General features: G+C 42.1%; 3 protein-coding genes across 3 annotated transcripts; 1 reads left to right on the top strand and 2 right to left on the bottom strand.

The window, feature by feature from the left end:
- Positions 1-41,049: 41,049 nt before the first annotated feature.
- cunh6orf89 (chromosome unknown C6orf89 homolog) lies at positions 41,050-52,760 on the top strand. Its single transcript, XM_071537186.1, has 8 exons — positions 41,050-41,184; positions 42,880-43,154; positions 45,533-45,698; positions 47,672-47,820; positions 48,448-48,599; positions 49,914-50,049; positions 50,178-50,301; positions 51,018-52,760. Exons 2-8 carry the CDS (start codon positions 42,966-42,968, stop codon positions 51,098-51,100), a joined length of 999 nt encoding a protein of 332 aa, XP_071393287.1. The 5' UTR covers positions 41,050-41,184; positions 42,880-42,965; the 3' UTR covers positions 51,101-52,760.
- A 6,087-nt stretch (positions 52,761-58,847) lies between these two features.
- On the bottom strand, positions 58,848-98,645 carry cacna1sa (calcium channel, voltage-dependent, L type, alpha 1S subunit, a). The gene is made up of 43 exons (XM_071537166.1): positions 98,458-98,645; positions 94,167-94,272; positions 90,152-90,291; positions 89,002-89,147; positions 88,481-88,633; positions 87,566-87,771; positions 86,771-86,874; positions 86,493-86,638; positions 84,548-84,629; positions 83,268-83,428; positions 82,868-83,093; positions 81,968-82,175; positions 81,040-81,160; positions 80,813-80,927; positions 80,463-80,565; positions 80,311-80,380; positions 80,064-80,196; positions 79,803-79,932; positions 79,621-79,680; positions 79,416-79,522; positions 79,133-79,220; positions 78,934-79,041; positions 78,754-78,806; positions 78,034-78,180; positions 77,243-77,444; positions 73,901-74,059; positions 72,895-73,005; positions 72,534-72,617; positions 70,533-70,580; positions 69,545-69,571; positions 69,329-69,454; positions 69,156-69,221; positions 68,967-69,058; positions 66,259-66,418; positions 65,876-66,003; positions 65,680-65,776; positions 63,833-63,935; positions 63,296-63,397; positions 62,909-63,039; positions 61,024-61,149; positions 60,649-60,797; positions 59,935-60,040; positions 58,848-59,045 (listed from the first exon to the last, which is right to left on the bottom strand). Exons 1-43 carry the CDS (start codon positions 98,643-98,645, stop codon positions 58,848-58,850), a joined length of 5,316 nt encoding a protein of 1,771 aa, XP_071393267.1.
- A 9,741-nt stretch (positions 98,646-108,386) lies between these two features.
- Positions 108,387-110,915, bottom strand: LOC139658980 (achaete-scute homolog 5-like). Its single transcript, XM_071537188.1, has 2 exons — positions 110,780-110,915; positions 108,387-109,480 (listed from the first exon to the last, which is right to left on the bottom strand). Exon 2 carries the CDS (start codon positions 109,330-109,332, stop codon positions 108,703-108,705), a length of 630 nt encoding a protein of 209 aa, XP_071393289.1. The 5' UTR covers positions 109,333-109,480; positions 110,780-110,915; the 3' UTR covers positions 108,387-108,702.
- Positions 110,916-134,677: the final 23,762 nt, after the last annotated feature.

Genomic DNA, 134,677 nt, shown 5'->3' with positions numbered 1-134,677 from the left:
TCTTGGAGAAATAGCGGCGTGTTCCTGAAGACAAGTTTAAATCAGCTTTGAACAACCCAGTTTTGAACCCAGGTCTCCCATATGAGAATATATTCAAGTATGAATGAATGTCTGTCCCTAGGGATCCACAGCAGGGGGCTGTGTGACTCCACTCTGCAGTATTATACGTTCTATCTGACATGTAAAACACAAGAGTAAATGTGTGCAAGAAGGATTGGGAAATGATTTTCCTAAAGCCCCTGAAGGCATATACACCCATGTTGAAATGTGGCTGACATATTACTCTATTTAGACACAATCTCCTGTCTTGTATATTCTATTTGGACTGCAATCCCACATTAAAAATTGGGAGTTTGGTACAAAATTCTTACTTTGAAGTGCACTTACCTCTATAGGAGTTCATGAATGTTCAACCACCACTCACTCACTTTCATTTTAATACAAACACAACAGTCACTACATCGTTCTCTACCCCTAGCACATTCTTTTCATTAAAGTATTTTGCTTCTCTTTAACGATATTCAAAGCTATAGGGAAAAAAGCCTGAATTCGGGTGTCGGCAGCTACTGCTCCTGAACTCCTGTGCAAGTGTGCAAACTGAAAAATGAAAATGTTCTACTGCAGTAAAAGTCGCTGTAAGTCTGCTTTGGCTCAGCAGTTGGAATAGAGACAAACCAGACTGTTGTGTTTTCCACGTGAGACCGACTTTAGAGCCAATCAAATCCTATTGTTGTGGAGGACTCTGTTTGGGTCTTAGTGTGATGATGAGTATTATGGGAATTGTTGTTCTGGGAAGTGTGTGTGTGTGTGTGTGTGTGTGTGTGTGTCTGTTTTGGGCTTAGCGATGGTGAGCATTAGTACTTTGTGTGTTTGCAGTAATCTGGGTGGGAAAACGACTTTGGAGGAATGCTTTTTGGCCAAGTGTGTGTGTGCATGTGTGTATGTGTGTGCAGGTGTGTGTGTGTGTGTGTGTGTGTGTGTGTGTTAATGCGCTTGTGAATGACAGAGCACAAAACCAAAGCTGTTTACTGTGGTTTTTAGTGTTTACTGCAGCTATTGCATGGAACAGAATAGAATAGAATAGAATAGAATAGAATAGAATAGAAAAGAATAGAATAGAATAGAAATAGCTGAGGGGAAGTCAGCTCACACAGTTGCTGCCGTGACTGGGCGCTCTGATGGGAGAGCTTTAAAGTATGGGTGCAACACCTTAATAGCTTAAAGGTCTTAATGGTAGTTCTGGTTTCTCTGACATGGATTTAGTTTAAGAGCAACAGCATCAGTATCAGCTAACTCCCTTAGTGTAACATGTGTGTTGCTTTGCTTGGTCTCACACACATGATCTTGATTCTGATGTTTCCCATGCAGCAGGATGATGCATCTCTCTCCTGAACCACAGGTCATGTTACCAGCAGGCCATGTTTGTTCATCCCAGTCCATTAATGTCTGTCCATGACGGCTATTAAGTGCCGCTCTCCAGCCGTCGCGCAGCCGCATTTCACTGGAGATTTACAGAGCCGCACGGCCTTCGGACTAATGACATCATCACCGGGCGCCGTAAAGAGGTCGAAGGCCAGAAAGCCCAGACTTTGCCGGTCAGAACCCTCCCAGAATTCCATGCTGTGATGCGGTTTCTAATCTCAGGGGTGGATTTCTGTTTCTCATCATAAAGCATTCAACTGTGCGTGTGTGTTTTCTTTGTTTGTTTTTTTTTGCTTTCTTTCTGTCAGAAAGATGCCAGACAGGCTGCGGTTCTCAGAAAAGAAAACACGATACAAGCTTGTATGAATGAAGCAGTTTCAAATAATAGCCTTAAACTATATAGCTTTAAACAATTGTTTTTTACGACTGCATGGAAATAATTGCGTGAAAGCAGATGAGTGTTTCTCCCAAAAATGTTCTTGGCAGGGTGAAAAGCCTCTGATAGGCCAATTAACTATGTAACTCTCCACCTTCCTTGTTCAGTGTGTAACTGATACCAGTCGAACACTGCTAAATGTAATTTCCCATTGGTAATGTAATTTGTTATGGGAAGCAAGGGAATAGTTTCCGCTCTACTGAGGTGATGGATGGAGGGTTTTAGCAGGTATGGAAGAAGGGAAGGATATGATGGTTGATGACATCCGCTTTTATTTGCTCCAATTTTTAAATGCACATGATGTGAGATCATACCAAGGGGCTGTGTATCATGAGACATGGTGGCCTACACACACACACACACACTAAACAGATCAGCTACAAGCCATCAGAAGCTGCTGATGATCTTATGACTGCAGTCTGATCAGTAACTCTGTGTGGTGTTCCCTACACGCTTTTAGAAAAAGTTCACAGTAAACACGATGAGTCATCTCGGACGGAACATCAACATCTTCAGGGCTAATAGTTTGACCGTGACTTGGGCATCCTCCTCATCAGTTCCCATTCATTCTCATTACATCCTCAGTTCCTGGCAGTCTTATGATCTCATTAAGGTGTTTGTTATTGGCTTGGCTTACGATGTACTGGTAATTCTACATTGTTAAGATATGTAATGTGATGCCTTTTAAGCATACGTTGTTAATAGAAATGCATGCAGGGATGCAACAATATAGAAACTGACATTGAATTTTGGGCCAATAACAGGCTAAAATCAGATAATTTAACAGGAAAGTTCCCCAAAAACCCAAGGCCCACTTGAAACCTGGAACAAATCAAAACAAACCAACTTGATTTCCTGCCCTTTTCCACCCAAAAGATGCCAGATCTCTCTAGTGGAGACGAATCTCAGTCGTTTCCGTCTAATGACTCTATACCTCATGACCTCTTCCTCAGGCCAGACGCTGAATGAGGGCAGCCGAGCCTGCCCCATGGCAGCAGCTGTTACCATAGTGACTGATCTGGTACAGACCTCCAAGTTGTTTATGTGGAATAAAAAACAACTAATCAGAAAAATGTGATTTCAGCTCTGAATACTGAGTTTCAGCTTGGGCCCAAACAAGTACAGTAGCCTCATGTTGCTGACAGAGGATATCGGCAACAGACGCATTATCTCCCATCGTACATTTATATAATACATTTAGAGTAGATACTGTGTCTTCACTGTGTCTTCTTGCTGTATATTGTGATGTTGAGATGTCAGGAAACGAGAGATCTCACTTCTTCCTCATCTCTGCTGAGAACACTGCTCTCATACAGGCAGTATAGCTGTGTACAGTTACAGTTACAGCAGCGTATGGTCTCATAGGATCTGCTGATGGGTCATGTGACTCTCTAACAATACACTGCTGTTGTTAGAGTGTCAGGAACAGGACAGTTAGCTACAGATTGTGCCGGCTGAGGTGGTCCCACATGCTAATGACTCTGTGAATTTGTTTCCTTCATTTCCCTTTAAAGGGGAGAAAAGCCCTACATAGCAGCACATGACCATCATTTATCTGCAGGGGTTTGAACGGTGATCAATACCAATGACTGAACAATTACTTGAGCAGGTGCTGAGATTTGTGTAGGAGGAGATAAACTCTATCAGTGTTGTTGCAATTCCTACTGGTCACAGACTACTTAATGCCCCTTTAATGCTATCTTAACATTAGCATTAACACATAACAATAATGTCCGCTCTGGGGACCCGTAGTAACCAGTTACACATTTTGAAAACTTCCTCAAGCCTCAAGCACATAAAAAAACACAACAAAGTACATCCAGCTAATATTACTTCATTTTGTATCCAAGGTCAGTTTTTGTGAATGAGACCAGAGAGATGGCAGCCGTCTCTCTCTCTCTCTCTCTCTCTCTCTCTCTTTCTCTCTCTCTCTCTCTCTCTTTCTCTCTCTCTCGCGTTGACACCAGAGCTGTGGAGATCATGGTAACGATGTCACCGCTCTCCCTCTGTGTTTCTGTCAGCTCAGTGACTTCCTCAGGGCTGTATAATGATCAGGTCACTGACATACATGTGTGTGTGTGACAGTGTGTGTGTGTGTGTGTGTGATGGTCGGACCGGCACTGTGTGCGGGGGTGCTTGTTAACATATTCATGAGTCTTATTTCTCCTGTTGATTGCCATTTAAAGATTCATGTGAGTGTGCATGCGTGCGTATGCATATTGCTTAATGTGTGACTCTGCTGTATCACCGGGTTTCTCCACAAACCTTCTGCATCTTCAATTCTGCCACTTTTTTTACAGTAATGGATAGCTGACACTGTGCAGTAAAGGCTTCATGACCCTCATGATAATGTATTGTAAAACGTCAATTCAGCGGCACTGATGGGAACAATACGTTTTCCTCAGTTGCTGTGAAAAGTTTTGGGGATCTGGGTTTTCAAAACGTCAGCATGACACAATATTTTAATCTGATGTATGCTGACACAGTTCTGCCGCAGTACAAAAACTCATCCATCCATTAGATCCAGTATAATGATGAGTGTTAAAACCATTCTGCAAACATTTTGAGTTGAACATGAAAGAGCGTTCACTCCAGAAAGAAGTCAGGAACAGCTAATTGGAGGGATGGGAAGGAGCAGCATCCACTTTGCAAACACTCTTCCTGGGAGATCATCAAAGGCAGGACTGCGGTGAATGACAAGCACCTCGCCTGATAAATTTGCAGGCAGGTTGAAAATGAATGCGTCATGAAAGAAATCCAATTCCGAGCAATAATAAAGCAAGGATCGGGCTGAGAGAACCTGGCGGGTTTTCTCGACTAAGGAAAATAAAACTTTAATACACAAAGGCATGAGCGTGGAGGCGCCGAAACACATGAAACTGTTTATGAACTTTTAGAAAAGAGGGAAAAAACTGACAAGCTGCCATCTTGGAAAGCGCATGCAAACGCAACGCGCTCGCACAGGATGACTTTGCTTTCTGGCTGCGCTTTGGAATTTGAATATGAAATTTGTGGGAGGCAATCCATCTGTCGTGGGGAGATTAGGTGAGGCAAAGAGAAGTAACGTTCGAAAATGTCAAGGTGTTCCTTCAGCCTGACTCCAGCCCCCCTCCGCTTTTTTACGTGGCATCTCTAAAATTACCCCCGGCGGCTATGAATTTTTCATGGTCATGTTATGTTTTTCGGGGACAGGTACCATGTTTTCCCTCCCGCTTCCACCCACCTGCCTCCGTCCTGCCTGGGTATAACTGCTAAATGTCTTTGACACATTCAAAGACACATTCATAAACAGACAGCATTAATTGTGATATTATAGACACAAACATCGCCTTAATGTTACTACTATCGAACAGGTTTATCGCAATATGCTTGAGACAGCAATGGGTGCAAATATAGATTTGTTTTTTTCTTGACTTTTCTTGACTTAAGAGATAAAAAGAAGAAAGAACAAACACATGATGAACTCCAAGATATGGGGCTAGAACTTGTGTATGTGTACTTCAATACTTTTCCAAAGGTTAATACACAGGTTAATACACTGGAAAAAGTCCATTCTTCTTTCTTTTAAGCTGAATTTACATTTCACATGGTCTTTCATGATTCAGTACCGATTCACCAGCAGTTGTCTGGTTTTAAAATGTAAAATACTCCATTTTTTGGGCTGTTTTGGAGGCAAGATGTATGATGGGTTTCGGGTTTTACGCTCATTCTTTCATCCCCCCTCTAAAATCTCCTCCTTTCTCCCTTCTCTCCCTTTCCTCTCCTCTTCCCCTCCCTCCATCTCCATACATTTCCATGTACATTGTAGGTGTTTAGCTCTTGAGCAGGTAGGGGTTAAGTGTTTTTCCAGCCTGATCATTACACATCACACCGTTCCTCCATTCCTCCCCTTGATCCTTCCGACCGACCCAAATTCTTCTCTCTCCTCCCCCGTCCTTTGCTTCCTCCCTTCCCTCTTAAGTGCGCTCCTGAATCAAGGTGCTTTGACGATTGCTCCGGAATGACAGTTTTTCACCCTAATCCTCCGACCTGTTGTCATGGAAATTGGGCTCTCCAAACGCCGCTATTCAGAGCGCTCGCATGAAACATGAATGATGGATCTGAGTTCTGTGCCGGTCTTGTGTGCAGTCGTGTGTGTGTGCAAGTGTGTGTGTGTGTGTGTGGATCTGAGGGGGCCAAGAAGCGGATTTCAGCTGTTAATCACTCTCGCTGTGTCATTTCATCAAAAGAGGAAAAAGGAAACGAAGGGGGAAAAAAGAAAAAGGAAGGAGTGAATAGAGAAAGGAAAGTGGAAAATCTGTCCATTGGTTAATTTCTCAATGCAGAATTGCATTCAATGCATTCGCTGACAAGGCTAGTGGGTTTGCCTAATTGCTTTGGGCTAAAAATCGCTCATTCTCCGAAGGAAAACTAGGCTAGGCGCTTAGCCATCTCAAAATAGATAGAGCTGAATGCCTTATTCTCTTTGTGTACTGATGCGAATTGGCCAGTTTTAATAACCTTGTATGCAACGCCTGGGCTTATAGAGTGTGAATGTGCAGAGAGAGAGAGAGAGAGGGAGAGAGAGAGAGAGAGAGAGTAGAGTAGAGTAGAGTAGAAGAGTGTTTGTGTCTGTCATATGTTAGAGCACTCGTCTTGCTGGTCCATTATAATGTACTCTCTCCACTGTTAATCAAGCATTGAGAGGTTCAACAGGTCTGTTGTCATAGAAACCAAAAATGAATAATGGGACCAAATCACTTGATTGGACATGTAGTTGTTCCAGACATTAATGGATAACTAATGGGGCGCTTTGTCAGACTCACAACAAGAACACTGAAGTGTGTGTGTGTGTGTGTGTGTGTGTGTGTGCTTGTGTGAGCAATTTTCCATTTTTCACCATCAGTTTACATGAAAACTTTGTCTCTTATTAGCTCCTCTGACTCACTCCTCTCTCCCTCTCCCTATGTGACCTATAGAAACCCCTAGAACAGTGTGAGAACCAATCTCACTTTACATCACACCCACACACACACACACTTGTGTTCTGTGTGCACAGCTGTTGTGTAGCTTCATCTAAAACACATAAACTGGAGACCTGCAGTCACCAGGAACCATCAGAGAACTTCTTCAACACTGACCGGGCAGCTTATTGTTTTAGTGAACGCTCCTCTGTTCAGCTGCAGCCTGTACTTGCAGAAAGGACTGAGAACTCATGACCATCATGCGAACAAGTTTCAGTTTTCAATATTGTCCTCTTTGGGGACCTGTAGTTGCCACTCACCTCGTTAAAAAAATCTAACTTCTAATGCAAACAAGGCAAAATAGACCTAGAGTCACATTATTACACCCTGTGTCCATGGTCTTTCTTTTCCAAAAACAATTCTAAATGCTTGTAATTGAAGGGTTCCATTCCTATATATCTATTTTGGAAAGATTTTGCCACCTGACACTCATCTGTATTCCTCTGTGTATCTGTATTTTAAAAACAGACACAAACACAACTGTTTTGCTATCAAAGGTCTTAAGATGACTCTTTAACTTTAACACTAACCCTCTAAATGCTTTGCTTTCATGCCAACAGTCATTTTAGTAGGTAGGAGTAGGTGTCAGATTTTTCGACTGGTGGATATCTCACTTTGTAATTAAACCCTGCAATTACTCATATTGAGTACTGAGGAGAAATGCCTGAATGAAGGTGTTGACAGCTTGTCTCATGTTGGCGGTTGACTGCTCCTAAGCTCCTATAGAGCTGTGCATGCTACAAACTGAAAAGCTTCCATTAAAAATGAATTATTGCTTTAACACCATGGTGCCAATTTGTACCTGTATCTTGCTAGTCCAGATGATTGATGATCACATTGCACTTCCTTTCACATTAAGCTTCAAACTGGCACTAGTACTATGCTTCTTCTTTCTGTCCATGCTTCTCTCTCTCTCTCTCTCTCTCTCTCTCTCTCTCTCTCTTGCTCTCTCTCTATCTCTTTTCCTAGTATGTCATGCTACCTTCAGTGAACCCTGTTCTTCCTGGTACGGTCCAAATAGCAGTGTTCCAGTGTAAACTACCACCATCATATGATGCTGTTGTTTTCATGTCTCGCTGTGACCTTTGTGGAAACGAGCGAATTCAAATTGCCTTTCAACGTGCCTTGTCTTCCGCTTAACTTCATGTACCACTCATCTGTTCTGCCACAGGGCTTTTTTCTCCCTGCTTTTGTGTGTGAGTTTGTTTGTGTGTTGGAGGGAGAGAGAGAGAGAGAGAGAGAGAGAGAGAGAGAGAGAGAGAGAGAGAGAGAGAGTTTATGACACATGATTATGGCTGTTTTGGTGTAAAATGAGGCAGTTGGTTTATGTAACTTTGAGTAACTGTATATGTGACTTAAAAACAATCTCTCTCTCTCTCTCTCTCTCTCTCTCTCTCTCGCTCTCTCTCTGCCTGCTGTTTCCTCTCCATCCATTGATCAACCTCTTCTCATTCTGAAGGCTGCATCCTGTGTCTCATGTCAGTCATTTCCTCTCCCAGCATTGGCGGTCGAAGTGTGAACTCTACTCATACACCTTTTGTTGACAAAATTGTGATCCATTGTGGATCATTGTGTCTTTTTTTCTACCCAGCACCTCTCCTTGATGTGTGTAATATCAGACTATGACCTAGGTTAATTTGTTACAGATTACTTGACAGAAATCGTAATCAGTAATTTAATCCACTGGATTTCTTAAGAATCAGATTTACTTTATTGACTAAGTGCAATAAATGTGCAGGAATTTGCCTTGGTGACATCAGTGCAGAGACAAATGAACAGCTCACATAGTATTCCACTACATTGTGGATATCACTGGACATGTTCAACTTTCAGTCACTATGTGCATGGACCCAACTAAAGAGGTGGGTGGTGAAATAAATAATGTAATCAAATTACTTTCAGTTGCCATAGGGTATGGAGTTAAATGCATAATCTGCTCCAATTTACAAGATGTAACTTCAGTCGCAATATGATTACCCGTGATTTCAAGCTCTGTAAAATGCTGTTTCTGTTCACTGTGTATGTTGTTTTGCTCAGTCACATAGAATGAATTTTTATGCTTTAAACATGTGTCGGAGTAATGCACTAAGTAAACACCATGTGATAATTTTCTGTGTGATTACTGAGGTTTTTTGATAACATGTTCTTTCCTCATTTATTTATTTGATAGTCAAGTGAAGGATATCACAAAAAAAGTTCTGGATTTATTTCCATTGCAGTCCTTGCTGTTCCTTGAGCCTAAGCGCGGCCATGGCAAGCATCAAGACAGCTAATGTTATAGTTGTAATCAGATTACTGTAATCCTATTGCACGTAGTTCTCAATAACAATTAGAAACAAGATCACTTTGCCCTCCTGTAGTGTTTCTGGAGTTGAAACAAGGTACAACCGCAAGATGCATGGATACCATTGAAACTTGTTTATTTCATGCATGCTTGTCAAATTTGCAGCAGATATGAATGATAAGATCTTGCATTTGAGAGGAATGAATATAAAATTTGTAAACAGATTTGTGTGTGAACAGACAGGAAGGCAGTCACACATTATTTGTGATACTGCTAAGATTAACTTCCTGTTTCTGTACATCTTGTGACTGTTGTAGCTTTTCCCCTCACTGGGAACCTGTGATGACAGGGTTTGATACTGTTAGGTCAATACTTTTAAAGGGATACACTGAGCTCTTGGCAAACAAGCTGTTTGAACAGCTAAGTGTTCTGTGGCGAGAGCACTGGCTGTAGTTTCATCTCTGTATGTCCAGTATTTAGTGCCCTGTGGTAAATATGCTTTTCAGATGATGCTAGGCTTCTGCTGGCCGCTAAACAAACACACATGGTGCTAAAACATTAGCTTGCACGATTGTGAGCTAAATAAACACTGGACACAGTCGATTAGGAGACTTATTTGCCAAAAAAGTCAACCTATTCCGCTAACATTCTCAAAATCTCAATTTTCAAGGTCCTGGTAATGTGGCATAAAAGCAAAGTAAAGACAAAAGGCTTTGTCTCAGACACTTTCAGCCATGGGACAAGAGTTGCCAGATACATGTTAATCAAGGATAAAGATCTCTGTGTCTCTTTGTATAGCTGCCTGATCCTAACTTCCATCAGAATGTTCCTTCTTCAAAATGTTCCTAATTTCTGACATAATGTTCCTAAGCTGCATCAGAATGTTCCTAACTTACAGCAGAATGTTCTTACGTTCAATTGGAATGGTCCTAAGATCCATCAAAATGTTCCTAACTTACAGCAGAATGTTCCTAAGATCCATCACAATGGCCTTAAGTTCCATCGAAATGTTCTGAAGTTCCAACACAATGGTCCTAAGTTCCATCGCAATGTTCTTAAGTTCCATCACAATGGTCCTAAGTTCCATCACAATGGTCTTAAGTTCCATCAAAATGTCCCTAACTTCCATCAGAATGTTTCTAAGTTCGATTAGGACGCCTCAGGGTGCTTGGGGTTCCTAAGAGCCTGTCCATTTTAACCAGCTCACCTTACTCACCTTACCAACTGTCTGCCACTTTCTAATGGAGTTCAGTACTTTCTAATGGAGCTGCCTACTTTCTGTCACCACCACTAACTGATTCAGCTGTTTGAGTGACAGAACCGCTTAGAGGTGAAATGGGTTCACGCTGTTCAGATCCCAGTTAATAGCATAGATGTGAAATGATATGCATTACATGTTCGATGCTGTACTGATCCCTGTGGGGAAATCCTCTTTTCTCTTGCCTCCTCCACAGAGAGGTCAGATGCCAGGCTCAGCTACAGAGTAGCGATTCAGTATCTTGATCGATCTCCCTGCTTACTATGTATATGACGTACTGTACATATCAAGAATGAAAATTGAGCCTCCACCAAAAAGTGCAAAGGTCAATTTCAACTCACACTCAAAGAGTGTAAGGGTTTCTGACTTTATTCTGCCACTGGAAGGAATAAAGTCAAATGCATATTTCACCAAAATTGACTTTTATTATTATTGTTCTGCAAAATTAGATTATACTGGGTTATTGTATTACACTTGAGCTGTAATTTCTCAAGATCGTGGAAAATGCAAATCTATAAAATCAAATGGCATTGCCTGAGATAGTTGAAACAAATCATACTGGATGTTGATCAGCTCCCCAATTTACCATGGGGAATGCAGGCAGGAAAAATGGTTGTTTCCTAAAACTTTAAGTCACTGAAGCTGATAAACTGTGACACCATCCACCTTTAAGCCCCATATTATAGATTCAAAATGCCACCAGTGGAACACATCCTGTATTTCCTGCCTACCAATCCATACAGCTAACACTGCACTACCAGTAATCTCTCATTGTCCAAGTATATCTGGGCTCCATGGGATATCTGGCCTTTTCAGTTGAAGGCCAATTCTGGTTGAATAAGCACACCATGCACTGATAATACACAATGTGATGTGTCTAGTTCTGCAACTTAAAGGGCAAAAACAAAGTACAGCAAGCCAAAATAGGCTTTCTGATAACAGTTGCTTCTTAACAGTATCTCAGGATTTGTTGTTGTTAGAAAGTAGCTTCAAGTTAACACTGGTTCAAGGTCAGTTTTGCAGTTTCCCCACTTTTTGTTAAGACTAAGATTAGGGGCAGGGAAGCAGGGGAATCGATTCAACTTTATACCTCCTCCTTTTGTTATTTTTCAAACAGGAAGAAGGTCCTCAGGGTCTGCTCTTCACTTCCTGTCCGGATACCGTCTGGACATAGCTGCTTCCCGTCTCCGCTTAGCAACGAGGAAAGTGTTACTAGGGGCTGTCAAAGGGGTCACTTAGCAATCGTCTGTCCTCTTGGATGTGTTGCACAACGAGGACGGGATGGGAATGGAACGGCCAATCAGAAAAGAGGTGTGTCTGTAGAAAAGTACAAAAGGTCAGCAATGACTTTTCTGTCTTTCTTCTTCACAGTACTTGAGAAACTCCTTCTCTACAAATATCTGTTCTTGATTAATCGAATTGATAAAAGGAAGTTCTACTACCGTGAAACTGCTTGACTGAGTTTTCACACCATAGCTGTGAATTTTCACACAACTCTCATGTACTGATAAAGAACTTCTGCATATTTCATCGCCACAAATGTACATGGAACTGTACAGAATCTGTATTTATATCATTTCATATTGCATGTTGCCTTGCATTTGTCTGTGTGTGTGTGTGCATGAGTTTGAGAGAGTGTGTTTTTGAGTGTGTCTGTCAGGTGGACAGCCCTCTTTCCTCTCCTCTCCTATTATTTCATCCCCTCTCCACATGTCGCCAACATCCAACGCAATAATTAGCAATCAGTCTCGCCCCAGCGGCTCCATTCACTGACCTGGTGCACACACACACACACACACACACACACACACATACACACATAGAGCTAGATAAGAACACATCGTTCAGGGTGACCGTCCATTATGTCGCTCTGTGTGCGTGCGTGCGTGTGTGTGTGTGTGTGTCCTTATCTGCTGTGAAGAGGCCTTGTAGCTCCAGCTTTGGGGCAATAAAGCACAACAACACACCGACTGTATTCCTCTCTTCCGACACAGATGCACAGCAGCAACACAAGATAATGGCACAGCGGAGGCCAATCACGACGAAATAAGATTACAGCAAGCGGGAACACATTGAAATTAAGTCAGATGGCGTGGAGAGGGCGACAAATAGTACAAATAATGAGAATAAAACTAGATTAAGGCGAGCACAAACACGCTGAAATAAACTAAGATAATACACAGGTGGGAGCGCACACACGTTAGAACAAACCTCCAAAGATAACAGAGAATGGAAGAGGCACTTGAGGTAATGAGGTTTCCACAAATGTTCATTTCCATTATAATCAGTATCTCCTTTCATGTGGGTGTCGTTTTCTGTGGAATTAGAGAAAAAGGAGAGGAGAAATTATGATTTGAATATTGGAATATTGCCAAGAGAAGAAGAAAAGAAGAAAACAACTCTAACAGGAGCTTTCAGCAGCAAAAGTACTAAAAATACAAGCACTTTTATTAGTGTAAGCATGTTTGCTTTACAGACTCTTACAGGTTGCATAAGAAGTGTACAGTGATAAGTGTTAAGTGTGCATCATAGAAAACAGAGGCTTCATTCACAATTGTCTTATAGTGTTTCCAACTGTCACTTCTTGTTCTCTCGGCCTAATGGTAGATTTTTATCCATTCTGAATATGTGGAACCACTTGGAATGAGCGTTTATGAAATTTCAACACTAAAAATTAAGTCATTACACTTCCTGTAATCACGGAGGAGGCGGGACCTCTTAGCTCTACAAGAATATTGTACATTATTTTGGGGTTTCTCTCTCTCTTTCTTGCCCTCATGCTCTCTAGCCTCTCTATACCTTGCTCTCTCGTACCACTAGGTGGCATGTTCTCGGTCTGGTAACAATGGCGGAGGGATGGATGGAGGGAGGGAGGGATGGAGAGATGGGTAGAGGGAGGGGTAGAGAAAGCGATGGGTAGAGAGATTGAAAAACCCATGGATCTTGTGGATTATTTCATCCGTTCAAGCGTGGAGCCTGTGATTAGCACTGTGGAATCATGTCTGCCAACACACGCACACGCACACGCACACGCACACACACACACACACACACACACACACACACACACACGTTTTTGATCATGTAGTAAATGAAGGATGGGAGGGACATGTCTCAAATGTCCCAAATTATTCACTTTTCATTCATTTCTGCTGTCAAATGTATTGATGTATTGTCTTAGGATAGGAACAATGCACTTTTTGAATAAAATTGGTCTCTAGAAAGAAGCCATTGATCTTTGATGCTTTGTTGAAATATTTTCTCCTATTAAACTCCATTGAAATATCTCAACATGACGTTATGTTGTCTACATACTGTAGGAGTGAGAGAAAACAAAAAAACACCAAACTATAAAATACAAGATACACCACCCATAGCTATTTGTTTTTTCAACAGTGTTACAGTATTTGAGCTGGATTCTTCCTTGAGGCTCAGAACAGCCACAATACAAGACCATGACTGACAGCAGCAGCTCCTCTGATTCAAATGATGTAAACCTGCTGAGAGGAGGCACTGCAGAGGGCGTGTCAGTGAAAACGCTCCAGAAACTGATTGGAAGGATTTCAGCAATTGTGAAGGGAGGGGAACTAATTATAACCAAACCAGGGACTTCAGTTTCACTTCCTCTCGATTTTTGTGTATTTATATGCTTCTGGAAGGATAACAATACATGTTATCATTAAGAAATACATCCAATCAAAGTCAATGATGTAGTGGTTTTCCAGGATCCTGGTTTCATTGCATTCTTTTGCTGGTTTTGAAGAGTCATTGCAGCCTTTCCCACTGTGAATTGCACTCCCAGCCAGACTAATCAGCCTCACCCTTCATCAGCAGTGAAAGAGCTAAAGCCCCAACCTCTGTGGCGGCCTGCTGATTGAGTTGAATAAGTCAAAAAGAGCGAGGGACAGAAAACAAGGGCGAGGGCGAGAGAGCACCTGATGAAAGAAAGAGAGGGAGAGAGAGAGATAGAGAGACAGGCAAGGACAGCCTGCGCCCTCTGGTGCCTTTGTCCTATTGGCCGAGGGCCCGCCCGGCGCCAGCGGCAACCGATGACATCACTGTGTGAAACGCGGCGGGGGGGCGGGGCTCTGCTGCCTCCTGTCACCCTGGCAACAGGTCCACTTGTATGTGTGTGTGTGTGTGTGTGTGAGTGCGTGTGTGTGTGCGTGTGTGTGTGGCTGTCTGTTAGAGTTATGCAGCGATTGCCTCACCTCTGTCTAGGAGTGTGACGCCACTTCTCTCTCTCTTTCTCCCTCTCTCTCTCTCTCTTTCCTCTCTTTCTTCATCATCTCTTGCTCTCCTCTTCTTCTATCCGTCCTCTCCCCCTTTCCCATAGAGTTTAGTTGTGTCATCTAAAATCTACTATTGATTTTTAAGCTCAAAAACAAGATGAATCTTCGGCGACCTCTACTCTGTCTCTCCCTCTGTCTCTCCCTTCTTTTCTTCTTACCACTTCTTCGCCTTCCCTCCCCTTTTCCCCTCCCTCCTTGTCTTCCTGCATTCTTCCTCCCTCTTTCCATCTCCTCCCCACCTGTCCTTTAATCCCGTCCTTCCCTTTCTTTTTTGTTCTTCTTCTCCTCCGCCTTTCACCTCCTCTCCTCTCCACTCTTTTCAGTATTCAGCGGAGTCTATGGTAAGTGGATTGGTGGTGTGCCCACTTAAAAGGAGTGGAGGAATCACACCACTAATCCCATTGTGAGGGAACAAGAGCTGAAGCCCCTGTGTGTGTGTGTGTGTGTGTGTGTGTGTGTGTGTGTGTGTGTGTGAGAGAGTCCCAGAGCGAGAGCGAGTGACAGTATTTGTGTATGTAGAGAGAGAGAGAGAGTGCATGAGAGACTTGAGAAAGTGCTTGAGGAAGAGAGAGAGAGGGACACAAAGTCATGAAGAGGGTGAGCGAGAGAGGAAGAGAGAGAGAGAGAGAGAGGTCTTTGTGTGTTCCCTGTTAAATCAGGCATGTAACACCACCTTTTATAGAAAAAGCCTCTCTAGACTGCTGTGGTAAGTGGCAGGCTTCTCTGATCTGTACATGAAAGACGAAGAGAGAGAGAGAGAGAGAGAGAGAGAGAGAGTGAGAGAGAGAAGGCGGAGGAAGAAGAGAAAATGTAGGAGTGAGAGAATGGGGATTAATACATAAGGAAGAAATCCAAGGAAAAGTGATTTTTGCTACTTCTTGGGCAGTTTGCTGTGTTGTGAAGAAAGGAAGAGAAAAGAAAGAAAAGAGGAGAGAAAGAACAATATCCACAAACGAGAGAGGAAAGAGAGAGAACAACGGGATTCGAACCCGCGACCTCCGGACTCCCACTGCACCTTTTTTCGAAGAACGAAAGAGAGGGGAAAAAGTAGTGAAACATCTTCCAAGTCCTTGAAAGAAAGTTATTCAAGGAAGACGCTGGGATCTTCAAAGAACAGAAGAAGGAAAAAAAAGAGTTAGAGTGAGATCCTCAGAGAGAAGGAGAGAAAGAAGTGAAAAAAAAAGAATGAAAGATCTTCAAGGAGAGACAGACAGAGATTCTTCAGAGCGAACCGCTTCCCTTCTGATCTCTGTCCTTTTTAATAAAGTCTTTCTTCTCTCCTCTCTCCCGTCCTTTCCTCCTTGATTTACACGGTTGTCTTCTTCTTTCTTGCCCTCCCATTTTTCCCCCATCATCCCTCCCTCCATCCCTCCCTCCATCCCTCCCTCGCACACTCGTCACCCACCGGGCGAAAACACACTCGTCTTTCATTTCTGTCTCTCCTGTTTTCTTCTTCTCCTCTCTCTGCCCTCCCCTCTTTGCTCTGCGGGAGGTAGAGAGAGATTTATAGAGGCTGAAGTGATATCATTGTTAGCGGTGGTTGTCGCCTCGCTCGCCTCTGACACACACACACACACACTCACACACACACACACACTCACACACACACACACACACACTCCGCAGCCATCTCCTGTCTGCTGTCAAGAGGGTTTGTTCCCACGCTCTAGGGAGTGTGTCTCATGACCAGCTTAGTCAAAGAGTATAAGAAAAAAGAGCTAGTTTTAACTCTGTGTGTGTGTGTGTGTGTGTGGATGTGTGTGTGTGTGTGTGTGTGTGTGTGTGTGTGGGTGTGTGTGTGTCACTCGTGGCTCACTAAAGTGTGTGTGCTGATGCGTGGATGTTATAGCGCTTAATGTGTGTGGGTGTGTTGTTTGTGTTTGTTGCATCGCGTGTGTTCATGGATCGGTGCACTCACTTGACTTTGTGTGTGTTCGTATGTGCTCATTTGTGTGTGTGTGTGTGTGTGTGTGTGTGTGTGTGTGTGTGTGTGTGTGTGTGTATGTGTGTGTGTATCAGAGGGTGTGTAGGGGCACCAGGGGCTCCTCCTTGGGGATTAAACCAGCGTTCTAAGGTCAGAGAGGGTTGTACTGGTGGTGACTGGAGCATTTACACACACACACACACACACACACACACACACACACACACACACACACACACACACACACACACGCCTGGTGCATTTAACCCAATAACCATGATGAATGGAAACTGAATTGACCTCCTCCACCATATGCACGAAAGCACGCTAGTACACACACACACACACACACACGCACACACACACACACACACACATTTGCCTATCACCCTTCAATATGCCTCAAGAGGAAACAAATTAGCGTCAGCCTTGTCCAATAGAATATATTAGTAGTTTTTAAACAATACGGTGTGTTTGCTAAAACAGCTATTGTCCTGCCAGCTAATCCATTAAAGTGACCACATGCAGGTCCCAGTAGCACCAGCATATATCCTCTTATAGCCTTGGCTGGAGAATTAGAGTGTGTGTGTGTGTGTGTGTGTATGTGTATGTGTGTGTGTTTTATGACATTTTGTGTTTAATCACTATTGTGGCCAAAATATTCTTTTTTAGACGATTAAAGGCTGTAAGGGATTAGTAGGGGATCCTCATGACAAAGAACCAATATGTCAATATCTCATGTATTGCAGGATGGGATAAAATGCTTATTATTCTTTTGTCTATTTATATGTGTGTGTGTGTGTGTGTGTGTGTGTTGTTTCTCTCAGTCACAATACACTACCGTTTGATATCTGCACCACCACCTCCATTGCTTATGCTGTTGTTTATCCATTAGTCGACTATTGCCCTGGTTCCATACTAGCTCTTTATCCTCATATGACCTTGACTATGTGTGTGTGTTACATCATTTACATCTAAATTAGCATTAGTTACAGGTATTGACTGTCCTGCCTATGCATTAGATCAACCCCATTGATCCAATCTGAGCCTATACGACAGATACAATTGGGACTGTGAGAGGGAGCAATACACCATTCGCTGTCCAAACAAAAGGCAGCGGGCAGAGATGGATTACAATGTGTCCAAGGTAATGAAATGAAGAGGGTTTATCAATGTGTCTCTCAGGTCTTTCTGGTTCATGCCAGAGGGATAAAGCGTCCTGTTCCGTGGCAGACAATGAACCTGACATGGAAGATCTGACATCGGAGTGTAATATCTGTCTAGTCATTATTTCCCTTATTTCCCTCCAATCGTTTGGCTACAAAACACTTGGAAGAAGTGTCAATTCTTCAAAGAGACATGAGACACTGCAGTCTCCAATACTGAATTTCAATATAAGTCCCAGTCTTGTCACTTAAGCTGATTATTTGGGGTGACTGACTTATTTTGGGGAAAGGGATTTTGGAAAGGGATGCAGGGGTTTAAGAGTTGTTTTTGAACATGAGTATTATTGCCATTTTAATCCCATTGTTATGGGATGTTATGACTTCAAGGCATCAGTGTCTCTCAGCTGACTGGTTTTGGGGTGTCATGGTGTCTTGGTGTGATTCTGTCTAGACAGATGACATTTGTCGCAGTATGGCTGTTTGTGTCAAAAACACACTAATACCTAATGCCAATTGTTTTGTGGTTGATATTGTTTAAATATCGTCTGGGCCATTACCTAGCTTTATGCGCTGTGATCTCTATGGTATCAGCATTAGTAACAATGTTTGATGTTGTAAACAGACTAAATCCTAAGCCTGTTCACAGACACCAAAGGGTGCTGCTCATAGTTCAGCTGTTACAGATTCTGACCATAAGCAAATATTAGGAATCACATACTGTGCAAAGACATTTTTGCCTACAGTTATGACCAACAGTATTTTGTCCATTATAGCTTTGTTCCTTACAGCACATTACATCATTTACATTGATTTTTTCTCATTTGCCATTACTAGAGCTAGACCAATATATTGATATTTTATTATATATCAGATATTGGCCGGTCATGTTGTCCATGGAGGTTCCTCCCTGACCACAGCTACAGGAAAACAGCATGCAAAACCTGTAATGGAACAAATGCTGTTTCAGAAGAATATTCAGTGGGGAAACACTGGATTCTCGTCATTTTTTGGCATAAAAATGGAAAAAATTAAAGATATTGGATATTGGCACAAAAATTGTCAGCTATTGCAAGCTTCAATGTAAAAATATCAGTATCAGTCAAAACCCATATCAGTCAAACCCTAGTCATTACCCATCCCTGTTGAACACAATATTGACAATTGTCCCCAAGCAAATGAAAAAAAAAGAGGTAGATAGATATTAGATAGATACAGATTAAACTATGACATGAAGCAATAAATACCTCAGGCTGAAGCTGCTTGTCCTCCTTCCTATTGGTCAACTCAACCCCAGAGCGCATCCTAACCTTTAGCTATTAAACCCTCCAACAGCTATCAAGGGTCAGCTTCAAGGTTCGCCTGAGGCAGTTAGGGGGCCGCTTCCAGCAAAGAGCAAGCTGGTTCCTCCTGTAGAAACATTAAGATCCGTCACTTTGGGGAAGACAAACTTTTCTTCTGTCGTGTTCCATTTGTATCAACCCTGGAGTTCCTCTTAACCTTTAGCTGTTAAAGCAGTATTTCCCTTTGGTAGTGCATTATCGTTTTCCAGCTCATGAATACTCAATCTCTGACATTAGCTGGCCCTGAAAAGTGTCACTATGGATATTCAGACTTTTTCTCAGACATTTATCAATAATTCCAAACAAACAGGCAAAAAAGATGAACAAAGAAAACATGACCTTACCTTGTTTGTGCCTTCTGCTTTAGGCTTGTAAATACGATTTTGAGACATAAAGTGAGTGGCATCACTATTGTTAACATGGACGGCCAATATTCTCTGCTTTCTGCTCATAAACCCCCGCAGGGAGATATGTGTCAGAAACTACAGATGTTACACTGAAGTGAAACACTGCTTGAAAGCGTGAGACACAAATAGTCCGACCTGGAAGGCGATTTCATCCTAACCGCCCCCCTCATCGCTTTGACATTTTGAGTAGCCGTCACCGCCGCTATTGACAAGACACTCTAAAACCGACCTTGAGAAGGAGGGAGAGCTTTACTGATTGCTAGTTGTAGTGGCAATAGTGCCGGTGCATGATTAGATGGTGGGCGATGACACCCAAAGGTTCAGCTGTGGATGAGGTTTCTGCCGTGGGACGACAGGGTCAACATCGGTCTCTCGTTGTAGAAAACAAACAGACTTTGACTTTCACAAGTGGTTGGCGGTGTGCACAAAAGTAGAGAGAGAGAGAGAGGGAGAGGAAGACAGAGTACAAGAGAGTGTGTGTGCGTGTGCTTGGAAAAAGTACTCAAATCCTTTACTTAAGTAAAAGTAGCAATACCATAATGGAAAAATACACACACAAAGTCCTGTATTCAAAAGTTTACTCAACTAAAAGTATACTAGTATTAGCAGTAAAATGTACTTAAGTATCAAAAGTAAAAGTCCTCATTCATTCAGACTGTTACATTATTGATGCGTTAACCTGTAAGCAGTATTTTAATGTTGTCGGTCTAACTGCTCCATACTGTATACTGTTAATCAGTATACTGTAGTATATTGTCAGTATACTGTAGTATACTGTTGTTTCATCTCCCCTTTAAACTCTAACAATGCAACATATTGTGATGTGAATGAGTTGTGGGACTCTGTTCAGTGACGTAATGAGCATGGACTCATGATTGATTGAATACAGGTGGGACTGATTGCGAGCGGGGGGAGAGACTCTTAAGCAGGTAAAAGGCTGAGCAGAGGTCGCATTCAGGGGAAGCATCTTGCTGCTGCGGTTCGGCACTCTTTTGGGAGGGAGGGTGTCGTTCGCAGTTATTTAGGACTGCCGGCGACGAAGACAGGCAGAGTAGGGGGTTAGTTGTTCCTGTGTTAGGAGGGGAGGTCTGCTGCCTCCTGTAGAAAGTCAGGGCCGGGACTGTAGAAGAGTGCAGTAGCCGTCACCGCTCCCTGCCTTATTTCCTGCCGTCTGGCGTGACACTGGGGCCCGACCGAATCCTGTCCACGCCGTCCAGCGAAGCCGTTTCCCCGGGGAGTTGGACGGCGTCTCAAGCTTAGACCCCAGGGGAGGGTCTCGCCGAGTGGCGAGTTAAGTTTAACATGTTGTGTATGTATATTTGTATGTGTGTGTGTAGGTCGGCCTATTTGTGGTTTTAATAGCGTGGGAAGGGGGAACAGATGAGGGAGGGGCAAGTCCATAGGCGGGACATTCAGATGGTTTCACTTTAAGCCGGTGGTAGTGGTGTATTGCAGTGCCTGTGCTGTGTTGCTTTGGTTGATAACTTGCAGTGCCTCCTGTTGAGAGGGTGTCAGCGTGCCGTGTTCGAGTGGTGTGCCTTAAGCTAGAGTCTAGCCCTGTGTGTAGTGTTTTTTCAACTTAGTGGAAACCTTGACTGTCCTGGTGTGGCTGGTTGCCCCTAGTTGTTTGTAGTCCCCCCTCACCTTTTATGAAGTTGCTATCTATCTATATATATATATTTGTCTATTTAATAAAGATTGCTTTGTTTGTACTGTATATACTTGCATCTGTGGTTATTCAAGGGCTCTGGCATTAATAGCAGTATTCTGCTAAATAAGGACAAAACCCACATTTATTACACTGGTGGCAGCGGTGGGATCTATTAAAAATGTCGGAGCCTGAAAATAATCCTCCTCAACCCGCAGAAGCAGGTACAAGTCAGTCAAACATCTCTCCCTCATCTAGTAGTCAGGCTATAACTCCACGACCAATTTTTATGCCTGAAACTTTTACTGGTATGGGACGGGAATGGTCAGATTGGGCTGAACAGTTTGAAATGGCAGCTGATGTTAATAATTGGGATGAACCATTGAGATTAAAATTCATGGGTCTTCTCTTGTCAGGCCGAGCTCGTGAGGTATATAGTGGCTTATCGGCAACAGCTAAAGCTAATTATGTCTTGCTAAAAGATGCAATGGGTAGATGTTTAGACCCGTGTGATAGCGATGACTGGAACAGGGCTAGTTTCTCTTCTCGCAGGAGGCTACATAATGAGACAGTGAGGGAATTTGGCATTGCACTCCGGCGGCTGGTTACGAAAGCTTACCCCTCAGCAGATCTTAACACCCAGGATTTGTTAGCTAAAGACCATTTTATTGCAAATGTTGGAAATGGGGATTTGCGGGTCAGCCTTCGCAGTGCTAAACCTACAACACTAGAGGACGCCATTAACCTTGCTGCAGAGCTTGAGCTGATTAGAGGTTTAGAGAAGGGTTGTTTAGCTCCTGATGCCAAGGTGCGTGGAGTTGTTGAGAAGTCTGCCAGTAATGAGCGAATCGACACTCTGCTTGGGGTTGTAGAAGGCTTACGGCAGGAAGTTAAATCTCTGCAAACAACTGTACAGGCGATAGCCAATCCAAGTAAATCTGTCCCTACGCCCACACCCACAGTGTCAGCCCCATTCTCACACTCAGTTAAAGCCTCCGTTCTTCCGCCTAAACGTGATGCTGAAAGAAGTGGGGGATGCTGGGAGTGTGGGTGTAATCGTCATATACGACGTGATTGTCCTTATTTACAGGGAAACTAGAGGGGGCGTGCACAGAGGGCCAAATGCTCGCCCCCCCTTCTGCGTCCATCGTGGCCCCTGATAGCTCAAAGGGTGGTTCTGGCTATCTTAAAGCTAAAGTAGGTGGGTTTGACTGTCATGTACTTGTAGACACTGGAGCCTCACGCTCTGTTATCCCTAAACAACTGTGGCTTTCTGTTACTAAAGGGGGATGTGACTTGGTAGATTATGTCGGCAGCGCTACAGCAGCTAATGGTGGGGGGATGCACATTATGGGGTGTTGGCAGACTATATGTCAACTTGATTCCCTCGCGCTGGTTGCTAAGTTTTTGGTCTCGGATATTCCCTCTGAAGAGATCTTGCTTGGCTTTGATTTTCTATCAAAGTATGGTGCTGTGGTTGACCTGGGGAAGAAACAATGTCAGATAATGGGCAAACAATTTCCCCTGGTTGATCTTAACCCATCACTAGAGCCCCAAACAGTTGTTGTTCAGTCTGATACTGTAGTGCCCCCACGCAGTGAGGCCATCATTTGGGGTCAGGTCCAGAATAGGTGGGGAGATTATGCAGAAGGGATGCTGGAACCCTCCACCTCCATCTCCAAACACTGTGATATTTTGGTAGCTCGAGTGGTTTGTAGTGTTCGACAGGGCATATTGCCCGTACGAGTCATCAATGTAACTAATGATGGTCTAACGCTAAAGAGCGGCATGAAAGTAGGCACACTGTTTACGGACATTGAAGTGGAGGACGAGGTGGCAGAGCAGTGTGAGGGAGGGAAAATCTTGCAGTCTTGGACGGTTGACACACTTATGAACCAGTTTGGGGTGGAGGAGAAGGGTTTTGCCCCAGAGGAGTTAAAAGCAGTTAGGCAGTTACTGCACAAGAACATCGCTGTGTTTAGTCAGGGTGAGACTGACTTAGGCAGGACTCATTTGACCCCACATGAAATTGACACAGGGGATGCTAAACCAATCAAGATGCACCCCCGAAGGGTCCCCCTTCACCTACAGCAAGAGGTGACAAACAACTTAAAGCAAATGCTTGCTAGTGAGATAATTCGTAGTCCATGGGCAGCGCCGGGCAGCGCCGGTCGTGCTTGTAAAGAAGAAGGGGGGTGGGCTTCGGTTCTGTGTCGATTATAGGAAACTCAACGAGGTTACTAGAAAGGATGCATATCCCCTCCCTAGGATTGACGATGCTCTGGATAGTCTTAGTCATGCTTGTTGGTTTTCCACCCTTGATTTAGCTAGTGGCTATTGGCAGGTGGAAGTAGACCCGAAGGATCGCCATAAGACTGCTTTTACCACACGTCAGGGACTATTTGAGTTCAATGTCTTAAGTTTTGGGCTTTGCAATGCACCCAGTACCTTTCAGAGGCTGATGGATCTAATCCTGGCTGATCTGCAGTGGACTACCTGTCTAGTTTACTTGGATGATATAATTGTGTTTGGCCGCACTTTTTATGAACATCTGACGCGTCTTGATTGTGTGCTTGAAAAACTTCGGCAGGCCAACCTTAAAGTTAAACCATCTAAGTGTGATTTGTTTTCTACACAAGTCCATTACCTCGGGCATGTCATCTCTGCGGAGGGGGTGATGCCAGATCCAGCTAAGGTGGAGGCGGTCAGAGAGTGGCCTGTCCCCACCAACCAGACTGAGGTCCAGAGCTTCATAGGGTTAGCCTCGTATTATAGGCGTTTTGTAAGGGGTTTTGCAGACATTGCCCGCCCTTTGCACCAGCTGGCGGAGAAGGGGAGGCGCTTTCGATGGAGTGAGGACTGTCAAAGTGCTTTTGATCGACTCAAGACTAGTCTAATTACTGCCCCTGTATTGGCTTATCCAGACCCCAGCAAACCCTTTCTCTTGGACACTGATGCGAGTGACGTGGGGATTGGCGCAGTGTTGTCTCAGGAGGAGGGAGGGCTGGAGCGAGTTGTTGCGTATGCTAGTAGGGCCCTTACGAAGCAAGAACGCAAATATGCTACTACCAAAAAGGAGCTTTTGAGTATGGTGACCTTCACAAAACACTTCCGACACTATTTGTTGGGTAAAGAGTTTGTTTTGCGAACTGACCATAACTCCCTGCGGTGGCTGCACAATTTTCAGGGTTTGGAGGGGCAGTTGGCTCGCTGGGTTGAACAGCTTGCCAATTTCCAATACAAGATTGTCCATCGTCCAGGCAAGCTACACAGCAATGCCGACGCCCTCTCCAGGCTGCCAGCTTTTCTCGAAAACAAGCGTCATTCTGATCAGAATCCCTCCCAGGGAATGACAGGCAGGGCTACCTCCAAGGTGTGTGCAGTACAAGAGGTTTTGCCTTCTATAGCGTCTAGTGAAGAAGGGGAAATAGATGAGTTATCTCAGGCACAGATGGCCGACATTGAGTTGCGGCGAATAATTGACTGTAAAAACCGGGCTGATCATATTCTGATGCCAGAAGATCCTGACCTGCAGAAATATGCCCCTGTTTGGAATCAGCTTCAGGTGCAGGGGGCTAGGCTAGTGAGGATTCCTCCTGCCCATTCTGACGCTGCATCCCAGGTGCAGGTGGTGCTGCCTCAGTCAATGGTGCCTAAAGTTTTAGAACAGCTGCACAGTGTTTCTACTGGAGGCCATTTGGGGGTGCAAAAACTGCAGGGAAAGGTTAAAGACCGTTTCTATTGGCCAGGGTGGTTTAGAGATGTCAAGGCATGGGTCAAAGAATGTGTAGATTGTGCTTCCCGCAAGACTCAGGGGAGAAAGCCATGTGCACCTTTGCAGCCATCAGTTGCATCTAGGCCTTTTGAACGGGTGGCACTTGATATTCTTGGCCCTCTCCCAGAGACCCCTAAAAAAAACAAGTATATTTTGGTTATTGGTGACTATTTTTCAAAGTGGACAGAGGCTTTTCCCCTGCCTAATCAAGAAGCGCACACTATTGCTAAAGTTCTGACTGAGGAATGGGTGTGTCGATTTGGGGCGCCGCGCAGTATCCACTCTGACCAAGGTCGCAACTTTGAGTCAACTCTGTTTAAAGAATTATGTAGGCTTCTGCATATTCATAAATCTCGGACATCCCCTTACCACCCCCAGTCAGATGGGCTGATCGAGCGTTTCAATCGTACCCTTTTGTCTATGCTGTCTCTTTTTGTGGAGGATAATCAGTTAAACTGGGACACGCTTTTGCCTTATGTCATGTTGGCCTACCGCAGTAGTGTTCATGCTAGCACCTCCTTCACCCCATATGGGGTATTGTTTGGGCAAGAAATTGTCTTGCCTGTTGACATTATGTTGAAAGTAGGCAACCAAGAGTCATTTACCTCCGTGGACAATTATGTGTCTAGGCTGAGGGACACATTGTCTACTGTGATAGAGGCAGTTAAAAGACACCAGGCCAGGGCCTCAGAGCAACAGAAAATGTCCTATGATTTTAGGGCTAATTTCCAATATTATTCTGAGGGAGAGCTAGTCTGGGTTCAGAATAAGGCCAGGAAGCGTGGGGTGTGTCCCAAGTTGCAGAGGCGGTATAAAGGTCCCTTTAGAGTGATGGACAGGGTGACAGATGTGCTTTATAGGCTAGTGCCAGTGGAAGGAGGCCAAGAGAGTGTTGTTCACTTTAATCGACTTAAACCCTTCACTTCTTCTTTGGCAGTGCCATCAAATCCAGCGTCAGCATCCAGAGGAAGTGAACAGAGGAATCATTCAACTCAATCCGGCCGACGTCAGCGCCCTGGGGTCCAGCTTGGTGCCAGTTGGGTCCACCATCGTCATTCCAGCCGGGATGCCCCTGCAGAAGTGAGGACACCACCAGCAAGTCGGACTGACTGGAATCCTGCCTTGGAGGATGCCGGAGGAACACAGAGGGCCCCATCAGGAGGCCCATCAGCCTCTGAATTAGCCCCTCCTTCAGATGTGACTGTATCTTGTTCAGGGCATCAGGAACACAAATTTCCAGGTGTGTCATCAGCTGAGGAGGGACGTCCAGTACGCCAGCGGAGACCACCCGTGTGGTCTCAAGACTATCGTATGTCACCGTAGTGACTCGAGGACGAGTCCCTTTTGTCAAGAGGGGGGAAAGTGTGATGTGAATGAGTTGTGGGACTCTGTTCAGTGACGTAATGAGCATGGACTCACTGATTGATTGAATACAGGTGGGACTGATTGCGAGCGGGGGGGAGAGACTCTTAAGCAGGCAAAAGGCTGAGCAGAGGGCGCATTCAGGGGAAGCATCTTGCTGCTGCGGTTCGGCACTCTTTTGGGAGGGAGGGTGTCGTTCGCAGTTATTTAGGACTGCCGGCGACGAAGACAGGCAGAGTAGGGGGTTAGTTGTTCCTGTGTTAGGAGGGGAGGTCTGCTGCCTCCTGTAGAAAGTAAGGGCCGGGACTGTAGAAGAGTGCAGTAGCCGTCACCGCTCCCTGCCTTATTTCCTGCCGTCTGGCGTGACACTGGGGCCCGACCGAATCCTGTCCACGCCGTCCAGCGAAGCCGTTTCCCCGGGGAGTTGGACGGCGTCTCAAGCTTAGACCCCAGGGGAGGGTCTCGCCGAGTGGCGAGTTAAGTTGTTAAAATATTGTGTATGTATATTTGTATGTGTGTGTGTAGGTCGGCCTATTTGTGGTTTTAATAGCGTGGGAAGGGGGAACAGATGAGGGAGGGGCAAGTCCATAGGCGGGACATTCAGATGGTTTCACTTTAAGCCGGTGGTAGTGGTGTATTGCAGTGCCTGTGCTGTGTTGCTTTGGTTGATAACTTGCAGTGCCTCCTGTTGAGAGGGTGTCAGCGTGCCGTGTTCGAGTGGTGTGCCTTAAGCTAGAGTTTAGCCCTGTGTGTAGTGGTTTTTCAACTTAGTGGAAACCTTGACTGTCCTGGTGTGGCTGGTTGCCCCTAGTTGTTTGTAGCCCCCCCTCACCTTTTATGAAGTTGCTATCTATCTATATATATATATTTGTCTATTTAATAAAGATTGCTCTGTTTGTACTGTATATACTTGCATCTGTGGTTATTCAAGGGCTCTGGCATTAATAGCAGTATTCTGCTAAATAAGGACAAAACCCACATTTATTACATTACTTTACGTGTGCAATGCACTCTGGGTCGATGACGTAAATTGGTTGCGCTCTAGAGATGAGCTACTGGCGCTACCGGTACCTGTTGCTATTTTTACCGGCCCAGAGGAAATGTAAATACAGTGCCACACTGTGCTGCTTTTGGTTGTAGTTTCCAGTCGAAAGGCAACAAGAGAAGTGATGTAAGTCTTCACAGCTTTCCTAGCGATAAGAAGAGGAGAATTGAGTGGGAAAATGCTTGTGGACGAATACAACTTCCTAAAGACCCGCGGCTGTGTTCTCGCCACTTCTCTCCTGATGCATTTGATGCATTTAGTCGACCACAGCTGCTAAAAGAGCTCACAGGTGCCACTGGTTATAAGCGAAGACTAAAACCAAATGCCGTGCCAACAATTTTCTCCCACAAGGAATCTAAACACCCTCGGATAGCGAGTGACATCCGCTCTAAGAAACGTCAAAGACAGGAGACGCTGGATGCTCTCCTGCTAGGATGTAAACAACCCGCTCCTGCAGTTGCCGCCTCTGAAGGCGAACCATCGGACACAACCCTGATCATGGAGGAACCTGACATTCCACCAGTTCAGTCAGTTCAGCAATCCGTAAGTGTACAGTGTTCTCCAAGTAAGACCGATACAGCAACTCAGACGGATATAGACACGTCGGATGCAGCGGTACAGTGGCCAGCGGATGTGCAGTGTCCGATAACTATGGACCATGTTTACGCAGGTAAACATGAAATTGAGTTGGATAAACAAGTAGAGGAGGACAGTCAGTCCCAGGATCTGTTCCTCTCAGATGATGAACTTAGCGAGGAGAGTCAGCCACGGTACAGACAGTCTGATCCAGAATACAATGTAAGTTCATCTGAGCCCTCTCAAAGCACCCAGGAATCAAAAGCTTCAACTGACACCCATAAAGAAGATAGGCTTTTTCTAGTTTTTGAGGAACAGTTAAAACTATTGCTTCAGCATTGTTTAAAGTGTGGCTCCTTGATTGTCAAGGAAGATATGAAAGAGCTGCAAAATGAGGGATCACAGTTGACACTAGAGCTCACTAGTGCTAATGGCTGTAGTTACAGATGGCAGTCTCAGCTGACTCTGAGTGGGACCAAAGGGGCAGGAAACCTGCTTTTGGCAGCATCAGTTTTCTTCAGTGGCATCCATTTTGCTAAATTTGAACGGTTCTGTAGTAACATGAACCTCAAAACAATAAGTGAAGACACATACACAACACTGAGGAAGAAGTTTGTGTTTCCTGTTATTGAAAAAACATGGACCAATGAGCAGAGTACAGTGTTAACTACCATGAACTCACGAGAAGCAGAAGTTGTGCTCTGTGGAGATGGCCGATGCGACTTTCCAGGCCACTCAGCCAAATACTGCACACTTTTTTAGATGTGCAGAGTCAAAAGGTTGTGGACTTCAAGGTAATAAGCTGCACCCAAGTTTCGAGCTCTAATACCATGGAAATCAAAGGTTTTAGGGAAACTCTTAAAACCATAGAAGAAAATGGAGTGAAGGTCTCTACCATCTCCACTGACAGACATCCACAAATTGTCAAAGAAATGAGGATCTGTAATCCAGAAAAACACCACGAATTTGATCCCTGGCATGTGGCAAAAGGAGTGTCAAAAAAACTGGCCACTGCAGCTAAGAGGAGGGAATGTGAAGGCCTGGGAGAGTGGATTCCATCCATTATAAATCATTTCTGGTGGAGTGCACAAACCTGTGAGGGTGACGCTGAGGTGTTAAAAGAGAAGTGGGTATCAGTAATACACCATGTTACCAACCGACACGACTGGCCAGGGAACAGCCACTACCACCGATGTGCCCATGAGCCCCTTGATGAGATGAGCCAGAGAAGTAAGCTTTGGTTAAGCCCACAAAGCACTCGTGAAGACTGTGAAAGACAAGTGGCTTTTGAAAGACCTGGATCATCTGACGAAGTGCATCTGTTGCACTCATGAATCGTGGACTGGATTCAGTGACATATTTTAAAAGAAGATGTTTATTCTGAAAAATAATGATAAATACAAAGTGAGTCGGCTGGTACATACAGTTGCCTCTGCTGGTAATCGCCAACTGAAGGACCAGCGCGAACTCACGGCACCTGCCTGCGTTCTAAATTGTAAGACTGCCTTCCCAAGTAAACTTATGGAAATAATTGGTGGTGTCTGCTGAGGCAGAGATAAATGTAAATCAGAGGATTTCAACATGCCACACTCTCCCCCACATTATAAAATGTCTCCTGACATTTCAACACCATTACACTTGTCTGTATTCCATATCACTGGTGGTTACATTGTTTAACACTCAAATAAAACAATCAATCACTCAAAAAAAAAAAAGTTTAACCACACAGCAGCAAAAAGGTCTCAATATTTCGGCCAACAATTTCAAACACTGTTCACTCAAAACAAACCCCTTTTTTTTCTACAGGTATTAAGGCATTCAGGCAGGCATATAAAATCAGTTTGTCAGAGTTCATTCATCATAAACTACATTAAAGTTATTAAAGTCCAACAATTACCATGGCCTCCAAAGCGGTTTGTCAACTATGGGGCATGACAGATGGGGCATAAAGGAAATGTCCACCATTCTAATGTCTCTGTCACTGGGTACACCTAGAGTGGTGTAAGTCAGCTTCGTGGGCTGGCGCCTCTCCCTTCGTGGGTACAGGTGGGGTGAGGGTGACAGATCTTCAGTTTCTTCAGCTTCGGGCGCAGACAGGCATTGTCTGACCTGTACAGCCCTCTTGTGCCCCTCTAACCCCACACTGTTGCCACCAGATATGTGGTGTGGTGTTAAGGGAAGTTGTAGCTGTACATGGGCAGGTGTCTGAAGGGTGGTGTGGTGTGAGGGGCCAGGAGCAGGTAAGTATGGGGCAATGTAGTGTGGGGATCTGGGAGAAGGTGAGTATGGGTGTGGGGTGAAAAGGGTGTCGTAGCAGCTCACTGGAACAGGGGCAGGTGAATCTGGAACAGGCGGCTCTGGAGCACAGAACGACGACTGCTTGATCTGGGACTCAAAGGGAACTGCCTCAGGATCCAGTGCAAAGTCCTTTCCACTGTGTGTGACCACTGTACGACTCCGCAAAGGGTATCTCAGTTCGCATTCACTGTCTGAGTCACTGTTCTGTTCTGTCTGCCTTGTTTCCAGAGGGGGGTTTGCGTTGGAGTGCTGCTTTCTTGACCTGTTCTTTTGCTCCCTCTCTTTACCAGGGTGCATGCTGGGGCCCACAGACTCCACTGTCTCCTCCACTGGTAGGTGATCACAGGGCAGGAGTAAATTGCGATGAAGCACTCGTTTTTCTCCTCTTCCATTCTCTGCTGTCACCTCATACACAGGGCTATCTGGGGCCTTCCGCTGCAGGACCACATGCACTCTATCTTCCCAGTATGACCTGAGTTTTCCTGGCCCACCTCGCTCGGACAGGTTCCGCACCAACACACTGTCTCCCGGGTTCAAATCGTGGCCATGCACTTTACGGTCATACTGTACTTTTCCTCTGGCAGCCTCGTGATTGGCCGTTTTAGTAGCAATGGAGTATGCTTCCCTCATCCTGTTCTGCCACTTGGCTACATAGTCCTCATGCTTCTCATGCCCTCTGCTGACATGGGTGTTAAAGATGAGGTCGATGGGAAGTCTAGGGGATCTTTCAAAGAGCAGGTAGTAGGGGGAGAAGCCAGTTGCCTCAGATCGGGTGCAATTGTATGCGTGGACCACCTTGGGCACAGAGGTTTTCCAGTCCAGCTTCTCCTCATTGGTCAGGGTTCTCAGCATACTAAGCAGAGTTCTGTTAAATCTCTCTACCTGGCCATTCCCCCATGGATGGTAAGGGCTTGTGTGAGATCCATTGACACCACTGAGTTCTTTCAGCCTCCCCAAGAGCTGGTTGTCAAATTCCTTTCCCATGTCATGGTGGAGCTTACTAGGGAAACCAAATCAGAGGAAGAAGTCGTTGAAGAGTTTTTCAGCAACGGTCTTAGCTGCCTTGTTCTTCGTGGGGTAAGCCTGTGCAAACCGGGTGAAATGGTCCATGACAACTAGAATATACTCATACCCCTGTTTGCAGGTCTCCAGATGGAGGAAGTCGATGGATACTAATTCAAATGGGTAGGTTGTCTTGATGTTTTCAAGTGGGGCTCTGGTTTGCTTGTGTGGTCTTTTCTTTTTGAGGCACTCACACTTTACTGTGACAAACTGTTCCACGTCAACATGCATCCTGGGCCAGAAGAATCTGTCTCGGATGAGGCCAAGTGTTCTCTCCACACCCAAATGTCCCATTTTCTGGTGTAGCTCTTGAAACACAAAGGAGTGGAACTCTCGGGGCAAAACCAGCTGATGTCTGTCTGCTGTTCTCCTGTACAGCACTCCCTCACTGTCAACATACAGCTTAGGCCACTGTCTTAGCAGTGCACATACATCTGGCTCTTCACTGTTCAGGTCCTTCCTTGAGGGCCGTTGGTCACAGGAGATGTACCGTAGAGCTCGACCGATGACAGGGTCTTTCTTCTGTGCCTGTTGGAGCTGCTCAGGCATGAGTGAGGGACCTACAGTGTCCATGGGGGCATCCTGGACAAGGCTGACACCTTGGATGCACACAATTTCCCAGGTAGGCATCTCCCTGCCCACAGTAACTCCTGTCATTGCTGCATTTATTACGGCTGGATGGACCTCCTCAGTGCACTGGCTCATGTATCTATCGATGTCAAGGGGCATGCGTGACAAGCCGTCGGCATCAGCATTGGACTTCCCTGGCCGGTACTTGATGGTGAAATTGAAGTCTGCGAGCTCTGCAACCCAACGGTGACCTGTGGCATTAAGTTTGGCAGTGGTGAGGACATAGGTGAGGGGGTTGTTGTCCGTATATACAACAAAGGATGGTGCATAGTACAGATAGTCCCTGAACCGCTCACAGATGGCCCACTTCATTGCCAGGAACTCTAACTTGCCAGAGTGCAGATGGTAGTTTTTCTCAGCTGGTGTCAGAGTCCTTGAGCCATATGCAATGACAGCCATCTTTCCGCTTTGTCTTTGGTAGAGTACAGCTCCTAGTGCATCCTGTGAAGCGTCACAGTGAAGGACGAAGGGCTGTGTCATGTCCGGGTAGCCAAGGATGGGAGGAGAGGACAGGCGGTCAATCAGCTGGTTAAGGATGGCCTGATGATTCTCTGTCCAAGTGATTGGAGTGCAAGAGGACTTCTGACCACTGCTCTTCATTGCTGTCTTCCTCCGTCCTTTGGTTGGAACCAATGCTTGTGGTGCTGCTGTTTTGTCCGCGGCTGGTAGGTCAGAGAGAAGGGCATACAGAGGCTTGGCTACTGTGGAGAAGTCCTGGATGTATGGACGGTAGTATGAGATGAAGCCCAACATCTTCCTCAAGTCTCCAACTGTGGCTGGTCTCCTCTCTTTCAAGGCCTGAACAGGGGCTGTGTCTTTGGGGTCCATTGTGTAGCCCTCGCCACTGACCATCTTTCCCAGGAACCATACGTTTCTCTTGAACAGCTCACATTTGCGGGGAGTGAGCTTAACACCATGCAGCTGGTACTGCTGCAACACTGTCCGCACATGCTCAAGGTGGTCAAAGAAGCTGGAGCTGTGGACCAGGTTATCATTGAGGTAGGGCTGATGGATGGTGTCCCATAGACCTGACAGACACTCCTCCATGCTCCTCTGGAACTCAGCAGGAGCAGAGCTGAGGCCAAATGGAATCCTGATCCACTGATAGAGGCCCCAAGGTGTGATGAAGGCTGTCAGATGGCGACTTTCTGGATCCAGGAAACCTTGGTGGTAGGCCTTCCCCTGGTCAAGGACAGAGAACCAGGAACTGCTACTCAGTGAGTCCAGCATGTCTTGGATACAGGGGATGGGATGACGGTCAGGCACACTTTTACTGTTGAGCTCCCTGTAATCACAACAAAGTCTCAAGCTTCCATCCTTCCTCCCACTGGGGAGGAGTAAGGAGACCTGGATGGAGTGATCCAGCCTTTGTTGAGGAGGTCCTGTAGACCTCAGCATGTAGTGGTTTGGGGATGGAGATGTAGGTCTTCTGCACTGGTGTGGGGTCTTTCAGACTGATGTGCATATTAAGCGACGGGATGGAGCCAATGTCATTTTCGTTGTATGCAAATGCCTCACACTCAAACAGAATTTCTCTCACAGCTTCTCTCTGACTCTCGTTCAGGTGCTCAAGGTCGACAGGGGGGTGCCACTTGGGTCTTTGGTGTGTGTCTGGTCTGTGTTGCTCACTTCTCTTTGAGCTTGTGTTTACTGTGGGGCATGTGGCATGATGCTTGGCAGAGGAGGCAGTGATCCGAGTGCTGGGACTGTCTGTGGAGAAGGTGGCAGGATATATGGTTTTGACTGTCTCAAGATAGCCAATGATGGTGTGCTGGTTGAGAGAGATGGGGTGGTTGGTGGTGTTGGCAATGGGGATTGTGATAGTACCTTTCCCCACAGGATCTGTCCTTACCAGCCCTTCAGTCACCTCCAGACCCTCTGGAAGGGGATGCAGGTCACTGGGGGTGAAAAGAACTTCCTGACCTTTGAACCAAGCTCCGAGATGGGCAGGCACTCTGATGGTCATCACTTCATTGGCTTGAAGAGTCTTTCTCTTCTGGCCTATCCTGATGACTCCAACATTCTCATTTCAGTCTGGGGTCTGGATGAGCTTGATTACCATCTTCGCTATCCTGGCTGTAACGGAAAAGGTGGTACTCACTGTGTGGATGGCCTCAGGGTCAACTCTCTGTCCTGGGTTTTGGGCCTTCACTACCTCCTCTATGACATTATAGCCAATAATGGGTCTCTCTGCCATTCCTGGGTCGCTGGACACAAGGATGGGGACAGCAAGAGCTTCAGTTTCCCTCTCATGGTTACAGAGCTTGAATTCCACTGCAACCCAGCCAATGAATGGGATCTCTGTCTGGTTGGCGGCTAACCCAGTCAAAGGTTCAGGTCCCAAAAGCTCTTCAATGGGCCTCAAAATGGTGTGAGGAAGATGTTCAGCCCTCCAGGCATCATTGATGACAGTAGCTTGGGCTCCACTATCCCACAGGGCTTCCACTGGGATGTTGTTAATCTTGCATTTCACCAAGCACTGCTTCCCTATGAGGTTTACCAGCTTCTTCCTATGCGGAGGCCTGATGTAAGTCGGATGCTGGGAACTAGCTGGAGCAATGGAGACTTTTCCAGTGGGCTGTTGTTGGTTTTTCTTTCCCTGCATATGGCCCTCTCCCCCATTGTGCATTTGTTGTGGAATGAACAGACGGTGGGACTCACATATTTAATTTTTTAAATTTCAAATTCTAATTTGTTTCAGGTGTACCACTCCATGTACCTCAAATACCTTCCGAAGAGAACACATTTCGGATATGATGTGATGATCCATGCCTCCATGCTTGCTGCTCTGGATTATAACAACAATGCGAACAGGGAACAGGTGGGGGAACTATCATCATTCCTCTCCTTTGTAAGCACTATGTGTCACTGGATATTGTACATCAAACTGTTCCTGATACCTTTTTATCTATCTTTAACCTATTTTTCATATTTCTGTTTTTGAACAGGCTGTTTTTCAAGATGGGGAGAGTGTTGGTGAACCCAAGTTCAAAATCTCATGGAGCAAAGTCCACAAGACATTCAGAGCAAGACCAGTGGCTGTTGAGAAGGACTATGGCTACATGACGGCTATGGTGGCAGATGTTCTCTCCTCTGTGTCAGATTCAAACCGGGGCATGGACATGAGAGTGAACCTAACACATGTCATGGCTCCACAAGAGAGACCATCCAGATCACAGATCATTTTTCAAACACAGCAGTTTTCACGTTTCAAGTAGTTGCATCATTACAAACACATGATGTACACACCAGCATTGTTCAAATCCACATTAACTTTAATTTTAAATTCTAGTCAAGAGGTCAGTGTTTTAAAGGACACTTAATATTTCATAAATGGCATGAAACACACATCTATATATTTTTCATATTGGGGTACATTTTGTAAAAACATTTTTATTTAACATTAACATTTTTGTATGATACCCTATTTTGTTGAGCTGTGCATAACTCATGCTCCAGATGAAATGCATTAAAATGTGAACTATACAGTTTAAATATCATTAAAATCTCTCCATGCTTCATCTGCTTCTGCATGATCAATATCTACATCTTCAAACCCTGTATAGATTCCACTTGGTTCAGGGTAGACATTTCTTATTTTATTAACTGCACATGATGGAATGACTCTACGGATTCTTCTCCCCAGCCTGCCATGCATCCGCCATGTAAACTGACGATATGAGGCATATCTGTAAGACCTAAAACCAGAATTTTTGAAACAAATATACTTTTAAGTTATGGAAGAATGATACAAGTTGTTTGCCTTAACCTGTAAAACTACTGAAGCCTTCACACGAAGGGCACAGTCCAGTTGTAGAGTGTACTGTGTGCACAGGTAAACTTCTATCGATATAGAAACACTACTTAGTTCTGTAGATATGATAAGGTGTTGTAATCAAATAGATGTGCAAAATAATGCAAGGATGCTATTTGGTGTAATTTCATACATTTTAATCTTGTTGGTCAGAAAAGATTACAATATACAAGAATACAAATAACCAGCAATCAAACTGAATTTAATACATGATAGACTTTATACAAGATACCTTTAGCTATTATAAAATACATTTTATCCTATGTAAAATACGATATAAAATATGTAAAATAAATGTAGAGAACTTAACGGTGAACATGGGGTGATGTTTTGACTTGCCTATTGGTGACCTGGTTCCGATTTGGTAGGCCAGCACTCTCCCGGTCGTGGAGGCTGACGAGGGCAGCCCATAAGACATCTCGATTGAGGCAAACTGCCCCAAAGTTCTTGTGTGTTGTGATGCATGGGACATCTGTAAATATAATCAGACCCGGCCGTAAGCATCTTGTTAGTGCGTTTTACTGTATATTCTCATAATGTATAAAGCATACGACGGCGGTGGATGCTAATCTCTGAAATTATTGATATTGGAATACGATAGTTTGATCCATATACTTAACTTACCTTGAACAGCTGCTGACAGAAAGCGGAGCTCTTCTCCCTCTCGGTTGGCATAGACAAGCAGTTGTTGCACAGACACCATCGATTTTGCCCCACTCTCGCCTCCTCACCTCTCTGATCGTCTTCATTTTGATGTACATTTTGAGTAATGTCTACTATGTTGTCCCCTGCGCTCGGGTTCAAATTGAAAAGGCTGAACAGAAGACATGTTTATCTCGCTGTAGGGTCAAGAGAATGGGACCAGGACCGGTGCAACCATGTGACGTCACTACCCAGACCGCATTGCGATGTAAACAACAATGGCGGCCTACGAGTGAAAGGATTTTTTTCAGATTTTATAAAAACGAAGACATCTAGATTGTTTTTTATATCACATTTATATAGCTGATGCCAACATTAATCTAATAAGGTCTACAAGTCTTAATAGTCGGGGTTCCTTTTAAGAATCTGACCCCCATGCTCGATGGAAAAATCAACGCGGCAGATTTGACAAAACGCATGCCCCTTTCCTTTGAAACTTTCCGTAAGAAACGGGAATTCTATCGGTCAGGAACCGCGGTGAAGTTAGTTTTAGGTTGGATATTCGACAGACATTCACTCCGGATCCAGCAGCGTCTTCTTACTCAGTTTCACCTAGGGCTGGGTATCGTTTAAAAAATTACGATACCAGTACCAATACCAGTACCCTTAAAGTGATACCGATACCAATAGAGTACTTCATTCGATACCTTTTTTTTTACGTTTTGGTGGCATCCCGGCACGCTGAACTGCCAACTCCATCACATACACCGCGCTCGACTTCACCACCACAGACTGTATGGGTTGTAGCTGCTGTGGTAGTGGGCCAGTCACACGTCGCATTAAATCGAAGAACGCTTGCGGTGATTGGCTGCGAGCAAAACCATACAAATAGTCATTTTTTTCTAGATCTGTGTACAAAAAGTATCGAATGCAGGTATCATTTGACTGGAGAAGTTTCGATAGTACTTGGTACTGGGTTATTTCGGTCGATAACTTAAAGGTATCGAGTACCGATACCCAGCCCTAGTTTCACCCAGTGTTGGCAGTGAGAGGGCGGTTAGCTCACCTCCATTAACCACAGGGGTATCACTTAGGGACCATCAATAAATTACTGTTTGAATGACACAAAACTAATGTTATTTTCAATATCTTCGTGCTGACTTGCCCATATTAGTGAAAATTATGATTAAAAAATTATACTAAATTGGTCTCATATAGCACACCTATTTTGATTGCTAATGTGTAATTAATTTATTTTACATAAATATTTGAATAGAAAATAATTGCAGTTTTTTCAATAGCTTCCATGTCATGTTACCCTGTGACTCCAAACCAATGCAGAATTGTATTGCTACACTGGACAAATAAGACACACCTCTTTTTATTGGATTTTAGTGCTTCTTCTATTTTATATTAATATTTTAATGAAAATTCATCTTTTTTTTTTCAATAGCTTCCATGTCATGTGACCCAGTGACTCCAAACCAATGCCGAATTGTATTACTACACTGGACAAATGAGACACACCTCTTTTTGTTGGGTTTTAGTGCTTCTTCTATTTTATATGAATATTTTTATGAAAATTCATAATTTCTTTTCAATAGCTTACATGTCATGTGACTCAGGGACTCCAAACCAATGCCGAATTGTATTACTACACTGGACAAATGAGACACACCTCTTTTTATTGGATTTTAGTGCTTCTTCTATTTTATATTAATATTTTTATGAAAAATCTTGATTTTTTTTTTCAATAGCTTCCATGTCATGTGACCCAATGACTCCAAACCAATGCCAAGTTGTATTACTACACTGGACAAATGAGACACACCTACTATCCAACTACTATGTACAAATATGCATATAAATATATAAAAAAGTATATATATATATATATACACACACATATATATATATATACATACATATATATACATATATATATATATATATATATATACACACACACACACACACATACATATGTAAACAATAGTGCAATGGTGCAGAGTGCAGAGATGCTGGAATAAATATGGAGTTGGTGTGGAGTTATTACACATTACATACATTATACACACATATACACAATCAGATATTGTACAGATGATGATGATGATGGGGAAGGAGGGGCAGGAAGAAATCCCTGGTTTGGGCCTTTCACTCCTGCTTTTTTTGGGTGGGGGGTGGGGGGGGGGGGGGTAATTATATACATGAGGTAGGTGTATGTCTCATATATTATTATATTTTATGTTTGATGGAAAATATTATCTGCAATTTCAGGGTACTAGTATGGGATCACCATTTGCCCCTAACTATTCAAACCTGCTGATGGGAAGAGAAACATATTCTAATATGTTTTTGATATTTTGATGGGGTTTGCAGGCTTTTTGTCACTGAAAAGAGGGCGTTAACTTCTTCGATCTACCGAAAGGAAACACACAGAAACACTATTCTACATTCCAGAAGTTTCCATCCTAAAAGTTTGATTGCTAATATTCCATGTCAGTTTGTTAGCTTAAAACGAATATGCGGTAGAGAAGATGACAATGAATCAAAGGCTAGGGAAATGGCTGAACGCTTTATGGAGAGAGGCTATGATAAGAAAATGATTAACCACGCCACTGAAAGAACTTAACAAATAGATAGTGAACAATTATTGATTCCAATTGAGAAGACCACTGAAAGTAAGGTATCTGAATACAGTAATGCATCTAAACAGATTAAACAAATTACAAACAAACGCTGGAAAGTCTTACAGTGTGACCCTAACCTAAGTCATCTTACATCCTCTAGTCCTCCATTCTGTTTTAGGAGAGGGAAGAATAGGGATACCGTGGTAAAGTCCATGTTTAGAGAACCTACACCTTTGAGTTGGCTTGCTCAAGAAGTGTACTACAGATGTGGAAAATGTACGCATTGTTCGAATACCTATGATACCAAGATATTTCATCAACCACACACGGGTGAAATATAGAATTCATTAACTGTGTTTCTACACATGTTATTTATATGCTTAAGTGCAGCTGTGGTTTAACATACATTGGCCAAACCAAACGCAACCTCGAGTTGAGGATTGCGGAAAGAGAAACATTGATTTATCAGGCAACAAGCAGATCAGTACTTGATTATGGATGTATGCTCTTTGGAGCTGCATCTAAAACCACGTTAGAGAAACTAGATAATATTCAATCAAAGGCTTTGAGAATTTGTAGCGGAGCATTCCCATCTACTCCAGTTCCTGCTTTACTAGTAGAGATGGGGGAGATTCCCTTGAAGCTAAGACATATAAAGTTCGGACTACACTACTGGGTAAAACTTTGTGGTTATGATCAAAACTTCTCCTCCAAATGTCTGATTAATGAGGTGTTGGATTTTTTAGGGAAGGAGAAGGTCTCTTCCTGACCTCTGATTTCTCATTGTTTATTGCCAGAACCAGAAATTGATCTAGCTCTCCTAGAAGGAGTAGAAAACCTTAACCTGACGCGCCAGATGGTTTGTTACACAGAACCATCTGGGAAGTCGTCATTGGAAACTGTTTGGAAAAGGGCATGCAGGCACTTTCAAAAAATACTTGGCAGGTGGTTGGCTGAACCATCACCGTCTATCACGGGCTAACTTCAACCAATCAGATCAACAAACCATATAAACAAACTCTTGCCGAAGCCAGTTGGGAGTTCAGAAATAACTGATGTTATAGCAGTATCTACGCTAGCCTCTTTAGGAGCATCCATTGTTGTGAATGAACAGTCGCTCCTCGGTGTCGCCACACCTAAACCACGCCCCCAGCTGCCCTCATAGGACGCTGATTGGTCCGCACCACTGTGGTTCGGCCACAAACGCATAACTTGAAGCCTGGCAAGATGGATTCTCGCGTGATCGTGATCTCGCGAATCCAGCTGCCTCGCAAGGTAAAGAAAACCCAGCACTGAGAAATATATCCAGCAAAATTGTGGATCTTGTGTTCATATTTACACGGATGGATCCATTGATCCTGAAAGTGGTAAATCTGGCTTTGGGTTTTCAGTGCCTGTTCTGGAAGGTTGAGGACGCTAAATTACCTTGTGTGGTTTTGTACACTGATTCAGCGGCTGCATCGATGGCTTTAAAGAACTGCGCTTCTACGGCTCGCCCTGAACTTGTGAATGAGATCTTAATTTGCTTAAAATGGGTTGCATGGTGGGGTTCATATAGGTCTCAGGCTATCTGGGAGTTACAGGAGATGAAAGAGCAGAAGTCATTAGAAAAGTAAAACATAGACATCGCCCTGCTAGGCCCAGTAGAATACCACAGCACAATAAAAGAAAATCCTCTAAAGGAATGGCAAAACATTTGGAACTCGGAGAGAAGGAGGAGGCATTATCACATTATCTCTCCCTGAGACAGTATCTCATAAACATTTGGTCTGCAAATAATATGCAAAACAAAGAGAGGAACTATTCAAAGAGGTTAAAGGTCTGGGAATTTACTCATTTTCTTTAAAAAAAAAATGTTGCCTGGTCGATATGATAAACATCAACTTGTGGAGAGGAGGATTCTAAACTTTTTGGGCTTGTATCAAAGTGGATTCTAATCATTTAGCTTGATCTAGTTCTTTTAATGAACTGTGGGTGGCAGCAATACGCCTCGTAGCCTCTGGTCTGCCGAAGGCGAAGCAAACGAAGAAGACGAAGAAGCAGAAGAAGAAGCAACAGCACCTACTCTCTTTAGCTGTCTATTTAATGTAGATATGTCACAATGTTTACTTTCGAAGTCAACTGAGACATAAGAAACGCTCATTGCGGCATTGGATCCCAGTTTAAGGTGGGAGATTTCATTATTTTATGTTTTGTTCTTTTTCTAAATGTGAAAACTAAAAATGTTAACTAAGGATAGCAAACACCAGCTAACCTGACATCTAGGAGCTAGCCATATGTCGTGGTAGTTTTTGCCTTTTGCTAACTCACTTAACGACCACGTCGCTTACTTGGTTAATAGATTATTATCTCATGGTATTGGCTACAAGGTGGTAATCTATGAGGTTGACAGTTTAAAACGTGGTGCCCAGTAACAATATTCCATCCAAAAAGCTCACGTCAATACGAGCCTACTACTGCTGGACTGTTGGCATTTGCATCCTCTGCGACTGGACGAAGTTATTTAATGTTATACAGCTGGATATTGTAGGCCGTTCGCTACTACCTCAGGTAGCTGCCATTTAGCGAGATATGTCCCATTCTGTCTTGAATTAAGAGAAAGTCACGCCAAACCCAGGTAATTAGGTTAAGACAGCGTCAGCAGTGGTAATTTGTTACTTTCCTAGGGATTCTTCTTCTTCTTCCTCTTCTTCTTCTTCTTCTTCCTATTAGGTTACCTCAGCGTCAGGAAAATACAGCTATTTGAACCATTTTAACAAAGACTCCAATACCCACAGTACTTGCATTATTCTGCATTCAGTCCAATAACCCAGGCATAAATGGGTAACTTTTTTCTAATTTGACACATAGACAGTCCTGGTGACTCATAACCTGGACATAAAGAATGGTCTACTGATTGGCCCATAGGGGGCTTAATAGTAAATCCTCAAAGTCTAAGGTTCAGCCCCACCACGCCAGTAGTCATAAATACAATGTTCAGTGACAACAAAGTATGACTGTGCAGAATTATGTTTATTTCTGAGCCGCAAATCTTTCTAGCGATGACATTGGCTTGCTGGAATGTAAACAACAATTTAAAAATGTCAGTACAAAGTGCAAATAATATAATTTCAATGGATAGGTTGTGAAATTGTGATGGGCAAACCATCTAATTTGTGATTACTACAGCAAAATAAAATGTAGCTAATATTGCAATTAATTTTTCTGCCCCACAACACATTTTTGTATTGCGATATATTGAATTTCGATATATCGTCCCATCTCTAATAATTAGGCACTCTTGGCAATAGCTACTGCTCTCACTTGAACATGGGAGCTCTGAATATGTGCTTTTCTGATTTTTTTTATTACGCAAATAACATTGTTCCTGGTGTGTGTCTGGTAAATTCAGTATGCAAGTGATCCACCAAGCAGCGCTTTATTTCATTATATCAACTTTTATAATTGCACAGTTGTCACATGGTGTATTCTGGTGGAAATAACAGACGATCCAGGTCTTAAAGTTGTAACTTTATTGAAATGAGAGCTGCTTGGTAGATTAGCCTACATGTATGCCAAATTTAGTAATGTCTCCTAATGATTTGTAAAAGGTCTTTTGTCATGTTCTTAGAGGTGTGTGTACATTTGCCTGTAAGCAAGGCAGCATGAAACAGACAGATTTTGAATGGAGTTTTGTATGACATTTTCTCCATACATGAGAAAACAACACTGTTCAGGGCTAGGTGGCAAGCTACTAATGCGTTTAGTTTGACTGTTTTTAGCATAGCTAAAAATATCAACACCAGTAATTAACACCATTATGTAAGTTAAACTAACTAGCTGGTCTTGAAAATCATAATTAATATCTCCAATTTCTACACAGGTGACACCATGTTCATTGGCCCAGCAGTGGTTGAATAAGAAGAAAGACGTATTTGACAGAGTGGAGCCACTGTCACTACTACCGTTATGGGTACAACGATGAGTGAGCCATGTATCTACGACAAGCTGTCTGAGAGCATCGACATCCTCCGCCAGTCGGGCTACCGCTATGGCATGTCAGAGAGAGAGATAGAGAAGTTCATCAAACAGGTCCTGGAGACCAACGAGCCCAGGAGAGACCCCCCTCAGTTCCCCATCCTGAGAGCTACCATCAAGGTCAGGGCTGGAAACACTACCAAAATATCCTACTCCAGGGGAAAGGCTTTTACTGTGCTGAAGCATTAAGTCAGGTCTGGTCTGCATTGCAAGCGCTTAATTAAAATATCAGCCCTAAGAATGGGTTCACACTGCTTGCTACTAGGGATGGGCCAGTAGTCGACTGATAACATAATCAATAATGTTTGGGATTGCGTCTGAAATTGTTTTTTTTAACCTCTTAGATTAAAGTAAGCACATACTATATGGCACATAGCTCAGCCAGTTACTAGTGTTTTCATGTCTACCAAATTGATGTAAGCGGAATTAAAATGAGCTCTGATTTCATGACACAGTTCCACCATTACCCACACTTTCACTTCATCAATCATGGAACTGTTTTTCTCTGCTGTGGGGTGAAAGTGAGCCAGGTAGAGTTTGGTAGAAGACTATCCACTGAGTGAAAATTAGAGATGCACCGATCGATCGGCCGGTGACCGGAATCGGCCGGTTTTCAGCTGATCGGCCATGACCGGTGACCGGCCGATGAGTCTCATATATCCAATTCTGTGCCGGTCAAATTTAAGACAACGGTAAAAACTCCGCTGTAATTAAGCAATATTACACGAGAGGGTGTGCGTTACCGTGATGCTTACGGACCTGCTTACGGTCCTGACCGCATCACTGTCGTGCCAATAATGACGGTAACGCACACCTTCGAGTGTAATATTGCGATTATACAAGTTACCAACAACAAAAAACTTTTTGCTAGTGTTATCTCCGTTTCCCTGGAAATACATGGGGTCTGACTAATAACTGGAAAACAATCAGTCACGTCAGTAGACTCCTATGTAATGGAACCTAGTTTACTACTCCAGCAAGTAGGCGGAGCCTTAGTAACGACCTAGCAACAGAGACGATTTCTAGTCCCTGTTGAGTCAGCCAGCCAACTTGAGCTAATGCTTTCTAGAGATCGCGGGATTTCCTAAACTGAATAAATACCACACATATAAACACAAAACTGCCTTGCTAGCTCAATCTTGTTGTAACTAAGATATCTGCTGAAAAAAATATTTTTTCCATGGACAGATTTAGCTACTATGTCCGCGAACTTCACATGTATTTTTAAGCTAGTAGCGCCGTGTCACCGACTCACCGGCACAGCTGATGGAGGATGCAGAGCGTCTGGTAACATCAAGGCTGAACAGAGTTAGCGTAGCGTTATATTTAAATATATTGTATGATAATATGGCGGAGTAATATTTAGTGATGAGCACGGCTAGGTGTGCTGTCATGATGATTTGATCACGTTCTAAATGTCTAGTTGACCAATCAGAGTGCTTGGTCGGAACTACCTGTTGTATAATAGTCCATAATAGTAATAGTCCGTGTGTTGTTATATAGATCTGTTGCACGTGTTTTCTTTCAGGAAAGTATAAAGTGGGATATACTGCAATTCATTTTAATTTGGATTTTATTTGTTCAAAAAAGCTCTGTCCAGTAACCTGGAGCACTTTTTTATTTTGAGATTTGTTTGAATGAGAGTGAGAGAAGGTCCTGTAACCTGGTGCAGTTTTGGAGAAAATGTAATTAATAGTCAATGTTTTATTATGAACATACAATTGAATTTTCATTTTCCATTAAAGAAAAGTTACAAAAATGTTTGTGTGTGCTGTCAATTATAGTTCTTAGAAAGAAAATCGGAATCGGCCAAAATCGGAATCGGCAGGTCAGACTTTTAAAAAATCGGAAATCGGAATCGGCCAAGAAAATTGCAATCGGTGCATCTCTAGTGAAAATAGTTTGGTGGTGCTGCTTTCCGGGCTACGAACATAAATTCTTGGTTGGTCACCATATTGCCTTTTTGTAGTTATTTTGACATAACTCATTTTTGCCTGCTTGTTAACAGCAAGAGGCTAGCAATGGGAGATTGCCGTTTCAACGGCAATCTCCGACAGCTGACTTGGGAGCCGATATTCTCTGTGGGTCCTACTACAGTTATGTCGGAGACAAATTATATAGGTCCATAGCTTGTCGCTGAATTTATCCTTTAAGGATCCCATTTACTGCTGGCCTTCTTGAGTGTTTGGATAGTAATCCAATCGCACATATCCACATAAAAATCCACCCAAGACGCATTGGGGATGGGTTAGACGCCAATTATCAAACCACCTGGGCAGGTGGTTTGAGACGCATTGTGGCTTCAAGTTGACCAAGTGTTTGAGTTAGCTAGTAGACAGGAAGGATGGTTAAAAACTAGGCTAGGGGGAGGGCAATCAGATTTCTATACAGCTGCTGAACACACATTTTTGATAACAAATGTGAATAAATCTGGATAAAATCTGGATACAAGTTGCATGAAATGCCAGGTGTAAATGGAGTCTTTGTTTTGTTCCCAGTTTGTAGTGGCGGTAGGCTTTCTGCTGGTGGTAGTACTGGCCTTCACCTACCCCCAGAGCGCCCCCCAGCTGGGTCTGGTCAACCTGGGCTGTTACAACTGGTCCTCACCCCTCAGCCATGTCCGCCTGCTGTCCCTGCCCATCGCCAAGAAGTACAACCTGCAAGGTCCAAAGCGTTCTCTTACATACACATACACAGACACACAGACTCAGATGTAAATAGCATTTTTCACCAATCAAGTGGCATTCGATATCTAGAGAAAGGAATAATCAAACTGTCTTTGTTAAATGTTTATTAATATGTTTTAGAATGATAGGGGGCAACACCACATATTGAGTTGAAAAGACAGTAAATATTGGATCATCATATGTTATGCGTTGAGTAGGTTACCCGGCTGAAAGTATTTAATGCTGCACTAGGCAAGATTTCTGTGTAAAAATCCATCCATTTTATCAGCCTAAATGAGAAATTGCAGCAATAGAGGAGAGTGTCCCATTATTATTATTGTCAGTTTGTTGTTGTCTCATATTGTAATCTATGTCTGTTAAAGCCTGTTTTGATGTTTCTTTTAACAACAGCAGCACTGAGTCCAACACAGATGCAATAAAGTTTATCTTATCTTATCAGCCACTAATTGAGATGCTGAAGATTCACCCGGTTTGCCCAAATTCAATTCTGGTGTCTGTATGGTCACAGGTGGGAAATGCCTTGTGTCACATTAAACATACTATATTTTCATTGCAAGGGAAAAAGGCTGCAAGGTGCCCAAAGGTCAGTCCATTATTTCCTGATGTCAATGGCCTTACTGTTTATGCTCATATCCTAACCTAACAACATAATCTTGTTAGTGGTTAATTTACAGACTCAGTTGATCCTAGCTTTTTATTGTGTTGATCATAAATGGTCCACTAAGCACTAGTTAAGGATCAGGCTAACTTGCCCACTTTTTGAAAATCAGGAACCAACCAGTGAGTAGGGGACTATAAGGGTGCGATCACCAGGGTTCCTACACAGGTCTGGAAAGTCTGGAAAAGTATTAAAAATGAATTTGATCATTTCCAGGTCTTGAATAGTTTGGGAATTTGAAAAAATGTCTGGAAAAGTATGGAAAATGTTGTGGTTCAGGTCCGATACACACATAATTCTAGCTTTTATGTTGTTGTAGACCCACTTTGATTCCACAGTTTTTGTTGATGTGAAGAATAATGTTCAGATAGAGGGACGCTCTTATTACCCAGCCGCTGTCAGCATGCATTATATCAAATACCCACCAAAATCAAATCCGGTCAAGAACATAGGGTCTGGGAAAAATATGGAATTTTAAAATGGAAAGCGTGTAGGAACCCTGCCAATCATCTCACATATTCTGATATTTGTCGCTGTGAAGAACAATCTTCATCTATACAGTGATATGACCTAGTTAGCAGGGGCAAGATGTCTATCTGCGTAAATCATACTGAACACCAGACAAAATCTTCAAAACAAATTAAGGTCTGGAAAAAGTATGGAATTTTGCAATTGAAAATGTGTAGGAACCCTGGATCACATGTATAGTTTGTTTTCTTTGGTGCGTATTACACTCTTATTACACACAAACCAAGAGTTGTAAACAGGTCACATGGACTGACAGGTAACTCATTCATTGTACAGTTTTGGTGGCCTGTCACCCTGCAACGTGATCATACTTTTTTGCGTGGGGGAAAATCAAAACAAAGTGTATTCAGGTGACATTAGCAAATGATGCTGCACTTAATTGCGCTCATAGGCTTTATTTATCTTCTTTGGTAGCCTTTTACCAGCCAAGAGCTCACAAAAAAAATAGTTTAATATGAGCATCAGTTGAGACTGGTTAGTCCTTGTGTGTTCTCACCACAAATAAACCCGCCTTCCATCCACTTGGACGAGGGTTGTGTTGTGCATACATGAGTTCAACCCTAACCCTGCCCAAACAAACCAAACTAAAGGATTAAATGCTCTAGGGTTGGGATGAATAAAACCAAAAAGGCTAGGTGTGAACGCACCCCTAAATGTGATCCCGAGTCAGATAATTTCATCTCTCTGCATGGCTTTTTAGTGTGTTGCTTCACTTGCATGACAGAAAATAACTATTGTTCCTTAAATCCCCCTCCGTCCTGCAGGTTTCCATGAATGGTGGAGTGCAGGATCTCTCAGACAGAGCCTAGTCAATTGTTCGGGCTGTGCAGAGATCTCCTCTGTGCTGGAAGTCCCAGAGACCCTCAGAGAGACTGTGGCCCTGCGTAGAGGACCCCAGCTTGTACTGCTTAAGGTATAGTTGACCACAGCCACGTTACTAAAGAAGTACACAATCAAATAAGTAAAGGTTCCTTATTGAAATAATTAGTATAGGTGCGCTGATAGTATCTGTAGTATTGGGATAGGCACCAATCCAGCACTCAAGTACTCAGATCGGCAATTGGATTTTCAGGTAAAATATGGAGTATTTCACCATGAAAGTTCCCCATACTTTGGGCAGTAGCCTCTTCCAGGCCCTACCTTACTCTCCTGCCAAACAAATGTTGTCCTCATTACATATCTACTTTGAGAGAGCATGGTAGCAGTCATTTTCTTTTGGTGCGGTAAAGACTTTCTTTCTTGGTTACAACCCATTAGAGTGTCTAATGCCCAGTACACCCTGTAGTTGGGTGGGACTATGGTTGGATCATGTTGTCACTCAAAATGAAGCTCCAGGGTTGGTTTGGAAATGCATTGAGTAACCGTCCTCTCAACAAGGTCTGATTGATCAGGGGGGGGGCACTCCAGGGTTCAATATAACTACTTTAAATCACCTAGGTGTGAAAACAAGAATGTTTCTGGCTTTTCTTTCTCTATACCCCATATCTACCTACCTGCCTGCTGCACCCTTTCCATCCCTTTCCCTTGTTTGGTCCCATAGGGTGGAGAGTCTCTGAGCGTCCAGCGGCAGCAGCTAGAGGAGCTCTACTTAGCCCATTCAGGCTCCATGTCCATCCTACTTGAGGAGGACGACGGTCTTCAGAACCTCAACCAGGGCCTCCCCCAAGGACCTGCTAACTTCACCCTGCTCTGGTACACATCCACCATGTTCTGTTGAAACTCTGCCAGAGATAGAGGTTGCTTCTTATTTTTGTGGTTTAAACAAAATACTCACAATGTGTCATAAGCTCCATTTGGACAGGATTAAGTCAAGTCAAGTTTATTTGTAAGATAAGATAAGATAGCACTTTATTGATCCCCTTGGGGAAACTCAGGAATTTGTATATTTGTATAGCCCTTAATCACGTCAAGTCATGTTACATTCTGAAAGGGCTTCACAACATGCACATTATGAAAACAATAAATGAAAACGACACCCCCCGACCTTAGACCCTCCCAATTTTTTCCGACAAGGAAAAACTCCCACATTAAGCAAAAGAAATGGAAGAAACCTTTGGTAGGGCTAGTGCTCCCCCTACCGGGACGGGCAGGACTGCAATGGAAAGGAACAGCAGCTCGGTCACCATCAGTCTTGTGGGCCACAAGGATTCCAACACTGCCCAGCCACGGTCACAGCCTGAAACAGATGGGAGACGCACCCATGCACACAGTAGATGCTCATTCAACAGGCGCACACAGACCAGGAGAACAGGACAAGCACACTAATTCTCTTCAGCAGGAACCTAGTGCTAGCTAACTGGTCTAACCTTACTCTAAGAAGAGACAAAGAAGTCACTCTCAGTAATTGTGCAAAGCTAAGGAAGTCCAAATGATAGGGAAAATAAAAAGGTTTTAAGTCTGGATTTAAAGATATCAGTAGAGTTTGCCTCTCTAATCACAACCAGAAGACAAAGACAGGGGGCAGGGTACAAAAAAGTACATACTTAAAATGAGAGACTGTCTGAACTTCCTGTGTACATATTGACAGCCTGATACATTCAGTCAAGTTGTAATTAGTATTGCTTGCTAACATTATTATATTCTCTGAATTCTTCTGAATGAAGGCATGATATTACAATGTATATACAGTACTGTGCAAAAGTCTTAGGCACCCTAGATTTTTTATATTAATTTCTTAGAAGTCTTAGATGTTTATTTGTTTTCTGCATTAGTGTGTCATTAGACTGCTGTTTATTGTAAATTTTTGATATTCAGAAACTTTTAAGTTCATTAGTTTTGAAAGCATCTTCGCTTTATGGATTTCTTTGACATATGCCTAAGACTTTTGCACAGTACTGTACATCACACTATTACTGTATATATATACATTATATTTGCCCAATTGCCGCATTAATTTTGGACATGGAATCCTTAGGACGGCCCACTGTACAGTCAAAAGTGGTTACTGATGACAGTAATTTGTGATACGTTATTGAGGAATGGTTGTATCTTGTGTTCTTTGTCCAGGAGGTTTAGCTCTGGGACCAGAGAGAAGGTGTTGCGGTGGTTGTTCCCCAAGGCAGAGCTCTGCCCCCTGCTGGACAGTGCTGGGACAACACTGCAGCGCTGCCTGGTCACCCACAGCACAAACTCACAGAGCAAGGTGAGTTCAACGGCTCTGTGTTATGTGCTTGCTGAATGTGAGCATATGTTACGTTACGTCCCTCCCTCCATCTAACTTAACTAAGGGTCCAGAGAGGTGCCGAAAGCTGACTTGTAGGTGTGTTTCAGGGTGTTGGAGTGCTGGGCTGGCTGGTGGTAGGAGAGGGGCTGCCAACCGTTCGGGTGCTGCCAGTTCAACGCTGTCAGAAACACTGCAGCTCCTTCAACCTCTGGCTGGGACCTGGAGACATGGGTAACAACCACTCCACTTCAAATCCACATTTATTTTAGCCACATGCAACACAGACACCTGCATTTTAACTGCTAAGCAGCAAGTACACTAGAGTTGTATTGATATAGGCTTTTGAAGGCAGGTGCAGATTTTTTTTGGTGTCGAAATCGCTGAAAGACAATATTTTGTGTTAATATTCAATATCTTTAAAGTTGACAATTTTTATTTCAAAAAATTCCAATTGTTCAGTGTTTCCCACAGAATTATATTCTTGTTTGGGTGGAAAAGCCTCTAAAATGCACCTAGACCATGGGACACTAATATGCTCCATTGAAATCCAGGATAATAATAATATTAATAAAACATATCTAGTCGTGTTTATGTTTATATAGCCCTTTATCACAAGCATGTCTAAAAGGGCTTAACATACTATCGTATACCATACTACATCATATACATACTACATAATATACATCATATACTATGCATCAATATACATATATCGACGCATACTTGTGTGGAATCTGATCAAAATGTCTCATTAGAATAATTCAGGTTAAAGGCTTCCCATATACAACCAGTGTAGGACAATATTGGCCCCATATATTGGTGTAACCTTAAAATACACATTGTACATCTGACTTTCCACCTTCAGCCTTTCCCCTTTAGCCTTCAGGCTGTCTTAACACACATTTAACCCTTTGACCTTTTTTCTCTTTGACCTGTCACCTGCCTAGTGTACGCTGACCCCCGCTACTGGCAAATGGAGCTCTTCCCCGGGAGAGGCCAGAACATCTTCTGTGACGGATCAGCCTTTTAATGTAGAAGTGGAATTACTTGGTGCGGGAAAGTAAAGGAGGAGAGAGTTAAGGACTTGACAGCCAGGACTCGACGTCAAGGTTCCTCCCTCTTTCTTATGCAACACTGCTGCCGATTGGCTAAGAATGTATCGCCTCCTGTTGAGGAATGTTGCAACTGGAGCTCACTGGCCCTGTAGGACTGGACACAAAACATTGCTCTCGTTAGGAAAAGTCTTGTTCTTGTACACATGTTCTGTCTGTGGCCCAGTCCAATAACACCTAATAACCAATTCATTCCTTTCTAAAGCCTTCTTGTCTAATCCTTCCAAACCCTGCAGCCCTCATTGGTATTATGTAGATAGATGTAAGCAAGTGACATCAGTCTGACATTTGGGTATATGTTCATCGATTTGGAGATGGCTTGAAGAGGAGGGCTGTGTCCAACAAGAAGAACTGGGAGGGACTGCACACACAACCCATTTTGAATAAGGGATCTTCGTATATTTTAAGAGTTATACAGTGGATAGAGCTCAGAAATGACACTGTGGCAATGTCCTCATGTCTCATAGTAGGTTACAGCTGTCTCAAATGTTCATAGTGTGGCAGCTGTAATGTCAATCACAATGCATGTGATTAAGAATATTTGCTGACAATATCAGCTCAATCAGTAGTCATTTTTTCCTGTCCGTTTAAGCTGTATTTGGCTGTGCTAGTGCCATAGCTTAAAGGGGATCTCTATCAGTTGAATATGAAGATGATTTTTTGGAGGCTAATTTCCCCTCTGAGCTCATCATGCCTTTGTTAATTTTCATAGTGTTTAATTTTCATGAAGTCATTGCTTTACTCTGTTATTCATTTGTCTGTAAAAAAGACTTTGTTTAGCCAGCCTTTGTAAATTGTCAAATGATCAATGATTTGATTTTTTCCCCCTATAATGTTAATCAGTTGTCGCCAATATTATCATTGATACTTTTTTGAGCCACAGCATTATAGACAAAAATGATTTTATAATTTATTTGTATGTTTTAGGCCATTTATGGAGATTATGGTCACGCCAAATTCAATCAATGTGTAGTCATGCATTTTCTGATTAATTTTATTGACTTGGACAAAGCTGCTTTCTTTGGTTTCTTTTTGTTGGTAATTTTATTTATTGTAACTGGATGTACATAATGGTGGAACCAGAGCTATTATCATGAATTGTGTTAATAATAGTGATACTTTTGATTATGATACCAGTGACATTTTGGCCTCTTCAAGCTAGATTGATGTAGAAAATTAGACATGATTGTAAGATGCTAACCAGGCATTTCTTTGAAATCTGTTGTTCAAACAGATTATATCCACATCAGTAGGATACGAGAACGTAGGCAAAGAGTTTAAGCAAAACAAAAATATTTAAAGGTGAAGATTTTACCCGTTATTTGTACTTTGACAAACTTCATCTAGATGCTAGCAGCTAATTAGCTATTCAAATTAGGAAGGACTGAACCTTGTGGTAGAAAGAGTGAAACAGATTCATTACTACATAAAGCAGACAGCCATTCTGCTCATTTCCACACTTCCACATACACTTGGCAATCCCAGTTTTTTCATACACAAGATATAAAGATATGAACACTCTGATACTAAATGGGTAACCCTGAAAAAAAGTTCCATTCTAAATATTTTTTTTTTCTCATATTCACTTTGAAACATTTCTTACCATCCTAACTTTCTGTTTCAACAACAACTTGTTTGAAGAATTTTCTGGAATCGTGCCATTTTCTTGAGATTTCTTGAGGTCTTTTTTTCCAAGATATTCTACAACACTAACAAAATTGGTAACGCTTTATATTACAGCCCGCTAATTACGGTGTAACTAGTTTGTAATTACGGGCTGCTAATGAAATAACAATGCTATAGTTACAGGGTAACAAAACAAGAAGTCTGGGAATTAATGGGTAACAATTTTGTAAATATGAGAGACTTATAGTTATGCTTATATTATTTTTGTAATTACAGCATACTTAGCGTAATTATGGGGGGACAAAACAAGTATTATTGGTGCTTGTTCCCTGTAGTTATGGAGTAAGTACAAGGTTGCCCCACAGTAAACAGTTTAACAGAAAATCACATACATCCATCTGGCTACTTTGGCAATCGATGTTAGGAGAGGAGACCCTAGACCAGCTATTTTGTGATATTTCTGTAACAATATAGCACAAAGGACCTAAATATGGAAATATGGAACTTCAACGCACAGTAACAGACTTAATTGAACATACAAGAACTTTATTTAATGGAATATACAGTATGTTGAGATGAAATACTCAGGGCAGCCTGAACAAACCAATAATCTTTTGTCCCAGCCGTGAACTTGGGGACCACAAGTCCAAGTCCTCCCCCTCCGAAACCTGTAATCACAGTTATTTAATGATTTGGCATTACAATCATCCCTCAAAAGGAAAAACGTTTGAATTGTCAAAAGTAATAGGAGTGGATGGTTGCTAATTTACAATAATTCTCATTAAACTTGGCAGTAGCCTAGTGAATAAACAAAAATTTGAGTGCAACTGAAGTAGGACAGCTGTCAGAAACGCAAGTGCCGTTGCAACGGGCCGCATTTACTGTGAGCTAGCATGCGCATGACACGTGCTTCTCCTGCACCAAGCATGCAAGACAACAAGGCTCAGAAGATTAGCATTCTCTTTTCCTGTACAAACCCTACAAAAACACTCAACATCTACTCTTTTATCATCATAATGTATTCACAAAAAGTCTGCTATTCCGAGAGAGATCATGAAAGTGATCAAAACTCACGGTACCACTGTGTGTAAAGTTTTGTACATCAGGTGAGACAAATATAGTCAATTTCAAAGCCTTTCCAAGCGAGCGAAATATGGCTGGAGCTACCAAATATCGTGAATACTCATTAGCTGCTCTGCAACAAGTGTGTGATGATGAGGACATTGATTTGATAAAGAGTCCTTGACCCATGGCTCATGATGCACAACAGCACACCCCATTGAAAAGCCCAGGCCCGAAAAAGTTCAAATCCTCTGATCAGAAGGACGATGTTTCCAACAACGTCCTTTTCAACGGCATTCAAAATGTCACTCGTAAATTCGACCCCCAAGCCGAGCTTTTCCAAGCTTTCAAATGGCAAATGAAGGAGAATGCTGATGCTGTTGTAAAATTAAAGAAACGGTAGATGCAAATACATCTGTCTTAAAAGTATATACTAGAAACAGAGGTGGTAGAAGTACACAAATTCCCTACTCAAGTAAAAGTGCAAATACTCATTTAAAAATATAAGTTGAAGTACCATTTCAAATCCTTTACTCAGTTCAAAGTATAAAAGTATGTGGACTTAAATTTACTTTGAGTATAAAAGTAAAAGTCGTTCTCTAAAAAAGTCATTTCAAATGTTTTAAACTGGTTTTCTGTTGAGCGTTCCTCTGAATCCCAGATGAGAAAGAGTCTGCAGCTCAGATCACGAACCCGAACCCTAGCAGCTGAATTCACGAACGTCTCTCTTCTTCGTGTTGCTTCTCTCTCTGTCTCCCTTTCCCTAATTTTTGGTGTCGCTTTGCTGAACAAGCAGCCAATCACATCTGGCTCTTGAACTGCTGCTTCCGGGATGGAAGCCGTCTGATGCTGAAAATCAGTTGATGATTTCCTGAGAGTAACGAGTCTATTTTGAAAATGTAGTGAGTAGAAAGTACAGATTTTTCTTTTGAAATGTACAGATATTTGAAAATTTTACTTACTTAGTATTTTTACTTTGTTACATCCCACCTCTGAATAGAAGGCAAACTAAAGAAACAGGTTGTGCCTGTGCAGACAGAAAATACGGCTGTGCGTGAATCGTTCTGGGAACACGCCAGGTATAAGAGTTCAAGTTTCAAGTTTATTTGCCATTTACATTACAATGCATTGGAATTCTGGAGGAGATGGGCGTTAAGATTAAATGGTGTCCCAGAGAGAGAGGGACAAAACCATAGAGATAAAACAGTAGAGGGGACATGTCATAGAGAATTCCCATTCTGGAATAGGACCGTATGGCAGCCAACCTGAGTCCACTTCTCAGCTTGCTGTAATTGGAACCAATGGCGAAAGTGGTTTATGCTGCCTTAATAATGCTATCATTTTTTTTTAACAAAAAAGTACTATTTTTAATTTAATGAAAAGTGCGTAAGACAACTGTAACTGTCTAAATTTATACCAAATTTGTACCATTTTTATAATTTTTTTTAGATAATAATAACCCCAAGGAGACCTGCTAGTATAGTATTTATTTCACAGAAACTATTAATCCTTTTTTAAAGTAGACTTAATAGTTTTAGAGTAGTAGAGTAGAAAAATGCAATTTTATTTTATTTTCTCATGTATAACCCTCTAAAATGGTATAGCATTGTGGCAATAGACAGATTATGTTGGCAGCACACAGACACAAAGATGGAGAAAAAAGAGGCCAATATTATTTTCTACCATAAAATAGTGGCTGGCATAACAGCTCACACACACATGCAAATGCACACAGTGTCAGAAAGGCTTATAGGACATTATTGCATATCAATTACAACTGGTGCCACTATACTTTGAGCCAGTTTGGACTAAGTAGCAGCAGAGAAGCAGCAGGAATGGTTGCTAAGAGAGTTTCCTGGCCTCATCATCATTATAAAGATGTTTCTTTTGTCACTACCTTACCAACCTTGCCCTTATTTGAGCAAATCAGATTTCTGGAATACAATGTTTCTACATTTTACAGACCTGCCCTACGAATGGCATTGAAGAACAACTCAAGATGGTCCTGGCAGAACTTGTATGTCAGCACATAATTCTGACGTTGCAGCAGCTCAGGAACCATCAAGAGGAATGAGTCAATGGTGACTACAAAGCCTGCTACACTCATTTTCCTGAACACACACATATGCAAGCATGCGCGTGCGCACACACACACACACACACACACACATATACACACACACACATATAAACACAAAAATATTAGGAAATAATATGAACACCAAACTCTAGTCCACAGACAGTCTATAGATCATAATGGATAGCTGATTTCATTGGATAGCCTATTATTAGATTATTAATATTACTCTATTAACACCTTCGGGATAAGTGCAATGGTTGGCACACACAAAATAAATAAATAAATGAAAATAATTAATTATCACACAAGGCCTTCTGCCCATGCCAGATTCATAGTAATTGATACAGCATAGTATAAACCTTATGGATTATATGTATTATGTATTTTTCAATAAAGTTATACATTGAAATATGCAATATCTGTCATTGTTGGTTTGGAATTCTAACCTCAGTGAATTCCACAGTTGCTTTGCCTGCAACAAATTGTGGATGCTTCATTTCAGAGAGCGTCTCCAAGGCTGTAGCAACACTAGAACTCTGGGCAGCCAAGTTGACCTTCATCTTTTGGTTGTCGAAGTTAATGTGGCGTCTTGTCAACTTGTTGCCATTCGGAGTCCAGCATCGTCCTGGATGGTCTGAAGGTCCTCCAGAAACTGCCAGCAGATGGTCCCAGTAGACGATTTTAACTCCCTATAGACCTGGAACAGGTTCCGCATCAACTTCATATGAAGTGGATCAAAGACGATGTGCACTGGATCACCTGTCCTTGGATGCGGGAAGTATGAGTATGGCCAAGTGACTCCAGTGGAAGTGACTTTCACATCACACCCCGGCTGAGTGCACATTCCCACATTTGTGGCATGGCCATCTATTGTAATAGCCCACACATGAATGTGACATTCACTAAGTGCACCAAGAGCATGTAACACAAGTTGGGCCTGCACTTCTGCCATCACAGTGTGTGTGAGGTTGTAGGACACAGGAGCCTTCCAGTACCCCTTCAAGCCAACCACCATCATGACCAGTGCCTCTGTGGGTTCTGTCTCATCCTCACAGTGGTCACCTAAATTTACAAACTGTCATTTTCTGCAGAGATGGATTATAAACTATCTGCTTTCTAATTGCCATGGCATTAAGCATGAGGCAGACATCTCCATATTTAGATGGTTCAGAGAGTGCCATGTCTAAGGATTTGAGCATGCCTTCATTGATGCCTGGCTCACCACAGATGGGTTGCATCCATCTAACAAGTAAAAAAAAATGTTTTAGAAAATGTTGCCAGAAGAAATATTGTCCATAGAAATGAAAGCAGATACACTAAATCATTAATGTCTACTCTCAAGGTGGTTTCTGTCAGATAAATTAGGATTTTGCATTACTCCACCAGACCAAATCTAGAGTTAAAAGATGCAACACCCCCTTAAGTTGCCCCCTGATAGCAAATTAATAGAAGAGTCAATAAAATGAAAGTGACAATTTTGGTTTAAAATTCATAGATGTTAAACAGAACCTACTGTAACAAGCACAGATCCCACGGCACATGTTCAATTTAATTCAGTTCAATTCAATGCAATGCACTGAAGCATCGCTAGCTGAGCATTGCATTCAAAGTGATGCTCTTCTAGCGCAACAGAGTTATTGGGTAAATTACCTAATTCCACTGACGTTACCACAAGGTAATAATATTACATACCGTTAAAGTTTGGAGGGCAGCAGAAGACGTGGATGTTCGTAAATTAACGGCAGAGTGGGATTCAGTGTGTGGGAGTCAGTGTGGCATTTGGCCTATAGGCGAGAGATCTCACAGCCAAAGCCGCCCTCTAGAGGCGATCTCATGAAGCTTTGATGACTGACTGACTGACTGACTGACTGACTGACTGACTGACTGCCTCCCTGCCTGAAAATGCCCCTTGATGTCCTCGGCTGTACTGTGGGAAAAAGGGGACATTTTATTATCTGTATCTGCTTTGTTAATACTTTGACAAAATCGACAGACTCCATCTTTAAGTTGAGCATCTTTAAGTTTTATCTCTGCAAAACAATGAGGTTAATCTTTACAAATTGTACCCAAAAGTAGTGATGATTCGGTCTGATACACAATAAAAGTCATCATTATAAGTAGAGCACAAGAACACACCATGGGTCAGTTGCTCTAGAAATCATGACTATCTTCCCATGCTAAATCTAGGATATTGCCAGCCTTTCAACCCATTTAGGATATACAGTACCTCACTGGAAGTCATTTACCTTTCCTCTTGGCTTCCTTGCATTAACTACACTGAATAAAATAGCACTCAGGCTATTAAAAGAGGTCCTCTCCGTGTCTTTGTGTGATGATAACATGTCTGCCCAAGAAAGAGATGTCCAGGTCCAGTCATGTACAAAAATCATGAGGGGATTTGCTGAAAGTTCCCTTTCTTTGTGGGGGTGGAAATAAGCCTTCCCTTGTGTTATCAATGATTTACAACTACACCTGTCAATGATTATAACCGAGACACTGCACAATCAATGCAGATACGTCATAGCAAAGTGTTAAAACAAACTGAAAATGAAAAATGTGATATTGGTCAGGACTAAAAAATGTTGACTTGAATGTAAAACCACATAGGATTCTAATATAAATTAATCGTTCACATAACTCTCTTTCACTTTTTTTCTCTGTAAGTTTCATTCTTTCAAATAAACCATGGAAGACAATATCCTCTAATATATTCATCCCAAGTTCAAAAGCCATCGAACTACAGAATCAGATAGGTGTCATCAGATATTCTCCTCAATAAATCAGATCTCAACCCGAGTCTCAATGCACCCAATTAGTACTGGGTGGCATTTCATGCCTTAGCACTCGACGTCAATGGTTGACATACAGCCATGCATCCCATTACTAAGCCTATTGGTCTACACTAAGTCGTTGGGTGGGGGTGGGGTTGGCAGCCTCTTGCGTCGGACCCCCCTTTTGCGTCTGTTGAGAAGCTCCTTGGCTGTGGTCTCCATCTCATCGGAGTTAAAGTTCATGGCTTCAGTGAACTCTTTCCTTGTTACTGATACAAATCGAGGGTCAGTGGCCAATTCCTCCAAACCACTGTTTGTGAGGGCCTGAGAGAACAGAGTGAGAACAATTGAGTCATCCAAAGTGTTAACGTTTCAGTGATGAAAATAAGCACAAACTGAATATGCGCTTATTGTACTGGCTGGATATTCAATAAGCAATAAGACGTGTAGGCCCAAAAATGCAATGGAGACGGGATACAAGGGGAGCTCACACTCATAAATAGAAGAAAAAACTTCTAAAACCGAGATGTCTAAATGCAGTTTCTATTTTATTCTACATCATTAATCACATGTGCGTAAGTGGAAAAAGTGCAAATCGTTTTCAAGTTACCCCATCATCAGTTCCCAAAAAACAGATAAAGGGGTAAACGTTTCACACTTTTTAAGAATGTAGAGTAAAAAATTCAGTAGATCTAGAATAAAATTGCATTTGCATACACATCTCAATTTGACTGAAACTGGTGCAGCAGTAGAAAAAACTTCCACCAACATAAGCAACCAAAGAGTGAAATGGTAAAAGCCAGAATGGATAGACACCTAGACAACACATGTGTGTGCAACTAGTGACAGAACGGTAGGCTATATTGTGTTCATAATAGGGCTTGACCAATATGGCCTTTTAAAACAATACTGATACATTGAGCCACTATTTTGTGCCAATATTCAATCTTTAAATATGACCACTTTCGTGCCATAAAATTTCAAGTTAAGTCAAGCAAATAAAACTCCATTTCAGGTTTTACAGACTTTTTGTGTTTTTGTGTAGCTGTGGTCCGGGAGGAACCTCCATAATATTGACCACATGGCTTCCTGATAAACAATATTTAATGAAAAGCAAATATTGGCAAGCTCATATGGCAGTCTAACCCTAGCTCATAACATTATCTGTATCTGCATGTTACATTTAGGGCCTGTTTCTGTCCTCTTCACCCACCTCCTGAATCAGTATGTCAGCTGAACTGGAGGTCTGTGAAGGTCCATCCATGGTTACTGGAGAGGCTGGATGAACAGGTGAAAAGGCCTCACTGTCATAGGCAAAGCTGCAACGACAAGAGAGGAAGGTGCATCCGTATCTGCTTTAGTACAGTTATGTATGAACTTCTGCTGCTAATGCACATTTTGCAAATCCTCTATATAAGCTGTAAATACACCTTCTTGTTTTCTCCATGTTCCCACGTTCTTTCTAACTTGTTATATATTGCATTCATCTTGATAGTTTAATCATTTTCCATTCATTTCATACTGCATATATTTCATTTTTCAGTACATTTTCATGTCGTACATATAGCCCTTTCTTTGTTTCTTTGTCTTTGTCTGCCAAGGAGGTAATGTTTTTTGTTAAAACTTGGTATGAAGGTTGGTTATGGGGCCAAGGAAGAACTGATTAACTTTTCGTTCTTTTTGCACAGCCTGCATAAGGCTGTAATTCACACTTTTCATTCATACATTTTTCCCTGCTCCCAGGGAAGCATGCCCCTGGACCCCCTTACCCAAATAATCTTAAAATAATCTTTAAAAAAAATAAACTAGGAAAATAGGAAAAAAGTAGGATACAAATCAATAAAACAAAAAACAAACAATAGTAAAATGGTGCGGTAAACGTAGGATGAACACACTCAGACATAAGCACAAACATGAAGACACAGACCTGTCCTTCATGGTGACGTTGATGTTGTTGTTGTTGTTGGCTCCCTCTGCCATCTGCAGGGGGCGCTGGCTGGTGGCCTGGTTGGCATTGGCTGTCGCACTCTCCATGGAGAAAGGGTCCATGTGGTTCCCAAACAGACCACCTTGCCTCTAGGTAAGAGAACATAACACAGTTTGTTTAGCCTCTCTGCTAAACACAGCACAGAATCAGCATCAGTCTCATCAGTATATATAAAAATAATCGAAAATATATAGTATACTGTATATACTATATATATGTGTGTGTGTGTGTGTGTATATACATATGCATATATGTATATATGTATATATAGATATATTCATCCATCCATCCATCCATCATTTCCTATTCTGTCACCCTGAAGATGCCCTCATCAGCAGCCTCGTCCATGGCTCGGTCCATCTCCTCTTCATTCATCAGGTCTCCAGAGATCGCCCTGTGGAGCTCTGGAGCTGCTTCCTCCTCAATGTTCCTCAATCCCGCCTGATGGACAGTGAGAAAGAGAGAGAAAGGGAGGGAAGATTAAAAGTTAAGGCCCCCTGCTCATCAACAGAACACAGCACCTGGTTCACCCCCCCATACAGCAATAAACAGAGGGACATTTTTTAATCAGTTTATAATAGGCAAACTCCACCTGGAGTCTTGCGGGCTTCACTGACCCTGAGCGTAGCCACTTATTGTTTCTACTGTTCACACTTGCCCTGCACCACCCATCCAGCCTACAACACTGTAAAACCAGATACTCCACACTCTTTAACCACATAACCACCTACACCTCAATGTCTCCAAGACCAAGGAACTCCTCATCAACGTCCGCAATAAACCCAGCACCCCCCACTGCCTCATCTCCATCAACAATGAAACAGTCGAGATGGTGGAGAGCTTCAAATACCTTGGAATTGTTAAGTGCTATGTTACTTACTGCGCATGTGTGAAAGGTGCACGTTCTAGGGAAGAGAGAATGGCTGCTGCCGTTGTTATTTCTGTCGAGCAGAAGTTTCAGTAAAGTCTTAATATGTACAGTTGTCGTTGTAGTTATTGAACGAGAGGAATCACCCTGGACAATAAACTCAGCTTCGATCAACATACCACTAGACATCCATAAACACCGTCAACAGAGACTCTCCGCCATCCGGAAACTCAGGGCACTTTCAGTTACACCCCCTCCTCCTGCTCCTCCTGTACAGGAGCATCATCGAGCCCATTCTCCTCTACTGTTCCTCATGCTATTTCACCATGGTCACTGTCACCAACAGAAACAAACTCCTCAAAATCACACACATTGCCTCTAAGACCATCAGTCTCCCTACTCCTACCCTCCCAGCTGTCATTGACACTGCCATCACTCGTAAAGCACTTTTCATAGCACACGACCCCAGCCACCCCCTAAACCCATGCTTCACCCTACTCCCATCTGGCCGCAGACACAGATCCCTGATCTGCAAAAAGCAAGACTTTTGTGGCCTCTGCCATCACTGCCCTCAACAACCAATAACAGACTTATACTCTTGTGATTTATGCTCTTTCCTTTCCTATGCTCTTTTCCTTTCCTGTGTCCCCCCTCTGTAGGGCATTGTTTTGTTTTTGTGACTGGCTCTGTGCCCCCCCATGTCTCTGTATTTGCTGGATGTTATTTTCAACTTTTGTATATGTTCAGGCTGTGCAAACAAATTTCCTCTAAGAGGACAATAAAGAATCTATCAATCTAACACTCCCCACAGAAAATACAGTCCATCCTCACAGATGCGAGACGACGGAGAGGGAGAGAGAGAACAGAAAATATTAAATAGAGTATAGATTAGATTGGCCATAGAAGATATAAAAAGACATGTCTACCCATAGAGGAGCAAATATGTGGTCACTTCCTCCTCAAATGTGAAAAATACTCTTGTGAAATTAATGTAAGAAGAAAAATTCAGAATCGTGATGGGTGAAGGAAAAACAGCTACTGCCACAAAATGTTTTCTTTATATTGATTTCTTACTTTCATCCTGTTTTTCCTTTTTAATCGCTTATAGATAATTGAATCTACCCATATCATTTTGGTTTTTATATACACAAACATTAGTTGCATCCACTTTAGATCTACTGATCGTCACTCTGCAGTGGAGGTTCTGGGAATGGGAGCTGAGTACGCAGCAACCCAGGTCCACTACTAAAGAGATACTGTCACACACACCTGCACACACTGATACAAAGAGAAGAGCAGGGACTAACTGGATATCACCAGTTAACTGCTGACCTGTATCTCATTGGTAGCACTATTCTTGGTGGGCCGGTAGCCATAATACTCTTCCTGTCTCTTCTTCAGCTTCCTGAAGTAGTCCTGGATCAGGAAGGTGGCATAGAACTTCCCTACGGTCACCTCATCATCTGGTAAAACACACAGACAACAAAAATCAGACAGACAACACAAGAAGAAAAAAATACTATCACATAAATCACAATACTACATAGGTACTGCATGTTGTTAAGAAAGACCTGATACAATTTACTGTACCTTCAGCTCCTACCATTTGTTTTCTCATCACAAACTCACATTTGACATTTGACATAAGAGATGCTGCAGTTTTAATGGCAAGGTAATTCTGGACTGTGTATATTTTCCTTAGCACCCATGAAAGCTGACCCCCAATTGGTGGGATGACTTGGTCCAATAGTTTCATGCTGGTGCGCTTCCAGATCTTCTTGATGATGGCTCTCAGTTCCTCATTGGCTTGCTCAAAATTACCTGACCAAAACAAGGAGAATAATATTGTTATAAATTAAATCAGTGAAATCAGGGCAGCCAAAAAAGAGATATGAGGACAAAATTGAGACAAAGCATGGTACATAGGAATAACCTAGGCGTATATGAAGCAAAACAGAAGCAAGTTGTGCCTAAAGGTTGCACATCAGACCAGCAGTTTGCACACTAGTGCAGAGATTGTGCAGAGTGTGCACAGATTATACTATTTGTATTTGTATGTGTATTTGTTCAACCAACCAAATTATCTGTATTTGTGTTCAAATGAATTCGGAAGTGGCGGAGCTTAAACCAGAAGTTTGTGTTGTTTAACGTTCAAAATCCTCCAAATTCCCTATTGTATTCGTTAGGATTAGGATTAGGATTAGGAGGCTGAGCCTATGGCCTGGCACCCTATTGTTATTTTAGACACACACACACCTTCAGTCTTGATTTTCAGTGCAGTCCTGACCAGTGCAAACAGTGTGGCATTGAAGGTGACCGTTCCATCACTGTTGAGAGGCATGTTCATGGACACCAGCCTCTGCAGACACACACAGATAAAACGTAAAAATGTTAAGATGGTTCATCTTCCCGACACAATACACTACACTACAATACAATACAATACAATACAATACAATACAATACGATACAATACAATACAATACAATACAATACAATACAATACAATACGATACAATACAATACAATACAATACAATACAATACAATGCAATCTCTGGCTCTAGATAATTGTTTTCCATTGCAGGCAACCGGCTATTATTCTGTTAATTTTATTCATTAATTAAGAATGTTTCAACCTCAGTACTGATCTGTGTCCTCCTAGGATCCTACTGCAAGCATGATGGAAAAGTGCAGAGGTAAGAGAAAATCAACTGAACATGTAGAGCAATGTAGCTTGTCATGCTGTATTATATGCAATGTAGAGCTTCTTCCAACAGACTGTATTCATGTCATATGGGAATTCAGGAGATGGGAGACTGTTAAAAGCAACAAATTGATATACTATTATTATACTTAATTGATATACTATGATTATATTTTATTGCACTTTTGCACCATAACCGATTTTCACTTTTTCCAAGTTTGTCAGTGCAGTATTTCTCAAAGTAGCACCAGCTCTTATTGTGGTCCTTATTTACAAAATTGAAATAATAAATAATTCTTTTTACTTTGGGATGTACGCTACAACCCTAAAGACAACAATTCACTTTTTGGAACTAAAACAACATTTTCATGTTCCGCCTCCGGACAAGGATTTTCCTCTCTAATGCTGGGCCGATCTTAAATGTTGTTTTTGTCACACAGTGCATGGCACGCTACGCATTCAAAGGCTGTGACTGATCAAGAAGCAACTGATATACCACACTGGGACTTTCAGGGGAATTGAAAATGTAAGAGACACTTCACTATTACCGAAGTAATGATTATCTATGATTAATTGTGCAGCTCTATGTTGTTGTACATCAGGTAAATTCAGGTTGTTTAGCAACTTAATGACATATCTGACAACCAAAGGTTGAGCGCATTCCAATCAGAGGTCATTGCTCAGCTCCGTCTCAGGTTTCTAGACCGTCACCTTCTAGTTACAGCTGGATGGGAGGTCTAGCTCTCTAGGCTAGCACATTCCTTCTCGAATGGTGCAATATTTGTATTATTGATGCTCTGGCAAGGCTCTGCTCTGTCAAGACTTGTCTCTCATTGGGTATTGCGGATACGTACAGAGAGTAGTGATGTAACCATCCAGATTGTAACTCGTAGATATAAAACAGGTTAGAAATTATCGGGGCGGCCTCGATGCGCCTGCGAACAGTTCGGGAGGGTTAAGATTTTATTTGTAAACAGCTCACATTACCAGATATTCTGTGCCGAACATTGGTACCGATCAAGGCCCAGATCCAGATTTGTCCTCCGATTGTTGGGAGGGGTGAATCGGGGATAAATCGGCGAAAAACTCATGTAATCTGAGCCCAGCATGACTTATTATCCATCCTTGTTATGGAACTTGCAGTGCAGCTTGAGTCTAAGGATATTATGTACACACATTTGAATTTTCATCTTTTTCTTAAATTTCAAAATGCTAATGCCTTTAGTTTAGTCATTGGTTTTGCCTTATACTTTCTATAACCAGTGGAATGAGTGGAACCAAGTAGAAACCAAATATTTAGAAATCTTTATGCTAAAAATTAATGGCAAAAATTCTTCCGCCACCTTGGTGATGTTAGCATTATCGTGTGACATCTAGCTCAATGTCAACGTATTTACCTTACAGGCAATACGATGAGGACAGAACTTGCCAAAACCCAGAGGAGGAGGGATCCGCCGCAGAAGCGTCACAACGTCGAGGTGCTTGATACGCCCCCTGCAGGATAGGATGAGAAAACATGAGAATGAGGATGAGGACACATCGGCAATCGGCACTCACGCACAAACACACACACACATACACACACACACTTACGTGGCCTCAGGGTCATATTCTGCCCAGATTTTCTTGAACTCATCCAGGTGTTGGGGGCCGAGGATCGACCAATCACGTGTCAAGTAGTCAAAGTTGTCCATGATGACAGCCACAAACAGGTTGATGATCTGTGAAGGACAAAGGTAATATGTATGTGTATGTGTGTGTGTGTGTGTGTGTGTGTGTGTGTGTGTGCGTGTGTTTGTGTATGCATGTAATACTGCAACCTAGTGGTTAGAGAGACCATCCTCTAACTGTAAGATCTCCAGTTTGATTCAAAGTTTCTTTGAGCAAGACACTGAACCCCTACCTGCTCAATTATTTTAAGTCACACTAAGAGTGTCAGCTGAATGACTGAAGTGTAAGTGTATTTGTGTGTTTACCAGGAAGGCACAGAGCATGTAGAAGCTCATGAAGTAGATGATGGCGAAGTTGGCTCCACAGGTATACTCTTCCCCAGGCAGGTAGTCAGATTTGGGGTCACACCTCTTCCCATACATACATGCCAACATCACTTCATGCCACGCCTCCCCTGTAGCACACCTACACAGCAGAGACATCAATGCTTCTCCAATCATATTTTGACTCGCAGTGCAATGAATATTCCCAAAGTCTCAACACAGGGCAAGTGATTGTTTGATCATTTAAAGATGCAATAAGTGAGCTTCTTGCTGTCCCATAGCACAAAATGACCCTAATATATCTGTGGCAGGATCATAGGGTTATTGATCAATACCAATGTCTCAATGATTACTTGGCCTGGTGCTGAGATTTCTGACTTTCACAACTCACTTTCTGGTCCATATTCTGTTTTGGAACAAAAACTCCCCACCCTCTGGAGGTTCAAGGTATTGGCCTCTATGCACTCCCATTCTCTCTCCTTAAATTTGACTATTTTCAAACCAAAAAACTCCAGTGTTCCTCCACAACAGCGTTTAGACCATAGGACACTAAAAGTCTCATTGAAGCCCATGAAAAGAATAAGAATAAGAATAAGAATAAGAATAAGAATAAGAATAAGAATAAGAATAAGAATAAGAATAAGAATAAGAATAAGAATAAGAATAAGAATGAGAATTACAATAAGAATAAGAATAAGAATAAGAATAAGAATAAGAACTAGAAAGGTTCTTGAGAGTGCAAACTGTGGCACTGGTACAGTTTAGTGTGGGTACAGCTCACCCTTTCTGTTGGCTGTCTGTGACTGGTCTATCACTCTCCTCTTTCCCTCGTTCTTATCCTATGGTCTGTCTCCACTTGTTGTCTCTGTCTCATCTGCTTGACTCTCTCCCTGTTCTTCAGTTGCTGTCTCATTCTCTTGGTAAAACAGGGATAGGTAACATCAACTGACTCCATCTACATACTGGTGCTGATACTGGTCCTATATATGTACCAGTGGCTGTGTGTTGTGTGTTTGTGTGTGTGTGTGTGGGTGGATGTGTACGTACCAGCAGCTGTGTGTGTGTGTGTGTGTGTGTGTGTGTGTGTGTGTTTCTGTTTTTTTGAACATGACTGTGGATCATCTGTTCAAACTGAAACGGCTGAAGCAAGTATAATATGTGTATTGGTAAAACTGTGAGAAAGGTGGCAGTTTAAAACATTTCTGTGAAGGAGCTGTAATGAGTGTCAAAGTGATCAGTAATAATGTTAGAAATATACTAAAATTTCATAATAGTAACAAGTACAAAAGTAAGAAAATATGTAGGAAGGCTTATGTGTAAAAGGTGGAAGGAGTACGAAAGGTATGAAGTAGGAAGGCTATTTTGTGAAGGGTAGAAGGAGTATGAAGAGTAGGTACTAATACTAAGAAGTAAAAAGGTATGAAAATATGTAAAAGACATGTTGAAATGGAGAAGAGTGAATTAAGCAGAAGAGCTGCATGTGTAAGAGAGCAGCAGTGCAGCAGAAACTACTGTGAAATAGAGTGGAACACTAGTGTCGAACAAACGTTAATATCTCAGAAACTATACATCGCATCGCTTATATATTGACATTGTGAGTGAGAGCAGAAGTAGCTGAAGGGTTTGATGTATAATATGTGTATGTAGTGTTAAAGTTGTGCGAACTGTCACAGTTTTAAAATGTGTGAATTTAGTAAAAAGTACAGCTTGTACAGTCTGCTAGAGTGTGTTATGACATCACGCACTCTAGGCTGGCTCCATAGGATCCCATTATAAAGGGTGAAAAAAGTATAAAACTTAAACTGCGATTTCTCAAAAAGTACAAAAGGTATCAAAAAGCTGAATTAAAGTGATAAAGTGCTAAAAGTGGTGACCCGTTTAAAGTTTGAATGGAGTTTCTAGCTTAAAGTATGAAAGAGTAGTTAGAGTTCAAAGAGGGCATGGTTTGAACATTCCGTCCATTGACTCCCATTGTAAAAAAAAAGGTGGAAAAAAGTAGAATAGTTTAAAAAGTATAATAGATATCAAAAAGTTGAATACAAGCCGGCATGTCCTAAACAAGCTGAACATTTTAAAGTTTGAATGGAGTTTCTAGCTTAAAGTATGAAGGAGTAAATAGGTGTCAAAAAACGTACGGATTAAGAAGAAAAAAAAAAAAAAGAGCGAGAATATTATACCTGTGATTGCTGATTCAGTAATCACACAATAAGAATAATACATTCATTCATATTCATACATGTGTGCAATCCAATCAAAAATTTTGCATTAGAATCAATTCAGATTAAGGGCCCCATAGAGGTGCCATAGACAACCATTGTAGTATTGATAAATTCTACAATAACTGTGTAATCAATAAAACTGCATCGTATCCATCAGATCAGAGCTTGAACTGTTCAAAAGTAAACTTTACTTTACTTTACAATGGCCCTATTGCAGTGTATTAACCTGTGTGTAAACCTATGGAAAAGTTTTGTAAGAAAATCTCCCAAATAAATATTGTTCTTATAATGGTATAACAACACCGTTTTAATGATGCCACTCGAATGGTGTGTTACACCGTTACACAATACCTTTATATAGGTTGATACATAGATTAATACACTGGAATAAGGGCATTGTAGTGTTGCTGTAAACCTATGGTGATATATTGTATGACATACTGTTGCAGCAAAGTAAGAGAGGCCACCAACCTGAACAATAGCAGCACAGCTTGTGGGAATGTCTGAAAGTTGTTGTTCCTGTTGATGTATGTGCCGTCAACCAAGGCAATTTTACCAAATATCTGCAGAGAAAAGGATTGAAGAGATCGTTTATCATAAGGGTTCTGTTTGTGTGTGTGTGTGTGTGTGTGTGTGTGTGTTTGTGTGTGTCTACAATACCTGCATCCCGACCACAGCATAAATGAAGAACAGCATGAGAATGAGCAGCGCCACGTAGGGTAGAGCCTGCGACACAGCCACAATTACAGCGTCACAAATGGTAACCAATCAAAAGATTGGTTGAATTATACTGACCAATCATTTTGGCAGAAAATTGGTAGTTGAGTACTGACCTGGAAGGACTTGATGAAGGTCCACAGAAGATTACGTATCCCTTCAGAGCGATTCAGCAGTTTTACCAGACGCATGACACGAAATAGTCTGAAGAAGGTGATGGACACACTCATGTTCTCAGAGGACTTTACAGAGAGAAGACAAACAGGACATTACATAGTGCCCACTGCTGATTGCAACAAAATACTAGTCAAAGGAAATTCATAGCAACTCACCGCAATTGCTTGCATGGGATCCACATCCTGAAGTAACAAAAAATCAAGTTTCAATGATTTGACATAAAGCATTGATGCCCACTGTTAAAAACTGTTAAAAACATGTATGCATTTTTGGTGTGTGCATCATCAAAACCAAACTCTAACACCATTGTAGCTCTCACCTTTCTCAGGGTTGGCAATGAAGGCGAACTTTGTTAGTGCCAACAGAATCAGATCTGATCATTTTGAAAAATATTAGTTACAAAGCAAATTCTTGCATGAGTAACACAGAACAATCCTTGCGTGCTAACTGGTGAAATATTCAATTCAAAAGGTAAAATGTTAGTGATAAACAAAAGTTAGTTAGTATTGTTGTCACAATGTCCAGACAATGTAAGGATCACAGGATGTAAAACATGCAACATTCAGCCAAATGTGCAAACTAGGGTTAGATTAATATGTCAGTTTGCAGACATATTGAGCCGACATTGGCCTTTTATTTTATTATTATTTTCAGATATTAGCCAGTCAGCATCGTCCACCTCTGATATGACAGAGGTTCCTCCCTAATCACAGCTTGTGAATATGTTTTTATTATTATTACTTCTATATCACATGTCTGACCAAAGAAATCATTTCAGTATGGTGTGGGAGGATTTTACTCAACAGTCTGTAAATGAAACCTGCCTCACCCTGCCTTAAGGAGCTGATAACCCACCTAAAACTATTTCATTAGTATGGCCTTCAATACAAAGTGTCCCATGATGGTCTAAATGCTGTTTCAGAGGCTTTTCCATTCTAACAACAATAAAACAAGAATAAAACCTTTTTGTGCCCACTAAATAAGATATTGAATATCAGCACAAAATATCAGCTATCGGCAGCCTCAATCAAAAAGTACTGGTTTAAGCCTTCAAAAAACCATGTCAGTCTAAACCTAGTTAATACAAAGTTCATGCAACATGTGAATGCCAGTCATGCAATATTGAAGCAGGTGAATAGTTACAGCGCAGCCGTGGAGACAGTAAAGCCCTCCAGAGGAGGCCAGTGCTGCCTGTGGGAGGAGAGACAGAGGCAGGAAGTGAGGTCAGAGGAGGAAGGACAAGGGCGACCAGCTATGGAGGTATGCATGTAGCGTCGGTGGGTAAGAATGGAAGACGAAAGACTGCATAGAAAGCTGAGAAGAAAAACAAGACATGAGAGGTCAAATTAAGGACAACCTTCAAAAAACAGAAGATGGTGCCTGTGCAAGATGTGCTGTATGTCTTCTGAAGGTTTACTGTACAACTTCAGTAAACTGCTGTTTTCTCAAAATAGTTTATCCACATAAATTCACATTTGAGATTAAATATTTCAGCTTTGTAAAAAAAATATATATATGCTGCATTAAACAAATTGCACCAATATCAAAATGCTAAAGAATGCAGTGTTCGAGATTTGGTCAAATGTCAATGCTCAAGTTCCTTGAGTTCCTTCCTGCCATATTTTGCCTGTTTTTAAACAGTTGTTTTTGCTCTGCCTAGAGATAACTTGTCAATCAAGCAGTGTGGCCAGTATTGTGATGTCTTTTTCCTTGGATTTTCTGTTAATAAACTCTTTGTAGGTGGTGCTCTTTATCTTTATCATACTTGACACTTGACACCAAATCATGAACTGTCTATAAAACATCACAGATTATTACTTTAAATGAGCTGTTGACAACCATTACCAATGATGAGTATTTTAAGACTGGGTCTCAGTTCTTGTGGGAAAACTGTGATAGACAATTTCAACTTTAAATGGAGTTTGACCTTTTTGACCACTTTTGAAGTATGAAAACTGACCAGGTCACAGTAAAATCACAGACGGATGTCACTCTAGTGATGGGAAAAAAATGACAGATGTGTGATGAAGTGAGACAGATTATTTTCTGCCCTTAGCACCTGATCTGGAATCAATAGTGACAATCTGTATCCACCTAAAAATTCAAGCGGGGAAAAGAAAGACCTAGTCTGGGAAAAGTTGCTGGGGGCAGAAAGTAACCAGACAAACACTGTGATATTGAAGACATGGGAGGGGGGTATAGCAAGAACATCATGGCAATGTGGCTTGGTGACTCACGCAATAACCCCATCCAAATACTTTCAAAAAGACATCCTTCCTTCTTCCCTTTCTTTTTCATTCTTTTGTTCATTTGCTCCTTTATTTCTTTTCCAAATTATATTCTTCACCCTTCATTTTCCCCAAATGCCTTTGCCTTGTACTTAAACTGGGAATACGTATATGATCTTATTATTTTGTGAGTAATTATGATGATCAGTAATAAAGTGAGAACAGGAAGGTAAGGAGGGAAGATGTGTCTTCAGGTATTGGTGCAGGGCCTCTTCCATAGAACAGGCAACATCGAGGTGTTTTTGGGGTGGAAGGGGGGGTTTGGTGCAGCAGAAGGAGAGTTGGCAGTAGAGGAGGAGGTGGTGGAGGCTCATCTAGGATGATGGGGGGGGGGCATATACTGACCGCATTCTCTGTGCTAGCGTTGGAGCCCAGGGCCAGCTGGGGAGCTTGGCTTGTGTGTCTCTATGTGGGGGTGGGTGGGTGGATGGGGTATGAGGATAGAAACAGTCCACACAGTCAGCTTGGGGGTTAAAATAAGGAAATATTTTTGTAGTTATGACTTCCGACTGCTTCTTCTTCCCAACATACAGACGAAAAGGAGCAATCCACAGGTAAGATTTAGTTCAAATACAACAGATGAGACAATGAGTATCAAAACATCAAGCTTTGTCTGTTTTATGTGGGGTATTCATGACCTGGAATAAAAATCTACACTGTGGATGTTACCCAGGAACCAGGAAAATCTTCTGTGCTTCTAGAATGATAGAGGTGCTGACCATCATATTGGGTTATAAGGACAAGCCTTTTGTGTGTGTGTGTGTGTGTGTGTGAGAGAGAGAGAGAGAGAGAGAGAGAGAGAGAGAGAGAGAGAGAGAGAGAGAGAGAGAGAGAGAGAGAAAGACATGGTACTCACATCGATCTCACTCAGTGTCACGTCCACAACGCTGCCGATGACAATGACAAAGTCAAAGACATTCCAGGGGTCTCCAAAGTAACCCTGTGTGAAAAAGATTCTTTTGATGAGCAGTGTGTATGCTTATGTGTGTGTGTGTGTGCATGTGTATGCACATGTGTCTATCTGCATTCATGTATGCAGTGAATTGGTGTTTCATTGGTGACAACTGCACAACCACGCCAGGTCCTTCACGTTTCATATTCACCCTATCAAAGTTGAACCTTTCAATGAATTCAGTCTCACTCTGGAAAGAGTCAATGGTTAATGTGATGTATTTGGGAAATGTAATATTACAGTATGTTGTAGTATTGTGACTAACCTTGGCTTTGAAGGCCATGAGTTTAAGGATCATCTCCACAGTGAAGAGCACAGTGAAAATCACATTCAGCATGTCTGACAAGTGGGTCACATGGTCTGATTGGTTACAGTGCTGCGGGTCAGAGAGGTATAGATTGGAAAATGCAGAAATATTAAATGAGAAACATTGTGATTGTATGATACATGTCAGGCTATAACTGATAAGATAAATTTAGAGGTGCACCGAAGCAAATTTTTCAGAACTAATGAGTACCGAGTACTTTATTAAGTACACAGTATTGAGTAATTGAGTACCACTCAATTAACATTCATTCATGCCACCTAATAGTGGCCTATTATAAAACAATTACAGGAACAAGTGCTTCATTTGATCAAAATATGACAATTGTGTAACAATCTTCAATCAAACAATTGAAAAACAAAACAAAATAATATAGAAAATGGTAAGTAAAATAGAAAATGACCAGAATGTTATTTTTCATAAATGCCGACATTTCAGCATTTTTATGTTGGTTCACCTACCAGTGTCAAACTAGCCAGGATGAAAAATAACACCTTCCAGGCAAAATTTCAGGATAAAACTCATATTGATGATCATGTGTTGCAGTTTTTTTTTTACTATTCCAACCCTGCTTAATTATAGTTTATTTAAAAAAAAAAAATGTTTTTAAGGCAGAGTTGTCTCACATGCAGAATTATTCTGTCTCTGTCTGGTTTAAGGGAGCTGCTTCGCCTCTTCTCCTGTCAACACTGCCAGTTTAGCACAGCTGGCACTTAACTTTACTGCAGATATTTTATTTTATATATTCCCACTGCAAAAGTATTTTATCGTGCTAGTATCGGTATCAGTTTTCTTTGTCGATCTACTAGTACTTGGAAGCTGGATCAGCATCAATTCTGGTTCTACAGATACTCTCGATGCACCTCTAATATATTTTTGTTATACAGATAGATAGATAGATGGATAGATGGATAGATAGATAGATTGCTGCACATTGTGTCCATACCTGCATCCCCAGACACATGGTGTTGAGCATAATGAGGAGGAACATGAGGTATTCAAAGTAGCAGGAGGTGACAATGTACCACACCTGGTACTGGTAGGGGTTCTTGGGGATGTAACAGCGCAGCGGTCGTGCCTTCAGAGCATACTGGACACACTGGCGCTGAAGGGATTGAAAAGGGGGTGGGAGGGAGATATGTATTATGATTTGTTTACAGAGACTGTGACATCTGGGGAAAGGCCCATGGTCCAAGTGTCAGGACCAGTGGGCATTTCCCCAGAAATACCTTTGTTTCCCTTATGTATTTCCTTTACGTCTTTATTGTGAAATTTTTGTACTCCCATGTATGGCAGGGCTTCATGACACAGTTGGACCCTGAGCTGTCCACCACTCTTGTGCTCTGCCAGTGGCAAGGTAGTTCAGTTTTATTCTTTTTGACCAACACAGACAGTGATTAACACTGGATTCTACAGTATCTGTCTTGCATATATGTAGGTCAAGCATTTATACCAACAAAGTCATGTGTGACTTAGGATGACACTGGGCAGTAAAACCCTCTATTTTATAAAAAGGCCCAAGCTGCTTCATGTTGATAATATGCAATTACAGGTCAAGTCAAGGAACAGATATTGCTCTGTGTAGCCATTGAATTAGCTGACAGCTCTTTGCTGTACTAACCTTGTAACCACTGGGTCAGAGCAGCATTTTCACCCTCTAGAGGCTGCGACTGGTCATCCAGCTACCTATCCATTTCCTCCCCTATCAGAACGTTGCTTTCTCCCATACTCTGTTAGTGCCCAGGCTAACAACTGCACTTTCGCCAGCCCTGCCATTAAGAGGCTGTACTTCTTGCATGATCAGCTTGCATCCATTGCACAATCAGGGAAGTAGTTTCAGTGCCCTTACTTTACTAGCCATTATCTGTGCCCACTTCACAGAGCTATGCTTGCTAAAAACAAAGGAAGTTACTATTGAGTTCTTTTGCTCAGTCATAGTAAACTAATGGTTGATCAGACATTATGCTTGAGTTGCACGTGTTGATTGACTGCCTGTTGTTAGCTACGTTAAGCTCTCTGCTGCAGTTGGCAGCCAGTTTTGCCAGTTTCCTTCTAAGCCACACCAATTGGGTGGCGGAGGTGGCTAGCTGTCCAGTGGGAAGTCTTACAGAAGCCAATGCTACTACAGCGTAGCTACATGACTAACATAAGTTGAATTTCTCAGTTTCTTTGCCTTTCATTAGTTTGGCACATCCCTAACTCCGCATGCTTGGGTCCCATGTTTGTTGTTCCTGCATGGCCCTTATTCATGCCTTGGTATTGGACACCTGAGAGAGGGACTCACTAAACAATAGGAAACTTGCAATGCAATGCAAATGCAAATGAAATTTTGGGATCAATAAAAACAAACAATGGAAAAACAGGAAAGGGGAGGCCTTTAAATGATTTAATCAATCAATAGGTCCTGAGTCCTGAGTCTGACAAGTCATCGGTCATGTCAGTGTGACTTTAGAAATAGAAAATCAAAAGGAAACCATCCACTGAGTGTGACAAACTATCAATGCAACATTGGGATTACTAGATATAGACAATAAAAAACAGCTAATTAGGAAAAATGGCAGGGGCATCAGTGACATCTAATCAACGCAAAACTCAGTCATTAGTCACTCATTCCAATGTAATTTTGGGATGAAAAGATAAATGTTTAAACGTCTCAATGCGACTTGGGGATCAATAGATATCAAAATAAAGCAGGAAAGGGGGAGGGGCTTAAATGGCATCATCAATTGATAGCTAACTCTCACGTCTCAAGTCTGACGAACCATCACTTATGTCAATGGGATCAATGGATATAGAGGATGAAAAGCAGCAAAATAAAATTCAGATTTCTGAGAAAGACCAACGGACGATGAAAAAACAGGCAATTGGGAAAGAGCGAGGGGCTTAAATGACACCACTCATCTATAGGACACTCTGTTCTGAGTTCGATGAGCTATCACTCATGCCAATGCAATTTTAGGATCAATGAATGTGTGGTGGCCTGCAAAAACCCTTCTCATGGTGAAAATTTGACATTTTAATTTTTTGATATGAACTAGAAATGACTGAGATAGCCCTCTCAGATCAAAAGTTATGAGTATTTTAATCTGTTATGTGTCTAAAAGTAAAAAGTGAGAAAAATGGCTTTAAACATTCCACAACATTCCATTTTCTCCAGTGGCATTCCACCAAATTAGTCTACAGGAGAGTGTAAGGAACAAACACACCAGCACTGAAAACAAGTCCAATATGATTTGTTTTCCTCAACAACAGAGACTTGGTCACTTCCTTATTGCAATCTGAAATCATAGGATTGTCTTAAGTGTGTGTCTGTGGATGTCCTTTACACCTATCGGACATTTTTCTATCTTTGCTTTAGTGGTGAGAAGGCAAACAGGAAGAAGGCAAAACTAGAATGGAGTAGCCTAACAAGTGCAGCTATCTATATTGTCAAAGTTAATTGGTTGAAATGAGAAGGGATCAGTTATCTGTGCCTTCTAGTAAAGGTTTTTATTTTTATTAGTTTTTGCAAAGTTGTTAACATCAGTGACCGGGGAATAACACGAGTGGATTCAGCGATCATCTGTCTGTGGACATGACTGATGGATCTGACACGACCAGCAGCTACCTGTAGCTTCGCTCATAGTAAGTGATCATTGTTAGCTAACACTCCTAATGAGTAGGTTACTGTCATGTTGCGGTCTGTTTGGCAGCCTGTGTTTTTTCCTGGACATTAGCTGTAATGCTAAGTTAGTAACGTTAAGTTAGTAACGTTAAGTTAGTAACGTTAAGCTCCTCTCGCCACGGTGCGACGCGGTCAGCAATCGGGAGTCAGAACGGGAGAGACAGTACCGGCTAACTTCTTTTGCTAGCCAACTACCCTTCACAAAACCATAAAAAATAATACTTTTTCTTTTGTTTTATGAAAATAATTATTCACCATGATATCAAAATACCCGCAAAACTTGTTTTCGAGCTACTTTGGCTCATTGCCAACAGTGTTTTTAGTGTTTATTTTAAATATACATTTATTTTGTCCACAAAATGAAAATAGCATTTTCACTTTTGTCCACAAAATCAAAAGCCACAAACTCAGTTTCTTGCATGAAATGAAGTGATGTTTCTGGATTTTGTGGATGAAATCAAACAAGGCATTTTTGGATTTTGTGGACAAAAATTGTGTTGCAAATTGCACTAGACCATAATGATAGACCATAATGCGTACACACATACACACAAACACACACACACACACACACACACACACACACACCATAGCACAGCACACATCTTCCCCATCTTTACCCACCTGGTTTTTGTCAAGCTCACAGTTCTTGTACTCCTGTTCTCCTTGCTCCTGGAAGGTGACGATGACAAAGCCCACAAATATATTCATCATGAAGAAGGCAATGAGGATGAGGTAGATGATAAAGAAGATGGAGATCGCCACACGGTTGTTGTACACCGGGCCTGTATCCTCTAGGTTGGAATCAATGGCTTTGTATAGTAGCCTAGAAGAATGAATAAAAAGAGACACAGGCATGTAGGAAAGAAGTGACACCCCCCCCCCCCACACACACACACACACAGAAATAAACAAATACACACAAACCAAAAAAATTGTTTTTGGATTTATTCTATATAGTGGAATACATGCACAGGGTTTCCCCCAGAAAAGTTATTAGTCCAGGGGGCAAATGCAAGGGAGGCCCAACTCGACGCTGTCCAGTAGCTGACTTTTAGGCTCTATAGTTACCATAAAAACAGAAATGTGGAATATTCCATAGGGCCTTAGATCAATGTTCAAAAACCAGACCAATAATGCAAAGTTGTTCATTAATTTAACACAAATAACAACTTCCACTGTTTTTTTTTCCTATAGAACTTAGATAAAAGGTGAAACTCTAAAATATGCAAAGTAATACGAAATACGAAGCGTGGCCTACATACAGTCACATTTTTGGAGAGGTGCACGTAAGATATAGTGGCAGCCTATGTGGGCTACGGCAGCATCACAATGACCTACAGCGTAGCTATGGCAACACTACAACGCAGAAGTATAAATTGGCCTTTATAGATGCAAAACAGATAGTGTCTCACTTTGGCCATCCCTCGAAGGTGGAGACGGTGAAGAGAGCCAGCATACCATTGAGGATATTGTCAAAGTTGAGCTCTGAGTTGATCCACTCCCTCCTACGGACCTCCATTTCATGGAGCGCCCCCTCCTGGTACTTTATATACCAACCTCTGAGCCACAGAGTGGGAGGGAAAGACAGGCAGGTTAGAGTGAGTCAGAGCTGTAGTAAAGACCACCTAAATCAAGTCCAAGTCAATTCCAAGAACAGGTCCAGTCAAGTTTGAATCAAGACCAGGTCCAGCCAAAGGGGGTCAAAACCAAGTGAAGACCAAGACCAAGACCAGAACAAATCAAGTCCTATTCAAGACAAAACCAAAATAGGCAATAAACAGTGTACATGTCAAAATGTAAACATACTTATGAAGGGGTTTGTTAAGGATCAACAGATATGTAGATCTATCTACAAGAGCTCTGTACAGTACCCTTCAACAACCAACTGCATGCATAGTATTTCAACTAATCAATGCATAGAAGTTTGAGGACCAGTATGTACTATGCACAGGTGTAATCCATTACATTGGTGCTGAGGAGAAAATAAACAAATGTGTACCAGATGGAGAAAATATTTTAACATTTTTATATAGGCAGGAAAAAGTCTAGAGACTGGAATCAAGTACTAAATCCCTGGAATGCCTTGGGGCATAGAGTGCCCTTAAACATAGTCACTGTTTTATCAAGCTTACTTGCATGTTTCCTCAGTCATTTTGTCAGGATCTGTACAAGCGTAGAACTTGCCCTGGAAAGACCACATAGGGATATACCTTTGTCAGATGACAACTGGAGAAAATGCATGATGGACAATTACCAAATACAGGGCTAATGAACCATATTCTGCCACAACAGGTTTTATTTGCTCTTCCCACCTTGAAGAGTTGGACTCCAATACAGGCAAACATGAAGTCCAGTAGCATGGTGACTAGGACAATGTTTCCAATGGTCTTGATAGCCACAAACACACACTGGACCACATGCTACACAGACAGAGAGATTACACACAGAATAAGAATCAGGTCAGTACGATGACATCTTATAATTGAAACTGTCTCTTCAAAGACATGTCACCTTGAGTCCCTTGGCTCTGTTGATGGCCCTGAGGGGTCGGAGTACCCTCAATACCCTGAGAATCTTCACCACGGAAATGGCACTGGATCTAGATTGGACAAATGCAATCACACAGTGTTTACTGGAAAAACACTGTTTTGTCCAATGATGTGATGACATGGGGAGTTGCATTTTTTAAATCCAGGAGTCAACAGAAGATAAGGAATACAAACTCTTAGTATTTTATCAGACTGAAAAGTATATGTGATGAGGATGATTAGGTACATTTGTAGACACTACTTACTCCATGCCCATTGAGAGGAGGGATACACTGACCACCAGTAGGTCCAGGATGTTGAAAGAGTTCCGGCAGAAAGAGCCTTGGTGAAGAATGGCACCATATGTGGTCATCTGAAAAAAAGGAATAATACTTGTCATTAGGTTAACTCTATATACCACAAGTATGTGTACTAAAGAAGTAGGAGCAATAAAGCAGGTCCTATTATTACCTTGAGTACAATCTCCGCTGTGAACACTGAAGTGAAGACTATATCGGCATAGGCCAACACCTAAAAAGGTCAGTGACATTAATTATATATATTGAATGCTAAAATTGTGAATGAAAAATTGGATGTTCAATTTTAAAATGTAACTCCAACTTAAAATTCAAAATGGAATGGTGCAGACAGACCTGGTTCCTGAAGGACATTGGGTCAATAGGATCCTCAGCAGCCAGAGAGATGGAGGACAGGAGGATGAAAAGAAGGATGATGTTGGTGAAAGTGGTGGCATTGATGATGCGATGGCAGAGCTTACGGAACCTGGAGAAAGAAATGCTTCAATATCACTTCATCCACCCACCCACCCACCCACCTATATTATCATTGTCATTCCCGTAATTATCACTACACTTTCACCACTATCACAGCCATCACCACCAATATCATCGTACTTGTTCTGAGGACCAAAGATGAAAAATGAGCTGGCTTCTGGCATTGGCACCGCTTCCTCCTTCAACTGCAGGTCTGCCATTGGACGAGGTCTGGGGCTTTCTGGGATATCAGGGTCCTCCTCCTCATCGTCACCTAGGCAACCGAAAGAGGGAGAGATGAGGAGAGGTCTGACATTCTCACCTTTGAGTTTGTAATAGCATGATTACCATTGAAATAGGCTGAGGTGTGTTAGGCAGTGGGGTTTACCAGGGAAGTCAGCAGGAGGGAAGGGGTCTTTGATCTCATTCACATTAGACTCAAACTCGTCTATTTTGAGCTGTAGATTAGAAAATGACATATATTATGATGAAACAACATAAACTATTTAAGGTGATTTTATGTTGCTTAATTTGCCTGACCTTGGCAGTAGTAGGGATGCCCTCTATACCCTTGGCCCTTTGCTCAGCCAACTTCTTGGCCATAAGTGCTTTCTCCTCTGCTGCCTTGTCAGGCATGTTGGCTCTGGGAAGAAATAGTGTGGTATAACTCATTGTTCCTTTTGTCAGTAAACATGGTTTGTATATGTCTTTTACTATAGTGCTGTTAATTTATTTACAGTATTATCATGCATGCTCACGTGACTCACTGACATAAACACTGATCAAACACCAGTTATTTACCTAGCATGATGGTCATATGGTGATGTAATATAAAAATGTCCTAAGTCTGTATAAAAGGATGTTTAACCTTAACATTTAGGTAGACTCACCTCAGCGCTTTCTTGCGTTTTTTCTCCTCTGCTTTCTCCTTCTGGGCTGAAGTCAGAGACTCTGCCTCTGCCAAATTATCAACAGCAATGGCCAGAAAGACGTTCAGCAGGATGACTGAATGTCAGGGGAGTCAAAGTTCATCATGACATGAAATGGAATTGTGGTGATCATTGGTCTCACACACACACACACACACACACACAAACACACTACTGTTTAAGGATACAATTTCCACAGACAAAGAGGATGATGAAGTAGATGCTGACTAGAATACCAGGCATGCTGGGTCCTCCATGAGCCATGATGCCATCGTACATGACTGTGTTCCAGTCCTCACCTGTCAGGATCTGACACACAACACACACAACACACACAACACACACACACATCAAGTCCTCATCAGCATGTTTACTAAATGTTATTTTGAATCATCAGAATAATTAAATACCTCTTGTTCTATTTCACACAAGCTTTGCCTTCATAGCAGGGCTCTATTGGCTTACCTACTCATCTAGTCATCAGGGTGAGCCTATTCAACCCTATGGGGCTCCAGCCACTCTGTCATCTTTTTGCACAAACAGACATGAGCGGCGGATTAGCTTGGCACCTCACTTTCATCAGTTGGCCTAGAAGGAAGCGGGGATGGGTCCTCTGTGAGAGCTCAATTGGAAAGGGCCAGTGACAATTGGGCATGGCAGGCGATTGGTTTCCCACGGCCTCTAAAGCCAGAGTGTTGAGAGTAGTGGGCTTGCTGACATGAACTCACCATGCCTAACCTGGCTGTTCCCTGTGTAAGAGGAACATGGGGGCGGTGGGATAGCTTTTTCTCTTGGAGCCCTCTCCCCATCGGCTATAAGGTCAAGTGAGGGGGACAAGGGGCTCTTGTTTATGGACTGGCCACGCTGCCTACTTGGTCAGCAGGCAGGGACCGAGCACTCAGCTTGTCCACGAGCCTGAATAGGCTGAGCATGTGTTTGCAAAGTTTTTGTGCACACGCTGAGGCAACTATGAGTGGCTAAGCCAATAGTGCCCCATTAGAGGGCTCTGCCTGTGATCATAGAACTAGAGTTACCATGCTAAACTACCAATTTAAATCATCATGATCACCCCAACAACTCTACATTTCATTCAACATATTTCCATCACTACTGTACCTGGAACACACTGATGAGGGCCTGAGGGAAGCTGTCAAAGGTGCTGCGGGGTTTGGGTTGATTGGGAAAGTTGAACTTCCCTCCAAACACCTGCATCCCCAGCAGGGAGAAGATGACGATGAAGAGGAAGAGGAGGAGCAGCAAACAGGCAATGGAACGCACCGAGTTCAAGAGGGAAGCTACGAGGTTACTGAGAGATGTCCAGTATCTGAGATGCACAAGATCAATTGACCAATCAAATCAATCAATCAGCCAATCAATCAATCAATCAATCAATCAATCAATCAATCAATCAATCAAGCAAGCCAAGCAAGCAATCAATCTATAAGTCGTCCTATTAAAGCTGCATTAGGTAAAGTTTTTATGTAAAAATCCAGCAGTCTCATCAATAGTCTAAATCACAAAGTGGGGCTGCAACAGACAAGAGTGTCCCATCCCCACTATTGAGACCCCACCATTTGTCAAAATTAAGTCAAGTAATTCGTCGTCTCTCAACTCCAACTCCATTCTCACGTCTCAAGTTGCTAATCGGACTGTAAACAATGACCGGTGCACGGAAGAGGAAGTCTTGGCCCGGATGTCCACTGGCTACACTGGAAACCCCAAAATATTGGCCGTCGCCCCCAGAATCTAATCGTCGTCAGATCGATAGACAATGGGTTCTGAGATTGCTCAGACAGTTACCTCTCGCTAGTATTTGGAGCCACCAATATACAAAGTTGCCCTAGTGCAGCTTTAAATTCAACCTGTTGAATTATGATGCTGGGAAGCCTTTATGTGCTTGATCGACATTGTTTTCCTTTACTGAGATGCTTTCTTGTATCTGTGATGAGGTCAGTGATGGATAATGACCATATTCATATATTCTAAATCAAAGCCTCTTAACAAAAGCTGTCTTACTTGGTGACTTTGAGCAGGCGCAGCAGTCGTATGCAGCGCAGCACAGAGATGCCCATGACGGACATGACATCCATGTGAACCAGGGTGAGCTCCAGGATGCCGGTGGACACCACAAAGCAGTCAAAGCGGTTGAAGAGTGACATGAAGTAAGAAGGCAGCCCTAGTGCGTACATCTTCATAAACATCTCGAGGGCGAACATAGACAACAGCAGCTTATTGGCAGTGTCTGGTGTGTGTGCGTGGGGGGGGACAAAAGAAAAAGAAAAACAAACATGATGTGCCTGTCTGTGAAGTCAGTTGATATTGAGTAAATTCCAACAGCTTGACATGAACATGAACCTAATTAATGTAAAGTGCCACCCCCTGAACGCAGGATGGAATGGACAAGCAGTGCTCTGACCTTGCCAGTTGGTGAGCCTCTGGGACTGCTGGTGGTGTTCAGTAGCGATGGCCAGCGTGTTGAGGAAGACCAGCAAGATGACCCACCAGTAGAACAGCTTGGACTTAACATACACTCGACATTTACGGCGGAAAAAACGGTTCCACTTACGAGCCTGCTTACTGCGCAGGAGAGGAAGAAAAAGAAGGGGAAGTTAAGGAAGTGCATGGTGACCCTGATGTAAAATTCCATGACTTTCCGGAACTACGTTGGAGCGATTCCATGTCCTAAACATGTTCTTCCTTCATGGTTTGTTAATGCTTTTTTTCTAAAAGGGTAAACAGTCTCCTCTCCAACTGGGCTGAAAACCACCATTTAAAGGATAAGGCTGGTGTTTTTTAATGCACTGCTTACCGTCAACAAATCCTATGAAAATAACAAAATCAACAATGCGTTTGCTCTACTCCCGTTACTTTCTGACTTCCCACGTACCGTTTTTAGCCGTCAACCCAGAAGTCATTGGCTCCAATTGTAAGCTAGAAACCTTGAAACACAGCTCACTAAGACATAGTTTCCATTTTAAAAATCGCTAACTGTTACCATGAAAAGTCAGGCTATTGTAGTTATTACCAAATCAAATTCAAATGGGAACAAATTCTTCATCACGCCGGGGACTATTTTCTGTGCAACAGAACTACTTTCCTGAGATCGCAAAGTGTTTAAAGCTTATTCATTTGTTTGAGGACAAAGTCGGCTGGCCCAGTGCATCGTGATGATGAAATATGTTGCCCAGAGCAACGGCATGGCTCTGATGTGTTTTTAATCGTTTTTTTAATACAATGGAGTTCTATGGCTGCTGGGACATGGCTTCATTGGGCACCGGCTACATGGACGAGACTTGGTGGCAAAACAAAATCATTGCTGATTTTGTTATTTTCATAGGATTTGTTGACGGTAAGCAATGCATTAAAAAACACCAGCCTTATCCTTTAATGCAATGAATGTGTGAAACAATTTAGAAAATACATTCTGCTATATTCCTGTAAGGTAAACCATTTGTAAAATTGTAAAAAGGGAGGAGCGTAAGAACATTGGATGCAAAAATGCTACTGCAGGAATTGCATTGATGTACTATGTATTGATTGTTTTTTGTATCTAAATATGTAGCCACACTATCTAAACCCCTGTACACTGTGACTTTCTATTATCAGTAATACTTCAGCATATATATACAGTATCTATATCTATGTTATATATACTGGCAGCCATATTGTGTGAGAGGAAGACAGAGCACCACTGACTAGTAGTAGACGATCCGCTGCATGGTGTCCATTTTGCTGACACTCCCTGCCTCTGAATCTCCATCCTCCAGGGGGAGCAAGCCTGATGAAGATACATGCACACACATACACACACACCCAGGCATTAGAAATCAATGTGCATATTTTAATATATCTATTCTTTTCTCATTATCTCCGCCAACAAAGTTGGAAGGAGGTTTTCACCCCCGTTTGTCTTTTTGTTAGCAAGATATCTCAAAAAGTAATAAGCAGCTTTGAAAGACATTGGAAACATAGCCTTTGGCCCAAGGATCTGTTGATTGGATTTTGGTGATGATCCGGATCTGGGATTTCTGCCATTAAACAGTTTATATTTTTTAGCCATAACTATTATGCTGCGTTCAAGTGCTGCTGGGAAGGTCTGACATGTGGGACTTCAAGAACATCTCCTAAACAGCATTGCATTCACATGCTATTTTCTTGAAAAAGAAAAAAAAAAAAGAAAGAAAGAAGCTTTTCGACAAAAAGAAAAGTTGCTGGAAGCATTGAGTCATGTTTCTGTGAGTTTTTCCATGTTTGAGTAATCTGTTATTAGGTCAAGCTAATGTTCAATTGCTAATTTGGTCCTGTTTTTCCAATTTATTATTACTTTTTTAGCAATTGTTAGTGAGATAAGCAGAACGTTCTTGTCGTGTGGTTTGATATTAATGGTTGAGAGGTCACAGAGAAGACATAAAGATGATGTCATTGGGAGGCTGAGGCCGTTTACATGTGTGCAAAGCCAAAATGCACAAGGTAATTGTCTGTTATATTGTTTGGGCAACATACTGTATCCCATAAAGTGTCATTTCTGTTTGGTTAGGTGTGTTCTATGCAAAATCTTGGATTGGATTAGCTGTGGTTTTGTGTTGCCTGACATGGTGAATGTGTTTTTTACATATGGGTTGCCACGGGAGGTCATCAAAGTTAAGATTAAGGTCTGCTATCCATTTGTTTGTATGGAAATACTGTATGTGGTTTTGTGGTAGATAAGCGCTTATATATCTGTATCTAATTTCTTATTGCTGAGAAGCTGTAGTTTCTGGAATAATGATTGATTTATATTAGGATAATATAGTCCGATTTAGTCTCTCAGTATGTCTCTTAGTTGAAAATACTTGAATTTGCAGTAATTTGGTAGGTTAAATTGTTCTTCTAACTGGTTGAAGGTCATGGAAAGGCTGCCCTTAAAGAGATTTGCCAAATGTGTAATTCCAAGTTGTTCCCAGATAGGGAGTGACAGTGGTTTGTTGTTCATTTTAAACATAGGATTGTGCCAGAGTGGAGTTAAGGGACATCGTAACATCGTACAGCGTAGTGTTTAACCATTCCAGCACACTCAGTGGCGCTATATTAGCTTGCCAACAACGAACTATATGAGGCTAAATGCTAGCAGTTCCTAGAAAATAACATCTTTGTAACAAACCTGGTAGTTCCATCTGAAGGCTGACATTTCGCCATGCAAATGTTTTTTTGGTGTGGTCTCTGTATGTCTTTAATTAGAATTGCGACAGCGCAAATATAAGGGCCAAACAATGCGCACAAATGATGGCAGAAAAAACCTCAATTTAAGGTCCCATATTTTACACTTTCCAATGTTTTATTTTATGTCTTGAGGTCCATTAAAAAACACTTGTGTGGTGTCATGTACCAAAAACTCCATAACAATTCCTTAATTATCTGCGCCTCTGCTCCTTTGCGTGCCCTACTTGTGCTGCACATGGAATTGCGACATGTTAGTAGATCTGAGCGTAGGCAGCAAAAAAAACAATCTGTCTCCATCCAATACAATGGCCGAGGCGCGTGCAAAACCTTTTTTGCGCGATAATGTAAATGTTCCTTTTGGGATGAAGATAAAGAAGATGATCCAAGGTGTTTGTTCTATTCTATTCTATTCTATTCTATTCTATTCTATTGCATGTCTTACCCTGTCCCTCCTGGTCATTGTCCATGACCTCAGCCTGGGTGATCCACTCCATATAGCCTTTTAGATCCTCATCCAGCTGCTGGGTTTCCCTCAGTTTCTGAAACTCTCCACGGGACTTCGCCTTCTCCCGCTCCTTAGTGAACTCACTGATGGATAACGTGAAAAGGAGAAACAGAAGGTGATTGAGAGAAATGGAAAGAGCAAAGAGAGAAGAATGATCGAGTTGATTATGATAATGTAAAGAGAAAATGACGGAATAGGAAAATATGTATTCTTACCCACTGAGCACGCCCAGAACCAAGTTGAGCACGAAGAAGGAGCCGACCAGGATCAGTGTGGTAAAATAGATCCATGACCACTCCATTCCTATAGCGTCATTCACCTGTGAGACAATGTTTTTTTTTCAATCTTTATTTTTTCTGGGAAAGAGTTAAATGTAGGGAAAACATGAATTTTGTGGTAACAAAATTATATAAATAATATTAACTTGTGCATGATAAGATTAAGTGTGTGCGTGATATATAAAACTTGACATTGGGGTGTGTGTATGTTGATTGGTTCACTTCTAAAGGTGTGCTGCTGAGTTAGTCCAATCAACTAAAGCCAGCTAGAGTTTCCTGCCTGAACTTGCCTTGTTCATTTGGTGAGAGAGGGGAAAGTGTCACTCATTCATTTTCCCCAGATTTTCACAAGGGAGTTGAACCGGTGGTAAAACACTTCTCTAATCTATAGGCTACAGCCACCCCTGTATTTTGCAGTAATGACTTACAGAAAAGTAGCATAAACAGAGGTTCAGGCCCACTGAGATGACTGGACTACAGTTGTTATGTAGACTGTGATGAGCTGTATACAGCAGGATTACTACGACGACAAGTGTCAAAAACCACGTGTACCTCTGCTAGCACAGAGTCCGTACAAAATCCGAGTCCAGTGGTCTTCAACCATGTGTCATCATTACTCAAGAGTCTGCAGGGTTCCATTCCAGCCAATCACTGCAGCAGCTGACTTCACCAACTACTTCCTTCTCTCTGGTTGAAGGTGTATTAAACCACTGGTCTAGACTAATTCCTTACCCAGTAGAGGACGTCAGTCCAGCCTTGTGTGGTGATACACTGGTAGACAGTCAGCATGGAGAAGCCCAGGTTGTCAAAATGGGTGATGCCGTGGTTTGGGCCTGGCCAGCCAGCTCGACATTCAGTGCCATTGATGCTACAACGCCGACCGTTCCCTGCTTGAGCACATGGAGCTGGCTTCTCATTCTCCACTGTGGCAATGATGTCTGAAGGCCAGCAGAGCGGAAATGATAAGTTAGGTTAATCTTAGTGTATGTGTGTGTGTGTGTGTGTGTGTGCACACGTGCATGCCTCTGAACACATATGAGCACACAAACATCTAGATATATAAAGTACAGTAACCACACAGATGCACAGGTGTACACCTGCAGGATTAGGAGTGTTCATAGGTGTAAGGTGTCGTGTGACTGCACCATGCCCCATGCCCCATGACTGCTTACGGCACAGCTTAATTCTCCTGGTCATTAATTAATTCCTTTTTTCCCCCCAAGTTCTACTTTGTCTTTAACTGGAAGATAGAATAGAGAATTACTATGTCTGTGTCAGGATTTCCAGAATTATATGACCCATCTCTGTCAACTTATAAAGATCTTGACAAACGAAATAATGCATGGAGGAAAGTGGCAGAGATATTACTTTTGTGCAACATTATCTGGAGTATCCTAAAATATTTTTGCTTCAGTTCTGTTAGCCATGGTCTGTTTTGCTGTATAGTTCTGGGGGTTTTTTTTTAGATTTATTTTTTTGCCATTTTTGCCTTTATTAGATAGTTTATAGTGAAGGGAGAGAACAAAAATTGGGGAGACAGAGGGGGATGACATGCGACAAAGGTCCCAGGCAGGATTCTAACCCAGGGCATGTTACAGTTACATGGTATGTGCCTTTGACCACTGAACCACCAGGATACCCGCATACTTGTGCCTGTGTAGTAGCAGGTCTTGTGCATTTTGCACTTGAAGAGCTCCAGACCCATAATGGAGTAGATGGTGACCATGAAGAGGACTAGCAGGGTGATGTGGAACAAAGGCAGCATGGACTTCAGGATGGAGTTCATCACCACTTGCAGGCCTGGAGGGGAACAACAGCATGGATCTCAAAATATAACTCATAGTCTTAGAAATAACTGATTTTAAAAACAACAACTGATTTAACTAAATAGTTCCTCCTTGAAGGTTGTTAATTAGTGAAACGTATGGAAGCCCATTCCCGCCACATAATAAAATAAAAAACGACTCAATTCTGACTTTATATCTCACAATTCTGACTTTTTTTTTTCATGATTCTGAGTTTATATCTTGGAATTCTGACTTTCTCACAATCAGAATTGTGAGGTAAAAAAAGTCAGAATTCAGAGAAATTAAGTCAGAATTCAGAGATATAAAGTCAGAATTCAGAGATATAAAGGAACACAGCAAACTGGCAAACCGATTTCTTACTAGGGACTCCAGAGACCAGTCTGAGGGGTCGAAGGACTCTGAATGCTCGGAGGGCTTTCATGTCAAAGCCTCCGCCACCTTTTTCTCCTACTGGAGCCTCCACTCCACTAATGTGATTGATGGCATCCACAACCACAGTGAAAAGCCTGAAGAGACAGAAACCACAATAAATAAAGTTTTTTTGGTTTTCTAGTGTATCATTCAATCAGAAATAATAAAGCAAATAGTGTGAGTTCAAGAGAATGGATTCATGTTTCAGGCTGTAGGAGTGGTTAGTAGACTTATTAACCCTCATCCTACCGACTGGGGTACCCGCAGACCCCAGAGGTATACTTTTTGTCATATCTCACAGGTTCTATTCTATCATTCCAATTTTTCATGACTTTGTCAATCAATTTGTTCCTAATGACGTCATATCATTGTTTTCTGTTTCTGTTTTAATTAGTGCTTTTTAAAAATACCAATGTATTGGGGTCCTGGGGGACCCCGGTCAAAAGCACCCAATTCTGCCGATGCAGTTTTAATAGATGGAACTATTTATGAGTTCACGTTTGCCATGGGTCCTAATTTAAAGTATCACACACTATCAGGGGGGTAGGGGCACTCTGTCAGTCATTTTGAAGGAGACAGACACAGATGCAGCAGACACAGATTTCCTCATGTGCTCTGTGACCCTAAATACTGCTCTTCCTAAGGTAAGATGATGTTCAAAGTCAGAAATACAATACATCATTTAATTAACTGTAACTTTCCTAAAATAATAATAATCTGTTTTTTTTTTCAGATGACATTAACTACATAACTAATAATGTTTTGAGAAGAAATAAGTTAACATTTTGCTATGATGGTTCTTTCTTATAGTAGTTTATTCATCCGGTAGTCCTTGTATGTTAAATATGTTGATGAGTTGAGGGTTAACTTCACTGAGCATCTGCTCAGTTATACTCCTTGGAAAAGGTTCTCCTCTTACTCATCTAAAGCTACATAGTGAAAACCAATGAATTCCCATAGAACACATTTTTCAAATGGCAAAAGACACAATAAAAACATCAAAGATGAAAGCAAATCTTGAGAGAGGGATATTGCCATAGTAGAACATGAAATTACAAATGTATTGGGCACAGTACAAGTACACAACTGATCAGCTTACCCAACAGATACACAAACAAAGTCCAATATGTTCCAACAATTTCTTAGATAAGCGTCTGCATGAAAAAGAAATCCATATGCTACGATCTTCAGGAAACACTCAACAGAGAAGATGATGAGGAAGATGTACTCCAGACTTTCCTGTAAGACAACAATAATGACAGCTTTTGTTTGAATCTGTGTAACTCACATATTATAGAACTTCTAGCAGGCAAGGCATATTTATTTCTTGTGTGTAAAAGCAGCAAATGGTTTCCTTCATAGATTTGGGGTATTTTTTTTAAATTTCATATCAAAATGGGACCATGTCAGTACTGTCTTTTACGTTTTCTCTCAAGGAATGTGTTGTTAATCAACTAGCCAAGTCACCCATCCCCTCTGATTCTTATTCTTTACAACTGCATGAGTATTTTCTGCTGCATATCACCCCTGTCTGTCTCACACACACATACACACACACACGCACACGCACACACACACTGCATTGGAATGTTTTGTCTGGCCTCTCTCATTTCAGCAGAGGCATGCAATGAATGGCTTTTGGCAGCTAACATGGCAGCAGTCAGCTTTAATTACACACCACAGTGACAGTACACTTCAGTAGGGTTTGACTCATATCTGAGTCTGGTTGTCTTGTATTAAAAATGGGATATGAACTGAGTTTAATAAGACACAAGTATGTGTGAATATGTTTATCATTGCTTTTAGTATTATTATCCAGGCTTTCAACAGATTTTTAGTGTCCCATGGTTTAAATGCTGTTGAAAGAAGGCTTTTCCACCCTGACAAGAGTAAAACTCTGGGGAAAACACTGAATACTTGGAATGTTTTGGAATTTTGGGGCATGGAAATGGTCAGATTCAAAGATGTTGAATATCAGCCCAAAATATCAATTGGGCCCTACATTTAATCTCAAGCAAAAGTGTGGTATATACACAACCAATACAAATGGAACTATAGTATTTTCCATTCAAATAATAGTGCACAATGTCGACATTATTAATTTCTTCATTATTCATCAGGGAAGTATTTATTTGCTATTTAGTGGTTTGTAATGTATACACACTGCTATATGGCAACTGATGAGATGAGGGTTTTACAGTAAAAGAGCAAGAAAGCAAGGGTTGTATAGACAGTAAATAAAGCAACTATTAAAAATGTGTGTACACCGATCCTACACTGTACTCTCTCTCTCTCACACACACACACAGACACACACACACTGCTTTAGTGTGTGTTACTGAAGAGAGATCTAAATATACGGCATTCACACAGCCAACCAACAGCAGGGAGTGTACAGCTGTCCCACTCCATCACCTGAGCTCAAGAACATCATGCAGAGACTGTGTGTGTGTGTGTGTGTGTGTGTGTGTGTGTGTGTGTGTGGGTATGACTTAAGTCACTTTCAGGGACACAAACCAGACTTAAGACCAGTTGATTGGGGACGGATCCCTATTAGCTTCCGCTTATGCTGTATAGTCTTCCTACACTTAAGAAATTAGACAAAGAACTGATCAAGAGACAGACCAAAACAAAGTAACAAGGTAAAATAAATTAAGATACAGGAATAAAATATCTCCCAACAACTCACAGCAAATGGACGAGACAGGTATAACAAATTGAGTACCGGATAAAACATTAAACCATGTTCGCTAGGATATGTTTCACTTGCACTTTAAAACTATTCTTTTTAGTAATATGTCTGATATGTGTTGGTAAAGAGGTTGTGTATAAAAATGTATCTTTCAAATAGGTTTGGGAAGAGATCAATTGTTGGTTTTGTAATTTTTAACATCCCAATTAGCCCTATTCTTAATTATATCCTATTCTTCTTTGCTGTATGCTATTACTATTTGCTGCTACAACAACCCAATATCCCCACAGGGATCAATAAAGTTTCATCTTATATTGAGTGAAACCTTTCTGAGGAAGTAAATACTAGTAGTATCCCAAAAAAACAATCAATAACTAACAGAGGTGGGGACTCGAGTCACATGGCTTGGACTCAAGTCATTTTAATTGCTTGAGACTTGACTTGATGCATGAAGAGAATACTTGAGACTTGACTTGGGTTCTGTTGACTTGGGACTTGACTTTGACTTGTACTTTGATGACTTGAAAAGGTTTCTAAAGTCTTGACAAAAGATCTTGTGTTTGTGTTAATTACTTAGATTGAAAGTTTTTGAACTGAATTTAAATTTTGTTTTCAGAATTTGATTGATTGAATTTATTGAAGTGGAAACTGATTATAGAAATACATTTTTTTATACTATTAAAATGATATTGCATTGAAAAGTAATAGATATTTTGTTTTCTTTAAGATATCAGATGATTATATTATTTGATAATGGACTTTTGATTTGTTCTGACTTGACTTGGTAATCTACATTTAGACTTGAGACTTGACATTAATGACATGGACTTGACTTGGACTTGATTTAGTAATCTACATTTAGAATTGGGACTTGACTTGAGACGTCGACCCGGTCATACCTCTGATAAATACTGTAAAAATTTCTAAAATAATCCGTCTGGGTTAAGATTTTGAAACATTTAGAATGAGCCTGATTAGATGCAACAAAATCAACATGACAGACATAACTCACAATAAGAATACCCACACGTTGACATTGAGTATATTTCTGTTCAAGACTAGAAATGTTACAGGTCATTGAGGAAGGCTCCACTGTCTCAACTAGCAAGTGAATGGCCATGTATGCTCTAAGATGGCTGGCATGCAGGGCAGCAGGCCAGTGGTCCAACGCCAGCTAAAGCCTGTCCAGCTCAAATGGCAAGGGAAAATAACCACATAACACACTAAATTGAGCTCCTCAGAGAGAGGATGGGTGATGTGTGTGGTGTGTGTGTGTGTGTGTGTGTGTGTGTGTGTGTGTGTGTGTGTGTGGGGGGGGGGGGGGGGGGGGGGGGGGGGTATCAATATCCAGCTCTGTCTTCACCCAGGTCTGACATGCCCGGGTGAAATTCATACACTGGACACTGGCATATGACACAGCATTTAGAAGATGAGACACTAAAACTCTCCACTGAAACTGAAGATAGTAATAATACTAATACTAACACTAATACTAACTTATATTTATTTGATTGTGGCACTTCTGCATCATTGTCTCTTTGGGTTTTTATTGTATGTAAAGCACTTTGTAAACCTTGCTTTTAGAAAAGTGCTATACAAATAAAGTTATTATCATTATCATCATTATTATTATTATTAATAATAATAATTATATAACAATAATAATAATAATAATAACATATCAATGCATACTTGTGTGGAAACTGATCAAAATGTCTCATTAGAATTAGTTCAGGTTAGGCTTCCTATAGACAACCACTACAGTATTGATCAATTCTACAATAAATATGTAATCAATCAAACTGCATCATATCTATCATATCAGAGTTGGATGACACTGACTGAACCATATCCAAATTTTAATACAATGACAATATTGGCTGATATTTTGGCAAACTCATATGTGGGTCTAATCCTGGGGGTCAGTATGGAGGTAAACTCAAATTCAATACAGAACAATTGGAGAGCCACAGTGAGGCACGACAACCAGGTCAACCTCCAGCTCCGGATCCGGTGACAGTGGTGATGTCATGCTGGAATATACCAACTATTGAAGCCAACACGCTCATGAGCAGTGGCACCAAAGTGGCCTGACAGATTGCAGTGGAGAAAACTGATGAGCAGTTTGTAAGCGAAGCACTAGCTAAAGCAGCCGGCAAAGCTATTAGGCAGCACCTCATCAACACAATGTCAAAATGTAAACACGCTGAGAGAAACTGATCCCACTCGACTTGAATAACTAGAATTGACTTGAACAACTAGAATTTGAACTATGTGTGTTATGGCAGCATTATAACATGACCAATTAATATAGGTATTCATTTACAATGTCTGTTTACACACAAACACATGTACGCTCATTCACATACACACACACACACACACACACACACACACAAACATAGCGGAAATGCTGACTCACCAGATTGCTGTTGGTGTTGTTGCTGTCCTCCTCTGGCATGGGCAAGTACACGGCCAGGGCCACACAGTTAGCGAAGATGGCTAGTAAGATGATGATTTCAAAAGGTCTGAAAGTGAATTATAGGAAGCTTGCATGCTACCATGGATCCTATCATCTGTACCATAGTACAGTAGTTACGCTATAGACTTTAGGGTTACTCCAACACAGGACAGTAAATGACTTTATAAGTAATTCTAGGTGCTTAGTCAATGCTGTAATCATAACGTATAAAATGTATGGATAATACATATGTACTGCCCTTACACACCTTTCTTCTTTAATATTTTTGTATTTTCACGAAGTCCTGTCTTTCTCACCTATCTACAATTACTGGTAAACTATGGTAAACTATCGTAACTATGGTATGGTAAACGACTATTGTCTTCATTCCATTGGCAAAAGTTTCCTCCGATCGGATTACGCTGTTACACTTGTTCAAACTGAAAGGTTTAACAAATATGAAGAAAGTTATTCACTTAACCACAATTCAGCCACAGGTTTTTTTTTAATATATTGTCAGAATCTGATTTGTTCACGTTCGTTTATGTGCTAGATGTGTGATTTCATTTCCTTGTTTTAAATTTTTAGCTACCTTGATTTTATTTATTCACTTGGAATTGCATTTATTACCCTTACAGAAAAACCACATGAATTTCACATGGGTAATATGTGGAATACATGTGCTTTGCACATGGGAAATGTGTGGTTCTGGAACATTTTCAGGTGCTCCACATGTATTAACGTTATAACATTTTCCACATGTGTACATGGGAAATTCATGTGGTTTTTCTGTAAGGGTATATTTGCCTCTTTTATGTTGTCAAGCACTTTGTAACATTTCTTTTGAAAAGTATTACATAAATAAAGTTCATTATTATTATTGTAATAAATGTGTATAGCACTTTTAGTATTGTGGGATGGGATGAAACTGAACCAAACACCAATCATTTGGTACGCTAACTTTTAATGCAGTCGTTCTGTTTCCTATTTTCAACTGAAATAGATTTCAAGTAGTGTTTTCAGTGTATATCATTTGACTATGTTTGGTCTGTGCTAAACAAATACATATCTAGCTAGTCAAAGAAGTGGCATGGTTTCTGTTGTACCATGTAACATTAAAAGGCTTAATGAAACTATGAAAACCGTGATATTCTAGAAAGAACTTCTTTTACATCAAGCCATCTTAGCTTTTTTCAAGTCTTATCTCTTTATAGATATGATGTCATAGTAGAGGATTTTTTCCTCGTCTTGACTGCGGGTCTAAGGTTGGTGGTGCCGGTTAGGGTAGGCTCAGTTAGGTAGGTTAAGTAGGCTTGTTATGTCTTTTCAACATGCTATTTTGTGTCTTGTGATTTGTTTTGTTTCCTAGTGTTTTATTTTGTTGCATACTGTATTACATCATTTTGTTTTGTGATTTATTGGCTAGATCTAAGTAGGCATGTTCTCTATAAAGTCCTTTGAGACATGCTTTATGATGAAGGGCTATATAAATACACTCGACTTGACTACTGTCAACAGGATTTGTTGCAATATGACATGATCTATCTCTGCAGACACTTGTCTGAAACAGGACCACCAAATTTAAAGCTAGGGTAGGCAATTTCTTTTTAGAACCACTTTGGTAGAATTTGGTGAAATTCTCTTTTCGTCACAACAGCTATCAATAAGTCAAATGCTCTGAGAAAAAATCCGGTCTCTGTGGCTGCCCTGTGATCGGCCACTCAAAAATCTCGAGATGGCCGTGCATTAACAACCAATCAGGACAGCTCTTCTGCAAGGAGGCGTCCTGCCCCTGCCTGTCAATCACACGCAAACAGTCTAGCTCTGCTTGCCCTGCAGACTGCAGAGAGAAAAAAAAAATATAACTGAATACTGGGACTGCAATATACTTGTTGTGTAAGGAAGCCAGTTATTTTCCCCACTGAGACCTGTTCATCTAGAAGGATCCACATAGAGGTCAGTCAACTGGTGTTGGCTTACTGTAGTTTTGGCTTTGCAACTGTGGTAGCTAACCTATGCCTGATTATCAATATGCATTCTTGTGCGTTCTTGTGTCCTCCATGATGCGTTTTACGTAATATCTAATCGCAGAAGCATGATTCCAAACCAAAAGAACCAAGGGACAAAAGACGGCTAAAGCCCCAAGATTCATTGCAAGAATGACGCATCATGTTCAAGCAACGTACAGATGCAGTTGAAACAGGTGGGAAATTGAACAGCTGTGTCTTAATCACGCGTGCAATGTGAAGCGTGCAAGGAAGCTTCATGTTTGTTCTCTCCAAGACAACTTATGTGCCTATGTGTGACAAAAAATATTTTTGCTGGCAAATGTTTTAGTTACAACTATATTGAGCTAGCAGATGTGTGTTTTGTGTAAAAGGTTTAGAATTTGTCAAGTTTGCCCAGATGCCACTCTCTCTCTAGTACAACGTGAACCTAGCTCGACCAATGGTTGTATCACAATGTGTGTTTCTAACCACAATGGCTAATCTATGATGACAAAAATTATTTTTGCCTGCAAATGTTCTAGCCTCTAGACTGATCTAGCAGAACTGTGTATTGCATAAAAGGTTTGGAATTGATCAAGTTTGGCCAATGCAAGGACCCGACACTCTCTTTCTCCATATAAAGTGAACCTAGCTCGACCAATGTCCATATAGCAATTTGTGTTTGTAACCATACTGACTAATCTATGCTGACTATGCTGAAAATAATTTTTGATGTTTTAGTTACAACTAGACTGACCTGGAATTTGGAATCTATTAAGTTTGCCCCTCGTTTGGAGGGAGGAGTTACAGGAGAGAGGGATGGAGCAGAGAGGGAGGAGGGGCATTTTTTGTCATGTACTTTCTAATTTTTGCTAACTTCTCCAAAGCTGCCTACCTCAGCTTTAAGGTCAGAATAGTGCAGCAGATGCAAGTGGATAATGTCAACCTATTTATTGTAGGTATTGTAGTATTCTTGGAGGTGCAAAAGTACAGTTCAGCAGACAGCATGCTGTGCATTCACAAACAAAATAACGTACCACTAAATTAAGTGAAAAATGACTAAATTACTAAATGAATTTGCTGCAAATCCATTGTAAGCATTGAATTGATAATTGATTTGTAACTGTGACTTTGGCGCTGAACTTCCACGCCATGAGGCAGCATTCAACCTCACTTATCATGTCTGTTTTTAGCTAGTGACGCGATAAGACAGCCGTCCATCTCCTAGAAATATCATCAGGCTGCCTCAACCAAGTCATACTTTACAGCTCCATGAACATCCAACAGCATATCCAGGGGATTAGATGACATCAGTGTATGCCCTTACTGCAGCCAAAGGATAGTTCTGTAAGCATGCTGAACGAATTTAGTCAGGTATCTGAATGGAGTCACATTTTTTTTGTGTTTTTTTTGTGACTGAAAAATTCAACACTGCATACCACAGTTAGGCTAATTAATCAAGCATCTTAAAAGAGCTTGTCAAATTTTTTTTATGAAGCAGGTGATGAGAATTTCCTTTGTGTATTCTTGCCTCTTTTTTGATAAACTGTGTAGGAAGTTACCATTTAAATGTATTTACTTATTTATGTTTTTATCACTTTGAACAGCTCTCTAGAGGCTACATTTATTCCTATTTATTCCTTTATTCCTCCACTTATTCCTAGTAATCTTGTATGTAAACATATTTCAATTTTTTTTTTACCTTGTCTTGTTTCACGTGTACAATTGTGTCTTTTTTATGTCCATGTTTTATGATCTTAATGTTATGCTGGGTTGCAGTTGTTGTTTTTTTCATTTGATTTATCATAAGTCAGTAGACATACTGTTGATTAAACCACTGATGAAGTCACATCGCCTTTACATATGAGCTTTGATACAATCAACTTTAGGCTAATATACAATGCAGCCCTATTCTCAGTTCGCATGTTGTGATAAATCATTCCTATTTCTCTCTCTTACAGATGAAAGTAAGGAGTTTCTCTCACTTTACACATGCAGCTTTTCCTGAATCTGACTGTGGTCATTATTGTCTCTAACCCTTTCACAATCTATATATTATCATTGTATTGTATATATATTGTTATTGTACAACTCCTTTGCAACATCTGCCTATTCTGGTGCCATTATTTCCTTACTGTAAAACAGTATTTAATGACTACTGAAAACAAATATGGACCACGGCCCCAGCAATGACATGAAATTTTAGCTTATCTGTTTGATCCAACCATCCCTCTGTCCACTGACCCCTGGCACTAGAAGGATACTTCCACTCCACAACGCTGATGCAGGCCTTGCGGAAGGGGTTCTTTAGTGTCAAGAAGAAGAGGGAGCGTGCAGGCCGAGGGTTGCCCCCTGTGGCCATTAGCTTCTTCAGCTTTTCCTTCTGCTTCCTCTTCAGAGTTTCCTCATCCATAATGTAGGATGACATTGGAGGATTGTTGCTGTCTGCCATTGAAGCCACAATAGAGTATTTGGACCAAAGAGGTTACTTAGATGTGGCTTGAGCAGAATTACCAAGTATTCCAAAAAATCTGTCCAAGGTTATTTCAAAATGTCCTCTTCCAGGCCTGGGTTGGTCTGCTCAGTGGTCACTGCTCTTAACTTGTCAATTTGTCAATCTTCTCTCTCGTTCAGTCCCTTACTGATGGTCTGACTGAGCTCTCCTTATCTCCCTCTCTCTCTGTGCCTCTCCCTCTCTCTCTCTCTCTCTCTCTCTCTGGAGTGACAGCTGTCCCCTCCACTTCTAAGGTATTGGTTTACTGAACAGCTGGTTGGTCAAGAGAATAAATATAGACAATGAGTGTGGCTCTAGGGTGGCGTGACAAAAGGGGACATGGGCACAGATATAGTCCGGGTTCAGGGGAATGTTTAAAGGTGAGCGTGTCACACACTGACACTGGCAGAGTAAGTACAGGCACTGGACAAAATAATGGAAACACCTAACAGTGTATGAATATCAAGTATCTACAAGGAATAGGGTCATCCTTTGCCTTCAGAACAGCTTCATCCTGAACTGTGTGTAGTGGAATATTGGACCTTTCTTCAAGAAGGAAAGCTGTTCTTTGAGGGATGAAGCATGTGGAAATCTACTTCCCATAAAGGTTCAATGATGTTTAGATCTGGAGGTTAGGGTGGCCATATAGACCTCATCCTGCTGTTCATGAGACCAGCAGTGTGTATGGGGGCATTATCATCGTGGAAAATCATGAGGGAACAGTGTTAGCACCCAAGGGTGCTCCTGGTCCTGTAAAATGTCCTCATATTCCTTGGCCATTATATGACCCTGCAGAGCACTTACATACGAGACCTAATGATTCCCAGTAGATGCCGCCATACCATCACTGAGCCATCACCATGTTTACCATTTGGCAACACACATTGTGGGTTGAAGGCTTCCTTTGTCTGTCTCCAAACATAAATCCATCTGGATGGAGGAAAAAGGCTGAAAGACTCATCAGACCAAGATTATGTTTTTTCTGTTGCTCAGGGCTCCAGGTTATGCATCTTGCTGCATTGGCTTTGGATATAATCTGAATTTCTGAATGGTAACCCAAACATAAATGCCATCTTAAAAGTCATTTTTAGAGCATCTTGTGTCCTTAATTTGATGGATTTCCTGTTGAAACAGACTACTGGGGCGAGACATAACACAGGGATTGATCATTCAAAATTGTAAACCAATGGGATATTAGTTAGGGAGAGGAAAACAGCTTTATTTGATGGGAAGCAGGGCTGTGATGGTTTTATTGTTTGGATTTTTAATGTACGCATTCTGGTTCATGAGGTCACCGCTAAAAATTTTCCATTTTCCAGGAAGTGAAAGTAATGAGATTTTGATAAAAATACAATAAAATAAAATGTATGTTATTATTATTATTATCATTATTATTATTATTATTTTGCATAAATTGTCAAATAGATGTATGATATGATAGTTAGAATGAGCTAAAAAGGTGAAAAAGTCATTTTTTTATTTCAGCGTGACTTTAAGCCCCGTTGAGTCCATGTCAGTACAAGACACGCCCCCTGAGACTGGTGGCCGAAGTGGTTCATTGGTATCCGCAAACAGTGGTCACTCATATCTGTATTGGTGTAATGTTTGTCACTATCTTCACAGTTTTTTGGAAGGGGTGTTGTGACATCTTTACAGTTCTGTGATTAACATGTTTTTATTTAACAACAAGAGAAATACCATTTTGTTAAAACATCGGGACTTTTATTTTGAAGGCTGTGGACAAAATTCGGAAGTGAGTTTCCTTATTGTGGCTAGCTTCACGCTGCTGTACTTTGCGGAGATTGCCTAGTATTACTACACCTTTTATGTATTCAGAAATATGGAAAGCCATTTCTGCCAAAATCTGGCAAAATTATTATTTTTTTTCTTCATCAATCAGATTTCTTTCTCAATAGTATGACTTAGAGATGCTAAGTCATATTTATGAGATACTATTTCATAATTATGATATACTATGTCATAATTATGAGATACTAAGTTCTATTTCGTATAGGCTTTGCCCTCTGCCTGTGGAGGAACTGCAGCGGCGGGCGGACGCCTTCACGGGGCTCCGGGTGGAGGGAAGCGGCGACGGTAGCTGGGCTGACCGCGGTGCCGTCTCTCTGGACGACGAGCTGGACAGGATCCTCGGTGGCAACGACTTCCCTGATATCCCGGAGGAGATCCTCGATGGCGGGCACGAGTAAGCCGGCTCAGCTCCCTCCATCTTGGGCTCTCCTCCCGGTTTTACCATCTCCCCATTGGGAGACCTGGAGCCTGATCTTGAGGGTGGGGCCCCGCAATTGCGGCTTTCCCCTTCCCCACCGCGGCAAGGAGCTCCGCTGCTGCGGTCCTCTCCTCCTCCACTCCAATCTGCCAGCCACATGCCAGCCGCCAAGGGACTTCTCCTGGACTTGCCGGACATCATTAGGCAGGCGGCGGATTTGAGGGGCATAGCGATGCCAGTAGAGCAACCTGCACCTGCTCACGGTCTCTTAGGCGGGGATGTGTATGTCCAGGAGCAGCCGGCCAAACGCCCCCCGCTTTGGCCAAGGTTTGCGGAGCTTCAGCCCTTCAGGGAGATGGTGTTTTCCGTCCCCGGAAAACTGCGAACTGCCAGATGTGAACCAGGGTCAACGGAAAAAGATCGAGCTTGGCGTTGATCCTTCTCCCCAAGGCTACCTTTTTTGGAAAAAGGAAACCTTTGCCGCCAACGCCGCAGGACCAGACCTACGCCCGCCTGTCTGACTACTCGCACCAGTGTGCAGCGCAGATCACAGCAGCGCAGAACAACATTGCCCTGTTGTCCTCGGCTGTCTCCGCCATGGCCACCAATCCCGGGGCTCTTTCCCCAGAGTTGGCCATGGACATCGGAAAGGCGATGACGGCTGTCCTGACTCTCGCCACCGCGTCGACGGTGGTGGCATCCAGGATCATGGCGTGGCAGACTATGCTGCACATGTCTCAGCTTCCTCCTCTCATCCGACGGGAGCTGCTGGATGGTCCCATAGCCCCCAATGGGCTGTTTGGACCACTCCTCCAAAGCGCCACAGCCCACCTACAGGAAGTGGAGAGGGTGAGGAAACACACCTTTTGGGGCAGAGCTGCACCCACGCCTCATCCGACGCACAGCGATGCTCAGCCAGTGCTCTTTCAGCCAGTGCTTTGCCACTGCTCAGCGTGGCAAAACCTGTTACCCATGAATACATGGATGTCAAGGTTGATTTCAAAGGGCTACACGCTCCAGTTCGCCAGACCCCCCCCCCATTTCTCGGTGTGGTGGAAACGACCATGTCATCTCAATCAGAGATAACAGCCCTGAAGGCAGAACTAGCAGAGCTTCTGGGGAAGGAAGCTATCGCTCCCGTCCCTCCAGGAGAAGAGAACGAGGGGTTTTATTCCCGCTATTTTCTCACACCAAAGAAAACAGGTGGGATGAGGCCAATTTTGGACCTGTCCCTCTTCAATAAATACATTATGAAGCTGCCTTTTCACATGTTGACAATCAGACATGTGTTGGAATGCATGCGTCCCGGTGATTGGTTCACATCCATCGACCTGAGAGATGCATATTTACACATCCCTGTCATTCCCAAGCACAGGAAGTTTCTGCGGTTCTCCTTCCAGGGAATCCGATACCAGTACAACCGGTTACCATTCGGTTACTCTCTGGCTCCGCGCACCTTCTCCAAGTGTATGGAAATGGCGCTGGAGCCATTACGCAGGAAAGGGATCAGGGTTTTGTTCTACCTAGACGACCTAATCCTTATGGCTCACTCCCAGGAGAAGGCTGCACTCCACACAGTGGAAGTTGTGCAGCATCTGCAAACACTGGGTTTTGCCATGAACTGGCAAAAGAGCTCTCCGCTCCCCAGCCAGTCGTTAATTTACCTGGGTGTGGACTTGAACTCCGCCACCATGAGAGCAAAGCTGTCCCCAGCCAGGCTGGATGCGCTAAGCTCTCTGCTGTCTCATATTGCACCTCACAGAGTGGTGAGGGCGTGGTCTGTGATGCATCTGCTAGGCATGATGTCTGCAAGTCACGTAGTGATTCCCTTGGGACTCCTCCACATGAGGAAAATTCAGAGATGGTTCAGCCGCCTGCGTCTCGACCCAATACGGCACAGAAGACGCATGCTGTCCATCCCTCCCTCACTGCAGTCAGACCTGGCATACTGGAAAACCCCCCGTGTCCTGTCGACAGGGGTTCCCCTCGGGAGAGCGACGTCACACATCGGTGTACACAGACGCGTCTCCTTTAGGCTGGGGAGGGATGTGCGAGCCTCACGTTGTCGGGGGAAAATGGGAGAATCCTCCTTCCCTCCACATAAACTGTCTGGAACTGTCCACGGTGCTCAAAGTGCTGAAGCACTTTGTTCCGATGCTGACGAACAGGCATGTCGTAGTGAGGACAGACAACATGACAGCGGCAGCATACATCAACCGTCAGGGCGGTGTGCGCTCAGCCCGGCTGCTGGAGATAGCCAGGAGCCTCTTGCTGTGGTCTCACAGACACCTGCTCTCCATCAGAGCAGTGTACATTCCGGGGGGTACAGAACCGCGCTGCGGACTTGATGTCTCGCGGTGGTCCCTCCCACAACGAGTGGAAACTGAGTCCCACACTAGTTCAGATGTTGTGGGACAGGTTCGGGAAGGCGAAGGTGGATCTGTTCGCCTCACGAGAGAATACGCAATGCACTGTGGTTCTCCATGAACACACGAGACAATCCTCCATTGGGAGTGGATGCCTTCTCTCACCGGCCGTGGCCCAGGGCTCTCCTTTATGCGTTTCCCCCAGTTCCCCTAATTTCTCGCCTCTTAGCGCGCGTCCAGTAGGAGAACCTAGTGGTTATCCTGGTGGCACCAGAACGCACGAGCGCGTTTTGGTTCCCGATCATGGTGCAGCTGCTGGCGGGGAAACCGTGGCAGCTCCCATGGTGCAGAGACGCACTGTCACAGCTGGATGGTGCGATCCTCCACCTCCCGGTAATAGGCCAACAACTGTGGGCCTGGCCGCTGAACGGGAGCGCTTGGAAAGGTTAGGTCTGCCCCCTGCAGTGGTGCGCACTATCCAAGTTGCGAGAGCCCCTTCTACTACAGCGTGTTACGCGGGTAGATGGTCTGTTTTTCAGCGCTGGTGTGTGGAGAGAGGCTCAGATCCCACGTCGTGTCCTCTGCCTCTGGTGTTAACCTACCTTCAGACGCTGGTGGATAACGATTTGGCTCCATCTACAATCAAAGCGTATGCTGCAGCCATTTCATCCTGCCACGAGGGCTATGGAGAGAGATCAGTTTTTACACATCCCTTGGTGAAGCGCTTTTTAAAGGGAGTCAGACGACAAAAACCTGTCGTCCGCTCTCTAGCTCCGCAGTGGGATTTACCTCTGGTGTTGCGCGCTCAGGGGGGTCCCCCTTTCGATCTGATAGCCCAAATCTCTCTCAAGATGCTATCCCTGAAAACAGCGCTCCTCCTAGCCCTCACGTCGGCTAAGAGGGTGAGTGACTTATGCGTGCTGTCTGTCTCGCCGTCCTGCCTTTCTATTAGAGAGGACGGGAGCGCAACGACTTTACAGCCAAATCCCTCATTCACACCTGAAGTTCTAACAAACTCCTTTCGGTCGAGAATTATTTCCCTCGAGGGGTTCTTCCCCCCGCCTCACAGAAATGAGGCAGAGGAAGCGTTTCACTGACTCTGCCCAGTGCGCGCCTTGTCTCAATATGTTTTGCGCACAGCAAACATCCGACAGACACAGCAGCTGTTTGTTCATTACAGAGGGCATTCACAAGGCATGGCTCTGTCAAAACAGCGTCTGTTGCACTGGCGCACTCCACGAGAGCCTTGTCATCATCTATGGCTCTCCGCAGAGGGATGGCGGTAGCAGACATCTGCACAGCAGCATCTTGGGCTTCTCCGTGCCCTTTCATCCGTTTCTATCTACGTGATGTTTCTGAGTCCTCTTTGACTCATTCAGTCTTAAACGTGCTAGACCACAGATGACGCGTTGTCAGATCTGGCGTTTTTACGCACGTGCCAAACGGTGCCCCCAATCCAATCATCACGGATTAGTGGGCTGCATGAGGGATTACTACGTTATGTAATCAACGTCTCACATTCTGTAACGGTTGTCTGGGGTGAGTGTTCTACCACTCGCCTTTTTTCCACACAAGGTTGACATGAGGTCAGCCATGGCACAGCCGGTGCGTTCCTGCCTTATTACGCTTGGCATTATAGGGTCGTGAGCTGGTGTATGTTATCTGCTTGAGGTCCTTGGTGTCTCAGTGGGCACTGACTACATCAGCTTCGCCCTTAACTCAATAGCGACAGCTCTTAGAGCGTGAAGCCTATACGAAATAGAACATTAGTTATGTAACCATAACTCCAGATTCTATAAGTATAGGCATAGCCCTCTAAGACTTAGGCCCCCTGCTCCATTGACATTGGCCGAAGAAATTACTGGCTTTTGGGAGCAGAGCTCAGGTCCCGACGCTGTATATTCTATGATTGAGGACCTGAGTGTAGCCACTGTAGCGTAAGTGGCGGGAAAGAAAATCTTCAGACTGTGCATGCGCGAGAGGGATAAACCCAATAGCGACAGCTCTTAGAGGGCTAAGCCTATACTCATAGAATCTGAGTTATGGTAACATAACTAACGTCATAATTATGAGATGCTAAGTCATTTTTATGAGATACCATTTAATAATAATTACTTAGTATCTCATAATTTTGAGATAGTAAGTCATAATTATGAGATGCTCAGTATCTTATAAATATGAGATATTACACTCACAGGCCACTTTATTAGGTACATCTGCTTGTTAACACAAACCCAAACAGTGAATCATGTGGCTGCAACTCAATATATAAAGCATACAGACATCTGAAGAGGTTTAGTTTTTTGTTTGAACAAACATTAGAATGGGCAAGATGTGTGATCTAAGCAACTTTGATTGATTGGTATGATTGTTGGTGCCAGACGTGGTAGTTCAGCATCTCAGAATCAGCTGCCCCCAGAAACATCGAGTGAGCGGCAGTTCTGTGGCCAAAAACACCTTGTTAATGAGAGAGGTCAGAGGTCAGAGGAGAATGGACAGACTGGTTCAAGCTAACAGAAAGGCCACAAATGCTCCACTAACAGTCTTTACAACAGTGGTGTGTAGAAAGACATCTGAAGTTGTTGGCCCTTATGATAAATGGGTTACAGCAACAGATGACCAGCCACTACTAGATATGTGTACCTAATAAAGTGGCTGTTGTAAATCAGAAATATGAGGATTATTATGATTTATTATGAGATAGCAGCTCAAGGCAGGATCGCCCCTATAATAAAAAGTAATTCAAACTAATCGAAGAGAAAAATGAATGAAAAATAAAAAATAAAAAAGAAACATTGGTGGTGAAAGAGGAAAGTGGAGGAGACAAAAGGGAAAGGGAAGGAGGGACGGGGAGTTTGGGAGTTCGGGGAGTGCCCTTCGCTCCCCGCTTCGCCTGTCTCCTGCAGCTGGGGCCTCTGGCTGTTCTGCTTGGGGCTTGGTGGGGGGGCCTCTCGCTCCCCTCTCCGATTCCCCGATCTGGCACCGCCCCCTCCTCTCTATGCCTTTTTTTTTTTTTTTTTTTTTTTTTTCCTTCTCATTATTATTATTTATTCATTTATTTATTTTTATTTTTTTTTATTTTTCTCTTCTTCGTTTGCTTCCTCTTCCCCTTCCTCTTTTTATTACTATGATGGTGACTATTATTAGCGATATTATTACTATTATTATTATTATTATTATCATACTGTTTGTGGTCCCCTATTTCATGCTTTATATCAAACTGATTTGTTATTGTATTACTATACTATATTATATTCATATATCATATCATCATATTATCATATTATCCTATGCAGTGTTATAGCACACTCCTATTACGTTTGTTTTGTTGAACTGTATTATATTATACACTGATTTCATATTTTTATTACTACATCATAACACTAACGTCATACCCATCTATCTTTCCTCCAAACACCCCCACGCACACCTGCACGCACGCACGCACTCACACAGACTCACTCTCACTGTCACACACTCACTCTCTCACACACACACACACACACACACACACACACCTACTCTCTTCTCAAACTCAAAAACTGATGTAAACTGCTATCTGTTTTGTTTTGTTTTGTAGGGGTTTTTTTTGTTTTGGTTTTTTTTGGGGTTTTTTTTGTCTGTTTGTTTTGTTTTGCACCTTACTTGTTAGTCTACATGCTGAAAGTCCTTCTTCCTTCACGTTCATAGTTTCAAAAATCAATGTCACTTCCACCTCTTGCAGCAGGCCCCTGTCACATGATCCGCAGGGCCTGCTGCAAGAGGTGGAAGTGACATTGATTTTGATGCTGGAGCAGCCAGAGAGGGGCCTGACGCTGGAGGTCTGCAGCCAGACTCTTCTCACAATTTGTGTTGCATTCGGTTGCAATTCACCTCAAATCTGCTAGATGTCAGAAATAGTAGCTTTAATATGACTGGCTTGTGTAGCTGCCTTTGTAACTGTGATTTAGTAACGTCAAAGTTAAGCCCATTTTCATGTGGTATTTCTGTTATTTTGTCCATCCCCTGTATTTTTTTGTGCCATGGCATGTGTCCCCATTGGTTAATATGATTGGATTGCTGACCTTTTATTGGCTGTTCTGTGAAGGATTAGTCTCAGCAAACATGCTTTCGACAACAGAATAGTACCAAGGAGTCTTGCATTGCCTTTCAGATCACCATGGTTCGAGTTACAATCGTGTAATGGTCAGTGATTGTTTCATGGATGCATATCAACTGGACTTCTCACACATGAAACACAGGCTAGTGTGGAACCATATTAAGCTGTTATCATGCCTAAAGCTTTGTGTAATATGATCAATTTTTCTTGTCCAGTACATGCAGATCCCAAATACAAGGAAACAGAGGTGGGGATGGTCACGAAACTCACGATGCTCTTACCAAGTTTTTATCCTATTAGAACCATATTGCACTGAAAAGTCCTAGATATTTAGTTTTCTTTAAGATATTAAATTGATACTGGACTCTCCATTTGTTCTGACTTTGTTCTACATTTAGACTTGATACTTAACAACTTAACAACTAAATGGCCCTCATACAGTTTGCACCCAATGCAAGCTGGGATAGACTCCAGCCCTGTGACCCAATAAGCGAATAAATACAATTAATTAATGAATGATTAGTTTGCCTGTGTTTGCAGTCATTCAACACCACCCCTCTGAAAAACAAAACACAATACAAAAAAAATTGTCACTTAAGTTAACACTATATTTTTTTCCTGGAACAACCAGAATTTCAGCAATAATTCCATAAACAAACATCAAGTTTCTAAAATGGGCCATACAACATCAGAAAAATGTAACATCATCTCCTCTGATATGGTGAAACTCGTATTATTTAATTTATTAGCCCTCTTATAGCACATGCTTGCAAAATAGCAACTTTTTTGGAGATGAAATCACCTGTATTTTTTGAATATTGAATGATGAATGAACACTTCTTAAACTACACAGACAGGAATGACAATAGTTTAGGAATGAAAACCAAATGATACCAAACAGATATAGGATTAAAAATTTTACATTTTGCAAGAGCTTTGTATCTAAACAAACTGCTTTCTTACAACAAGAAACCTACACAGAAATGAAACTATGTCAGTACAGTGGAAGTAAGCACACAGATTTGAATTTAATACAATACAAACTCTTTTGAAAATGTTAGGACACATTTTGCTCCCTCATACATTTTATTTGGCATCAGAAACATGCTCAGCAAACTATCACAGGAGAGTACATCTTAATGGTAAACAGGACAGAACAGAAAACACTGAACAAAAGTAGAGTCCATGCACTGAGAGCTGCTCCCGAGGTGCATACATGTATTAACACCTAGACAGGTGACGTTTCAAGTTGTCTAAGCTTAATGAATATATACTCCTTGGCAACTCCTTGTTCCAACAAACTACCCCACCCATAAAACCCTCCTAACATCCAAAGCCCTCAGACTCTCCACCACAGTCTGGACCTGGAGAGGAGGAGTTGGGTGACTCCCCGCCACTGTGCCCTGCATCCTCCAGCCTATGGTTGGCAGCTCTGTGGGTGTGGCTTGCCTGGCCATTCCCCTCAACCAAACTCTGCAAATACTTAATGTAACGAATGGCTGCTCTTAGCGTTTCCACTTTGCTGAGCCGCTTATCGCCAGTTCGTCCTGGTAGGTGGTCCCTCAGCTTGGCATAGCCTTGGTTCACACACTTCACTCTCTGACGCTCCCGCTCGTTGCGCTTCTGGATGAATGCCGGCTCAAAGGGACACTCATAGACGCCAAAGTGTCCGTGGTGGAATGGGGTCAGATAGGGGAGGAGGCCAGGGCTGTGGCCCCTGAAGGAGCCTTCATAGAGGCTGAGGCTAGCTGGGTCCATGCTGGAAGGGTAGAGGATGAAGGGCACTCTGTTGGCCAGAGAGTCTGATCCTAAGTGCTGGTGGTGAGAGTTGGTGTGATCCTCTGTGTGACCACTAGAGGCACTAGAGGGAGACCGGCTGTACCTCAGACTACTGGCATGGCTAAAATAGGTGGCGCGCTGCTCTACAAATGAAGGGGAGAAGGTTGCACTCATTGTATAGGAATTGGGTTAGATTTTGCCAACTACTGATATATTCTTTTCCTTTTCTTTTTAGAATCCACTTCTCCAGCAACAATCCTCTAGGACAACAAAAGAACAAAGTGAAGTTTCATCATCAAACAGTCAGTGTCTTCTTGGTGATCTGTGGAAGCATAAGACAGGATAAAATGTAAGAGCTTAGATAATTGAGTGTTCTTAACTTCATATAGAAGATCTGTAAAGAAAGATGAAATGAGACAGTATCAACAGATGAAAAGGATTAGAGAGCTACACAACCCTTTGTAACAGAGCCTGCCCATGGCATAAACATTCTATGCCGTCGTTTAGGGCCACAACCGCTAGGAAGGGTCACATAATAGAATTATTATTTATGGTGGAAGTAATTTGGTGGTTGGAGTGTTTTGGGGCCATCAAAAGCCTAGTTCTGCCTCTGACAGCTATGCAGAAATCCAACTCCCAACAAACAAGTTAAGAAGTGAAGAGTCATGCTTTTATATAGAAGTAAGAATTTCCTGGCTGATTATGTATTGTATCCAACTGTGTTAAGTCTGATTATTCTGATTATTTTGCACCTGAAATCCCAGTGCTCTTAACAGCACATCATAGCAGCACTACTGGGTAATTCCAGATCACCTAGATCCAGATCAATTTATAAGAATATTTGAATCTTGTACTGAACCTTGCCATCTCAGTCTCTACTATACTAAATCCTGACACAATTTCACCAGGAGAAGATGTGTTATGCAAGTCAAAATGAAACATGACAAATAACTCATACAAGGGTTAAAGTAAAGGGCAGAGATGTCATTTCCCTCAAAAGTCATTAAATATGTTTTAATCTGTCACTTCTCCTCCTTCAAGGAGATAGTTGGTTCCCTCACACATAAAGAAGAGGAATTCCCCCATTTAGTGTAGAGTTTCATGAAGTAGGCTAAATGCCAGACAGAACCAACACGCTGCAGAAGAACTGAAGCCATATTTTACTGTCTGTTCTGATTTTCATAACTTGTCTATAGCTCTGGACTCAGTACAGCTGTAGAATATTAGTGATATTACTTTACTATTAGCGCGGGCACTGCAGTACTCAAATCAAAGCAATACCAGAAAATGAAAGTATGAAAAAATATCATGGAATTTAAAGTATTTCGACTTGGGTTAGGTATAATTTGCATTTCATGTGTGAAAATAAATGTGGCTTTATTAGGCCAGTGTTGCTGTTTAAATGAAATACATTGTATGACCTAATAAACTTTGTTTGGGAAATAAGACCTGTGTGCATCGTTTCATTCATTCAACCAGAAACCTGAATAGCCCATTTTAGTAGCCACCTACTACTACTATTACTACTACTGCTAGGCTAATTCTACTACTGCTACTACTCCTACTACTACCAGTAATGATAAGTGTGAGAAAGCTAACTCAGATACACTCTTTGTCTTACCTTCAGACCCTGAAGGTCTTCCTGGGGCTCAGGCAGGAAACCCAGACCCAGCCTGAGTGTGCTTTCCCTGGGATCTGGCGGTTGAGGAATCCTTCCCAGGTGCTCTATGTGGTTGTTGTTGTTGTAAGATAGTGTGTGTACATACTGAAGAAACAGGCAGGATGAAGACGTGAGGTTTTACCTGCTTTTACTTGTGGATGCTCCGCCCCCCCCCAGGTGATGGATGGGATGTCAACAGCAGCGTTTAGGCAACATGAGAACATCATATGAATACACTACGTTCTCTCTCAGTGCCTCATAGGGGAACAGAATGGAAAATATCATATTAGACGATGAGTATGAAATCCTAAATAGCATTGTTGATGCCTTCTAAGCTATGTAAGTAACGTAAGACCACGAAAGACATGAAACAAAGACTTAAGATTGTTTGAATTGTTTATTTGTAACTTTTCCAGACTATGGCATTGGGATGGTGCTTTGAGAAATAGCTACAAATTCAGTTATAATAAGATATGGTTCATTTTTTTTTTTTTTTTTTTAAATCACTCTGATGTTATATGTAAAGAGGGTATCATCAATGAGTCTACATGTCTTCTGATGTCAGTTGCATTTTAATAGCAAGGTCTTGAGCATCAAAGAGCTGCAGCTTACAATGACTGTTTGCTGTTTCCTCTTCCTAATCCTGTATTTCCAGATGAAAAGTGTCTCCTGCTCTGAGGGACACACACCCTTCCTCTCTCAGCCTATCATCACACAACCTATTTTCACACTTAAACATATTTATGATTGTTTAGCTACTGTGTCTTTACATTTTACCTGTAATCTGAGCTTCTCTCTGTAAATTGTCTCATCACGGACAATAATCCAAAGCAGTGGAATTGTATTGAATTGAACAGTTAATACACATTGCTGCCAGCCGTTGAGGTGAACAAAAGCACAAAATGATTCATGAAATTTGTGCATTGTGGTCATTGATGACTGATGGCAATACATGGTTTACAGAAACCTCTCTCGATAAATTGCTTTCCTTTACTTTTCAAGTGAATGTAATTACTTTTAGCAAATTTTGTCTGATTTCAAGGACAGGCCTTGGACTTTTGATTTAATGTGATCACAATGGCCTGATCCAGTTTACCTCCTTTATATTGACAGAATAGAATTTACCACCTTTTTAAGACCTATTTTAACAATGAGCAGTACCAAACTGATGGATGTTGTTAGGATACAGTTTTAAGGAAAAAAAGCCTAAATTAATGCTTGTCTGAAAATGTAATTAATTTTGTTTCTATTGGTGGTGGTTTGCCTTATAATTGACTCGAAGTCAGAGTTTACTTTGACATTTACCACTACAACACTGTCTGTATGTGTGGATCTATTTGCATAAGAAAACTAGCATTGAGCAACATGATAGCAAAGTGGAAAATCCAATTCTGTCTCTCTCTCTCTCTTTCACACACACACACACACAGACACTGCCAAAGTTAACACACACACACATGCACATACATCAAACAGAGGGGAGACAAACATCAGTCATCTCCAGTCCAACACTGATCCCCTTTCAGCTGCCGCTCACCCTGCGCCACCACACACCCCGCCCCAGCCCCCCAGGACCCTCAGCTGTCCACACTCAAGTAAAACCCACAAAAATGACTTTTTCACCTTTTTAGCTCATTCCAACTATCATACCATACACCACTATTTGACAAATTATGCCAAAATGAATGCATTTTGGGGATTTTTATATCAAAATTTCATTACTTGTACTTCCTGTACACAGAAAATCTTTTGTGGTGACTTCATCGTGTACCAAGAGGTGTAAAAAAAAAACCCAAAACAATAAAGCCATCACAGATTTTTTAACAATTCTGCCCCTCCACCCCTCCCATCAAATACAATTGCCTTTGTCTCCCTAACTGATAAAGCCTGCATTACTTTATTACAATATGTAAAAAAAGAAACAACAGGAGGCACCTTGATAGTAAAAGGGACTTTTAATAAAGCTTAATGTGTGCAAATAAAAAGCACATAAGAAAGCAAAAGAACACAAGCATAGGCTATATTACATGCTGCTAGTATTAGCGGCAAACCTTTAGGAAAACCTTTAACATGAGTTTCTTTTTTCTCAATTTATCTATTTATTCTGTCCTAATGTTGCAATGTTTTCTCTTTCAACTGTAGTTCATGTAATTTGACCCTTTTATGCCTGTTTCTCTCTGAGTTCTTGTAAATTGTTTTTTTGTGTGTTTATTTTTCCTGAATTGTGTTTTTTTTTTTGTATTTGGTTGCTGATAATTTCCAAATACAACAATATTAACATCACAAATGCTATGAACATGCATTTGCTGATGTTACAGTGGGACGGCCCTGAGCCCTCGTGGACTCAAAGTCCGTAAGGCTGTGAGTGCGGACATTGAGATTGGGCCTATGGTTCAAATTTAGAAGCATTTGACAATGGCACCATAAGAACCTTTAAGTGTGGGTGCCATATTACATCAAAAATGGTTCGGCTATGATTATGAGTCAAAGAGCCAGTTTTGGGTTCTGGATACAACCTATTGTTTTTAGTGTGTATAATCACTGAATAAATAATTGTTTAAAAAACAACCAAATTATTTGTGTTTGTATTCAGATCAATTCAGAAGGGGGTGCATGGATGTGGTTTAGACCGAAATGTTAAAAATCCCCCAAATTCTTTTTTTTCTCCTTGCAATCATTATCATTACTATTGTTGTGATATTAAAACATTAAACTCATGGTTTTACAATGATCTATCTATCTAATGATAATGAAGTATAAACCACTAACCACCACCGACACCCTACCCCTAACTGGGAGACACTGAACAGTCAGTTATAAACATCTTCATTATGAACTACCTTATGCTATGAACTGCACGACCTGCCCAACTACACCCCCCCCCCCCCCGTCTCACCCACATCTGTCACTGTAGAACACTGAGCCTATTCTTAAAAACGTTTTCATTTTCCTCATTTTACCTTTCATTTTACCTGGGAGGAATAGCCCATGTCTTTTCTACTATGCCCTAACTCAAATTTCTCCAAGTTGTATTCTGTGGAGACCAGTAGTGTGGAGTGACAGGTGTAGTACTGAACAGCATCAGAGGACAGGGATTCTTAATCCACTCCCAGTCAAACCAACTCCCCCTCACAAAGTCTATCCGCAGAGCAGGAGAGTAGACTAGCTGGGGCAAGAAAAAAAAAATTGGCCTCACAAATGCTAAATTAGCAAACAGAAACTGTATGAACAAGTAACTCTCTCTGTTTCTGCCTCTTTATTGCGGCTCCATGTGCATGAGACAGGCAGACTGACAGTGGAGCACAACAAATCCCGCACCGAAAATAGTGGAAGGAACAAATATTAATTTAAAACACATTAATCATGCTTTACCGAATATGGTATGCTGTATACTGAGGCTTTATTTATACCTGACTCACTGTCTTGAGGAGACACAGGAGGTGTACCTAATAAAGTGGCCAATGCCTGGCACTTGCTGGCCTTGTTCTTTTGTTCTCTCTGCAAAACTTTAATGGGCTCGGCATATGTTGACTTATGAGAACACAAGTTGGTTGCCTCCAAGACAAAGCTCCAATTCTTTTACTACTTGAGAGACAGAACCAATAATCAGACAGAAAGTATGACACTACACTGTGAGAACCTGTCACTCACATGGCACTCAACAAAAATAGCAATTCAACAAGCACAGGAAATGTCCTCAGACTGTAAGAAATGTGTCACACTGTCTTCAAAAGCCGACCAAGAAGAGCTCATCTGTTTTGGTTGAAAACCTTGAAGGCTGAAGTTGCTGTGAGGGCGTCTATCAACGCTGGCGGATGTGAAAACAAGGTTCCACTCATCAGGGGGAACAAGATCAGAGCTGCACACACAGGCTCCCTTTCTCACACACACACACACACACACACACACACACATACGCTCTCAGTCTGAGTACACACACACGTCTTTACTCTAAAACATTTAAACTGTCAACCGCTCCCGTTTTCCTTCTGTTTGCATTTATCTCACTTCTTGTCACTATTTTTGTTGAAACAGTTTTACCCATGTTGCGCTATTTCTCCAGAATGATATTCACCACTGTCAAATCATAACTAATGATGTTATGTTACATCTTCATGTGTTTCACACCAACACCAACGAAGCCTACAGTAGCTATGCCTGCATTCAAAAAAGCCTAGATACACTGATCTACCCTACTCAACTCAGTTTATAGTATTATTGCCATTGGTTTGGATAGTGTGTGTGTGTATGTGCGTCACACATCTCTTTCCTCCCTTTCTTCCTGTGCAGATGTCTGAGTCTGGCTTGAAGGAGGGACCAGGTGTGTGTTCGTGATGAAGTGATGACAGACACACACACACAGGCACACACATCAGATGACAACCCTGTGACACACCAAAGTATCAAACTGGCCTACTGAGCTGTATAATACTGTACAGTAGTATGATAATACTAGACATAAGTAATACTACACAGTAGATGCGTACATGCAATACAGAGAGAGTGAGAGAGGATATGGGAATATGAAAAACAGGAAGATTTTGTCACGCCATTTGCATTATTTCCTAGAGCTGTTCTAGGGAGGCTATGATTTATTGGTAAAGGGGGAGTGAAACATATACTGTAGGCACCCAAATGTGTGTTTTCCCTCTACCTTCATCCTAATCTTCCTGTCTTCCTCTGTTCCTGAAGGGTGGAGCTCCAAGGAAGCCTGCCACCTCTTTGATTGTGGCAGAAGTATGTTTGTTGTGGATTAATGAGTTTGTGTGTGTGTGTGTGTGTGTGTGTGTGTGTGTGCGTGTGTGCGTGTGTGTGTGCGCACATCTGTGCGTGCGTGCACATGCTCTGATGCTTGTATAAGGGCATGCTGTTGCTTTAGTGTGTGTGCCAGACATCAAAAGCAACAAAAGATGAATCAGGGCTCCACTCCATCTAATAGGACACAACAGCAACCATGATTTTCATTTTTTCAAAAGAAAAAGAAAAATGTATAACTTGAAAAGACTAAACTAAATCTCAATTTTGCATTTATCCAAATGGCTGACATTGAAATTTTAGAAAACTACATTTTCTGTTTTTCTATTGTTCGATTTTGAATGAGAAAATTAAACTAATGGACCAAAACTGTCAAATGCGTGTACCTTCGTATTGTTTAACTAATCTAAGTGCAGTAAATAAAAAAGCGGCCTTTTGCTCTGAAATGGAGGTCTGTCTTGTCCGAAAGTCAGATTCGTCCTGTCCATACCTCTGCAACACTTACTCCTTTTCTGTATAGACAAACTAAAAACGAAAAGGAAAAACAGACATCTCTCTTTCCTTTTCTGTGGTGTCAACCCAAATGCAAAAATCAAAAGGCAGCAAAATCGCTTTTTTATTTATTCATAGTATTCTGTTACATCAGCACACGGCCACCTTGGTAGGAAAATAACAGGTGATTGTAATAAATTAACAGGTGATTACAATCAAATGACAAATGCAGCCAATGAGCTGTGTGTATTGTAAAGCGTCATATTGGTAGGAAATGCATGGGACATCATGGGAATACTATGAATTGCACTTAAATGAGTAAAACAATTGATACGAAGGTACACGCATTGTACACACATTTAACCCCTTTACAAAATACTACTTTAACTGAAAATTACAAATATGATATACGAAACCCGTTTATGATATAAATTTAATTTTCTAGGTTTCATTTGCTTTGACCCAGAAACAAAAGAATTAGTGCCAGGGCAGTTCTACTCTTTGGCAGAGCACACCTTAATTGACCATGATTGCCCACTACTAATATGGAACAGTATGTACTTTTTACAGCAAAAGGGTACATTCAGGGAAGATGACATGACCGCTGAGAAAATCAGCATAACTTTCCAGGTAAGAATTATTATAACGTGACTGTATGATTTGATTAGAGTACAGAAAAGGTAGCCAGCTAGCATCTGAAACCTAGGCGTAGCTTGTTAGCTAGCATGCGCTCTCCTTTATTGAATCACACCATTATTGTATCAGAATAACGTTATGTAGGCCTACATAGATCTACAAAATGTCTATTCAGGTAACTATAGCTAGAACTATATTTTTGTTGGAATGTGTTTACAATGGGTAACGTTATGCCTAACCCCAATTTATTGATTTTTATTGAAGGAGTCGGTGCAGATTGTATACTTGTACGAATTTCCATCAGCAACAGGTTTCTTTAATACCACCCTAGACCTCACAGCACATGGACATTATGAGGTTCACGCAGATGATGTGGATGGGAGTGGCAGTTCCTCGCCAGCAACAGCAGCACCAGGCGCTCAGTTTCTCCGGTCCGGTCACTAAAATTTCTTCTCATCAAAGGTCCGAAGTATCATAATGTCTAACTTGTGCTATGAATTGGAGGCCTATATGTAGCTGTTGTATGACTTTCTCTTAAATAAAATTAACAATGTACATTTTGTTTCATAGTGGCGCTTCACATTGCCACTTTTTCCCATGGTGCAGCCGAGGGCATCATGAGGCAAATTCAGGTCAGTCAGTCAGTCAGTCAGTCAGGTAACGCTTAGTGAGATGATGCACTTCATCAAATGGCCTCTTGGGGACCTTTTTGATGTGAGGTGCAGTGTTTCCCATACAGAGGCATAAAATCTAAAGTTGGTCTGTATAGCAATTGATCTAAATTGCTCTCTAATGCGCCTGATGTGCGCATCACATCATGTCTGCAATTTGGAGATGTACAGACAGCAGACCAGCAGCATTGAACTCAATCCACAGAGTCTCCCGGTGTGAAAACAAAAGGGAAACTTAACATTTCACAGTTAGTAACGGGGATTTAACTTGTCTTCACTGCCCTACAGACATTAACGGTAGGTGCCTTTAACGTTACCTTGTGGTATTTAAGTAACGTTAGTGGAATTAGGTAATTTAACCGTGTCACAGTGCTTCAACGCATAGAACTGAACACGCGCCGTGGGTCTGTACAGGATCTGTGCTTGTTATTGCTGCCATTGTCTTTGTTGTTTAAGGTATAAACAGGGTGCGATTTGTAAAGAAAACAGCGGGGGGGATATTTTTGGAATACAATTTTATCATGTGATATCTTATACAGGAGGTATAATAAAGAAAAATCCAAGTGCAAACCCCTATCATATACTTTGCACTTTGCACTGTTAGTTAACAATCAAATATCGATGTTTGTTAGGCCCAAATATGTTACAAAGCAACAAAAAAAAAACACACATGGAAATGGGAATGGAGTCTATAATCATAAAGAACAAAATAAAGATATTATTATGTAGGTTATATTATTATGGAGGCTACAGTAATAGTCTATGTAGTCGATGCAAGTATGCTCATAAAAATCCTGTGCATTTGCATCTGGCATTCTCATATTACAATATTAATCCGACTGAAATAACGTTTCCAAACTCCAAAGGAAATAAAAATTATTGTTGACCAAATCGTCTGGGGTTAACTGTTTTAGGCCTGTTGCCTAAACATTGTTATTTATACAGATCAGCATGTCCAAACGCTCCGGAGTAACGTACCACAGCCGCACCATCAGCCCAGCGTCAGAGAGGACTCACTCTGATGGGACAGAGGTCCCGGGGTGCCTGCAGAGGCACCACTGTGTTAGTGCTGTCAGCCTGGGAATCCTATGAATCCACCAGTCCAGTGGATTCATATAAAGTGGTGGAGGCAGTAGTAGCTCTCCACTTCGGTTTAATGGCCATCTGCGCAGTTGGACTAACCGGTTGCGATGACGCAATTCAAACAGTCGTTAACCGTTAAGGTTAATCGACGTGATACATAACAAACAATAAATCGCTCATCGATTTTTGTTGAACATCCCTACTATATGTATAAACATCTTTCATGTACAAACTGAAAGTTGTTTGAAGGCTGTCTAACAGAGAGAGAGAGCGAGAGATACTGGATAGCCGTGAGAATGTGCGCACATCCATGCAAGCACTTCATGAGTCAGCTGAGCTGAGTGCAATATAGTAATGGGCAAAGAGAAGGATAATATGAAAGGGGGAATTTGGACGACATTTTATTTTGAGCCTTAATCTTTTCAGTGTGCCATAGTAGCCTATTAGGTCTGATATGAACAGAGTTAAATATAATAACATTTGTAGATGTGTGCCATAACATCTTTTTAGCCCCGCAACAGCAGGAGCTTTATGGATTGCATTGTCAGACGGTCGGTTGGTCGCTCTGTTCACCACTTTATGGTCACGTGGGTGAAAGTGTACTGTTGTGTGCCTATCTTAATACTTAATTAGATAGTGCATCCAGAATTGAATCATGACATGGAGCTTCTGCTTTTACTTGCTTTATTGTGCAAACAGCGGGTCGTACAACAACATGCCGCCTGGCTATCTCCGTCTGTGCTTCCCAGATACTTCCTGTTTTCCTAGACATGTGACCTATCTAACCCAATACATGACATCCCTCCTTTTCTTGGAAATAAACTTATCCACTTAAACAAACTCTGCACTGTACCGTACATAAGTGGCTATTATCTTATTGTTTTGCTTTCTATAACAGCTATTTTCCTTAGCTTAACAACCATCTTACAAATTGTGTCTTTTCAACAATAGACAACTATTTCACAATACATCCACACAACAAATACAGTTCACTTCAATACAAAATCACAAAGTCTTTCAGGTGCCCTTCTGAGGTCTGGCCATTGGCATGTCTGATATTTGAGTGTCCTGGTGTGGTGTCTGAATGACATTAGTCTGTGCGTGTGTGTCCAGGTCAAGTACACTTTCCTCAGCTCCCAGTGTTTCCTCCTGTGTTCTGTGTATTTTCTTAGGCCTGTTTGTGTCATATCTTTTCACATGTGTGGTGTTCCTCCGATAGCGTGCTCCTGTTGGAGATTCAACCACAACTTGATTTCCTGTTTTACTCACAACTTTGTGTGGTGTTGCGTTGAACGGTGTGGTGAACTTGTCCACTTTGTCCTGCTGTATGAGTACTATGTCTTCAATGTCCACCTTTGAGTACTGAGCTCCCCTTCGTTCATCAGCATACAATTTTGCCTTTCCTTTTTGCTCTGCATCTATATCACGTACCTCCAGTGCTGTTGTGTATGATTCACAGATGTCTGGTAACTTTCCCCTTATTTTTCAGTTGAAGAGCAGTTCAGCAGGGCTTTTTCCTGTGGTGGCATGTTCTATGCTCCGGTACACAGTCACATACTTTCTCAGTTCACGTTTCCAATCTAGTCCTGCTGCTTGAGTGATTTTTATTCTCTTCATCTGCGATGAATTTTGGCGCTCAACTTCCATTTGCTTGAGCCCATTTTGGTGTTGTCTTCATGTGTTTGATTCCATTAGTTTCACAGTATTCCCTGAATAAGTCAGATTTGAACTGCGGACCATTGTCCGATTTGCAGGTGACAGGTAATCCATGTCTGCTGAAGACTGACTCAAGACTGTCGATGATTTTCTCTGTAATTGTAGAGGTCAAAACATCGTACTCATAGTAGCGACTACAGTAATCTACTACCAAAAGTATGGAGTGATTGGTTGGCAGTGGTGCTAGCAGATCTATGGCAACATCCTGCCAGGGACGGTCAGGTAGGGGTGTGGTTCTCAGCGGTTCTGGTGGGTCGGGTCTGGCTACAATTTGACATCCATGACATGCATTACAATATCTCTCAGCTGCTTTATCTATGCCAGGCCACCAAACCTTGGTTCTGAGGTGTTGTTTGGTTCCCACTATTCCCAAGTGTCCTTCATGAGCTTGTATAAGTGCTCGTGCCTGTAGATTTTGTGGCAGCACTATGCGATTTCCCCGTAGAACTATGTATCCCACTACACACAGTTCATTCGCATATGGTGCATATGGTTTACAGTTCTCAAAGTGTCCATTTGTGATTGCCTTGCGTACCTCCACTAATTCTGGGTCAGTAGCAGAGGCTTCCTCCACCTCTCGGGTAGTAAATGCTTTGGTTGTAGCACTTATTGCTACAAATCCCACATACTCCTCCGATTCATGTTTGTGTATCTCCTTTTGTGCTGTATCCCCCAGCAGCCGTGATAGTGGGTCTGCTATGTTCTGTTTGCCCGGCGCGTGCACCACTTTGAAGTTATACGGCTGCAGTCTGAGGACCCATCGCTCTATGCGTGCACATGGTTTAGATCGGTGACTATATATAACTTCCCAGTGATGTAAATAGGTTTTCAATGTAGTGAGTCCCCGGGACCCACAGGTGGTGATTTGAGTGGGTCCCAGGGAAATTGAGTGGGTCCCCAATAAAATTTGTGTTTTTTGACAAATTGTAGTGTTAAACTCGTGTTTGATGTTATGTGGTTATAATTATGGTTATATTCATGTATGTTGAAAGTGTATCTGAAAATTAAACAAATAAAATTTTATTCACAAACCATTATACAAATGTCACATCATCATGACATACTAGTCTACAAAATTCATTGAAACTAAGTACATCATTTGTCTGTAAGGCAAAACAGGGATAACAGCTGAAGTTGTATCAAACAATGAGAAACATTGACCCTGTATATGCTCCACATTTGTCACAGTGCCACTTTTGTCCAGCAGATGTCACAGAGTTTAACCATTTGATTGCAAAAAAAATAGTCTGGAGGTCTGACTAAGGGCATGTGGATATTCAGGGGTTTGACAGTCTAGTTGGATGCTTAAATTGCAAGAGCACAAATAATCACATTTATATCACTTGAACTGACTAATGTGAGAAATGTCAATACATACAATACATGTCAATACATGTGAACAAAACAGTACTGTCTCATCATCATAACACAGTCGAGATAAACAAATGTCACCAAAATAGCACCAAAATCATCTACCCAGTATCAAAAATATGAGTGATAAGAAAATGAATTGAGTCAAATTATGTGAAACTTTTATCACAAACATGAAACTTGACAGTAGTAAAAAGCTGTCCTCTGAAAGTCTGGTGATAAAATAAAATGACACAAATATGTTTGTGGTGCATTACGAGCAGCTCAACGTAATTCAAGTCTGTAGCACTTATCAATGATTACTTGTACTTCATAGTGTACAGCCTCCTCTCCTTGACCTCTTTCCAGTTGGCCAGTGCCTCTCCAAAAGGGAACTCTGACCTTTTGGGCCCCAGGTTGACCTTGAGGAGCTGCTCTTGATGTTCCAATGACAGCCTGTTCCTGTGAGGGGTGAGGATGAGGTTTTGAGAAGAAAACCCTAGTTCGCAGCCAGCTGTATGCACAGCCAGGGTAGTGGCCAATTGAGCAAGGATGGTGAGGTTGGGGAAATCTTCCAGGTGGTACCTGGAAGATTGTCACCAATGTCACCAATGCCCAAAGCTTCCACATGCTGTCTCTGGGGTAGTGCTGTGCTTTGACAACTTTCTTCACCAATGTGTCACCAATGCCCAAAGCTTCCACATGCTGTCTCTGGGGTAGTGCTGTGCTTTGACAACTTTCTTCACCAGGGCCCACTCCTGTCGAGTTTGTGCAGCGTTGATGAGTGGCTGGGTAGTCGTCTGGTGGTCCTCCCCGTGCTCCTTCCATTGGTGGGTTTGCTCATGCCCATAGTGGGCAATAAGCAGTTCCAGCTCCTCCTCCCCATAGACCTTCAACTCTTCTTCACTCATGAAGACGATCGGACGGAGACTCATCACTCCAAACGCACACAACAGAGAGGTGTTCAGAAACCTGGAGTGCATGTTACTTATCAAGTTGTCAATGAATTTGATGCACAGCTGCTCCAGATTAAATGTGGCCCTGGTGATTTGGTGCTCACCCTTGTACATGTTGCCCTGGATGTCGCTGGCTAATGCTGTCAGGTTGGGCGATGTTGTTGCCTTGATCTTTTCCAGATCCTCGATGGCCAGGTCCAGCTTCACTTTTACCAATGCTACATCGACGTTTTCTGTTTGCAGGAACTGGGATAAGATCGTAACAGGGGCCATTGCATCCATCATCAGAGCGGTGATGCTGATGAACTTGTCTGTGCCAATCTTTTTCTTCAGGCCATTTGCCTTGGGGTCTTTGCTGACATCCTGGGACACATCAGTGAGGTATGTCAGCAGACTGTCGATGGTCCTGTGCACAGTCTGAAGAGCATATGACAGCTATCGAATGGAATGCAACTCCTTGTAGGTGAGCACTGGGTCTTCCAGCAGTTTTTGTATTGCTTTGATTCTGGCTGCTCGTTTGGGACTACCCCGGAGGTAATAGAACAGATCAGTCAGTATCTGCTGATGCTCTTTGAGATCTGCTATTGCCTCTGCTGCTTGAGATGTGCACAAGGCCAGGGAATGGGCGACACAGTGCACATTCACCATGTGTGGGTTGGACCGAAGCAGTATGCCTGTGCAGCCTTTGTTTCTTCCCGTCATGACTGCCGCTCCATCCGATCCCATGCTCATCACCTTGGTTAATGGGACGTCCAGCTCTGACATCACTTCCTGGATAGACTTTGCAATCCCCACACCTGTTCCATCCCTACACTCTTTATTTCCAACAAAATGAGTGCTCGGTTGAAATGTTTGAGGATCACCGATTTGGACATACACAACAAGGCGTTCATGGTTGGTTATGTCTGTAGACTCATCTGTGAGCACTGTCACGAATGGAGATTCCTTCACTTTCTTTTTTAGGGCGACGTCCACTGTGTCTGCCATACTGGACAGCATTTCTGTGGCCACGTATCGCGAACGGTAGGAAACAGCTTTTTGCTGTAGAGGTAGGCCTACAAGATCTGGGACACCAACCTCTGTCAAAAAGCTACTTAACGACTCGAACTTGGACAGGGGGACCCCCTCCTGGGCCATCCAGTGAGTAGCTTTAAACAGCACCAGCGCTGCTTTGTCCTGCTGGCTGGTCACCTTCACCTGACTTCGTTCTAAGTCTCTTTGCAGAGCAGGAACATTGAGGCAGGACTGATGTTCTTTGCTTAAAACATGGCGAGTGAGGGTGGAGTGCTGATAGTTGGTGCATTTGTTTGATTTGTGCATAGATGTGCCAGTTTTGTTGTATGTAGTACAAATGTCACAGTACATGAAATTGTCATCCGAGAAGCGCAGCCATTTGAATGTGGTGAGCCACTGCTTGAGAAAGGTTCGCTTTTTTTGGGAAGAGGGTGCAGAAGATGGCAGCTCATCTGCAGCAGTTGGCTCATCAGGCTCAGTAGAAGTAGAGGCGGAGTTAGGTACAGGCAATGAGGTACTCTTGGTAGGCTGAGCAGAGGCTGAGGCAGGGAGGGGGGCATCAGAGGTAGATTTAGTAGCAGAAAATATACCTGCAATTAGAGGTGTACAGAGACACCATTATCTGTACAGTAATCAGTAACTTTTGCCTGTTTTATTTTATTTTCCCCCTAGGCCTACTGTAGTGTCTTTCAGCGAGAGAGAGAGAGAGAGAGAGAGAGAGAGAGAGAGATGCACATAATTTGTTGCAGCATTTACACAGTTCTCACTTATTTGTATTTATATTTTTTAACTGCAATGTCCACATTTTTCTATTTTTATTTTAAGTTATCTTTACTTATCATACTGTATATTTTTAACAGCAAAAGAAAAATTTTTCTGTTTGTATTTTTAAGTTAATTTTACCTACTCCTATTTATATGTTTGATTGCAATGTCTCACCTTGTTTCTGACACAACTTGTGAAACGTCTGTTGGGCAAACGCTGCATTGACTTGGGGAGCGAAGTATGTATTGGGCGCGTCAGCCGCAGCTGTGTAGTCCATTGCTGCTCCAGTGTTCGGTAGAATCGAAAATATATCCTGAACATCTGGTCCAGCGTGGTGCAAAAGTAGAGCTTGTCTCCTCTGTATTGTAACATCCAGCGTATCCTCATTAATGTTTAGTCCTTTCCCATCTGCATACAACTCAAACGATGTTAGCCACCGCGCCCATCTTGGTGCTAACGTAGCTGGGTCTGTGTAACATTCGAACGGCTGAAGTCCTGACTTTTCCATGCTAACTGAAACACAAGCTAACTTAGCTGCACCTTTCTTTCAAAAGTCTGACATCCTCGTCGCCATTGTTGTGTGCCTATCTTAATACTTAATTAGATAGTGCATCCAGAATTGAATCATGACATGGAGCTTCTGCTTTTACTTGCTTTATTATCCAAACAGCGGGTCATACAACAACATGCCTCCTGGCTATCTCCGTCTGTGCTTGCCAGATACTTCCTGTTTTCCTAGACATGTGACCTATCTAATCTAATACATGACATGTGCCACAGAGAGTTAGATTGCAGACTCATTTGCCGCGCTGAGCATGCTGGGATCGCTTGTGGCACGGACAAAGCCATGGATGCATTAAATGAAGTTAATTTGTTAACTTAGGTTCGGGAGCAGGGCCACGCCTCAACCATACCTCTAATCACCTGCCTAGCCTACTTATACCTGGTAAACCCATCCTGCCCCGTTTGTCTTAGATCTCTCGAGAACAGACAGACCGTGCATCGTTCCTAAATGCTCGATAGCATTATTAAACTCAGAAATTTTGATTTCAAACAGTCAACTCACCATGGATCCCGAACTGCGGATCAATCGACCCGATTGATGACTTCTTCACCCAGCCCGAGGACATCCAACTTTACACGGACGCAGCTCCCTCCATAGGTTTCGGTGGCTGCTATGGAGGGAGATGGTTCGCTTCTGCTTGGCCCTCAGAGTTCATATCTCTCAACTCCGAGTCCCGCTCTCCTCCATCCGCGCTTCACGAGCTATACCCCATCGTCATAGCTGCCATTCTTTGGGGGCATGAATGGTCTAGGAAGTCCATACTCATCCACTCCGACAACACCGCTGTCGTAGAGATACTAAACAAAGGTCGTTCCCCAGCCATCATGCAGTTCATGCGCAGACTCACGTTAATCACGGCTCAACACCAGTTCATCCTCCGAGCAGCCCACATTCCTGGTTACCACAGTAGCATCGCTGATTCATTGTCTCGCTTCTCTTTCCAGAAATTCAGACACTTGGCCCCAGAATTGGACTTCCATCCCATACCAATCCCACTGTTTTCAGCCACAACATTCGACTAGCTCCACAGCTGGGAAACCTCGCTAACGCTTCACAAGAAGCTATCCTTAACAGCCTCGCCCCAAGCACTCTCTCAGCCTACCTAACTGGCTGGAATTGTTTCAAGGCATACCACGCCACCTACCAGCTGTCATTTCCCTCTCTGGACGTCATGTCCGTCTGCAATTTTATCACCCATGCTCATTCCGTCTAAAAAATCCGGTCCTCCACCATCCAGACCTATTTAGCAGGAATCAACTTCTTCTTCAAAGTAGTCACCGGCCTCCTTTGTCCTTCTACCTCCCATTCCCACGTTACTATGCTAATCAAAGGCTTGCGTAAACAGGAACCCGCTCTCCCAGCTAGATGCTTGCCACTCACTTGAGACCTTCTCAGCCTTTGCATTCGTTCTCTACGTTCAGGCTACATATCCCCCATGGTTGACTTAACCCTAGAATCCATGTTCCTGCTGGCCGTATATTTCTCGCTTTCCCCCTGATGGTCTGAATAACTCGCTGCTGTATGGTGCTGCTGTTGCGCTGTGCTGCTCTGTCTTGTCTGTCCATGCGCTGTCAGTGTCTCTTTTTGCGCTGCGATGTTCAGTTATGAATTTGTTTTTCACCGCATGAGAAAATGCACTTGTGGCATGAGAACATGTGAAAAGTGCCTGAGTCTCACGGTCAATGCGTGAGAGTTGGCAGCCCTGCTTACCGCACACAGTAGGCTGCCTGGTTGATGCACAGATAGAGGAGAGACACTCACCTCGGTCACCTCGGTGTCACAACGTGTCCCCACTTCCTGTATCCGTCGTTTCAAATTAAAAGCCCTCTAGCGTTTCATGGTCAAGCCATATACTAGGTTTTGACCTAGTCTTGTTTTAGGAAATAATCACTGAGGTCCGGACCTCGGTGACCCCATAGCTGGCTCCAGCCATGCACCCAGCGCATATGCCGAAAAAGTTTCTAGGACTCCTACTTCCGTGGCTGACAGCACCTGTGCAGTAGTGTCTTTCTTGGCCCCGCCTGGCCCATATGAACGAGTCTAGTGGTGTTCTTGTAGCGACCGTGACGACAGCGCGTTCATGTGCAGCTTTCTAGGTTCTAGGTTCTGACTGACTGTTGCTGCTGCTGACTCGGCTCTTCGGGGAAACCATCGTCCAGGTATGACTCTATAATTTATTCAATCACAGAACATTTTCTTTATTTGTATAAATCTTACATCCGATGTGAAGTGATTCAGTCTGGATAAAGTTGAGCTAAGCTAACGTTGGTAATAATGGTTAGCATAACGAGACGGAGTCTGCTAACATATCCATGGGTTAACATCAAACAAGTTAACCTAGTTAAAGATAGAAATGTTCGCTAACGTTAGATCATAGACTAAGCTTTGCATTTGTGATTTATGCTCCACTTGTGTTTCTCACAGGGAGTCAAGTTCATGCCACACATCGCTAGCCAGGTCCATGTCAAGGGTTTACTCGCGCTGGTGAGGAGATTTATTTTGAACTTAATTTAGAGCATTTTCGATGTGAGATGGTTCACATCGGTCACAGATAGTAATGACTTGGTAGCACCTTTTTCACCTCTACTGGAGCCAGTGCTTCACAAATGAAGTACTTTTCACCCTGTGCTGTAATCATCATCATGATGTATGCCAACTGTTTTCTGTAAGACATTGAGCCTCAGTTACTTACTGCAGTTTCTTCTGTTACAGAAACTCCTGCTCTTCAAGAACCACCTGACATGTCTCTGGAAAATGCTCCCAAAGAAATGAACTTATTTATGATGTGTTCTGGCCTTTTCACTAGTTTCTTTCTTTACTAGATTTCTTAACCCCTTGCTTTTACTGAATCTTACCTTGTACTGACATATTACAGCTGCCCTCTGTGGACCGGGGCTGTCTAAATATCCACCTGTTATAAACTAGTGTTCCAGTTCAAAGATGTTTGTGGGGGTTTTTTTTGTTTTGTTTTTTGTCTTGTAATGCTTGATACTCCTGAGAATGTAGAATGGAACGTATATTGAAATAAATGTTGTCTTGAATCATGTCTTAAATAAGTCTTATTTGTCATCACTCTGTAGTCCATTGCCCTCAAATTACTTTTCTCCATCTTACCTTGGTTATTACATTTTACCAGCATTATGTTTTTCTAGTCACAAATATCAATATTATGTTACTAACAGTGTTTTTATTTATACAAGTCTTACAGAATATACACTGATACATTTTTGAATGTCTCTTCCTTGTAAGTAATTGCTGACAATATTGACTAAAGCCACACATCTAGACCACATAGTCCAAGTTAACCAACATGATGTTGCCTCAATGTAGAGATAGTATAACACCCAGACCACACCGCCTGCGTGAGCGGTGCGTGACGGCTACCTCGCTGAACTGCTGCGGCTCGCACGCCTGTGGTGTCCACACAGAGAGCGTTGCTGCTGCGGCGCTGCCTATCTTTCTACACTGAGTTTGCCTTTGATAATGGCCATAGAATGTTTAATTTCATGTCATTATAAATGTAATTTATATGTTGATGAGCGGTCCGAAAAGTCAAGAGTTGTACCGAGGAAGCAGTCGCGTGGTTTTTGTTTACCCTCGTTCAGAGAGAACGAGGGAGAGAGAGAGAGAGAGAGAGTGAGAGAGAGAGAGAGAGAGAGCGAGCGAGCGAGCACCGGAAAAATACTCCCTATAGCCTACGTGGGGTTTCTGCTATGACTACCGTATTTCCACAATTAAAAGCCGGTACTCCGCTAATTTAGCCGTGCAAGTCACTGAATTTTCTACAACACGGTTTAAAAATAGACGCCTTGTGTTAACAAATGAAGGGATTCTGTCCACAGAAACGCTAGAAGGCTTTTAATTTGAAACGGAAACAGATTTTTTTTTTTTCATGTCTGTGACATATTCTACAGATATAGACATTGAAACTGTATTGAAAGGTGTAATGTTGCTGGTATGATGTCAATATGACTACCAACATCATTTTCCCTGTCTATTTGTGCTGACAACCACGCGCGTCACGCTGAAAAAATAGGCGAGACGCCGAATCTCTGGATGAGCCGCGCCTGAGCCGCGCCTGAGACGCACTGCTCACCGGGCTGTGTGGCTGCTCTAACCTGTTAACATGGGCACCGAAATTAAAAGCAACAGGTTCCGCGACACACACGCGCCGCTCACGCAGGCGTTATGTTTTAAAATGGGGGAGCAAACTTGGAAAGATACATAATTGGCGGGGGTCTGGGGGTCCTCCTCCTTAAAACAAATTTCCTGCGTTTCTACATCACCTAACCTCTTGGATTAAGTCAAGAACCAGCCAAACTGAGTACAATTAGCTGATAATTAGCCTGATCAGCCACCGTCAGTAATCAATACAAACACACAGTATTAAACCATTAATCAAACCAATAACTAACAGCAGTCAACGTCAGACAACCTTATTATACTTTAGCAGTCACCTAGTGTTTCTGTAGTGACAAAATGTTAAAAAATATACATATTAGCCGTTTGAATTAAACTGAAGCTCCCTGCGCTCTCCAGGGAAAACATTACGCCAAACTCCCTTTAAGAAATATGACATATTAACAAGTCCTTACGTGTCCGTAAAAACATAACTCTAGAAACACAAGATAAAAGGCGTCATATGTAGACAGACTTCTTGTCAATTCGGCATCAATATAATCCATAAAGATAAACTGTATTTCCGTACAAACTTTACATTTTGGATTTTGTCGCCTGAACTCGCTACCAGCCTCCGTTGGTTAGCTGCGCTATTTTAGTGGGAGAAGACCGTGGGAATGAGAGGCGAACCGTTTCAATAATTAGATTTTTCACTGAAATAAGTGCTGGTTGGAGGATCAGATACACGCCGAATTAAACACAGACTCATAACACTGTTAATTCACCGTCTATCATGTGTGTGTGACGGTATTTTAGGAGTTTTTTGGGCCGTTACCAAAGTAACTACCCGGTTTGCTGCTTCCTCTTTGGTGCTGGAGAGAGCGCTACTACCTTCTGATAATATTAAACACGTTTGATTGGCTGGCAAAGTTAGCTAACGTTGACTCGCAAATCGGTTCATCATTTCGGCGACAGTACAATCCTACTTTTAGCTAGTTTAAAGTTTGGCTGGAGTCAGTGGGCCAAGCAGGCTCATTCAACATACGCTAGCCTATCTTTTCCTATGTTCAATTTTTTTCAGTCAGTGATCGCAGTTAAGCTAAATGGCATGTTTCTTACCTTTGTAACAGACTCCTGTGTGGATTCATTGACAGACTGTGATTGACAGCCAAAGCATGCTGTGGCAAACGATCAGCGACGGGTTCGGCTGAACCAACTCAAAGGGTGGTCCAAAAATGTGTGATTTTTTTTATTACTTGTTTTTGTCAGTTGCTGAAAACAGTAAAATGATCATTGATATAGGCTGCTTAAATATAATCACCTGATTGCGGGGACTGTATGATGATACGTTTATTTTTAAAAAGACAAAAAGTGGGGTAGCAAAACCATAAGTTTGCTCCCCCTGATTGAATAATGGGGATGCATTTGCTCCACTTGCTCCATTGCTCAGGCGCCTATGCTTGTAGCCATTATTATTCTGCTGCATGTATTGATTTAATCCATGGGACTGAACTACACTGGATCAAAGGTGGGTCACCTCACAACATGTAGTCATGACATAAATATTAGTACTCTGATCAAACACAGTCCTATATAAACAGTGTATGAAGATAGGTTTTCATTATGCAACTTAGATGCAAGGTTTGCTAGTGAAAAAAAAACTGTTAAATTATTATCATTGGGAATATTCTAGGTTTGTTTGGTGTCACACCAAGGTTTACTTGAGTTTGCAAGTGTTATACTACCTAGACACTGTCATAGCAAAATTTCTATAAGCTTGATCTCCCTATGCAGTGCGCAGAAACACACCTGGTTGGAAGAAGACTCAATTCCATTTACATAATAGACATTATCAGTAACTCAAGCAGGTTAACTCAAATTGGACATCTTAATATAAATTTACAGACAGTAAAAGAAATTAGAACAACCATCAAAGCCAAAATATATTCATAACTTTAATAGGATAAAGAAAAGTACATAGGCATAGTCTCTAAACTGAGAAAAAAATTAAATAAATAAATATACAATAGTAAGTAGGTGCATAGAACTGCATATGCTACATCTAGCTGGTTAACTACAGCAATGTTATACTGTTAGCTAGCTTGCAAGCGACCTATTTAATCAAGAGAGAAACAAAAACAAAAAGTGGAAGTAGAAGCGGTGAATGCGCATGGAGCTTTCCCGTGGCCTAGAGGCGCGTTTATACAGCTCTTGGTGGCTTCCAAAGAAAAATGGACCCAATGATTTAAAAATTGAAAATTCAAAGACTTCATTTTGACTTGTGCGATACCCAGAAAAAATTTCCTGGAGTTTTACAGGCGTTTTCCCATGTATCTCTATGGGAAAAAGTATTTTTGGGCCCCATGGCATCATGTGATTTGCAATACCGAGCTTGGCCACTACGCCAAAATCGGCACACAGCCCAGAGCTGTTCGCAGCGCAGTGAAAAGGGCAGGACAAAAGTTGAGCTCAAGTTAACTTTATGCGGTGTTCACTTCTCAAGAGCCAATCACTTTTGAGGCTGCAGCACCAATGCCTTGTCTGTAAAACCAGGAAATGCCAAAGTGAAACTCATGAAGAGTGTGAAACTTTAGGTTAAGAAATTAACCCTGGTTGTCTGATAACAGGGTTAATTTCTTAACCTAAAGTTCTCTTTCAAACATTTGTTTCGGTATCTCATCATCATTCCACTGAACCTACACTCAGGTAGGTGCAGTAACATCCAGTTTATAAAACCTGGGGAGTAACCCAACTGGTGGCCCCACATACCTGCTCAATAGAAACACCTCTAAACAGAGCCCACAACGTTGCTATTCCACAAGTGGAATGAGCGCACATTCCCGCAGGAGGCTGAAATCACCCCTACGATCCAGTGTGCTTCGTAAGAGGCTTACCTGAATGAGGCACAGCCCATGACACAAACAGCTGTTCTGATTTTGTGAATCCGACCCGGTACGGGTGTTGCGTATTGATATTGATAAAAATCAATATCAATATGCAACACCCGTACCGGACAGTGTATTAAGTTGCTCCTGCTCCTGAGAGGAGAACGGAGGAGGATAAATTGCAGACAGCTCAATAGAGCGACACATCAGCCACCAAACAAACACAGAATATTCACAATTTAACAGATTTTTTCACTACAAAAACTGGCATTTCAATTACATAATGCAAACCTTTTTTCATACACTGTTTACATAGGACTCCATTTGATCAGAGAGCTCTAATATTTATGTCATGGTCAAATAAGTAAGTAAGTAAGTAAAATTGTATTTATATAGCACCTGTCAAAACCTAGTTTACAAAGTGCTTTACAAAAGAATAAAAGGTTAAAAGAACAAACGATGAGATTTAACAACATTACAACAACAAAGCAACAACAGTTAAAGGCATCACAAATCAAAATCGTGTACATGATCACTCAATCATAAAAACACGTGGAAAAAAGATAGGTCTTCAACTGTGATTTAAAACACCCAAGAGAGTTAGCTGACCTGACTCCCAGGGGGAGACTATTCCACAGCCTGGGACCCAGGACAGCAAATGCACAGTCCCCTCGTGTTTTCAGTCTGGAACGAGGTCTTGCTCAGAGGACCTGAGGGGCCTAGCAGGGGTATAAGGCAATAGTAGTTCACCAATATACTCTGGAGCAAGACCATTCAAAGCCTTATCGGTGAGGAGGAGGATCTTGAATTGAATCCTAAATTTAATCGGAAGCCAGTGTAGTGACATAAGAACCGGGGTGATATGAGAGTGATATGAGGTCATAGTGAGTAATGTTGCTGCAGAGTTTTGGACTAACTGTAACCGGGTAACAGCGTCTTGGCTTAGGCAGGAATAAAGAGCATTACAGTAATCTAAGCGGGAAGACACAAAAGCATGGATAACCATTTCCAACTGTTGGAAGGATAACAGTGGGTGTATTTTTGCTATATTCCTTAGGTGGAAGTAGCAGGACTGAATAACTGACTTAACATGTTTATCGAATTTCAGCTGGTGGTCGAAAATGACGCCTAGGTTTTTGGAAAAAGATTTTCTATTCGTAGCCAATGGACCGAGTTGTTGGAGGATATTAGTAGAGACCTGATCTGGGACAAAAACCAGAACTTCAGTCTTACTGTGATTTAACTGAAGACAAATTTGAGACATCCAGTTACTGATCTCGGCCAGACGGATATGTAGAGTTGTGTATCATCCGCGTAGCAATGATAAAACACACAGCCAAACTGACGGATCAGGTGCCCTAAGGGGAGCATATATAATGAAAATAAAATGGGTCCAAGAATTGACCCCTGAGGCACCCCACAAGTGTGAGGAGCACAGGTGGATGTCTTGTCATTAGCTGATACAAAAAACTTCCAGTTGGATAAATAAGAGGAAAACCAGTTTAGTGCTACACCAGATATCCCAACCTATTTTTCAAGCCGATCAATTAGGATAGCGTGATCAATAGTGTCAAAGGCCGCAGACAAATCTAACAGAACTGGAATGGCAAATGTGAGGTGACTCACCTTTGATCCAGTGTAGTTCAATCCCATGGTTTAAATCAATACATCAGCAGATTAATTATGGCTACAAACAATACTATCTCTACACTGAGGAAACAAAATGTTAATTAACTTGGACTATATGGTCTAGATGAGTGGCTTTAGTCAATGTTGTCATAAAGTACTCACAAGGACGAGACCTTCAAAAATGTATGTGTGTATGTTCTGTAAGTCTTGTATAATTAAAAACACTGTTAGTAATAACATTGTTTTATATTGGTATTTGTGACTGGTAAAAAATAATGCTGGTAAAATGTAATAACCACAGTAAGATGGAGAAAAGTAATTTGAGGGCAGTAGACTACAATGTGATGACGGATAAGACTTATTTAAAAGGGATGATCCAAGACAAATTGTTATATGTAGCGTAAAGTAAACATTTATTTCAAAATGCACGCTTCATTTTACATGGTCCATTTTAGAAGGGTGAAACATACTCACAGGTATTAAGCATTACAAGACTGTCTCAGATTTGACGATCCAATGTTTAGAAAACACCAATCATCTTTGGATTGGAACACTAGTTTATAATGATTTTATAATATGTTTTGAGAGCCCAAGTCCACAGAGGGCAGCTGTAATATGTAAGTGCAAGGTAAGATTCTCAAAAGCAAGGGGGAAAAAAATCTCCTGAGGTGTTATTGTAACAGAGAAAGGATTGAACATGCTTACTTCCAATATGAGCCAAGGTCCTGATTAGATAAAAGGCTATATCATCAGAAAGGATCAAACAACAAATAGTGATCTAAAATCACTCAATAAACATGCATATAAAACTGCCTCACTTGATGTCCCAAAAGTAAGATAAAAAAACAAGCACAGATCCTCAACTACAGACCCATTAAAGTCACCCATTGTCAGGCAAGAGAAGACGTGTTACACAGGCAAGTTTGGAGCAAATTGTGGAATGTTAAGTTTCACTTTTGTTTTCACACCAGCAGACTGTGGATTGAATACAATGCTGCTGGTCTGCTGTCTGTGCATCTCCACATGACAGACATGACATGATGCACAAATCAGGCGCATTAGAGATCAATTTAGATCAATTTCTGACAAACAGAACATGTAACATTGACATTTAAAAAATATTTTAACTAAGGATTCAGTTCATAAAAATCAAAACATAAAAATTGAAATAAAGCATTCACCATTCTTGCTTGAGCTGTAGGAAGATTACAACATTCAACATA

This window comes from Centroberyx affinis, unplaced genomic scaffold, assembly GCF_046629955.1.
Source record: "Centroberyx affinis isolate AG114_WGS23_722 - 3 ecotype Tasmania unplaced genomic scaffold, CSIRO-AGI_Caff_v1 ptg002987l_1, whole genome shotgun sequence".
NCBI classification, from domain to species: Eukaryota; Metazoa; Chordata; class Actinopteri; order Beryciformes; family Berycidae; genus Centroberyx; species Centroberyx affinis.
This window is presented reverse-complemented; position numbering and strand designations above follow the sequence as displayed.

Coding starts and splice junctions, on each gene's coding strand:
- cunh6orf89 (XM_071537186.1), top strand. CDS start 42,966: ATGGGTACAACGATGAGTGAGCCATGTATCTACGACAAGCTGTCTGAG. Junction 50,050..50,177: donor GCACAAACTCACAGAGCAAG/GTGAGTTCAACG, acceptor GGTGTGTTTCAG/GGTGTTGGAGTGCTGGGCTG. Junction 50,302..51,017: donor GCTGGGACCTGGAGACATGG/GTAACAACCACT, acceptor TCACCTGCCTAG/TGTACGCTGACCCCCGCTAC.
- cacna1sa (XM_071537166.1), bottom strand. CDS start 98,645: ATGGCAGACAGCAACAATCCTCCAATGTCATCCTACATTATGGATGAG. Junction 94,273..98,457: donor ATCAGCGTTGTGGAGTGGAA/GTATCCTTCTAG, acceptor ATTCACTTTCAG/ACCTTTTGAAATCATCATCT. Junction 79,681..79,802: donor CAATGTCCTTCAGGAACCAG/GTCTGTCTGCAC, acceptor TGACCTTTTTAG/GTGTTGGCCTATGCCGATAT.
- LOC139658980 (XM_071537188.1), bottom strand. CDS start 109,332: ATGAGTGCAACCTTCTCCCCTTCATTTGTAGAGCAGCGCGCCACCTAT.